This window comes from Danaus plexippus, chromosome 17 (assembly GCF_018135715.1).
Source record: "Danaus plexippus chromosome 17, MEX_DaPlex, whole genome shotgun sequence".
NCBI classification, from domain to species: domain Eukaryota; kingdom Metazoa; phylum Arthropoda; class Insecta; order Lepidoptera; family Nymphalidae; genus Danaus; species Danaus plexippus.
Window position 1 is genome coordinate 493,823 of NC_083548.1, and position 120,692 is coordinate 614,514.

The 120,692-nt window shown below is 34.5% G+C and overlaps 9 protein-coding genes and 1 long non-coding RNA gene across 29 annotated transcripts; 8 read left to right on the plus strand and 2 right to left on the minus strand.

Moving 5' to 3' along the window:
• Window positions 1-1,270: 1,270 nt before the first annotated feature.
• On the minus strand, window positions 1,271-3,799 carry LOC133319282 (uncharacterized). 2 transcript variants are annotated; one of them, XR_009752961.1, is made up of 4 exons: window positions 3,682-3,799; window positions 3,318-3,498; window positions 2,702-2,982; window positions 1,271-2,292 (listed from the first exon to the last, which is right to left on the minus strand). It is a non-coding gene; the product is annotated as an uncharacterized LOC133319282 (long non-coding RNA). The 2 variants fall into 2 exon arrangements; XR_009752960.1 differs by having other exon boundaries at window positions 3,312-3,498.
• Window positions 3,800-4,043: 244 nt separating this feature from the next.
• LOC116771216 (SET domain-containing protein SmydA-8-like) lies at window positions 4,044-16,689 on the plus strand. 3 transcript variants are annotated; one of them, XM_032663007.2, is made up of 11 exons: window positions 4,044-4,203; window positions 9,420-9,465; window positions 12,156-12,310; window positions 12,503-12,640; window positions 12,812-12,973; window positions 13,187-13,376; window positions 14,186-14,386; window positions 14,913-15,139; window positions 15,401-15,660; window positions 15,789-15,892; window positions 16,195-16,689. In XM_032663007.2, the coding sequence occupies exons 2-11, from the start codon at window positions 9,439-9,441 to the stop codon at window positions 16,333-16,335; spliced, it is 1,605 nt and encodes a 534-aa protein (XP_032518898.2). In that variant the 5' UTR covers window positions 4,044-4,203; window positions 9,420-9,438; the 3' UTR covers window positions 16,336-16,689. The 3 variants fall into 3 exon arrangements, with proteins under 3 accessions (XP_032518898.2, XP_032518899.2, XP_032518901.2); XM_032663008.2 differs by lacking the exon at window positions 4,044-4,203 and adding an exon at window positions 7,405-7,517; XM_032663010.2 differs by lacking the exons at window positions 4,044-4,203; window positions 9,420-9,465 and adding an exon at window positions 11,922-12,084.
• A 1,600-nt stretch (window positions 16,690-18,289) lies between these two features.
• Window positions 18,290-22,046, plus strand: LOC116771466 (SET domain-containing protein SmydA-8). 2 transcript variants are annotated; one of them, XM_061523337.1, is made up of 10 exons: window positions 18,290-18,439; window positions 18,604-18,860; window positions 18,927-19,082; window positions 19,338-19,592; window positions 19,674-19,796; window positions 19,952-20,139; window positions 20,210-20,425; window positions 20,627-20,808; window positions 21,018-21,130; window positions 21,825-22,046. In XM_061523337.1, the coding sequence occupies exons 2-10, from the start codon at window positions 18,615-18,617 to the stop codon at window positions 21,978-21,980; spliced, it is 1,635 nt and encodes a 544-aa protein (XP_061379321.1). In that variant the 5' UTR covers window positions 18,290-18,439; window positions 18,604-18,614; the 3' UTR covers window positions 21,981-22,046. The 2 variants fall into 2 exon arrangements, with proteins under 2 accessions (XP_061379321.1, XP_061379322.1); XM_061523338.1 differs by having other exon boundaries at window positions 18,420-18,443.
• Window positions 22,047-23,637: 1,591 nt separating this feature from the next.
• LOC116771220 (protein artichoke-like) lies at window positions 23,638-31,895 on the plus strand. Its single transcript, XM_032663016.2, has 3 exons — window positions 23,638-23,843; window positions 25,899-26,166; window positions 29,510-31,895. Exons 1-3 carry the CDS (start codon window positions 23,809-23,811, stop codon window positions 31,850-31,852), a joined length of 2,646 nt encoding a protein of 881 aa, XP_032518907.2. The 5' UTR covers window positions 23,638-23,808; the 3' UTR covers window positions 31,853-31,895.
• A 3,999-nt stretch (window positions 31,896-35,894) lies between these two features.
• Window positions 35,895-40,625, plus strand: LOC116771221 (protein spaetzle 4). 2 transcript variants are annotated; one of them, XM_032663017.2, is made up of 5 exons: window positions 35,895-36,028; window positions 38,339-38,515; window positions 38,722-39,479; window positions 39,739-39,900; window positions 40,008-40,625. In XM_032663017.2, exons 1-5 carry the CDS (start codon window positions 35,999-36,001, stop codon window positions 40,252-40,254), a joined length of 1,374 nt encoding a protein of 457 aa, XP_032518908.2. In that variant the 5' UTR covers window positions 35,895-35,998; the 3' UTR covers window positions 40,255-40,625. The 2 variants fall into 2 exon arrangements, with proteins under 2 accessions (XP_032518908.2, XP_061379245.1); XM_061523261.1 differs by having other exon boundaries at window positions 35,927-36,028; window positions 38,336-38,515.
• A 1,232-nt stretch (window positions 40,626-41,857) lies between these two features.
• Window positions 41,858-45,369, plus strand: LOC116771311 (serine/threonine-protein kinase VRK1). The gene is made up of 6 exons (XM_061523366.1): window positions 41,858-42,256; window positions 42,473-42,542; window positions 42,666-42,862; window positions 43,230-43,446; window positions 43,676-43,849; window positions 43,936-45,369. Exons 1-6 carry the CDS (start codon window positions 42,032-42,034, stop codon window positions 44,661-44,663), a joined length of 1,611 nt encoding a protein of 536 aa, XP_061379350.1. The 5' UTR covers window positions 41,858-42,031; the 3' UTR covers window positions 44,664-45,369.
• A 58-nt stretch (window positions 45,370-45,427) lies between these two features.
• LOC116771310 (insulin receptor substrate 1) lies at window positions 45,428-75,328 on the minus strand. 6 transcript variants are annotated; one of them, XM_061523361.1, is made up of 14 exons: window positions 75,312-75,328; window positions 57,857-58,241; window positions 55,132-55,315; window positions 54,337-54,462; window positions 53,956-54,101; window positions 53,213-53,317; window positions 52,093-52,353; window positions 51,486-51,596; window positions 51,214-51,322; window positions 50,784-50,978; window positions 50,436-50,691; window positions 49,846-50,356; window positions 49,607-49,763; window positions 45,428-49,254 (listed from the first exon to the last, which is right to left on the minus strand). In XM_061523361.1, the coding sequence occupies exons 2-13, from the start codon at window positions 58,218-58,220 to the stop codon at window positions 49,633-49,635; spliced, it is 2,499 nt and encodes an 832-aa protein (XP_061379345.1). In that variant the 5' UTR covers window positions 58,221-58,241; window positions 75,312-75,328; the 3' UTR covers window positions 45,428-49,254; window positions 49,607-49,632. The 6 variants fall into 6 exon arrangements, with proteins under 6 accessions (XP_061379345.1, XP_061379346.1, XP_061379344.1 ...); XM_061523362.1 differs by lacking the exon at window positions 75,312-75,328 and having other exon boundaries at window positions 52,177-52,353; window positions 57,857-58,877; XM_061523360.1 differs by lacking the exon at window positions 75,312-75,328 and having other exon boundaries at window positions 57,857-58,877.
• Window positions 59,110-71,396, plus strand: LOC116771504 (disks large homolog 5). 9 transcript variants are annotated; one of them, XM_061523063.1, is made up of 27 exons: window positions 59,110-59,207; window positions 59,662-59,697; window positions 59,773-59,822; window positions 60,161-60,453; window positions 61,154-61,269; window positions 61,657-61,773; window positions 61,913-62,030; window positions 62,313-62,458; window positions 63,031-63,154; window positions 63,269-63,381; window positions 63,595-63,701; window positions 63,899-64,125; window positions 64,492-64,632; window positions 64,738-64,886; window positions 65,414-65,598; window positions 65,685-65,764; window positions 65,845-65,963; window positions 66,279-66,345; window positions 66,580-66,670; window positions 67,234-67,316; window positions 67,615-67,699; window positions 67,775-69,708; window positions 69,834-70,108; window positions 70,183-70,403; window positions 70,707-70,840; window positions 70,963-71,182; window positions 71,257-71,396. In XM_061523063.1, the coding sequence occupies exons 3-27, from the start codon at window positions 59,780-59,782 to the stop codon at window positions 71,361-71,363; spliced, it is 5,295 nt and encodes a 1,764-aa protein (XP_061379047.1). In that variant the 5' UTR covers window positions 59,110-59,207; window positions 59,662-59,697; window positions 59,773-59,779; the 3' UTR covers window positions 71,364-71,396. The 9 variants fall into 9 exon arrangements, with proteins under 9 accessions (XP_061379047.1, XP_061379052.1, XP_061379051.1 ...); XM_061523068.1 differs by having other exon boundaries at window positions 67,615-67,678; XM_061523067.1 differs by having other exon boundaries at window positions 67,252-67,316.
• A 1,605-nt stretch (window positions 75,329-76,933) lies between the features above and the next one.
• Window positions 76,934-94,825, plus strand: LOC116771578 (uncharacterized). 2 transcript variants are annotated; one of them, XM_032663466.2, is made up of 9 exons: window positions 76,934-77,254; window positions 86,681-86,860; window positions 88,446-88,606; window positions 89,426-89,528; window positions 90,351-90,539; window positions 90,826-91,014; window positions 93,251-93,360; window positions 93,838-94,002; window positions 94,209-94,825. In XM_032663466.2, exons 1-9 carry the CDS (start codon window positions 77,083-77,085, stop codon window positions 94,413-94,415), a joined length of 1,476 nt encoding a protein of 491 aa, XP_032519357.2. In that variant the 5' UTR covers window positions 76,934-77,082; the 3' UTR covers window positions 94,416-94,825. The 2 variants fall into 2 exon arrangements, with proteins under 2 accessions (XP_032519357.2, XP_032519358.2); XM_032663467.2 differs by having other exon boundaries at window positions 93,868-94,002.
• Window positions 94,826-114,723: 19,898 nt separating this feature from the next.
• Window positions 114,724-115,693, plus strand: LOC116771461 (ommochrome-binding protein-like). The gene has a single exon (XM_032663305.2). It carries the CDS (start codon window positions 114,744-114,746, stop codon window positions 115,590-115,592), a length of 849 nt encoding a protein of 282 aa, XP_032519196.2. The 5' UTR covers window positions 114,724-114,743; the 3' UTR covers window positions 115,593-115,693.
• Window positions 115,694-120,692: the final 4,999 nt, after the last annotated feature.

Below are 120,692 nucleotides of genomic sequence, written 5' to 3' on the forward strand. Positions count from 1 at the left end.
GGGATATGAAAAATAGACAGCCACAAAATTTTCATAAAAATCGATCAAACCGTTTGGGAGGAGTGTGGTCTCTAAAATTGTGACACGAGAATTTTATATATAGGATTATTTCACATTCACGTCTTCAGTTTGCGGCTTGTCTCTAGGGCCAAGCTCCGCTGCCGTGCCAGATCAAAGCGTGGCGAGATGAACTCCAGCGTGGTATCATAACTCAGTGGAAGGAATGATTACCTCAGCGGAAGGCGGGGCTCGCTAATATCCCAGCGGTAAGACCCCTCTTTGAGGAGTGACTAGAGAGACGCAACGCCGTGCTAACCTTCCGCCTGACGCAGGTACTTTCCGGACACGGATGTTTTGGGAGGTACCTGTTTTGGAATCGGAAGGAGGAAACGCCCGGGTGTCGACATTGCGACCACCAACCAGAGTACACGGTGGAGCATACGGTAGCGGAGTGCCCAGCTTGGGCTGAGCACCGCCGTGTTCTCAAGGTAGCCATCGGCGACGGCGACCTCTCGCGTTCAGACTTAGTTCAAGCCAAGAGGCACTGGGAAGCCGTCCTCTCCTTCTGCGAAGCAGTCATGCTAGCTAAGGAGGATTCTCCTCACGCCCCACCCGCCGCAGGGGACGCTCCAGGCGCTGGGGATCGCGAGACGATCTCTCGATCGTCTGCGGATGGCGAGCAAGGGTAGCTTGTCGCCCGATCAGAACCAGACCTAAGCATACGGCGCGTAGCGTACCGCGAGCGCCTCAAAGAACCATCAGACCACCACGGATGGCGCCCTAGAGCCGTTGCCAAACCAGGTTCCGGGTGCAAGCGCAATGATGTACCGCGGCCTGGCTCAGAGCAAGAGAAGGTACGGGGAGTTTTTAGTCAGGAAGAGTCTGACACGCCCTCTTGCCCCACCCAGGACAAGAAGGGTCATATGATGATTTTCCCCTTTATAAAAAAAAATAATAAAAAAAGGATGATTTCAAATTAAACTGTACATTTCTCACAAATTGCTTTTTTTAATATGTTTTATAATGTCTTAAACTGAAGCAATTTTAAAAATATGACCTTGTCCATACTGTAAATTGGCTAGCTTCAAAAATAAAATGTCAGACATACTTACAGAACTTCAATACTACACATAAATGGTTGATGTTATTAAAGAAAAATATATTACCCCAGGATTTTACAATTATTTCTATCTGTCAGATACATTGGTCCCAAATTATGTTTACACCTACAAGTATAATCTATAAATTACACAATACCATAAGTTTCCTTAATTCTTTTTATGTATGTACTAAATACAATTTGTAAGTTTATAAGGGATTGTCCGCTGATGCTGTTCTTAAAGTCTAAAAGTATTAACTGTTTATCCCTGATGTAAAGTCACTAACAGGGCTTCTTGAAGTCTGTCTTTAAATAGCATAATTTTCCATAATATGCTTATGAAGTCTAGAAGCGAAGGTGTCTTGGTCATAACTGAAGCATTAGTAGACGTGAATGGTGCTTGTTTCATATTTCGAGTAACAAACAGTTTCATACTAAGAGGTAAGAGCTAACAGTATGTCAGTAATCATGTCGACGTTTGAGAAATTCGTTGTATCGGTATTTAAAGTGAATAATGAGTTGTTGATAGGTCACACTCATCTGTCGCTGTTACTTTTGTTCTGCGTTATAAAATTAAAAATACATGGCATGCATTGATCTCTTAGCCGTGCCAGGTCGTACGCGGCTCAACTTAACGACTTTGAGCGAAATAAAAATTCATATTTTTTTTTAAATGTAAGCAAATTTATTATTTTGATATATAAAGCTAAATATTTTACTTCGACGACACTTCTGTACCATTCTCAACATTTGTCATTTAACCTAACCTAGTGTATAAAGCTAGTCCTACTTGTATTATAGGAGCCCACGATGGTTTGTGGGGATTCCCTCAAGCCTCATAGAGGCCTATTGGATTGCAAATCTTGCATGATAAAAAGTAAAAAAATGTTTTATAGTAATGAGATCTAAGAATTTTGCGAGTATTCATTTAAATAAAACTAATATTTTTCGGTTTATACTACGCGTATTTTATTATTTAATAAAAATATGTTTTATAATGTATACCTTTTCATTGGTGACGGGATAGGCTACAGATGTTTAAAATAGTACAAAATACAGCATATTTTCTGCGGGCACGTAAAATAAATCTAAAATGATCTCTCATTCAATATTCTGAAATTATTGATATGACACAAACTTGCGGTCATTATTACAATGTGCAAAAAATTCGTCGTTTTGAAATACTTGAGTGCCTGGAACAAAGACATTATACGGTGTATATTTAACGTTCATCTTTATTACCTGGAGGTGCGGTCTCATAGCCCGACGATTCTTCGGAGGGATTAACCAAATCTGACAATAATTATCATTTTATTTATGAAATCATTAAAATAATGAATTTAATAGCTCAGGAAATAGCAGGCAAATGCAGAAAATGTAATTAGGTATTTTAAGTATAGTATTTGTATGTAGGTATAAAGAAATAAAAAACGGAGAAGAAGAATAAAATTTTTCTCGAAAATTCAAAATGAAAATTCAAATCTCGAAAACTCTAGCCACATTCTAAAATAATTAATTAAACATTTTTTTAATGTTGATAGTGACCTTAAGAGTTTTTGCAAAGTAGTAAATAATTATATAAACTATATCCGTATAACTTACCTATATCAAAATAATCAGCCGAAACGTTGGAAATACATTATTAATAACACCATAACTTTTCAAAATCCAGGTTTTGTTATTTCTTCTTCTGAAAATTGTCAGATTGTGCATGAGACGAAATTTCTCACTCTTCCATGGATTCACCGTGTGGGTGTGGGTTCATCGCGTTGGAGGGAGAGGAGCTCAACAGTGCCTGGTACTTGCTACCCTGGTGCTAGTGAAGGGGCCGCTATTTAACGCTCGTTAAACGTTCACCTCCACCTCCAAGGTCCTCTCTCTACCTAACCAAATTAAATTTTTTCGTTGTTTGAATTTTCTTCCAGACTAAAAAAAATGAGCTCGGATTGTCGAAATATTTGGTTGTCAATTTTTTTTACAAATCTGATCCCCTTTCCTTGGTCGGTGACCGTATATACGGGTCGCACATTAGGAAAAGACAAAAGTACACCCCTTCCTAAATAATAATAAAAAATGTGTTTATAACCTCAGAGTTTACCTGCCCCCAACGATGAGAAAAGTTTAATAAAATTTATTTTAATTGAACATAATTTTTAAAAATATTATTTACATTAATTGAATTAGTCATAAAACTTGTTAAATTGGACCGTACAAGTACCAATGGATATCTAGTCAGTTAGTTAGTCGCGCTAGCAGACGATCCGAAATAGCCATTTTAATGACCCTCCTTTGTTTATTCTTCCCGTCCGAAGGAGGGGTTTATTACGGGAAGACCGGGACGAGACGGGACGCTTGATAAATATAATGTCACTCAACAACCAGCAACGATGAATTTAAAACTGAAACGTCAAAAAGTCCACAGAGTATTTTACCGTTTAAAGTTTCATATATATACCTCCGTGTAATCAAATACTACATAGAATATTATGTTATGCAAACTATTATTGCCTTATAAACGTTAATTTCAATAACAAAATACAGTAATAGGCTAATAAAATGTATCCTAATCACTTCTTAATTACCTCATTAATTCAGAACGTACTTTGATAAATATATTAAGCGTTTTTCAGCCAACTCTGAAAATTATATACATATATAAAGAAGCAACTATAGTTGAACGATGTCATGTATAGAAAATAAAATATTTTAGAACTTTTGCATATTATTTAAAACCGATGCTGAGTTTGATTTAAAAGCCGAGATGTATTCTATAAACAGCGAGTTTTTAGGGAATGTATAACACATGTATTGTTGGCATCACAGCGTCCAACGTCTTAGGACATTTGAACCATTTCTTTAGTTTCTGTCGGCGTTACTCCGTCGCCTGTTTAACAGCGGTCTCGTACGGTTATTATAAAACTTCTTCCACACAACACGTTCAGTCTTCTGGATGCTGTTTCAATGTCGGCCCCTGGTTCGTCTTACGGCACAGTTGTCGGTGGTGCGCGCGATTCGGTCGTGTCAGATTAATATAAAAAAAATCATTAACGTTTCTATATTATTGTTTTAATTACTTTTAGCGGACGGCAGTAAATATAAATTTGGTGAGTTATTTTATTTTATAATTTATACATCGTGTGTCGCTTTCTTTTAAGTTAATCTAAACATAACTAATGTATCGTGCTAATTAAAAGTAAACCAAATATTGAAGACTAAAATATTTCATAACTTTTTATAAATATTTTCATGTCATTAAATCAATTAAATATCGTGTCTAAAACATAAATTTTGCATATGTTTTTAAAATAAATAAGACGACGCGTATTTCAAAAGTTTGATCTACCTAAATAATAATAGTTGCATACTACACTACATCTGACATCTCCTACTGAGATGTTTGAACGAATTTTTTATGTAAATGTTAATAAAGATGAATTAAAGTGGAAAAAATTTAAGTCTAAGAATAATAGTTGAGGGATATATTATAAAAAGTTGTCAGAGATTTGTAATTTTCTGAATTTAAATATGGATTTTGTTAATCGTATTTTGACGTTATTGCGTGAAAATTGACATTATTTCGTCGCCTTAGGAAAATTACTAGAAAATTATCAAAAAATACCTATTACCTGATTTACACTGTATTAGGTACTAAGGAATTAATATCAAGTGGTGCGAGTAAGTATAAAATGTATTTAAATATTTAAATTTGTAGCACGAGATGAAACCTCGAGATAATGTTTTGAATTGGAAAAGAAAAGTCAAAAGAGCTTAAATTATTTAATAAATTTGATTGTATTTACTTAAATAAGGCCTTATTATAGAGTTATTTAAAAGTATTTATTCAAGAGTAGTAACTGGTGGTTGGCGTTTAAAGATAGATTTCCACAGAGATATGAAAAAAGTCACAGCTGTGTATGACCATTCATAAAATTAAAATAATTGTTTCCTTAAATTCATAAAAACATAGCTAGCAGTGATCGATTTCATCGAAGCTAGACTCAGAATCTGGAACATCAAGATGTTATGGACCGAGGTCCATAACCAATTAGTGCTAGTCCAACAAGCGAGTGCACAGTTATTTGATCTTAGATTTTATAAGCTAATGTTTTAAGGGTTCACATACAACTCCTAGCGAAAATAGTTAAAAATATAGGTGACATCAGATTTTAGTATTCCTATCAGTAACACATCATGAGCTTATCCCAAAATAACCATTCTGGTTCTGACATGATATTGGATTTAAAGTGACGCAATTTTCCTCATTATACGCTGTCATCGGAACTACACTTTGATGTAGTCGACTGGTGGAGATAATAGCTCTAAAATGTTATTAAACAAAGTTTCTACATCGATATTCAAATCCAATCGATCGGTAAAGTTTTCAGTTGTAAATTATATAGTCTTGTCGTAAAGCAATAATGCTATGAGTTATACCAAAGTACAGAAGAAAAAAAATATTGAACTTTAATATTGTTGTTTACTTTTTCTATAAGTTTAGAAGGTTTATATAGACTATAGTCCAAATAAAATCTCATAAACATTTCTTTTCGGTTTTCATGATGTCACTTGGTGTCACGAAAAAATTACTTTAAAAGAAAAAACAAAAATGGTAAATTGTCCATATCGTTGGCTGAATAAAAAGATTACTTATAATATCTCACTAAAAGGAGTTCTTCTATGTTACCTCTAACACTATCGTTTTTTTTTCCGGCGCTACAGCGCACTCGTTCGTCTGTTACGCCGTGGATGCCAGCCTGATTGCATGTTGGACGTAACTTTATTTATTGCGGCTGAACGCCACCGACGCGAGATATTCGAACGCTTTATATTCGATTTATGGGTTTAACGTTTTAATTCCGACCGTTCTCATTGTTTTGATTTTGATTTAACCATAAACTTTAATAATGCAACGGCTGTTTCTCCACATTAATTTGGGAGTATTTGTAGCATAAATTTATTTTCGGTTTGTGTATAAGTATACAAATAAATTCGAGCGGGGGCTTGGTTTTATTTTATCATTTATCAAGAGCCCTTCTTGCTTGCTGTAAAAGTATTTTATTGGAGTTTGTATTTACATTGCTCGATAATTTAGTTTTATTCCAATAATTTAATGACATTACATAGATGAAACAATTAAATAACTTGATCTGCTACGTGAAATTAAAATCTATTCCTTACTTAAATTATATTCTTGCACGATTCTTAAAGTTTAGTATAATTTGTGATAACTTATACGATTATAAATTTTTTCAACTGTTATGCTTTACAGAACACTTACTTAATACGAACTATTAATAGTTATATAATGCTGGGTATGAGACGTGCATCGGACGGTACAAGGTTGTATGTAAGTCTTGCCAAGATTGCAGAACGTCGCGCGATTTACGGCGCTCTCACGACGTTAGGGCCGGGCTACATGCATGTAAACAAACACGTGGCTTTGTCGTGTCTATGATGCATTAGCTCTTGCTCGATATCGGTATTTGCTTAACACAAACCAATTGTTTTATATTGTACATAATATGACTGATTGATTGACTATGACTGTAAGTGATTGATTAACTATGACTGATGATTATAATGATATTATTATTAGAGGCGAATGAAAATGAAATTAGATATTTAGTCTAAAAATATCAAAAACAAAAACAAAAGATTACTGGCCGAACAATTGTTTCAAGAAGCTATCAGTGATCTCTTTGTAGGCGCGGCCTAAACAACAAATTATGCAAAGCAGTACGCAGGATTGTTTGTTTGTTGATGGATGGTTTCCTAAAGACTGCGTGTTGTAGTTTTAACATTACATTAATTAAACACTTTAGATTTTGATTGATTTACTAATTTATAATCTGCCATAAAAGTATGACCAATACACATTTGAAGAAACAGTCCCGTCATTTACATTGTCATGAATTTAGTAGTCTTAGCATCACGTACGTCATCGAGTCTCAGTTACTGAGATGCGTTCTTTCAAATATTAGTTATAACAACAATTCTCATGTCATCGAAATAAACCGGTTTAAGACGACGTAGTGTGGCCTCGAGAAACCATTTAAACGAGCTTTGTCGATTAGTTTATAATGAGTGTGTAACCATATATTTTACAGAAGAGTAAAAATATCTTAACATATTCTTATTATTCTAGTACGGATATCATTCAACATGACTATTATGTTGTTACGTAAATTTTGACGTAAAATCTTAAATAACCATCCACATCAGTCTTCCTAACAGCTTGCACGTAATAATATGTACCGTAATAATATTCCAAGTAATCTCCTCACGTCAAAACATCAAAACAGTTGCGATGATTCAGTTAATATTCTATATAAAATAACATTCACCTTCTAAGAGGAATCCACAAGTATAATACTTCCCTAAACACTCACACGCATCCGTCGTCTAACGTCTTACCAAGGTATTTATGTTTATTAAGCTCATAATAATTGAATCCTGTATTGTATTTATATAATAACAATATTTTTACAATATATTTATACGTCACACATATATATGATACCGACAACAGGCGTCGTGGCCGTAAGTGAAATGTTCTAATCGTAGACCAATAACCGCTCGGAGTCTACAATCGCTTCCCAATCAATGCACTCAGTTCTATTTACACTCCTCGCACTTATCAAGGGATTTTGGAGCGGTTTATAATTCCAATGTAATGCTTTGAATACACGCCAAAATGTAAATAAACTGATATTACCATATGTAAGTGAGTAGCTTCATATAGGCGAGAACGCTCTCAATAACATACGTCGCTAAACAGTGGATACGAAATGGCAAACAGTAGTGTTGATACATCATAAAAATTATTAAAACAGCCTTTGCCTCAGACTTCGTCTACATTATTTTCGGAATCAGCTCAGTAAGAAATATATATGAAATGTACTAGAACAAAAGATATGGTAATTATCCGGCAGCGACGTCTTTAGCCTGTGTCACGTGACTTCATACACAATACACTATCATGCCTTGATCCTACTATAATTACACTTCATTTCGGAGTATACTAGGGCCGATATTTTATTGTGGTGTCTAAATTATATTACTGTACTATTTCATCAAAACCCTCGAAGTAGTTTACGCGTGAAACATCACCAACCATATACATACATACTTACAAACATTCACTCTTATAATATTAGTAGGAACTAGTGGAATGGCGTTATACACATGTCGCATGCTATAAAATCATTTGTATATATCTTTCAGCTGACACGAATTTTACTGTAAAGTCAACTGACGGCGTTCTAAAAATATAGTTTTAAATTATGAGCGACGAAATCTGTATTTATATTAGCAATCATCTAAAATCTAAATCGAAAAGTAACAATCGAGCACTCGTCATTGACATCGATAATAAACCGCGAGCGATGGATATTATACGGAAGGTTTGGATAAATAATAAACAGCGAGCGATGGACGGAGGAATACGAGCTGTGTGTCAGCGGTCAGCGAGCAGGTGGATGTTGAAATATGTTTATGGCACAATTTTTCATCGCCGCGATGACGTCACGAGTCAACCGCGTCCCAAATACACGACCAACAAAACAAGAGCCTATGGGAACGTATTGAGATATAAAGATGTTACTGTTAAAGTTATTTCATTTAAAACAAAACAATTTAATTAGTTTCAATTATGTTTCAGTTGACCTGTTTCATGTCAAAAAATTATATTTTCAACTTTGACACTAAGTTATATACATTTTTATGTGTGTATGTTCCTCACTGAAAGTGTACGTAAAAAAACTAAAGAACCATTATTCAAGAGGTTTTGATGTTTTATAAATACTAAGTTAATAAATGGGGTTTTTATGAAGAACTTTAAATTCCAGTGACATATAAGAATACTACTTTTATTTAATTCATATTAGTTTTGAAGAGGTTTACTTCAGTGTCATAAAAAATAAATAAAATATTGTGCATCAGTGAACTGAGAGGAAGGAAACAAAATAAAAATGTATTATTTGCGCTCTCTATGCCCAACGTTATTATTGATAAAAAAATATAATTGTATCCCTGTTCATTGTATACATATATGAATTTCTTTCGCATTATTCCTACTCGAGATCAATAAAGGTCATTTGGGTAGACCTCGTCTTGTTTTAAGAGCATCTTAATAACATAAATAGCTATCTAATCTAATCTAAATAGCTATCTTATCTAAACTAATCTAACCGAACAATTAAAAGTCATTTTTAAAGTTTTAGATTCAATCGTAAACTGAAATTTCTGTTCTCAAAAGACGGACGCTTGTGTTGTCTTCGAGTTGTTTGAAGTCTCGGCTGAAATTAGCTTTTTGTTTCAGATCAGAAGATCGATTCATCATGAACAAGAAGACTCATAAAAAGAAGGTTTGTTGCTTTAGAGTTTGTGTGATAATATTTTTCAAGCAATTTTAAAATGTAGGTCACGTAAATATTTTCCATGGCGTATAACTGGAGACGATTAAGATGAGAATCGGAGCAAACCTTAAATAAAATAAATAAGTAATCCGCTAAGTCTTGCTAGCAGCTAGAGACGTGCCAACTACCAATTGGTGCCGGATAGAATCCTCTCATGCCGTCTTCAGCTGCTTTAAAGACCAAAGATATGGTTTTGTTAAAATTATTACATTTATTACTATATGTTATAAAATTACATTATACTGTCTCTTCGTGTGGTAATAATACGATTCTATCTTCAAATTTTTCGCAGCTGAACAAATTATAGCGCTCATTCGAGGGAAATACCAGAGCATTGTGTAATTCGAAATCTATTTATTCGTATACGAAATCTCATTTAAATCCGACAATTCAAGTCGATGAGTATCATAGCAATGATTCAGGTGATTTACGATAATGGTCTCACGGATTATTTCGTTATATATAAACACTTGCAATGTACGTGTTGTGGCCCTCGAGATTTTGAGATACCAAGTTCGTCTATTTCTAGTTGGCAATGATGCAAACTAGCAATCGAGCAATCCAGCAGTTGCTTAAGAGACTTTAGTTTGCACAAAATTATTGCGAGGACCAATAACGAGAGCGTTGAAATGTATTTATTTCTTATTGACGGACAGTCGCCTGTACGCATGTTGAACACGGGGCTCCGGGAGCCATGCCAATAAAGAACAAGCGGCCGCTGTGTAACTCCCATAATAATTGGAACGATTTCTTTTTGAAAGATACTTAAAGTATTTAACTATCTAAAAATAGTGTTCCCAGATAACAACATCATCTGGGAACATATTTTTAAGGAACTTTATTCAAATCAATGTATTCCTTTTTTTGCAATTGGTACGAATATTATTATAAGTTGATAGAACTTTTAAAATATAAAAGCAGATTTTGTTATTAGTGACACTTTAACGGTTTATCGGTAAACGTATATTAAGTTGGGATAATCATAAATTAAATTTGAATGTTGTAATAGAAAGATTTCCCTTTTATCTTAAAGAGCATTTCAGATGCAGCTCGTGACTCGTGAGTGAGTTATCCATGAAAGAGATTTAGCTGTTGTGATGAGGAATACGAATATATTTTACCTGAAATACAACTGACGGTGATCATTATAAAATTTAATTTATATAATAATTAATGTGCAAAAGACAAATTATAAACGTATAAGACTTCAAAGGAGTTGCTGTAAATATCTATAATCAAGGGCTACGTACATTTGTGTCATAAAGTAATCGTGTCTCAAATAGTCTTCAGCGACACTTCATTTGTCAAAAATTTTATTCAGTTTCCGCCGTCCGAAACTAATTCATAAATTTCCGGATAAACGCTCGTGTTATTTATGATAATAATCTATATAACATACCATTTACAATGTTAATCTCTGTAACAGTTTCAAAACTCTTTAGTAATATATTTTTTTCTTTCTTCCTTAGTATACTTTTTAGTTATACATCTCAACAATAATAGTCGAAAAACTAAATTGCAATCCAAAATTGTACGACAAAATTGACGAGAACAATTGTACGAGACAATTTTAATGACAACGCTATACAGATCTTTATATGAACGGTCGCATTATACAATAGATTGTTTAATATAAATAATAACTTAATGTATACGTAAAGCATTAAAGACTACAGTCGAAAAGAAATAAAGTTTTAATGTTTTAATCGGATAGAAGAGGTTTTATTTATAATAAATAAACTATTATTTTCTAATTCAATCTTAACTCTCCTTTACTCTCGTCGCGTCATTGTGTGGAAGTCCTTCTCTATTTCTCGGTCAAGTCGTCACTCTATTGTTTTAATACATACATCGAAAGCTCCTCCAGAGTCTTACAATGTTGATTTCTTTAATACTTTTTTTTTATTGTAACAAAGCTTAAGTTAACAATTCATTTTTAGGATGAAACTTATCTTTTCTGCTTTACTCGAATTACTTCAAATAATATCACAATGAAAGAATGAGATATTATTTTAACATTTATTATGTTTAATATTTAATTTTAACGAACAACTTCATTATTCAGAGCAGAGCAGGAACATTTTGAAACCGAGTTTGTTTTAAATGGTAATATTTACACCGTCAAGAAAGTAGCGCGTTGTGTGACATATCCTATACAACCTAATAGTTAACAGGCGATAATTAATTAACAAGAGCTCACTACTACACTATGCTGTAGATAGACCACGATATATACGTGACAAGACATTAAATATAAAAAAATAATTATATATCAAAAAATCTATACATTAAGATGTAAGTTTAAAATGTTAATAGATGTTGTCGAGAGTCATATCCATCTATATAAATCAATGAGCGAGATTATAAAATGGTTTTTCACAAGGAGCTGTTGGTAAAGTCAAGTGGAAGACAGAAATATACGAACATCGTCAGCGAACAACACGTCCACGGTCTCACACGTCACACGAACTGACACTTCTCACTCCACAGACGTGGGATCCATTCATAAAAATTGTCTCATCATATTTATATTTACACTATGATACTGCGATGGATGTTCTGTGTGAGGTGAACTTATAACAATACACTCTCATCCGGCGAGCGAGGTAGTCATGGTAACATGTTGCGTTTGGTTACAGAACAAGAGGCGGAATAAAAACGATGGGCGGAATAAAGAAAATGCCGGAGCTGAGAAAGACAAGACAGCCGTCGAAGATGGAAAGGAAACGGGCGCGGAAGATAAGGCGGCTGAAGATCTGTGCTACGAAATCAAACATTCAGATGTTATGGGAAGGTAAAATAATAATAGTTTATATAAATTTACATATTAAATTTAACTATCAATACAAAAATGAAATAAAAGAAAATTTGTATATAACATTTTTTTTCCAAATACAAATTAAGATTGATCTGCATTTGAAGTCCTGTTACATATAAATGTTTTAGTAGGGCAGTTCTAAGTAGTATTTTGGGTGTTATATTTAAGATACATAGTAGCGACGAGGGACATAGAGCCTGGTGAGGTGATCATCACAGCACCAGCTCTCGTGGTGGGACCCTGCTCTGGATGTGGCCTGATCTGTCTTGGATGCTATCGAGAGTTGGAAGAAAGTCATTTAACAAAGTAAGGCTATTTATAGGAAATGTTATTCAATATAATATTGACCCGAAATAAGAGCATGATAACTATAATTTTATTGTACTTGTTACAAATATCTCCTGTTTTTGGATTAATTTTATGAATTAATATGAATATAATACTTAATATACATTATCCTTCACGTGCTATCTCCAGATGTTCTGGTTGCAAGTGGCCTCTCTGCAGCAACTCGTGCTTCGGTCTCGGCAAGTACACTGGACATTCCAAATACGAATGTGAAACACTCAAGAAAATCCCACCGGACTATAAAAATATGGAGGAGTTGAGAGATTCGTACCACGCCATCACGCCTCTAAGGTTTGTTACACTACCATTTTATACGTTTAATTTTACGATTGGACATTTATTATTCCATAAAAAATAAAGAAAGACAAACAAAATTTCAACATTCAACATATATTATCACTACCTTTTTTCTATTTTAATATAATAATTATTTCAGTCAAATTAAAATAGTAAATTTGCTTTAACAAGGTACAAGGTTTTTACGTGTTTATAAAACGTTTTCAGATGTCTACTTTTGAAAAAGGAAGACCCGAGTAAGTGGTGTGCGTTGTCTGAGATGGAGTCACACAACGCGATCCGACGCTCTCGTGGCGACATCTACCCCATGAACGACAGGAACGTGGTGCAGAGACTCAAGAAATGGGGGCTGGAGTATGATGATGATGAAGTACACACGGTCTGCGGTATATTAGAGGTTAGTTAAAATATATTAGTTCCAATAAAATTACATTCAAATTTAAAATCATCAATGGTAGTGACAAACTTTCAATAGTTAGGTCTTTCCTAGCTCCTCCTATAAATGTGATTTGCGTATAAAGTTTTTTTTGTGATATTGTAATTATTATCAAAAATTTGGTTTGAAAAATAGGGCATATTTTGTATGTATGTAAATTATCGACGATAAACGTCTCAGGAAGCTATCTCTCAAATATTTGACAAACCTTCATGTTTTGACTTAGCAGTATTTCCTAAATATAAATATTCAATTTTTGTTTTCCAAATATTCAATTGTTGTTTTAAATAATGCGCTATAATTGATTGATTGATTTAGGTTATACACAGAATATATGAAGTGCTCCGTTATGTTTAATGAAAATGCAAACTGGAACTAAAATATACTATATATATAATTTACATTATCCCGGCTTGTTTATTTAGTTATATAAATATATATGTATGTATACGTTTAGAGATGAAAACATAGAATAAAATTATTATTTGCATGGAAAACCGCGCAAAAGTTTTTCATAACGTCAATCGTTAGTTTACGCCTTTGGTTTATTATAAATAAACATTACTGCATCTCTAACTAGCACAATTTTACAGTCACCATAGTAAAATAAACTTGTGTCATCGACGTATAACGTCACACTGAAGACGATTTTAGAATGCTTGGCTTTTATATATGTGAGAAACAAAGATAGTTTTAAAATTTCGCCCTGAGATATTATTAATATTAAACGTGTAATTTTTATTAATGGATATAATATATATTTTTAAAAGGTGAATGCCTTCGAGGTCGGCGCCAGTGGTGCGAACGCGCGTGCTCTGTATAGTGAAGCTTATCTGCTGGCTCACGACTGCACTCCGTCCACGAGTCACACGGACCACGAGAGACGGCCCGGACGACCTCTCACCATCAGAGCGGCCATCAGACATGTTCCAGGAGACGTCATCTCACTGTGCTACGCTTACACACTACAGGTGACGCTAATATAACACTACCAACTATTTCAATTCCATTTAATATTGAAAAATACTATATATCATATTAACTAAAATATGTCCTAATAAAGGTAGTCTTTCCTTGAACCGACCGATAGATAAGGCAGTTTATCATCAGAGAAAATAGAAATATAGGATTAAATTTACTTTAAAGCAATAATAAGATGAGGAAAGAAATTACGATTTAGGACTCGCCTCGATGATCACATACTAATTACACCTGATTTAGTACAACAATGCATTTTTTTAACTGTATTGTCATTCGCTATTTTGGAATGAATTTTAATGTAATTAATATATAATTTAGATTTAATACAGATTTATTTCCTAAATATATTTCCGTTGTATCCAGAAATTCTGTAACAGTTTTAAGACTTCTTTCGTCTCTCCAGTTATTACATCTGTTCCTGAATATGTCAACCAGTTCTTCTTCTTTATCTTTCTAACTTTATTTCTAAGTTTTCTTAGACTCATAACTCCATTGTTCACACCGTCTTTATCTCAGGGTACCCTGAAGCGTCGCGAGCATCTCGCCGTGTCGAAGTTCTTCATGTGTAGTTGTGTGCGGTGTGCGGACCCCACAGAGCGCGGTACCCAGGCGAGTTCTTTACGCTGCCCGCGGTGTGCCGGCTCTGTGTTGTCCACGGACCCTCTCCGCAGTGACGCGCTCTGGCGCTGCGCAGAATGTACATACGAGATGTCGGCCGCTACAGTCAAGTTACTACTGAAGAGGTAAAGTCAACCTACCACGTATGTAAACTCCACATTGTGATGTTGTTTATAATGTTTTGAGACAAGTAATTTGAAATTAACAGATATAGTCTAGGGATTTAAAAAATAAATATTATTTGATGACGTCTTTACTGATATTTCCGATTTCAACTTACCCCAATGGACTATTTTCTATATTATCTTATGTAATTCAACTCAAAAAATTCTTATCACCTTAATGTTATTGATAGTTTTGATTATCTAATTTGTATTTTCATCCAGATTGACGGATGAATTTGATCAAATAGACGCCAACGACGTCCAGGGCTTTGAGAATTATCTCACCAAGTACAGGAACGTGCTGCAACCCAACCACTACCTTAACTTGTCGGCGAAACACTCGCTGAGTCAGCTGTATGGGAAGGTAGCGGACTACATGATACATGAGATGACGGAAGAGCTGCTTCAGAGGAAGATCGAGATATGTAGAGACTTGATGAAAGTCTTCGATGTCATCGAACCGGGATACTCTAGACTCAGAGGTATTGACACAAAATAAAATATAGTGTATCATTATTTTAATATAACTATATTGGGTAAATCAAGTAAGCTTTGTTTATCAGTAACATACTAACTGTTGTTCCCTGAAAATTATAATGAACAATTGCAGGCATTACGCTGTACGAGTTACACGCTCCTCTGATGGTTTTGACAACCAGAGCATTTGAGAGGAAAGAAATAACAAAAGAGAATTTAAGAAATCGCTTGAAAGAGGTGAGATTATTAATTTTATGTTCTTGTTTTAATCATTTTAAAATAACGTCGTCAGGAGGTATTTATCTTCCAAAAATTTGTGTCGTCATATGACAGGAAGTGAATACAAGTTATGGTACCTAACGTCGTTTCTCTATACCTGATAGATAATATATTTCTTGGAGTCTTTGCGTCTAGCTTAAGTCCCTTGAGTACACAGAATGAGTTGCAGTCAAGAAGATAGTTTGTCCTAAATGGTCCCCCAACTATCCCCAGTCATTATCACGTGACCAGTCCCTGAAACTGTTCGTTATCTCCTCCAGATCGTCCGCTACCTCCGCGAGTCTGCCGTCATTCTCGGCTTCGAGCCGCGAGCTTCCCCCGAGGGTCTCATGGCCGGCGCCGCCCAACACGCGCTCTCCAAGATTAACACATGGGAACAAATCATAGGCAAGATTTCCTGAACACACATACAGACTAATTCATGTTTATGTTTAAACATCTGTTATCTTTAAGACGAAATATATTTTTATATTGTTTTTGACAATTAAAAGATTGTATATGTATATCTGTTTCAATAATAAAATTAATATGACCAATTCAAAAATGTGTCAATAAAAGTCTATATTTTGTATTTTTTTTTTAAATATTTTGTGATCTTCTGTGCTAGGACAATTTATTTTTTTGTTATAGATTAACATCCGTTTTCCCTTTATTTTAGTTCAATTAATTCTCAACTGATCATTTGTAAAATGAAATCACGTAATTTTTGTAACATTTCTCATACTCAAAAATAAATATCGCGAATGTTTTTACAAGTATTTTATTGATGTCTTTTAATATCCCCGAGATTGATTAAAAGTTTTGGTCTATGTAAAATTATATTACTATATTTAATACTTTCAAATGAAATTAAGTATTTAAATACGTCTATTTTGACGAAACCATAATTGTTTGAAGTAAAATACTAGAAGAGATAATTATTTCAAGTAAACATTTTGTAAACATTTTTATGTCATTCAAAGAATTGAACTTTGAGTTATTAACCTGAAGATTATCTTGGCTACATACTTTTTAACTTTATTTAGCTATCGCAACTCAACAAGAGTGATGAATAGATGGCAAAAAAAAACATTACACGTCCTATTCTGGAGTTTGAATTGGTTGTCTTATTGAAAACAATTAAAACATCGTCATCCAGAATTGAAATCATTGAAAATAAAATAAATACAAATCACTTTTGAACTTAACGCTCAAGAAGTGAAGATGTGCAAGTGGTATCCTAACAACATGGCACATGAGAAGAAAATAAGTAAATTACATTAGCAAAAAAATATCCATAATATACTTAAATATAAATGAATTAATTTAGAACCACAGCTTGGTTAATACTAATCTAGCCTATGCTCAAATCTGTAAAGCAGCCAGCCTCTGGGTATCCTAGACCTGTAGGATACACTTTGCCCTTTGGAATTACAGTATCCTCTTCTTACCATCGAAAAAAAAGACGAACTGTGGGTCTCCATCTTTTCGTTGTAGATCTTCATCAAATCCAGACAAAGCAATACGCTTACTCCTCCATGCACAAAGCAAAGGATTGGACCACTTTGCCTGTTTCTGTATTTGATAACATTCTTCTTTGAATGATAGCGAGCTTCGTGAACTTAGTAACTCAAACTTGTGATCACTGTAACAAGCGATATATAAAAAACATTGAATTTGTTAAAGATTTTATTTTGCGACTTGCACTTGGTAAATTTGTGGATAAAACCGTGTGGTGTGTTTTATGAAGCCAAGATATAAATTTAAAACTTTATGAAACATAAAAAGTAGATCATTTAATGATAAAAAAATAAACTGCAAGCATCTTTATTTAAATCATTGACCAAAACATATATACTACTGAGCACGAATACCGATTATACAAATGCTATAGGGTCAGCTGACACGAACCATTCGCACTATAATTTTGCCTTGACAGTTGTGACATGCCGTACTTTCCATTTCTCCCCTACTTCTCGCATGGTTATCATGCGACATGCAATAGATGGACAAGAAAATGTGACGCGAGGAATAAAATGTTTTAATGAGATCTATAACATATGCATTTAGAAAGTGTTTACTGTTTTGTCAATTTATCTAAAGTTATGGTATCGCACTCCTCCTACAGATGAGAAATAATTGAAATCGATCTAGTAGTTTCGCTTCAGCTTCGTTTCAAAAATCATAATAACCTTTTTTATACTATACAAACTACAGTACTACAGTCTATTAATTAAATTCCATTAGCCTTTGCTTGGTTTTGTGTAATTACATTTCAATTATATAAATTTATCTCGTTTCTATTTAGTTGCAGTATTTTTTCCACATATAAATAATTATTATTATAGTACACATGTAGATATTTACGGGCGGTTCATGTTTCACATGCCGTCAGTTTATTTTTATCTCATAAAGCTTGTGCCCGAGCGCAGTGCCGGTCCAATCTTTCAGACTTCATCATTATTTTATTTAAATACGTGTTGTATTATACATTTTTATTAATATTGAGTATTTATTTACCTCATGGTGAGTAAGTAGTAAAAGCATATAATTGTAATCTTATATAAATTCCCTCAAGTAGTAAATATTTAGATAAAACTATTTTTGTAGATTTATAATAAATATCCTATTATTATTAGAAGAAAAGATGAGATAATTATTTAAAAATCAATCTCCTCCATGTGTTTTAGTTGTGTAAATAATGGCAGTGGAGGAGCCTTGCGAAGTATGTTTGACGCCAACAGAGCAAAAGTGTTCAGGGTGTCAGATAGTCCATTATTGTTCGAGGGACCATCAAAAACGACATTGGAAGCTACACAAGCTTCATTGTGTTCCAGCCAAGATCAAAGAACTTCCCGGCATAGGGAGATATCTTGAGGCAACAAGAACTGTAAAGGCCGGCGATGTTATAATGAAAGAAGCTCCTCTTATTACTGGTCCAGCTCAAGTAATATAATGAGCAATGTTATTAAAATATATCTTAGGCCTAAGCCTAACTAAATAATGTTTGCAGATAACGCCACCAGTGTGTCTGGGATGCTACGTGTTATTGGAAGAGGGTAAAACGACGCGTTGTGATAAGTGCGGTTGGCCATTTTGTTCTGAAAAATGTACCCATAATTCAGTTCACGAGCCAGAATGTTTTTATACCCAACAAAGAGGTGAAAAGGTAACATTGTTAATCGAAACTACAGATGTAAATTTATTAAACTACAGGTTTTAATTGAAGTTATTGAGTTATTGTGTTAAAAAGTTAATTTTCTGCTAGTCGTAAGTGGAATTAATAAAGACAACTTACAACTTCCAAAGCAACTTTATTAAAAATATTGACAACTGGGACATTGTTCCTTCCTAAGTCTAGCTACGATTTCTTGTCTCTAGTGAAACTTTATACGGTTACTTGATAAGTTTATTTATATTATAGGTGTCGATATCAACGTATGGAATACCGCATCCTAATTACCAATGTGTCACGGTATTGCGGTGCTTGTACCAACGAGATCACAACATGAAGCTGTGGAATAAGCTGCAAGCACTGGAGACACATACAGAGGATAGGAAGGGCACTGATAAATGGGAAAACGATAGAAAGATGGTAGCACAGTTTATTTGGAACTTTTTCAAATTGGAACGACTATTCAATGAGGAAGAGATTATGAAATGCTGTGGTATTATTCAGGTATATTCGTTTGAGTCTGTTTTAGTCTATGCCTAATATTTTTCATATAACCCTGTAAAAATCATGATATTTTTTGTTCAGATTAACGGCCACGAGGTACCGCTTCTTGAACCGGAATATGTGGCTGTGTTTGACAAAATTTCTATGGTAGAGCACAATTGTAGGGCCAATTGTAACAAAAGCTTCACCTCTAATGGCGAAATCGTGAGTGTATCAAAATCAATGTTTTTATTTGACAATTATTAATTCATGTCTTTACTTTGTACGATTTTCTCCTACGAATAACTTTGGCAATAATTTTGTATCCTTGTATTTTATATAAGGGATGTTAATTTACTTATTTACGAATGTGTATGCAGATCCTTAGTGCTGGTGTTGCCATTCCTCGAGGCTCCCATATATCGGTCTGCTACACGGACCCGCTTTGGGGCACGGAAGCGCGCCGACACCATCTCTCCGATTCTAAATTTTTTGAGTGCTCTTGTGAGAGATGCTCTGATGTCACCGAGTTCGGAACCATGTTTAGTGCTGTGAAGTGTAAAAAGAAGTACGTGACTGTACAACATTTATTCTTTTATCTTTTTGGAAGTTATTTATATTTTTTGTTGATCTTTTAGAAATTGTAAAGGATATCTTTTACCAGACACATTCATTCTACCAATTTTACATAAAACTATATCACCGGATCCCGCAACGAAAGGATTGGATAATAAGTTTTGGAAATGCAAAGAGTGTAAGGATGAGGTTTCAGATGAAATTATACAGCAACTGCTTCAAGATATAGGAAGAGAATTGAGCATTATGGAGAAAGGGAATCCAGATGCATGTGAGAGGTTGGTTCCAATAAAACAATGTAATCTCCAAAGAAACATTCATCACATACCAACAGCAGTTTATTAACTGTCATGATTCTTTTAATTTTAATTTTTTAAGCTTTGTGCCATACACTCCTATTTAATATATTTTTTTGAAGGTTATATGTTATGAAAAAACAGTATTTAAATTTTTTATCTTTGTTTCTTTTCAACATCCAGGTTTATAGAGCACTGTGCAAGCTACTTACATCCTTCACACTACTACATGATAGATGCAGGACTAGCGCTGGCACAGCTGGTGGGTCAAGACACAGGTCTAGCAGTTGTCTCAGACGATCGACTGCTGCTCAAAACGCAGCTGTGTCGGAAGATCACCGAGTTGTTGAATATCTTAGCGCCAGGTCAGCTATTCATTGAAACTAAGATTGTTTACGAATATTATTTTTATCCTTTACTTTCCCTTTTTTTTTTAGTAAACAATTTTATTTAGACCCTAAGAATAAAATCAGAAATTAATATCTTCTAGTATGAACGATATATTTGAATAATATTGCATCCAATGTCAAAATACAGAGACAGGTTGGTTGTCTCACTTTAAACGGTATTCCAGCTGAGAGCAGGGTACGCGGCTCCCTCCTGTTCGAGTTACACGCGGCCGTGGCTGAAACCGGACGAAGGAAAGGTCTTGTGGAAGGACCCAACGTCATGCTGGGATACATTTTGGTTTGAACTAATCTTAAACTTATTTATGCTTATGTTATTCAATATCTTAATTTTTTTTATAATACGACGGATCATCTCCGTGTCTTAAACTAAGCATGTGTATCTTAAACATGTGTTAATAATTTAATTTGAATAGATTACGCACATAAATTTGTGCTTATTGAAAAAAAAATGTAACTTAAAAAAAATACGAAAATTAATGATTTTCTTATATCAGTGACGACAAAACTATAAAAAATAAAGTGTGCATAGACCATTTCATGGATTGCCTCTAATGGTCTTCATGAGGTCAAAGGTTGTCGGGTTGTAAATATTAGTTTTATAAAAATGAAAAATAACCTTCTGAAATTAAAGATATTAATCTTTATTGAATGTAGTTGAATAAGTATAAGAAAGGTAAAGGTATGCTGTCACATAAACATTCTTTACATGGTATCTTATATAGTTTGATAAAGAAAAACACAATTAAAATATTCAATAATATTAAGTTTTTATCTCAAAGCCTACAAGAGTCTTCAGGTTAAGTCATATCCAATAGTTATTTATTAAGATAGTCATGGTAAAATTAATAGAAATGTCAGTACCATCGTGGACGCATAGAAACTTTAAAAAGAATAGATAAATACGAGAATAGTTCAGGAGCTCAATAAAATTAATATAATTTTTACTATAAATTTTGTTCTCCTCTACTCAGGAGTCGCAGAAAATCCTGGTGGAGTCATCAGCGTTGCTGGCACACGAACCACCAGAGTTACCTGAAGGCCGCCTGGGAAGACAGGCGAAAGTAAACCTGGTACAGATGGATGAGCTTATTAGGAATTTATCCGCAGCCCTGCCCTCGCCTATATAAATAAAAAGAACCCTTTATATTATGTTAATTTTGTTGTTGTGTAAAATAAATAGCTACATATATAATGATATGTTCTTTTAATCTCTAAATGTTAGCTAAATGGTTCAACTGAACGGAAATAAGGAATTTTGAATTAAAAAAGTCATAGATAAAGGACCCAACGCAAATTAAGAACTGGGAGATCGCTTTCCTGTTCTATATACATTTATAGCACATGTAATATATTTTAATTCCGATATCGGGATGGAGGTGTTGTTTTGAAATATATACCAGTGAGGTTAAATTTTTCTGTTTAGAATATAGGCACTAAATGATGCAAAAATATAAATTCTATAACTGTATTAACTGAAAATTAAATTAATTGTAATGAGATCTAAGATTTTCGCGAGTTTTATTCATTTAAATGAAACTAGTATTATTCGGATATAAAAAAAATGTACGATATACAAAATAAAGGTTGGATACTTCAATTTTATGTTATTATTACAATAGGGAACGTAAGTGCGTATTAAATAAATAATTTAAGGAAAATCTTAATATTCAAAACATAACGTACTCTTAGTGATAAAAAAAACAGCTTTGAGTATTTGAAGAAGGAAGTGAGATCTGCTCTAAAACGAGACGTCGACCGACATACTACATGCGATAGATGGACGAAAAAATGTCACTGTAGAAAAACCTTCTTTAATAATTATGTTTTTATTTTAATATACTTATAAAACACCTATGGTTTCTCGAAAAATCTTAACAGCACCATTTTAACTTGAAATAATTAATAATATATGCAGACAGTGACGGTTGTTCCTAGAGCACGGCTAACTGTCGTCAGACTGGTCTCAGTGATTTCCGTGAAACACCACCACGTCGCTTGGCCCGGTTACCTTACCCTAGCATCTATAAGGAACAGCCCGGTTCAAACTTTAACACTCATAAAGTATATAGGATATTTGTATTAGGTACGTGTGAACATAAACAAAGTTTAAGAGAACCGAATTAATGTAGTTTTTAAGCAGATTATTATAATACTACTTTCCCTTTTTCTTCGAATTTGAGAAATTAAACTTGGGCTGTACTAAAAATCTACATTAAAAATAAAACACAAATCTTACACATTGAGTGTTTGTATTGAAATTAAATAAATATTTTAACGGTGGAAAAACGTGGAAACAAAACGGTATAGTAAATATAGTTACTTATGTCAAAGAATGTGTCAGTTAACCACTAACTAGTACTTGAAAGTTGATTGAATAGTAACTTTGCAGGAGATATATAATATGATTGCAGGATATATAACGAGTGCCTTCCACTTTAGCAAATGCCTCAAAATATTGACTACTATTACTATTGTTACGCTATTTATTGAACAGTCTATGTCATCCGTACGTCAGTCTGGCTAAGACAAAGTTGACGTCATTCTCACGAACCAAATTAAACGAAAAAAGTCTTTTTTCATTCGAAATGCATATCACAATACAATTATGCAACATTCATCATTGAATGTATATATTTTTATTGCGTTACAATATTAAAACGTAACGTATTGAAACGTCTACTCTGTTTACATTTGAAGGTTTCTCAAAGTTACAGTCAATTTACGTGCACGCTATCATAATGAAATTATCACATGTAAATAAGTTACGAAGAAATGTTAGATATGACAGAACTTGATATTGAGAGGAGATCCCGAGCGCGCCGCTCGTTAAATAATACGCGTCTCAGAATATTAGTGACGATAACCGTATAGTTAAATGAAAATGGGTTAAATATTAAGAACTGTTTACCTGATACATTAGTGTTATAAGTATATGATATAAGTGGTACGTGGTTAATGAATTGTGACTTTTTTCCCGAATTCAACATAAGGTAATTTATATATTTTGATATGCTTCAAACATCTCCGCAACGATAAGGTTATAGTTAACAGATAAAATAAAAGATAATATAAAAAGTTAATTTACAAAAATGATAACTAGAATATAGAAAACTCCGACCTTTATATCATAGAAATAACACTCGTTATCTCAATTTGATAGTCTCTGTATTGTTTATCGGCCACGTAAACCTAAAAGATGCCTTGCCTAGAAGAAGGAGAGTATTATTTATAAAAATACGTTTAAAAATAATGTTTCAGTGATGTGCTTGTTAAGAAATATTGGCGAGTTGAAAGTCTAGATTTTTCTTATGTTGAATCCTAAATCTTTTTGCTAAATTTATTTAGACGCTAATTTTTCTGAGCCATAATTTCCATCAAGGGAAAAATAATGACGGTACCTTTGTTAAACCTAATAGACCTTAAATACAGTAATATTCTTTTCTTCTATATATTTACTGAACATGTGTATTCTTCGCCTTTATAATTTTAATAATAAATAAAGTCAAACTTCATAAATAAACTTAGATTTTCAAATTATTTAATTATTTATGAGACCAGCCTGAGATGGTCTCATAGCAACGACATTGGATATTATTTATTTCTGTGAAGTATTTTGAAGCCGACATCGGACGAGTCGCGTCTAAAGTATAATAAGTTATAATATTAAAGTTGAAGGAAACCGTACAGTATATTATATTAGTGTTTGAAATTAGTATGTATTAGTGAAGTCGAGAACTCGTCAACGGAATCTCGTACGAGAGACCATTTGATTTTACAATTTATTCGGCTAAATATATAAAGTACTAGCTGTTCTCTGCTTCTTCTCTCGTATATTTAATCGCTTTTTGAGATATACTTCGACATTCTAAGGGAGGTTTATTTGATTACACAAGGACCCTTTCATCAAATCCTGACTTGGGTACAATAGTACTGCCTCAGGATAGTGGCTTTACGTTTAAAAACATAGTTTTTAAAATCGTCTTTTAATGAGGAAGTAATAGAGTAACTTAAAAACAATCAAGTTGGGAACTTCTTCATTATTAAAGTTATTTAAAGTACCTTTTGATACCTGTTAGTGTAATTCCTGTCCTATTGCTTCAGCCTTTTTCGAGATTAGTCTGGATTAAACGGACACACAACAGTTTTGAAAGTTATACGTTTAATATAGGTATAAAAGATGCTTTCATTTGAATTTAGTGGATACTGTTAATTTTATCAAATTACAAATAGGCACTTCATTTTTATATATTAGTATAGACCAGCGAATTCTTAAGGATTTTTTAAATTTTGAAAATATATCTATAAAATATAGTACAGAGTGAGAAATATTATAGGGTTATTCTTTGCGATAAAAATCAAATAAACATAGAAAATATTAAGAAATTACAAAGAAAGAAAAAATGTGAAATAATATGTCTTGCTCTGGTATCCCTTTATTTCTACTGTTCGCGTTAACAAAGAAATATTTTAGTGTGTTTGCCTGTCTTCTGGTTGTTACTCAACCTTACAAATCTAGCAAACTATTTAGAAAGTTTTTTGTTTACGTAATATATTGTACTGTTGCTGGGCTGTATTAAAACGAATACAGGCTCGTTTTTGTTCCAAGACTCCTGTAGTTTTGGGAACGAATCTAAGTAGATTTTTTGTAGGTCCATAACATAGGAACGAAGTGTTGTTAATAAAATAATCAAAGCATTTTTGTGAATAAATATATACCAGTGCTTAGACGTGTCTTGTAGAAAAGAATACTAAAACAAAGTTTTACTAAAACGGTACGAGGGAATAAAGTAATTATAGAAATCTTCTTGTGAAATTACTTGACAATCCCAGTCTATTTTTAGACGCACTTTAAGTAAATAAATGGTATATATCATATATTTTTGGGTAACTTTTGTGTGTTTTTGTAAAGAAAATATCCATATCTGTAATCAAGTTAGATTTTTAAGTATAAATTGTTGTTAAATAAATCGCTTCTGACGATTTCTTTCAGTTTTAAACTACTAGAAAGGCTACTTTATGTGATACAGTGTTTTCGCTGTTTTCAGATTTTCTGCTCCGAAGAGTCGAGAGATGTTGTTAGTTTGCCGACTCTTCATAGTTTTATATTGTTTGCAATACATTCATTGTAATATTCTTGATCTGGAGTACGAGGAGATCGCTCATAATATCCTCTTCCCTCCTACGGACAGGAGTGCTGATGCCCTCCCCGTGAATATAGGGAGAGACAAAGTATCTGGTTGTATTTGTAGAGGCACGAAGAACAGCGAACTTATCGTCTGCTTTGGGAACTACGAATGCAAGAGATTTCCTCAGGTATTATATTATTAACTTATTCGATAAAACTGAGTATTCAGCTCTGCATACACCTTGTATGTCAATTAGACAATTAAAATAACAAAACACTTATGTATTACAAAATTTCGTACACTCCTTTGTTACAACGAAGAAAGAAAATTGAATGAAACCAAATTTAAAATAAAAACTTATAACAAACTGTTGTTAACTAACTATTGGTTGTTTCACTATCAGGAGATAACAATTACAAATGTTTGTTTTACAAATTTATATGGTTTTAGTGTCAGCGAAAGAAATCAGGTTATTGTAGACATTAGTATCAAAATAAACACAGCCAGATGGAAATTTCTCGCCATTTAATCCATGTTATTTTATGATAATTGTCATAATTACTTTCGTCTGTACTGTTTACCTTAACAACTCAGATTCGAACTAACCTTACTCACTATACTTTATCTTTAATGAACAGTGACGAAATGATAATTATTGATGGATGATTTAATTTCAATTAATAAGCCAATTATGTAAAATTTCATAGTTCATACTCCATATGCGGAGAAGAAAAAGAGTTTGCCTGGGAATTCTGTGAGGATTGGGCGTTCGATGTATGAATGATTATGCTCGGTTCAAAGCGGGCAGCAGACTGTTTGTCTTTCTCTTAAAAGAGCTAGTTACAAAGGAATTTGGTGAGGAAAACCTCAGACCTCTCCTGTAACGGTCTAATCTTGTAATTCGATTTTAATTGTATTTGCTCAGGATTTCGAAATGATAACAAGATTAAACGAAACATAAAAGAAATGTTGAATGGATACAGTCGATACAGACTAAATGGAAAATTCAATAATATTTTAGAGTTTTAATCATATAAACAAGATCGTCACCAACCTTGCTATGACGATGAAATGGTGAAGTGTTCTTGGAAGTAGAAGTATTTTTCTTAAAAGATTAAATGTGTTTCTTTTAGCCTGTCTCAACGTTCCTTTTGATGAATTCTTCGGTCTTCTTTTTTGATTTTTTTTTTCATATTTTTAATAAAACCTAAAAGACAATCACCGATGTCAGGGTTTTTTTCTTTGTCCTTGACCTTAAGTAAATTATTCCATGTAGTTAGCAAATATAAATGGATAAATTAGTGATCACATCCAACCAGCGTTTGGATCAGGTTTCCCACAATCTTTGTCTCTACTTTAACCACCGCTACTGCATGTTTGAATTAATTCATCGATGTGACTAAGATTAAAGAACTCGGTATCTTTAGTATAGATTTGAATTTTGTGAAAAAAAAAGTCGAGCGAAAAACGTACATATGATTTAAATGAATCTGTCGGAAGACGAAACTGAGCACGTTACAGATTAATTATGTAAAAGAATTGATCAAACTTGCGTCTGTTACTGTGGAAATACAAAATTTAATGAGGACTGCTTAAACCGAACGTGGCAAATATGTATAAAAGTAAAAGTAAAAGGACCTGTAAGAAGTTAGAGATCGAAAAAATATATAGTTTACTAAACACGTGAAGAGATAATTAAGGGCTTATGAAAGAGAATGGAAGACAAAATATATTAATCGATGAAATTTAAGTGAGACAGGAATCAGTATTGTAGCCACTGAGCCAGAATAACCTAAAGCTATATTGTTCTAGTCCATCTATGTACTATATAGCACTAATCAGATGACTAAGTAATCTCCCATCAATTATATTGATTAGTGGACCAACTACCAAGCTCGGAACAATTGCTCCTGAAGTTTTAAATAATTTCTTATTACGTACTCTTATTTCTACTCGTCAATTACGTGTATATAATTCAGACATGTTTTTTCAGACATCGATCTAGAGGTGATTTGAAATTTTATTTAAACTTGTAGTTTTCTTGAATCATGGCAAGATGTGCGGTTTTTTAATATTTTTAATACATTTGGCGGTTTTGAAAGCCATATCTACTATCTAGCAACGCATACGTAAAATGTTGCGTATACTTTATGACGGCCATATCATAGTCCAGGATCGAGAGTCAGTTCATATATTTTGTGTTATGTATTTTCAAATGTTTCATCTTGAAAACAGCGAACCACGTCTTTAATATTTTCAAATCGATAACTTTGGGTAACAATTTCATTATTACTAAAAGATTTCCAAATAAAATATCAGATCGGTGTCGGAAAGTATTACTATAATTAAATAATACTTTTCCAGCCGAACAACTACTCTGCGAGTTTACACGAGGCATGACGATTTATAAATTCCTTGTAATCTTTTTGTACATAAGTTTCGTCATACATCGAAAGTACAACGACGCACTAGGACATTAGATATTACCTAACATTCTTATGTTGTCGTTTTCAATTTAAAATTATTAAAAAAAAATATTCTTAATATGTAAATTTCATCTTTATTTAATTCAATTCGAAATTCTCTCGCCCGTCTCTTGTGCATTTTATAACTATTATGTGTTATTATTTTTCAATACAATAGACTTTATTTATACTATCAGTCTCGTGTAAAGTCCTTAACATTGAATGAAAAACACAAGATGAACGCCCTAATAACAATTATATGTGTGACGTTGAACTTCCTTAAAAATGTCTTTTAACTTAATAAATGTTTACATATTATTAGAGATCATAGTCACTACTCTTTATTATGTTTAGTTTTATCTGCAGTTATGGTTTAAAATTACTGTTTTTATTTTATACGCTTCCTTATTTAACTTCATGTTGTCTAAATTATAATAAACGTTAAAGTGTTTCTGGATAGACTGACAGATCTCTATTACTCTTGTTGTATGGTTTTTAAACTTAACATTTATGAAGCTCGTATAATTTATAGATCACGATTTGTTTTTGAGATGATACTTCCGTCGATTTTCTACGAAAAAAGTTTTACCAGGTGTGTTCACTACAAAGTTACGTTACTCAGACGGTAGATGGCAGTGTTGACTGATTACCATATAAGATTAAGCACACTATTTGTTACTCTCCAAACAAAATTTTCATAAATACTTACAGAAATCCTAGAAAACTCGCTAAGATAAAATCGTGGATATACTATTAATATAAATATGTATAAATTTCTTTTAAATGAAACAGTATATGTCATAACTTATTAGGCGTTTCATTATCACTATGAAATATTTATGGTAAATAAGGAACGTCTCTTTAACAAACAAAACACCGGTAAAGATCATAATGCTGACAACAAACAGTTCAACGTATTTCAGAAAAATACGTAACATCAAAACAAGCTCTCAACAAATAAACAGGAACTATTTACAATGAGATCGTATTATCTTAATATGATGTTTTGATTGACTAATACTAATTTGAAATAAGCCATTTGTTTATTTGTATTTTATTTTTCAGGTAAAAGTAAGAAGCAGACATCTTATAGTTAGAACGACGGTTCTACCAGAAATACGTGTTGGAGACCTGGACTCCTTATATTATTTGACGAGCTTGAAAATAGAATCGAACCATAAACTCAAATACTTACAACCTAGAATATTTCGTAACCTGACCAAATTGAGAGATCTCTCGATATCATACAACACAGATCTTCGTGTTATACTGAACAGCGTATTCGAGGGACTGATCAGCCTTCGAGAGTTGAAGTTAGTTAATAACGGGTTCACAAATATATTTGCTATAACCTCCGCCCTCAAGCCCGCCATGTTGCCATCCTTGAAGAAATTGGATTTGTCAGAAAATTCACTGGAGAAAATTCCTGAAAAAGCGTTCAAACCGATGGTTGGTTCGACTTTGGAAACGCTTTGTATTAGTCTTTGTCGCATCGATTTCATTCATCCAGATAGTTTTATACCACTGAAAATGTTACAAGATCTCAGTATTGGAGAAAATGACTTAAATTCCTCTATCATAAATGACTTTCTAGTCAAGCTTCAGAAGCATGGCATTAATCTGAGGCACCTAGACTTATCCGGTATTGGATTCAGAAAGCATCCGCCGAAAAAACTATTAGAAACTATAGCAAACACGACGATAGAACGGCTCACACTAGCTGATAATCAATTTGAAATAATCGCAGATGATACATTCCCTAAAATGAAAAACATTAAGGTACTGGACCTTAGAAGAGTCAGTGCGATATCTATGGGACCTAAGGCTTTCGAACCATTAAAATTCCCGAGTCTAAGAATATTATTGCTCAGCGGTAATCACTTACCAGGTATACACCTCAAACATATAGCAAACCAGCAAATCTTGTTGATGGATCTATCGTCTAATAAAGGGACGGCGTCGAGTCCTTTCTATTATGAAATCGATAGAGGCGCTTTCGAACACTCTGGACATTTGAGAATTCTTAATCTAGCTTTTAATAGAATGAAGTCTATTTTTGATTACACGTTTACTGGATTGGGAAGACTCAAAATGCTTAACTTAGAGAACGGCACCATTTTCCACATCGGGAATGGAACCTTCAAGCCATTGAAGAATTTAGAGATACTTAATCTTGCGAATAATCCGTTGGCGGCGAATGAGAATTTAACGAGTGCCATGTTTGACGGATTGAACATGCTTAAAATATTAATACTTAAAAACTGTGGAATTAAATATTTTTATGAGGATGATAACATATTCGAGACGATGCCGAACCTCACCCATTTAATATTAAGGAACAACGAATTGTATTTCATCACGAGTGAACTATTCAAGCCATTAAAAAACTTGCAGGAGCTAGATCTAAGTGATAATTTAATATTATCTTGGTGGAGACCTGTATTTTATACGTCCGGAATAAGACCGCACAGCGTTTTTTTAGCAGACAATAAAATTTCTCACTTCACTCTGAATATGATGAAGGACATAAATTACTTGTTGGAAAATAAAGGAAACTTCACGGTTGAAATAGATTTGATGGACAATGTTTTCATCTGTGACTGCCCTTCGATGTATAATACTTACACGTGGTTACAAGTGAACGGTTCTGAGGAACTCAAAATATATTTCGCCCAATCTACTTTCCTCTGCAGCAGCCCTGACGTGTGGGAAGACAGGAGGGTTGCAGACTATTTGCTCAGCATAAAAACTCTTAATTGTCTGATGTTTGATAAGTTCTCCAACTTAATGCTGATGGTGTGGACCGCCCCCTCGATAATTATGCTCATCATAGTATTACTTATAGTAGCCGTTGCATGTAAATATAGACTTTACATTAGATATTGGTTATTTTTAGCTAAAATTGCGTTAGGAAGAAAATTTATTAGAAAGTCTTTAAAGAATGGTGACGTTTTAGAACGAGCCGATTACAAATATGACGCCTTCGTATCCTACTGTAACGAGGACAGAGAATTCGTCGCCGAAATGATAACTCAGCTGGAATGTACTCCGCCCTATCTAAAACTGTGCATTTACGAGCGAGACTTCGAGATCGGTTCCTTTATATCAGAATCTATATTAGGCAGTATAAATGTGAGTAGATACATCATTCTGATAATAAGTAATCATTTTGCTAAATCTCAGTGGTGTCGATGGGAGACTCAATTGGCCGAGTATCACAGATTGTTTCTGGAAGACGGCACTTCCTACGATCCGCTGGTGCTTATAAGAATAGGTGACGTGGAGAACAAATACTTAACGACGACCTTGAAATTTTTAATGAAAACTAAGATTTACATAACCTGGGGCGATCAACAACCCAACGAATTCTGGAAGAAACTCAGAAACGTTATTTGTAAATATAAATGAGACTATTACTACAGTTTCAGAAAATAAACATTTTGATAGACTTGTTTTTTGTGTTCAATATTTTTGAAGTTTCAATTTAATACAATTGGCTTTTAATAGTAGCGATCCATCCTCGGCAGTGTCTACAGAGATCGACGCGTTCGCCTCAGATCTATTCAAATATAATAAAAACCATGATAACAACACTCTCTGGGGTTTTCCCAAACATTCTTATTTGAAGAGATATATTTGAAAGCAAACAAAAGTCAATTACTATTCGGTACTATATATTATTTTGATTTATTATAACACATACAAATATTTTGATAAGTGATTTATATAAAAGTCTGAGTATGTATTTAAGGGTGGTATAGCGGATTTTATTGAATCAATCCCACAAACATCAGGCAGTACATTTAAATATATTTCCTTACAGAAAAAATCATAAATATGAACTTAATTTGTTAGTTAGCTGATGTCTATAATATATTTATATGACAGATGCAGAAGCGAGCTGTGATGTATTGATAAAGGACAGTATTCTTGGCGTCATTATGACTGCTTCCAAACTCGCCGAACTGAATTCAACCAACTCCTTTCATAATGGATAAAATGTAGTAAGCTGTTGACGGTACCTCTATACAATGAAGTTACTCAATGTTTGCAGCCGTTTTGTTATAAAATATGCAAAATCAGTGACCATATTTTTTTATGCTCGGTCTGTACTTCATATTTTTTAATCTATGAAGATGTTATAGAAGTATCTGTGACAGATTATCACAAGTTAAATAATACACGTGAAACAATATTAAATGAAATTATAAAATAGGCCATTATTATTTCAGTTGAACGCGAGCTCATTAAGGCTGTCAATACATCCATGAACACCTTTCTTGTAGATAGCTCTCATTGTGAAGCCTTACAAAAGACACGTGAGGCGTCTGTCAAAGCAGCGAGTGTTAGACTCATTCTTAGGCAAATCCAAGGCATATATACGAAGGTCCATTGAGCTCTTTTACACTGCTAGCTGTTTCCTTTTATTAGTTAAATTAACCGAGCATTAGTCATCACGAATAATACACATTCCCTATTTTAAATACGTCAAAATATTATAAATATCTCGCGGGTAGAATGGTTTTAGAATTACAAAAAAAAAAGTCCTGTCCTCTTCCTATGATGATCGACATGAAAGGTTTGATAAAGCGTTTATAAAACAAACTTACCAAAACTGAATTTGAATCAATATGCTACGCATTTACAATAATTTTAAGCAGATTATAAAAAAAATATATAGCAAATATAGCCGGGGTATATCGCTAGTGCAGGAATATGATAAAGCAAGTATCGAGCGGGAGAAATTGTCAATGATTAACTTAACAGCAAGTAATGTTTCGATGACATTTGAAAGTGATCTCAATGATATTAAACACTACAAATGGAACTGGTCGCGGTGACGTGAAAGTTGTACGGTGGAGGTTTCCCTTACCTTCGATATAAACGGCTTATCTTCAGGTTACATTGGAAGGTGCCGTTTGTATCGGGCCCGTCTATCTCGCAAACTAATAATGAAAAACCCGTCCCTCACTAATAAAAATATTCAATAGACCCAATGCCCATTAGAATATGCTCATTTCCTTCAGTTCACCTCAACCCAGTTAAAACTTATTTTTATATTATCACATTAATACAAATTTATATCCTTTTTACCAATTAAATATTAATACTAGAATACTTTCGATTTATACATGATATATATAGAAAACTTTTTCTTCGTACAAGAGTTTGATACACTTGATTAGCTTCAAATCAACAGTATTGTGCTCGATTTTTTCCAAATTAGATCAACCTGTTAACGTTAGGTGGGAACATTTATTTTATTATGATATCATACATGAGTTCATACGGACAGGTTAAAGACACGCGCCTCTTCTGATTATATCGCCGTCGGGTGATAAAAAAATTACGTCTAAGATACGAGGAACCTTAATTTTTATCTCATATTAATAAGCTCAATAAACATTGAAGGTTACATTTAAACATTCGAAAACATTTTTTAATGTAAACATTATAGTTACTATTAATAATACATACACACTTTTATTCTAGCATGAAGAGGTTGTTCATCACACTTTCGTAACCTTCAAAAATTTTTAATATAGAATACCTATATTTTTAAATATTTTGACAAAACACAATATGTATATATTTTTTATTCTGTCATATACTATATTTCTATTATATAACTGTACATGATCGAAAACAACATTTTGTTAAATATATTTGAATAATAAAACCTCTTAATTTTATTTATTTACAAGGGTGTCACGTAGCGACATACTTGTGAGATGCGTTTTCCTTCATCGAGTAGAAAGTCTGTGGGTGCGACTGATCGCGGCCCTCCACACTCCACGACCACGACACGACATCACGGCAAAAATAATCGGCAGGTAGTACAAAAAAAAATAAGGATTTAATAGTACATTTTTATATGGTCTTGTTTTTGTATGTCTCTTCAATATTGAAAATTCTCCAGAATTTTAAAAAATACTACTTCAATTATTTTCAATTGTAAGGTTTATTAATACAAGTATAATAAGTTGTTTGATTAACAAAAATGAAAACAAATTGTTCACATTGTTAATAAAATAAATTTATTGATTATTTATGTTTTCATTGTGAACATGTGATTTTTAAGGAAACGAAATACTTTAAAGTTTTTAATAACAGATTCTATTAAATGACATGTACATATGTCAAACACAATTAAAATACAGATTATAAAACATAATTGTATGAATCTTTAAGGGCGTAACTACAAAGACAGTGTGATTATATTAAACATAAACGTTGCGAGGTTGGCAGAACGTGTGAAACTGTTCAGATTATTTTCATATCAGAAAGATCCTTCGAGGAAACAGGTAGAGAGTCGCGTCTCGAATACAGATGTAGAACAATACAGCGGAGCTGATTTAGGAGGAGCAGATCGAGATATCCTTAAATCTACATCTTTATATTTACATTGCATTTATGGAGTACATGCAAAAATGTTTTAATATCTAACGATGCACTTTTTGTATACTCTATATATATGTATATAACAACAAATTTTTAATATTTACATTACCTAAATTGTTAAAAAAAAGGTTTGAAAACACAAGTAATCACTCCACATACACAGCCTCGTGAGTCCCGATCCTCACGCAACAAACCAGTTCACTTCATATTGATCTAGATAGAATAGACTATTTATAAATTAGATAGTACTTAACGCCCACGTCTTCGTAACAGAAGATTTCAACAATAATAATTCTCAAAACTTCATAACGTATGAAAAGAAAGCAGAACGTTAAGAAATCATCAAATGAACTACTTACCCAGCAAACGAACTAACAAGAAAAATATATACATGTTATAATTAATGTTTAATTAAGAAAGTATAATTAGACGTTGTTAATCTAACTGCCTTCCGTTTTTAAAGTAGCTGGTCGATTAGCAAGCGGCGCTATTGTTTTGGCGCGAGAGAAAACACCATTTTCATTCAAGATATAGTTGCGGGATAACGGTTCGAAACACGCACATATATCTATCCTTATTACACTAATACAATTACTGTGTGCTAGAAAGGAACAAAGAATATTAGTAGACGACGGCTGGCAACTGGCAAGTGATTACTCGACTGACCTACTCAATCGCTCACAAACTCAAAACAACGAAACATCGATTTAATATCATTTATTAAAAATCTGTCACGTTCAAATTATATTTTCTTATTAAAATTGTTGTATGTAATAATGAAAACATGAAATTAATATCAATAATATAATACACTCAGTCTTAAAATATTCTTTTTTAAGATGTTGTTCTTCGAAAAAAATTAGCTTTATTACGATTTTAACTTATAAGTCCATAGAAGTAGAAACACGAATTTAAGAGCTTTTTAAAAGGATATAATAGTCTCAAAAGTTGAAGTAATAAATAAATGTATGAGATGAACTGATTACAATTAGATTTTTAAAAAGCAATCGATGCATATTGCAGTCCTTGACGAATGCCGGCGTCATTGGAGGTCCGTCAGTTGTCAGTCGTCAGTTGGTGCCAGGACGTTGCGGCGAGCGGTCGTTATGATGTACTTAATAAACGCGTACACAGTGAAAGTTCGCTAGAGAAATGCGTCTCGCGATCGCCTTTCTGTTTGTGGTGAGTGCTAATTATGTTAAAAGTGCTAATAGCTAGCCGTTCTAGGTGGCTCTGTCTGTGAGAAGCCGGCGGAACTGTGCGAATTATTCCAATTGATTAGTAGATCATTATATAAAAATAACGTATCTTATTTGTACATTGAAAACGACACCAAATGGTGATTTTTGGAAAACAAATATGTTCAAATATATGTGTATAAAATATATTGAAAATTTTGTATAAATACAACATTCACAAGCAACGTTAAAATCTAATGTATTAATAATTAATAATACTCACCAGTTAGTGTGTTACTGTAAGGAGGCCAACAATAAACAATGCTTTCCCTCATTTCAAAGTAATGAGATAACTAATGTTCTTCATACAGATTAAAACAACTTACAATGAAACGGTCAATGAACTCGGAGGTAGACGGTATAACAACATTACTGAATATCAACATTCATACTAAATATACCAATAATTATTTTTTTTACTAAAAGGTTTTATTTGCTAAACTGAAACAAAGCTTCAGTCGAAGATTTACTCTGTGATAGTTACTGCTAGTGAAGTACAAGTGATGAAAGCAGGCCGGCCGTGGGAAGCGGGTCGCGGAACACACGAACACACACACATGCACCCATCGACACACACAGACACAAACAGAGAGAGAAAGAGATCTTTATAGTTTATAAAGATATAGTATTAGAGACACGTGTGGCAGAATGTAAAAAATCTTAGCATAAAAACGTCAATTGTTTCTATATTCCTACATAAGAACTAAAAAAAATATTCTTTAACACTCGTCCTATGTCAGTCAAATAACTATTATACATTGATTATAATATAAACGTTCTCACAGTCACAACTGTTTTTATAATTTCGGGTGATACGATGATGATAAAATATATCTTTAAGACGATGAATTAAAAGACTTTCTAAAGGTGCTGTAAAGAGCTATGTCATCAAAATTAATTAGCACACTATAATAAGTTTAATTAAAAGCAGTCTTTTAGGCTTTAAATATCTGAATTAAAACATTTTTTGGGCGACATTTAAATAATATTTAAATCTTATTCTTATATTATTGTAATATATTCCTGACGTCACACACCTGTCCTGTTCTCAAACAGCAGTCACTTTCACTCGCATGTCTTTCCGCCTTAACTTGACACAACTCATATATTTTTCTTAACGTATTTGTTTATGTTCAAACATTTGTCATCTATGATAAGTCGATGTCGTTATGGCTGTACCGTGTACGTCTTAGGCTGACAGTTCTATTAATTCATTAGATCTAATGTGTTTTAAGAATTTTAATTAAAACGCAAGGTTGTTAGTACTGAAAGCTGTCGTATAACAATAGTTAGATTCCTTGTAAATATGTAAAAGACGTTTAGGCAAGCTTTAAAGAAAATCGTATACATTTAGTGTCGCCGCAAGATATTATTTTCTTTGTATAAACGACGCAACATCCAAATTGTGAACATAACGGCGCTGCGAGCCCCCACGTAATTTGACCATCGTCAAATACGTCTTTAGTTCTACAAGAGTCCTTTAATGACCCCATTAGGTTCTGACAAAACAAATCAAACCAAACATTTGGTACGTTGAAACGTTTGATTTTTTATTCTGTTAAAAAGGACAGCCTGAGGAAAGTCTGCTGTAAGTTTTACAAATATTCCAAAAACTTGTTTCGAGATCTTTCTTTTAACATGACATTACGAAATCTAAATTAGTTTATTATTAATATAAATACCATTTATAACTTATCTAAGTATGAATAATCAACTCTAATCCTACCTACATAACGCGAATTACAATTTTTAAAATTTAGAAATAAAAATATATATTATTCGAATAAATCTGTTAAATTTGTCGAATTTGTTATGACCATCACTAGCTGTTGTCAGTTTTTTCTGACAGTAAGGTTCTATTTTTAAATACTATGCATATCATAAGCTTATCTGTGTCCTCACATGGTAATGGTTGTGTTATACATATATATCCGAGAGTTATTTGAAGACAGCATCCGTAGAAGGCGTCACCCCACGTGACATCCTAAAACAGATCGTAGAAAGTTGTTACTAAAAGTGAAACTGATTTTATTGATTATAACTTCAATTAGACCGCGCCCGTGGCTTTACTTTCGATGCAACGCTCAAGTGTGTTTCAAGATCGACCTCGATCGAAGCAATGAACTTCGTATTATTAACATTATATTCATCATTATTAAAACGATTTCATTAATAACATTTTAGTCGTAGTTGCAGACAGTAAGACTATCTGATGGATCATACTGTAAGAGTGAGATGAATGTTTCGTAAGTAGGTGACATGGGCGGGGGCGCAGAGCTACGACTACGCGTCCTCCTGCACGAGACCTCATCGGACGAGGAGGGCGAGGCTGCCGGAGGTGCCGTGTGATCTCACCCAGCAGAGTTACTGCACCACGCCCGGCAGCAACTATCCCTGGCATGCCATACGGCGGTTTATTAGAGAAAATCAGGTGACAACTAAAAATATACAAAAGAAAGATTAAGATAATGTTTTAAATCTATTTGGAAATGGACAGACAACTGGAATATTAAATAAAATCCCTCCTAAAAGTCTAACAAATTATAGAATAGTCCACAAAGTACAATAAAAATATCAATATTGCAAAACCTGTACTATACTAAATCAGAAAATAATTGATGTTATGTATATTTCCAGGGACTGATGAGACGGATGTACGGCGAGGAGCGTCACATAGCGGTTCTTAAAGCGGAGCTGGAGAACTTCATTGATGATGAAGATGACAACAGCAACCCTGACTTCTCAGAGGATCTTGTACAGACCAAGATTAAATATACTAAGAAAAATCCACGTGCCATGAAAGACAAACCACATTTTAGGCCAATACAGTCGAACAGTGAGAAACAGAAGAAAGTGGACAGTGGTCTAGGAGTGAGACCTCTAGAAAGTTATAACAGTTCGAGTTCCAGCAGCGGCAGGAACAGCACGACCGACATGAGCAACGACACGCTGGAGGAAGACACGGGGGTCTCATACAAGACCAAGCTGGAGAGCATCGCCAACATCGAAATAAACAATCTGGACCCCGACGTCATAACGTTAGAGGCGGTCATCAAACAGAGCATCGAAACTAACAGCATCTACCCGAAGTTCTCAGCAGCTTCGAAGGCAGAGCCTCCGGACGATAAGAATAACACCAAAGGGAACTCGACCTCAAGCGAGAGTCTGACTACAACGGAAATGAGCGACGAGCCCTACGACGACGACGGAATCACGGACAAGGACACGTGGAACGGCACGGACGGGTCCACGTTGCCTCCCACGTTACTGTTCTCGGAACACGAAAAAGTCAAAGAAACGGATAACAGAGACGGAGACAAAGAGAGCCAGGAGGCGAACCCTAAACCAACACATCAGGAGACGATGCGGCCCGCGGTCATCAAACTGAGAGGAGCGTAAGTTCATACAAATATACATACAATATATGCTGGTCCATGGGGGCTGTCGTGTTGGTTATATATAGTACCAGCTAATATAACATACCCCGCGCGGTCCTCACTGCTGAGGGCTGCCCGACCGGTCTCCGCTATGACCTCACCGCTCCCAGCGCTCGCTATATTTATAACAATGTCAAGCAATTTATTTCAACACGTGTTTACTTTTTCATGATAAAATGTTGCAATACTATGTATGAATGCTGGTCCCATCTTGCAGTAACGCTTGCGAGACCAAAGAGGAGATGGCGGCTCCGTTTTGGGCGAACAGCACTCGCGGTGAGATGCTGGCTCTCCTCAACATGTACCCCTTCGAGCAGTACATACACCTGGAGACCTGCGTCCACAAACACAAGCAGATGTACTGCAGAGAGGGTTGCAGGTGACGACATCCTTATATTCTTCTTAATCCAATTTCTCAAACAAACACCCTGTATAATATTTTTTTTGCATGAATTCAAATCGAGTCCTCCGCCTTTGCGGTTCCAGATGCGAGCAGCAGTTCCGCCTGCACCGGCTCCTGGCGTACGACCCGCGGAACGAGTGCCGCGGAATCTTCGCGGACTGGTTCAAGTTCCCCGCGTGCTGCGTGTGCCGCTGTTACGACGTGCCGCTGGAGTTCCGCGCGCGCTCCCCCCGGATCCTACCGCCGCAGTACGACGACCAGGTCAAGAGACTCATATACGAGGACGCGGCCCGCGACTGGTACAGCATGCCCTACGACGACCTCTACTGACTCGCCGCGTGTCCCAGGCGCTTACTGGACACCTCAGCTAGCCCCACCCCACCTACCTCTCGGTTCGCGGCGACGAATTCTATCAAACATTTATTTCTTATTCCGTTTTCATGTCATCTTGTTTACGTCACAATTTCTTTGATATGACAACCTCATTATAACCTTATACTATTTATTTCTTATTGTTGATTTTTTTTAATTTGTAATTTAATTTTGTTTATACATGTGTTATAAGTACACTACTTATTAATAGTGAAGATATCTCAACTAATTTATGTTTAAGGCTAGTGACAATGTAAAATAATTTTGTAATATACATATGTAAAAAATATAATAATGAAATGTTTAGGGAAATAAAGTTGAATTGTTTTTAGTGGTTTTATTAATTCTATGTTCAACTTTGCACAATGTGTTTGTTCACTGAACCGTTGACATTACGCCAAATTTTATTAAATATAAAAAAGACCCCATAGCAATCATTATAATTTTAAAATAATACTAGCAAACGTCACACACTTAATCTGCTTAGTTCACTTTCACACGACAAATATGCTGATAGTCTGACACTGCTGGACCGATTTACCAAATATATGCAACTAAAAACCAACGATAAAACAGCATCGAAATCGGTCTATCTGTTTGAGAGCCACGATGCCACAGACAGATACACGTTACACACATCGTTATCGACGTCAAACTCGTAACACCCCTCTTTGGGAGGTCAAAAACAACGATTTAAAATAATGATGTAGGTACTTGTTACAATCTCAAATCTTAAAATTATTAGCTCTTTAATGTTGTTATTATATACAAGGTAGATAGGAACGATTAATAAGGTACGGAAATAATAAAATCAGACATCCCATTAAATATAACAAGAAACATTACTCTGATTTTAACAAAAGTCCTTAACTTACTTTAATTTACTGTTAAGTATATTATAAATGTTAATAATATCTATTAGTTGATACTATTACCTGATAATTCATTTTGGTTTTTGAAGGTTCTTCTTAGGTCCCCTGGCTTACGAAGTTTGCTAACGGGAGAATGAGGTGAAAAACAGTGTCATTCGAGGGTTTCTATGGTGGGAAGGAAACAGGCTCTTGGAAAACATGGAACTTTATATAGCCTAGTGCGAAATACATCCCTATATATTCAATTAAAGGTTTTAAAAAAACCCATATGTATTTCATAACAAGATTGTAATATCTTTACTACTGGAATATTTAATTTCGTGGTGTTTAAAACTTTAGAGAATAAATATCTTGCTTTTCTCCTTAATGCTTTATGGGTATTTGATTTTTATAATAGGTAATAATATGTATAAAATTCTTAAATCTTTATTATAACTGTATGTCATACAAATTAAAAAATAATAATAATGACAAACAGGATATAAAAACCATGATTTGGGATATAGAAATTTTAGAATTTTTGTCAAAATCTTGATCACGCTTAATATTTTTAAATGGATAACAGTGATGTAATTAAAGAATATTTTGAAAGATTTGGTTGAAATCTTACGTTTAGGAATACAATGTAGAGCTTTTCTGTTCATGAAATTGAAAATTAATCTGTCAAACGTTAAAATAGTCTGATAACTTATTGTCATGGCGGTTAATGAAATGTCAACAACGCGCTTGTTTTTGTGTTTACTGTAGTTCTACAGATTGATATTGTTATTTAATTTATATGCTTTAATTATTGAATAGTGTCAATTTATTATTATATGTTGTAGTGATAATCATTATAAGTAGGTAATATAATCCAAATTAAAATGAGCGGAAGGGCGAAAAAAACCGCGGCTCCGAAGAAAAAAGCTAATGGATATAAAATGCCAGCTCCCATTCCCGTGGGAGAAGTCATCAATGATCCTATATCCAAAAAAAAGTGGAGGATTGGTCCTTCTATTGGAGTTGGGGGCTTTGGTGAAATATATTCAGCGTGTGAACATGACGGCTCTCCAAGGAAGGCTTCAAATTATCCTTATGTTGTTAAAATCGTAGGTGTTTTGTTGTTTTATAGTAACCAATACTCTATACCTAGAGCTATCAAATATACTTCAACTATGCAGTGATTTATACTTATAGAAACAAGTAAGGAAATGAAATTTCCATTCAAAATAATATACTCAAATTATATCCACATGTATTGTAAAATGAATATGCATAAATATTAAAATTTGCTTAGACATATGAAATTCCTTTTTCATTTTTAGGAACCACATGAAAATGGACCACTGTTTGTGGAGAAACACTTTTATATTAGAAATGCTAATAAAGATGACAGTGAGTAATTTTGTTTAAAGTTATATAAAAAATTTTATTGCATGATAAGAAATACAAATGTAAGTTGAATACAACAACTATTAATTCTGAAGTATCATTCTATTATTCATGTGCAACTTGCAGTTGCTAAATTCATGAAAGGCAGGAAATTATCAAGTTTTGGAATGCCATCGTACTATGGGAATGGATCCCATGAGTACCAAGGAGAGAAGTACAGGTACCTGGTGTTGGAGAGGTATGGCAAGGATGTGTGGAGCTTGTTCAAGGACTGTGGCCGGAGTTTCTCACCTTCAACAGTCTTTCAATTAGGATTGCAAATGGTTTGTGTTGTTTTATATACATAGATGTATTGTGTGTAATTGTATTCAGTGATCTATATATAAATGTAAAGGATCAATGACTACACGGAAAATATATGAGAAAAAAAAAATTGTCCTTCATTAACACCCAAACAATGGTTGCTACAGATTTTTTTCTGTTCTTCTATGTTACTGCAAACTTATCTTACTTACCGTGTGTAGAGAAACAGTACAAGTATTTTTTTCATACCAAAACAAGTGTTTTTCATTAAAATTTAACCACAGAATGAATAAAAGAATGCTGTCCAAAGTTACTATTTTGACAAAGTTGCTGTTATACCTAGTTTATGTATGATAAAACAAAGGTGATATTTTTTTCTTTTTTTAGTTAGATGTGCTAGAATACATTCACAGTAAAGGCTATGTCCATGCTGACATTAAGGGGGCTAACATATTGATGGGTCTCAAAAAGGGGACGGAGAATCAAGCATACCTTGTGGATTTTGGACTGGCTACGAGGGTCACCGATAAAGAATTTAAACCTGACCCTAAGTGTGCACACAATGGCACCATAGAATATACAAGTAGAGATGCTCATTTAGGAGGTGAGATACCTGTTTATTATCAGACATAGGTATAATTTTGAAGCTCAATAACATCACATAGGAACTAAAAGTATATTAGAATGTTTTGGTTGAGAAACCTACAAAGAATATTGTTTTGAACCTGTTCTGATATATTAATAAGTGTCCAAACATTTAAGGACTACAGTATGTTCTATTTCATTGTATTCACAGAGGATATTATTAAGTTGAATGCCTTATATTTTTGTAGTGGCCACAAAGCGCGGGGATCTTGAGATCCTGGGCTACAACATGCTGCAGTGGCTGGTTGGGGAGCTGCCTTGGGAAAAGAACCTAAAACAGCCTAAGACTGTGCAGGCTATGAAGGAGGCTTTCATGAATAATGTACGGAAAGAGATCACAAGACAGTTCAATAATGTGCCAGGTACACAAGCTTGAAATAAACATGATAACTCATAAGTTATTGAGTTATGAGGTTGATGTTGTTACATTTTTGTTTCATTTTTTCAGAAGCTCTTACCAACTTCTTCGAGTACATCAATTCATTGAAACCAAAGGATAGCATAGATTACACTAAATGCAGACAGATGTTTGAAAATTATCTTAAGAGTGAGGGAGTTGCAAAGAGTAAGAAAATGGATTTCGCAGGTAACAAGAAAAGAAAAACAAAGAAAATTGAAGACAGTAGTGAACACTTGGACGCCGACGATAATACAGAACAGGTGTTGAAGAAGAACACGGCGAGACAGAACGGAGAGGTCAGAGCGGTGAGACGAGGAAGGAAAGTTCAACAAGTCCCAGAAGAGGACGGCGAAAATAAAGAACCAGCGGACAGTGTAGTGAAACAGACGTCTAGAGCTAAGAAGCGGAATTCAATAGAACCCTCTGTGGTGGTGAAGCTCAGGAAGACGAGGATGGCGCCCAAAGCTAAGACTCAGACGAGCGTCGACAAGAACAAGCGGAGTCCGCGACAGGTCTCCTTCGACAGTCCCATCAGTGAGGTCATCGGCGAGAAGAACTTGAAACGAAAGAGTGACTCCATGAACTCCAGTGGAGACATCTTCGACGATTCCTTCATCATAGAAGAGAAGAAAGCGAGGCCAAGAAGGAAACTGATATCAGACGAGGAGGTCATCGTGAAGAGAGTGGTCAGGAAGAAAGTTACAAGTGTCACACACAAGACCAGGTCGTGGAGGGACTCTCCCGCCGTCGTGAACGGACGGTCACCGCCCAAGTAACCCACATCACAATACAGCTGCCATAGACTGGAGTGTCCCAAGCCATACACAGCTCCCACCAAACAATAACACAATAATAATATACTTAAAATATACAATAATTCAACGCCATATATTTTTACTCTCACTTGAAACATTGATGTAGTTCATTATGTTTATAAAGAATCGTTAAGTAAGTATCGATATTCATATGGGTCGATGTTTTTAATTAAGTTTCCTTGTATTGTTAGAGGGAAAAGACTACTTGAATAGCTAACGAGGTCAGGATATTAGAGAACATTAATATTAAATATGTCGTCTGTGGACAAGTGATCTCTTAAACATTTTGTATCTGCTGAGTAGTGTGGCATCGAGTGTCCGTTGTCAGCTGGTAGCGTACTGAGAGCAGTCGCTTATAACATGTACTTAGAACCAGTTGTTGTTCTTTATTGGTATTTAATATTGATGTAACGTGAAGGTCACCCTGGAACATCCCACAGTCCAGGCCACCGGGAAGGTTTGAGAACCTTATAGTTTTAGATGGTCGTGTTTCGTTGGTGTCACCGTATATCCATGTATGAAGTCGACTCTGTTCAGTGTGGATGATTGTTTTAATGTAATCATTGAATATCCCATGTATTGTATGTACTGTACGGTCGCCATTTATTTCTTTTAACTAATCGTATGTATGAATTGTGTTGATCTTTTAATAAACAGTATTTTCCAAGCCACTCGATTCATTCCACGTCATTGTAATGGAGCGAATGTAAGATTGAAACGCATGATCAAATCCAAAGCTTTTATTTTATTTACAATATAATAGTAATATGAAAGTAAACAAAATGTAACGTACCAAAAATTGTTTTATTAATCGAGTAACATAATACCGGGAGCGGGGCCGGGCGACTGTGAGGCTGACGACCGCGGCGGCGAGTGACTCAACCAAACACTAGCACCATTAGTAAAAAAATATACGTCCTTCGCCGCGTTCAACAGGTGAGAGGTATCTCGATAACTTACTATAAACATTATAAAAACCGCTATTTACGCCGTTACAGGAACATATTTATGCAAAATCTATTTAACTTGCAATGGGACTAGTATAGACAACGTACTACTCCACTTTGTCATGACGTCTGTTACACGGAGTTGCGAATTACATATTATATATAAGTTTAAATAAGGCCGCATTCACACTAGCTTTCGATGTTGAAACATACGATTCTCACCGACGTGAAACCGCCGAGGGAACTCTTTCTATAACACGCCTTAAGTCACTGACCGTCATCTGTTTAGTGACTTACGTTTTGATTGTTTTGTGCTGTCTTGTTTGCATGTTGTGTGTGTTACAACCGTCCATGAAAAACGGCGTATTATAGAAGGAGCTTCCCAAACGTCTCACTCTGAACAGTTACCGCCACATTCGCCGTCCACTCTTACATCTAACTTCTCGACTCTAGACTGATCAAGTCTTACAAGCTAAGTGGAATAAAATAATTGTATAATATTATATAATAATTTACACTAAAAATGTTAGTACATAATTGCGAGGTGGCACACTAGCTCTGTACGACGGCTTACACGACATTCTGCTGGGAGGAGCGCTCTCGATTGAAGTCACTGTCATATATAACTTATGCCATTGGATTTTTATGACATTGAGACAGGCACCTTCTGTCATACTAACACAACAAGGGCTCGAACTGACATCATATTCGTCTATATTATATATAATGTTGCAACAGGAATGGCCGTGCCTAATTGTACTACGTTAATCACATACGGTCAGTTCAGAAATGAGTTCCATAATTTATTTTAAGACACGTGTCATCGAGGAGGACAGCCCGTGTCACCTGGAACGTTACTTTAAAGCTTAACTACATTTTATTTCATTATCTACAAACAGGGAAACAATTCTACCGTCCAATGTTAATAATCATTTAAATACACAAAATAGTTTCCCCACGAGGGTAATAAATTACTTTTAATATAAAAATTTGGTGTTAACTCAGTCAGGCATTATTATACAGGTCCCATTACTTTAACATATTTCAATGTGATCTCGTGTGTGTAGAGGTCGTCTGAAGCGTCTCTGTACTACAACTATACAACCGATACTGGTCATGTTTGAACACACTGGACTAGTCGGATCGCTCGTCGGAATGTAACCCATGTGCAGCAGTCTGACGCCTGACAGCTGTCACTTGACATTTGACAGCTCACGTCAGACAAGAATAGCACTTGATACCAACGAGAGTATTACCGGCGGGATACAGCACTGTTACGTATACGGTAACTGACCGCATTACACATAAATAACATTTTTTTCTTTTATTTTTTTTTCCTTTAATATACATACATATATATAACATAAAATACCGCATACATATAACGCATATAATTGTATCAAAATAATAGCTTGCTTTGTAAGCGCGAGTAGCTCGTCCGTTCTCCAAAGTATATGACATTTATATAATTTTTTAATTAATCGAATAAACAGGAATGTAACATATATATTCCAGCATGTGTATGTAGTCGATATGTATGCGTTACTTTAGCAGACACCAATTCCAATATATACATATATTATAAGGGGGAATAGAAACGTTCTAACATAATAAATAGTTAACGTCGACTAATGTTACAACACGTGGAACATCGTAAACCATAAGTCCATGTGCATGCCGAAAAGAAACTTATCACTATTTCAATTAAGAAACATTTAACAGAAAAAACGATAATATACACCATTGTGTTAAAAATTTCCAACAAGCTGCAGGTTACAGTAGCGTGTAGCGTAAACAGACACATTAAATTAAACCATATTCCTTTTTAATGATATGAACACATAATTGACGCGCCTGAGCCTGTTCTTTATGCAGCGCTATCTGAGTCATATTATTTCATACTGTTCAAATTACATTCGAACCCGGCTCACCCGGGACACCCGACTCACCCGGGACACCCGGGTCACACCCGACACATCTAATTAGATTAGATCCTCAACAAAAAAAAATCAGCCAACAAATATCAAAAGAAAACCTGTCTCTCGCTGAACACGTCACATTCATAACAAATAAAAAATAAAAACATCGAATGATACAAAAACTAATAAGAACTTGAAACGCTTTGATCAGATAAATTTAATAATGAAATCTCACGTCAACTATATACAGAGTAACCTACAACATAACGTTACCACGGACACCGACAGGGCGGGAACGAACGAGCTCCGGCCGCCGGCGGCGACTGACTCACTAATATATTTGTGACTATGTTTTGTTAAGGCACATGAGGGCCGAGACAGCGGGCAAGGAGACGCTAGGTACACTGACAGACAGGCGGAACCGGGGGAAGTAGCATGTCGACATTAGTGAGGCGACGATTAAGAAATTATACTATCGATAAAACTTTTAGGGACGATAAAGGGCAAGCTCAGGTCGACATTTGGTACGTAGGTCGACTGATTCCAACACTCGGTACGGTTTGTTCTGTCGTAACATTCGACGTCAAGTCATTTTGTATGGCTGACGGGAACACCGACCGTGTCTAGGTGTTTACTCATACTAATATATAAAACTGTCGGTGTTGAGTCCTGTCGACCTGTCGATGTAACTTTTCTTGTAACAATTAACAGAATGGGTCCAACGAGTTCCAACAACCAACTATAACAGTGTAGATATAAGTACATTTACAAAAAACAAAAAACCGGTAAAAATTGCACAGTACTTTGAACAGGGCGAGTAACCTAGGAACACAATAGGTAGTATACTTTGTGGGGGTGGGGAAGGGGGGACTGCATCACTACTATAGGCCTCTCTCACAACCGTTGCGTTACCGACTAAGGCCGCCGGGTCTGTACTTTACATCTAACATCCTCGGCGGTCGAACATTTGATGTCTCCTATTAGCTCTATTCTCTCCGGTCGTCTCTGCGTCGCATCCTGTGCAGCCTGTATCGGAGGACTATACTCGGAGATCGGCCGGACAGCGACTCTATTTTCATAATAGGATTTTACTACAAAATGATGTGTAACCTTACAAGCTAGCCGACTCGCACCGGCGGCTGTGCGAGCCCGTCACCGACACACAGACCCCGGAGACGGCGCCGTGCAGGTTAGTATGAACGCCGGTCAGTAGCGGGTAGGAACGATCCCTCTCTATATATTTGTACATTCAAGAACAGCTCCTTCATCTCAAACACGTTTCAAACCGGAAGCAAGCGACATCGAAGATTCTGTGAACTCTATCTGTCCTCGTGTCCGCCGCTGCCGCGAGCGTCGCGCGGGTGACTGTCGACTATCCCGCGCCGTCCCATAATTTCCTATAATATTCGTAATATCTGCGGGTCGCACACGGCCCACGGATGGTCGCAGTTCCCCGACACGCCACTCGCCGCGCGGCACTCGTCACTCCACATCCTACATTAATGGCAGTTATTTAAGTAAAGCGTCGCCTCTCGAACGAGCCCGTTCTATGATTGAAAGGGAACGTGGAGAATATCGGTAGTTCGAGAGACGAGAGACACGACGTGAGACGAATAACGATAACATTAGTTTATAGCTTGTGGTGATCCGTTACTGGCGAGGACGACGACGGACGCACGCTGACACCTGGAAAGAGCAACGACCGCTGGAGTTATACAGGCCGTGAGCAGAGGAGCTGGAATAACTGAATAAAAATGGAAAGAGAAAACACGAGCAGGATTCGAACCCGCAACCTGTGGAAAATCACGTTACCGTGGATTTACCAGCTATCGTGTCCTGACTCGACTCGCTAAGTTAAGCCTTCTACATGTTTGAAACCATAATATTGAGATGGCGGCTTCGTTACATTATCTGTAGATATATAGCCGCCACTCAGAGGTACTTCATTGTATGAATACATTACTGGTTCTAGCCCAAATCAGGTTTGTGTTAACGGACGGTTAACAGTTGGAGGAGAGTAAGGTGAGAGGAGCCGTACGTGTGTCAGGTCCCGAGCGGTGGGTGCTACGTGGCGTCCGCCGCGTACTTCTCGCTCCTCATGAAGTCTATCTGTGTGTAGAGCCGCGGTGCGGGCGCGGCCGGCGTGCGGCGCGGCTCCAGGTCCAGAGACGCGTAGTGGAGCGCCCCGCCCAGCTCTGGGGAGGAACGGAAGAGAGAGATGTTAGAGAATCACTGATGGAAGGCCGACAGACATATAGTAATGCATTGAAGACTCACTGCGCAGCTCGTCCGGGCGGGGGTTCGCGGCCAGCGTCACGTACTGCGGCGAGGAGGGCTCCGGGCTGGCGGCGCGCGGCTCCACCAGCTCGCGGACCGTGCTGAGGTGGTGGTGGTCGTCGTCGTCGTCGTCCGCCTCGCCCGGGGAGGACGGCGACTCCATCGACATGTGGAACAGGGTCTGGGAGCCGAGCGGGGTGCGTGGCTCGCGGCGGCGGCGGCGCTCGTCCGGCGACCCCGGCCCGGAGCCCGAGCCGCAGCCGACCGCGGGCGGCGGCTGTCGAGGAGCTCCTATGGCGATGGGCCTGGTAGGCGCGCGGCCGTACGTCATCTCCACGTACCCGTCGGGCGTGGCGGGGGCGGCGGGCCCGGGGGTGGAGGCGGCCGGCGGCTCCCCGGGCCTCATCTCCACGTACCCGGCGTTTCGCGGCGACATGTCCACGTACTCGTCCACGTTGCGACGACTGGACTCCATGAACCCGGTCGCCGGCGGCGTGCGAGCGACTATAACCTGCGGGAGGAAAACTTGTGAATCCGTCGGTTCCTTTGAAGTGCCGGCATTGTAGTATTCGCATGAAATAAATGAACACCTTCGGCGCGGGCGAGTTGGAGGAGAAGTCGAGCTCCATGAGGTCGTCCGCGGAGGCCCGGGGGTACGAGTGTGTGTGTGTGTGGGGGACGTGCTGCGGGCGCGTGGCGGGCGGCAGGGGCTTGCGTCTAGCGCCCGCACTGTACGCGCGCAGTCTGGCGGGCTCGGCTCTGGCCGCGGGCCGGGAGCCTACGCTGTAGGCGCGCGTCGACCGCTCCTCCGCGATGTGAGCCGTGGCTGGCTCCAGTTGATACTCGCTAGCAAGGGAACCGTAGCGTTGTCTTAGGAATTTTCATGATATGCAAAGTAATTTAGATGTATCTCTTTTATTATGTGGTATATACTTTACCTGAACCTAGGGTCCGTGGAGGGCGTCCCGCTACAGACGGAGCCGGATGAGGAGACCAGTGGGAGAGGGTCGTGGATGGGTCCCATGGGCATGTACCCCTCAGGTAGCGCGGGCGACCCCGACCCCACCTCCGCCTCCTCCACGCATGTCGACGAGGTCCGCGAGTGAGCGATGGAACTGCCGCGGGTCGTCATGCTGGCGATTAAATACTTTATTACTTACATACACAGTGCCAAACCAGAACACTTTGGTTTTCTTATTTATACAATAATGTAAAGATATGTCGCTATGGCGGAGGCCAGCGCACCATCACGTTGTGTTTTGTGGATTTCGATCGGGCATTTTATTTATAGCTTCTCAAGGTTTAACTTTTAAACGCTCTGTACATAACACTGTCAAGGTATGTGTGTGCGGTATTTCCCGTGCTAACCTCATGAAGTCTTTGGACATGACATCGCAGCAGTCGGGTTCCTCCGGTATCCGCGGCGTCCGATACCACTCCGATATCGAGTCGATGTCGTCTCGTGATGATTCTAAACCTGAATAAAACGGTTCACTGTTACGTTCAGAAATAAATGAAAGGAATGAATGTTCATCATATATATATTGTAGAGTGCGACAGTCGGTCCTGAGGTCCATCAGTTGTGCTCAGTTGTAATCTCGATATAATATATAACAATGTTGTATTCGTTGTGTCCGTACTGGAGTGTAGCGGGTCCCGTTCGTCCCTGAGGGTTCCTCCTCGCTCCAGGTCGAGTCCGCTGCTGGCTCGGGTCGGCATCGTGTCGCATCGTTTACGGAGCGAGCTGGAGTCTGAGGACAAACATGCGTCGTGTGATGTATGTATCTATTGCATACCACCGATTATTAGCAGGGCAGTAGTGCGTGGAGCAGGAAACGTCTTTATATGAAGCAAAGGGACACTCGCGACGGATAAGCTTTGGTTTTGTTTTTATTTTTGCTAAATAGAACACAATTAATTTCCTATAATTTGTATACAACATACAACTGACACAAAACAAAGTGTACGCGAGAGGACAACACCATCAACGACCTAACGAGCTAAGAGGAAATGTAGAAAATAAAAAAAAAATAATTTTATTTACATATAAACATATCTACAGACCGCAGCAACACATAATAAGCGCATGCAATAAACAAAACAGCGAACATCAAAACGGAAACACAATCCCCAAGAATGATATATAACATTGAGTGTTGCCAGGACGGTGACACAGTAGTGACGTCATGGCAACACCGGTGAGTGACGAATGTGAGGCGAGTGACGGGCGTGTGGGTGTATACATACTGGTGGTGTGAGCCGGGGACAGTTTGGCCAGCCTGGTGCCCGTGCTGGCGCGGCGCAGCCAGGGCGCCCGCCGCCCGTCCGTACCGTTAGTCCTGGAGTACAGCGCCTTGTCCAGCTCCTCGCCGGTGAGGGGCGCGGAGTGCGTCCGCCCATGGTGCACCCTGGGTCGCTCCGACCCGCCCTCGGCACCCGCCTCGAACGGCGGCACCGGGCACGAGGGCAAGGACCCAGTACGGTGGTGGGTGGACTGGCCCGTGTCCGCTGGGGACACAATGGGAAGCGACGCGTCAACCACCCGCACGACTGTTACATGGAGCCAGACGACGGTACCGCCGCCTTCATCGTTCATACTCTACTTTAAATATAATCGTTTCATTTGAACTCTCTACCGGGTACCGTCGTCTTGTGTAGTAATGGGTTAGGACATGGCGACGGTGACGTCACCACCTTACAGGCATGAGTTATGATTACACCACCACCACCATCACCATGCAGACAATATACGACCTTAACGCAACGGAGGACCGTTCACGATGCTTCAAAGACAATACATGCGGACATACTCCCTGACGGAACACAGTTTCACATCAAATCAACAAGAATAAAGAAATACATTTAAAAAAAAAAAAACAACGAAGACAAACAGAACGAGCGGACACAGAAATATATTTAATTCCATATGATAAAAGGATCATACCGAGATCATTAAAGGAAGGAGATGTAGGGTTAGAATAAAACGTTTTAAAGGAATCTCATTTCACATTATTTATGTTTACATCGCCTGTCACTGTTATCAGTAATCAAGCTTTCATATGTAGTATGTTATACTGCACGGGTCTCACCCCGCTGAAGTCTGAAGCTATAACTCCAGGGCGGGTCGTCTTATCGTGTTATTTATTTACAGCACCACATGACCGATGACCATATTTACATTTATGAATGATGATTATTTCTACATGAATGAATGAACGGATGAATGATATTGACATGAAGTTATCATTCCACAGCCAGTCACGAGTCGTGCTTTCTCATTCCTCACCTGTCGGAAGCGTGTGCGTGTGTGTATCTGTGTTGCTGTGTTTTTGTGTGTGTGAGTGTACGTGTGTGTGTGTCACATTACCGTGTGTGAGTGGTGTGAGAGGAGCCACGGCCGCTGCCGAGTCGTCTATAGTGTTGGCCGCACACACACACTGCCGTATACACGACCCGACACACAGGCCCTTGTCTGAAACGTGACACACGCTCACTGTGACCGCGGCCTTAACCTCCTCGCCTCGTGTGCTACAAGCTTTATATGGACGAAAGTGGATTCGCGTCTATTAATATACTGGCCAGTAGTAGTCCGTACTGCTAGCCTGTTAGTCGGTCTACTGAAGCTGTTTGTAACTATTCTACCGATAGCTCGTTAGTCACACACTACTGACCCCTCCGACCCCTTGCGAACAATACCGGCCGAGATTTAGCTTGCACTTCAATGAATGTGAGTGGCGTGTGATCGATTCGCCATAAGGATTGCACCGGCGTATATTGTCGATAGCGGGGTCGGAAAGGTTCCTGTGCCTACTGAGCGATCTACAGGGCTGAACTACTCATACGACTCTACTGAAATGTTTGAATTATTAACATGTCGATAAGCGTCAATACTACGTACTACATACTGAACTACTGGCACTGGCTACATGAGAATGTGTGATGTGGAGAGAAACATCGGTGAGGATTATTTGATTATTTCTTTAATTTAATTTGTTTTATTTTATAATATTTTTATTAAAATGTATTAATAAAACGATATAAGAGCCGCGCCTGTCGCGTCCTACTATCCGCGTATCATCTCATCCCAGTCTGTGTCGTCACCCTCCCTACCGTTATAGAAGCCCGCCCGCCCTCGGCCGTCGGAGTAGGTCTGCCTCCGGGCGGGCAGCGGGTGCGAGCCCTCCATCAGGTTCTTGTTGGATATCACGATGTGATCCTTTTCGTTCTCCGTCTCCTTGGCACAGTTCCTCATGGCGCTGGAAGGGGACACATCATTTAATGGTTAGCGTATCGTTTATACACAAACATCATCGGAACATGTTTCTCAAAGCTACACATCGTCGTATCTTTCACCAAGTTGCATAGCCGCAGTCACTAGATGGCGCTGTCACTTGGTCACCATATCTATGTATTCAGCACACACAAGTCGAGTCCCGGGTCCAGGCTGTGACGCTGTGGACTGTGGGTGTGTAATGTGAACGTCAGACTAACTGATATATCGTGGAGTGCATGCTCTGTGCTATGTTGGAGTCGTCGGAGTGCATCCACAGCTCGCCGGCGCCGGTGGCCGTCTGCCGGCCCACCTCCATGTAGAAGAAACACTCGGAATCGCCGCACCTGGAGGAACAGATCCCATGATATGATATAACGACGATATTTGAAAAAATATGCTAATGGTAAGAAAACACGCGGTCTGACAATGACTAACATTTAGAGTTCTACCATCGTGTGGTCTGTATTAATAAAGTTACTAAAGTTACTTTACGATATTCAAATGTAATCAGCGGTGTTGTGGATGTTAGTTAGCGAAACCATATTTTTCAAATGGAGGCCGCGAGTCATAACAATTCGCGGAACATAAATGAATATTCTAAAAGTTATCATGTTCCCAGCGTTTCATTCAGTTCATGTACAAACTACTCTGAAATAATTAAAATTTATTAATATTAACTAAACTGCATTATATTTGCTTTAAATAAAAAGTTTTTCGTATAATTTTATTTTAATCAATCATTCTACGAATGTTCCAATAATATTAAAGGCAGAAAAACGTCCCGAGCTTCGGCTACCCTCAGAACTTCACTACACCCAGAAGTTAATTGAATGAAGAAAGTATCATCGTTAATGCATGCAGCTCGGCATCAACTCTGCCTTTGGTTTCTTTTTATATATGATAGCTAATTAAGAATATACCTAATAAAATATAAAAATTATGAGATAGTTTAAATGAGGAAATTGTTCATGTCGTCTGTATTATGGGCCCGTTATTGTCAAGCGAGTTCTCACCGTCTGATGTTCTTCAAGGAGTACTCGACCCTCTCCGGGATCCCCAGGTCACTGATCACGTTGTTCAGACTCTTAATCTTGACCAAGGCCAGGGTCTTGTCCGTTAAACACAGATTGTACAGTCCCTGGATGTTTTTTGACGCACCCAGACCTTTCTTCTGGACGTTCACTTGCCATACATGTTCTGCAAATATTTAAGTATCAAGATAAAGCGTAACAACAGATTTTACGAGTTAAATCTGAATGTTATTTAGATTTATAATAATATGTTGTTGTAATCCTTACTAAAGAATGATTTTCATTTCCGGCAATTAATTGATAAAAATAATACCAACATATATACAGACAATAACACAAATAAAAAACACTTTACATGAATTTGCACTTTCTGTTTGCTTACTCCAAGTTTGAATCGTTACGTTACAAACGGAGCGTTGACAGTCTTTCATTCATAAATCTTCACACATAACAGCATTAACGCAGCGTTTCCCGTTTAACATTCAACACAATGATAAACGGGAAAAGCTTCGTAAACAGTGTGACGACGCAAACTTGTGTCGAGAATAGCGAGACTCGCAAACTGTACGATAATATTAAAGCGACGTTAGTCCGCATAAAGTCTGTAGTAGTAATAAAATTAAATAACACCGTAGATAAAATTCGTCGCGATATATTAAATTTCAATTGACATCGCATGTTTATTACATGACAGGAAAGTTAAATATTATTATGTTACCGTCGAGGGGACTTCCCCGTTTTCGTGGAAGCAGTAAATAAAGTGTAATGTGTGGGGGAGGGCACGCGATGGCTGTATAACATAGAATTGGGATGAGAAGTTATTTATTGCATGATCCGTGAACGAACGGGATAATCTCCAAGGTCGCGTCGACATACGGCGAAAGGTACTACAATAAATATGAACATGTGCAATTCATGTATGTTTATGATTTTTATACAATAAGATTGCGTCCCATCATCATCAGCCTATCGGTGCCCACTGCTGAGCAAAGGCGACTTCTAACATGGAGAAGGTTAGAGCATTAATCGTCACGCCTGCCCAAGGCGGATTGGCGATTTCAAACTCATAATTTGAAATTATAAGTCCAGGTTTTCTTCACGATGTTTTCCTTCACTATCTGTCAGCTGGCCGTGTCTAAATGCTCTTAGAAAGTACATACAGTTTATACATAAAGTACGTACTTGCCAGGTTGAAAATCCGCACCCTCTGCACGAAGGCGGGACTTTAACCTCTAGACCGCTACGACTTCAAATTTGTCTCACTTAATTTAATATGAGGGCACGACATTTGTATCGAAATTCCATATTCTTTAGGTGTGATATTTTTAATTGGTACTCTTAATTGTAAAAGTTAGGGATTATTAAAGAATACTCTAAACACAATTGCTCTACATTGCTTTGCAATTATGGTAATTTCTAGTTATTATTATTTATTTAAAAGCCATGACTGATGACAGTATAGGAAGGCACAATGCTTATGACCATTCAATGAATGAATGTTAGTAAATTAATTCAAATGCATATTAAACATCATGCCATATTGTTATAGCCTGCTATTTATTTTCTTCTGGTGATTATAGAAGTTTGTTTACACATTATTTAAGTTACATGAGGTCAATGACACGATAGCCTTGAGACTACTATGAGTATGTTTCCATCATCTGTGTTGATTCATCACTAATAAAATGTGTGCTCTGGCATTGATAACACATTTTGGGTGTTATATATTGTTCAATATAAACATATACATACATATATATGTATGTATTTTATTTTATAACACTTTATCACCTGACTATCGCCTCCGTCAACTGTCACTGACTAAGGAGGTGCAGGTTTCATATTTCATAGCATAATAATAATAAATATTTATTTATTTCCTAAAGAGGTATAAAAATAATATTAAAACTATAACAGCCGAGTTCAATAAGCATGGTGATAGAGGAAATCATATCGGTTTTTCCATTCAGTAATAAGGTTAGTGATATTTATCTCATTATTATTTCCCTATTGCCCAATAATACTTTTTTGAACAAATATAATCTCAATTGTATTGTGAAGTTTAAGTTACAGTTTTGTATTGAGGAAAATAGATGGAAAAAATATTGTGCAATCAATATTAGCGGACATATTTTTATAGTTAATATAGTATTATTAAGTTATCTGATTATTATTGAACTGTTACCGGTTTCATTACAGTCTGTTGACTTTGTCCAACATAATCATAATATTGGTCCCAAGATCTCAGAGATAACAAACCTGCATACTATACCACACACTTATTTAGTAATAGATTACCGATAACATACGATAAACAACATTTTAAAGAATTTTTTTTTAAATTTATGTATTATTAATAGAGATAAAATATTATTTTTTGTTTACTATGATATTAGTGAATTACATATATATAATGAAATAATGATTGACCGAGGACCAAGATACCAAGTAGATGTTATGATAAATTTCAGATTTTAATAATATAAACAAAACATGAGAATTATTAATTATTTTGTTGTTCTAGCATAGGGCAATACATAAATAACTTATGCATGGCCAACGGAAATGTACAAATTTAATAAACAATGATAATGATAAATAGTGATTTAAGATGTGATGGAGGGTATTTAGATATCAAGAAAGCCGCACTGAGCTTGGGCTGTTTGTAGATATTATCAATCATATGTAATTACAATTAATAACTTACGTATGGGATGCAAGAGCTCATCGCTGGCATCATCTGTTCTGAACTGTTTAAGAATAGCAGTGAGCCAGGCGTGCAGATCCTGCTCATTCTCAGCCACTATACACAATTGTTCTTCTTTAGTAAACAAAGCTATCACATGTTTCTGTTTCAAGTCCAATCTCCGCGTTATATTGTAGCAGCTCTTCAGCAGCAGGACGCGGCGAGGAGCAGCTCCAGACCGAAATTTCTTCTCCGATTCGTAGTATTCGAGCCTCGCCGAACACTCCGAGGTTTCCGCGCGAAGCACGAAATACTTCTTCTTCATCGTCTTTAACTTCCGAAGGTGGCCTTGACGCACGACGGCGCCCTCCACCATTGCAGCCATGTCAGCGTCTCCGCATCAGCACTGGCACAAACACAACGGATAACCTTGAAGTTGTTTACGTACTGTGATGAAAGTCACTCGTCACTCGTCACACCGTCGACGCGACTAAAAATACGTACTATCTCTTTTCAATAGTGCGTAAATAGTAAGGCGCTCGACAAATCGAACGGCGTAACTAATCCGCATTGGGAATAGTCCTGCAGGCGCCATATGACCGCCTATATTAAACTGATACGATTTTTGGACGTGATAACGGCAATAACCCCACAGCAATGCGGTTCTAATATCAAAATACAACAACAAACGCTTTTCAATCCATAATTTGGTACGCTCGCTATTACACTCGGTCATTCACAGATACACGAGTTTAGAAAGAGATAAAATCATTCATAGTAAACGTAATCCGCATTCCGCACGCCCTTCCGTAGGAACGCAGGGCATGGAAGTCACGCCGTGGTCATGCCTTCATGCAACATCAAAACAATCATTTTTACGCGCTATACATAACAGTTTCAAAAACATATTTTTTTTTAAATGAAAGGGTCAGATTACACAAAATCATTTGTAAGTTATGCACTTGATTTATAAAACTCATGTATTTGCGCGTCGTTTTTTATTGGTTCCTCGCTATTGCGTGTCATTTTATTCGAACGACGATTATGAGAAAATAGTGCCGTATTGTTCGGATACGTTCCTGTTGTTGTAAAAGAATATTTAAATATAAACATTGTATCAATATACAATTTCTTCAGAACAATATAAATATAAGTATATTTAAAGAATCTATATTTTAATTAAAATATCTATTTGAAAAATATTATTATATTCTTATCTGACTATCCGATTTTAAAATGAATTTAGGATTGACAACACTTAAAAAATATGTCCGTCTCCTTTTGTGTCCGTCATTCATTCATTCATTTACTTGCTAAAAAAGGTAGAGAACAGAAACGGGAAATGTTGGCAAATTACTGCTGATAAATACGTGTAATAGTTTTGTTGTCTTATTTTTGCTTATTGTTAGCTAAAACTGTGCGGTTTACATCCATATATAATAGTCAAGTTCTGAACGATCTGTTTACATTGTGAAATAAGCAATTACTTCTATGCCGTGAAAATTGTAGTCCTGGCGAAAGGATAGTTTTTGTAGCGATTTTGGTGTTTTCAATGTTCGATGATGGTACTTGTAGCCCATATCAATGTACAGTTATCTGATATTCTTGAGTGTCGAATTGATTCTATATAAATCGTAGCAACTGGCCGTTTAGTGTCCATAGTATGTAAACAGTAAAGTTGCAACAGTCTATCAACACTTGCGGTTTAGTTTTGCAACCAACCACCGCTAGACCGTGAAAACCGTGCCAAACTTGCACCCTCGGAGTTTGAGAAAACATTATGCTTGTATCAAAAATACTCTTATAAGATATATTTTTCATTTTAGGTGAGATACAATGGACTATAGATCATAACTGTGAAGGTAATGTAAATTGAAATATATTATGTAGTTTTATTGTATGATTCTTATAATAAAATAAAGTTGGTGGTGTTTTAGAAATATTATGGCATCTGGCACATCATCTCTAGAGAGTAATGGGAGCAATGGTAAGCCATTTACTTTAACATTTAATGTAATAGACAATTATATATATATAATATAGTTATTGATTTAAAAACTTGCCCATTGCACAAAAATACTTGTCAGTGACTATGATTCCTTTTTAAATGTTGTTTCTACATTCAACTAAAGACACTTGTAACTCAACCTATCACATTTTATGTTATTAGTCTCTGCTCTAATTATTAGTACTATATGTCTTGATATGGAAGTGCTTATCATAAAAACTGTTGTCCTGGTTTTATGTTAGTCATTTCAATTTTAATAAGGAGTTCTACTATTTCCTTCACTCTTTTCTAAATCATAAAGTCCAATATTTTTCCAGAGTCCATATCCCACAGCTACGTAAGCAATGAAAGACATAACACAACTCAGCTGCCGACAATACCTATACCTATCGAATATGAAGTTCTATCATCGTCCCAGTGCTACGACAAGCCCAACTACACTAGCCATACTCACACCATGAGTGCTCCGTATGAGCTGGGGCAGTATGACGTCATCAATAAACAAGCTAATGAGAATTTGAAGCAGCAGTGCGAGAAGGCTCTGCATGATCTGAACCAGTTACGACGACAGCACACCGAGACATCCCGGCGCTGTGAGCATGTTATGAAAGTGAGACCTACTATTGTTATTAATGACTGTAGGTTCAGTTTGTCAATGTGTAATACTCATGTGGAATCTTCTTCTTCCTGGCAATTTATCCCAGCATTAGCCAGGATCTGCCTTCCTGCTCAAACTCCTCCACTTTGCACGGTCTTTAGCATAAGGAATATATTATAGAAAATATTGATTAATTATTGGAAACAGTGTAAGGGAACCATTTAAATTGCTCTTTGTTATCCAGAAGATTAAAAAATTTGTATAAGAAATGTAAAAAATTAAAGATTAAAATATCGACGAATAAAAACTAACAAAATATCCAATGACCCGAACAGGTAACTTTAAATATAAAGGTACATATTTCTTATTCATTCTGTGGCAAAGAGAACAAAGCATTTGAATTTGTTCATAGCAGAGCTGCGGAAAGTAATATTGCAATAGCACCATTCGTCTGAATGAAAAATGCGGTTTTAAAAAACTCACTAAAGGACGGCGCGACCTACTGAACTATATTTTTCAATACGCTTTGAAATGTATTAAACTTTTTTTGAAACTCTAACGAAAATGACGCTGGAATTTCTCCAGTTCAAATTCTCATTTCATTGATGTATTAATTGGTTCGTGAGTTTCGGTGGAATATAATGAGTTGTTATTTTGGTCACCGCTGACTTCCGGTCAGTCCTCAGTGTTTACAAAGGTTTTACTTTTCAAGGAGTTGGAATACTTCCGCGGCCAGCATCGAGCGGCGATGAACCAGCTCGAGGTGTCCGCTCAGGAGGCGAGCAGCCTGCGCGGCAAGTACGGGGACTTACTCAATGATAACCAACGGTACCTATACCACTTATCATTTATCATTCATCATCTATGGGTTTTTCCAAGAATTTCCAGGCTAACCAGTTTGGATTGATCTGCATCCGTAGGAACTGCCCCTCTTTCGGGAATTCAGTCGAGAAGTATCTCGTTCACTGGTTGTCAGTTTATTAAAGCAATGTGATCTGGTTACTTCCATTAAAATCAATCTAAACAGCTTTCAAAATTTTATGTTAATATATATTTTTGTTCTTATAATATTTTTTCTGTTCTTATAATATCACAACTATAAGCATAGTCCGATCATAGCATATTACATGAATGGTCTTTTTACTACCTACCACTAACCATCAACTGTTTCTGCCATACCTTTCGCCATTTTTCACCATTTCCCCTTGTATCTAGACTGGAGCGCGAGGTGCAGGTGCTACAGGGCGGAGGCGCCGAGGGCGGGGAGGCTCTCGTACACGCGCTCAGAGACTTCGACGCGCTCAAAGAGGAATTTGAATGTTTTCAGAAGAGGTATTTTACTATCGCCATAATCAAATCATCATTAACTTGCAAGGACCTTTAGCAATTTTCCATACGTCCTATGCGATCGAGTTCTTAAGTTCCATGTAGACCGGTCATGTATACGGTTGTTAACGATTGAACAATGCAGATATGATGACCTCATCGAAAACCACAACACAACCTTGGAGAAGCTTCAGATTGTTCAGGAAGAGAATAGTAGGCTGAAGACACAATGCCATGACCTCACACAGGAGAGGAATTCAGTTGTGAGTTATGTTACATTAGATTTATATACGCATAATGTGCCCGAGCAAATTGTACAGGGATGAACATGATTTCAAGAAAATCACAGAGATAATTCATTTTGTTTTTATATATTAAATGTATTTTTAACGAAAACAACTACTATATAAATAAAAACCTAAACTTTTATCTGTTGGAATCTCTGTAGATGTTATAATTATAACCAGTCTCAGTGCGTGTATCATGAGACCGGATATATTGGGTTCAGTACAAGGATGTGTAGCAGTTAAAGTGGTGTGACGTAGATCCGGGAGCGAAACGCCCTGAAGCAGCAGGTCGCCAGCGTGGTGCGGCAGTGGGAGGGCGGCGTGCGGGAGAGAGCGGACATCAAGCGGCTCACGGACGAGAGGAACGCCGCCATGGCCGAGTACACGCTCATCATGAGCGAGAGGTGCGACCGGCCGACACAGATGATATAATTTGATAATTTTATTAGTATCTACGGACATTATGACCAAACTCCCCATGGTGTAGCTTAGCAGTCACGATGCCATGTTGCCATACGTTATCCCCACCAGTTAATATAAGATACATTATTGTAAAGGTTAATTATATCGATTTAAGGATAGATTCATCCCAACATTCCGTGTAGTTTTTGAAGGATTGCGTCATGAAAGATGTACTTTGTGTGAAGTAATGTGACACATATATAGATGTCGCCGTCCGCGGGTTACCGTGCGTGCTGTTTTAACACGAGAGACAAACTAGATAAAATATGACTATGTCACAGAAAAATATATTTGGTAGGAAATTCATTAGTAAGAATAATACTCAAATTAAATCGATGTTTTTATTATACAAATGTATATTTATCTAGCGATGTCTGCTAATGAAAAATATTATTTGATGTTATTTAATGATTTTGCTGTATAGATTTCATAAAAATTTTATTTCCACTCAAAAGAAAAATAAATTTAAACAAGTTTTGAATTAAAATTTATTATCCCTGTATTATTTATTCAGGGACACGGTTCATAAGGAAATGGAAAAGCTTTCTGATGATCTACAAGCCGCTTTAAAGCGGGTAGCGGCGCTGGAGTCAGCGCTTCAAGCGTCCCGCGACGAACAGCGAGCTACCGCACTGCAGGTGATTTAAAAATATTTATTTACTTGGAATTCTGTAAAGTGTAAATTATACTATAGACGACTCTTGATATGAAATAACGTTCTTTGGAGAATTTTATCGTCGTATTTTAACCAGGCCGAGAGTCTCCGTCGTGAGATCGAGTCAGCTCTAGCCGACCGCGACCGCGCCATTAAAGAGTGCACCGACCTTAAGACACCACAGAACACCAACACTCTGGGGAAGTCGCGGTGAGATGAGCGATAACATTGCCATTACAAAAGATACCTTACTTGCTTTAGAACTCATGACAAGTCACGCAAAAACAAGCCTTGTTTTTTGTATGAATAACTTGTCCTGTCTTTTGACGAGGATTTTAATACAAACAAGTTTTGATAGCCCACGGTAGAATTCGAATTTGAAGGGTTTTGGAAATATTAGTACATGTTTTTGATATTTTGCAGGCAAGAGAACTCTGTATATCATCACCTGGGACTCTCGACTGGTGTTGGCACCGACGGCTTCTTGAACGGACAGCATTCCAATGATCCGTCTATGGATAAGTTGCAAGGTAGAGTATAAAAACCTTCATCATAAAATATTTTAAAAGTATCTCAAAGTTGGTCAGGCAAGGATTTGTCATTCTACACGTAAAATAATATTTACCGTATATATATCACTATTATTTCACAAAAAAAAAAACAATAAATGATTCGTCCGACTGAGACAGAGATTTAGTGAATGAAACACGTGATGTTGTCATGTCAGGTCTCGTGCTGGGTGAAGGCGACAAGGCCCAGTCCGACAACCTGGAGCAGGCCAACCAGGAGCTGCAGCGACTCAGGGCTCGCTCACACCGCCTGCAGGCCGAGCTGGCGGACGCGCTGAGGGAGGCCGACGTGGCTCGCCGGAGGAGGGACTGGGCCTTCTCCGAGAGGGACAAGCTGCTGCAGGAGAGGGAGAGCGTTAAGGCTCTGTGCAATAGACTGAGAAAGGTCGGTTCCTATATTGTAATGTACGTAGTGATACGTCACGTACATGTTATAGGCAACAACCATTGTTTATCCCATATAATATGGGTTTAATGGAAACTCTTCTTTGATTTTGTGAATCATAAACAAAGCCTGAACTTGTTTGTCCCATTTGTATTCTTTAACACATCAGCATATTTTTACACGAACAATATAATATGGTTTGTTCCAAATACTCCATAAACCATTAGCGTACTTCTAGTAAACTATCTAACTAGTAGAAGAAGAATACCAGAGGGGATTTATCAGTAATAAGTTTACTAAATGTCTCTCCTCGAATACAAAATTAGAGGTATACTCTGTTTCATAATAATAATTTTGTGAATGAAGGAGCGAGATCAGATGGTGGGCGAGCTGGCGGAGGCGAGGCGACACGGAAACAACAAGAAGGAGACCAAGGACAAGCCGCGAGCCAGGTCACACGACGACAAGTGTCGCCTGGCCTGGTACAGGGACTACGGGGACTTGCAGGTTACAGATAGCTGCCACCCATATCTCCCACGGTCCCATATAAATAGACCGGTCGATCCGGCACTATCATATGAATAGTCTTTATATATGTGGTTGTATTAACAGAAGTTGGAGTGGGAGGAGTTGGAGGTGGAGCTGGAAGGCAGCCCCGAGGCCTTGGGGTTAGAGTTCTGTGGAGGGAGAGAGGCTGGGACCGACCAGCACGTTTACGTCACGTCCGTGCGGACAGGCTCGCTGGCCGACGGGAAGATACTGTAAGGATATACAGATATATAGATGATAGAGACTGAACAGACTATACATACATACAGACTATGGAAACCACACAGACTATTAGATATACAAACTATGGGGACCACACAGACTGTACAGATATGCAAACTATGGGGACCACACAGACTATACAGATATACAAACTATGGGGACCACAAAGACTATACAGACATACAGAGTATACAGATATATAGAGTATACATACGAGGCAGGTGCGATTTTTGTAGAATGATAAGGATTGAAATATTTTTTTAGTAGGATTGAGTGATTAAATTAAAGCACTAAGACCTGGACATTACTTTTTGTCGTGAATTGCTCGTCACTCGTCCCCTTTTCATTTGTTATAGTCATCTTACATGTTCTACCATCTGTTTTCTTAGGGAAATATTTTTTTCTATTGATTACTTCCACGTTCTACTGTTCATACACAGTGAAGTGTAGTATAAACAGATAACTATGTGTCAATTAAATTTTATTTTTTATTACTATCGACTGTTTTCGTCCCCAGTCCTCTAGATCGTATCACGGAGGCTTGCGGGGGGTCGGGCTGGTCCCGGGGCGGAGTGCTGGCGGGCTGCCTGAGGGCGGCGCTGTCCCGGGGCGGAGCCCTGCTTAGGCTCCAACGAGCGCGTGCAAGGAGAATCGACATACGACTGGCGCCACGGGACCACGCGGCGCTCACACTCTCACACGGTCTGGTTATATATAAGGAACATCATATATTCTGTAATGTTTTGAAATTGATAAGGTCATGGTTGTAATGGTTTTTTCATCGGCAGGTATTTTCATCAGCAAAATAAGTCGCGGCAGCGCCGTCTCGAAGGAGGGAAGTCTCCAGGTCGGAGACAGGGTCGTGAGCGTATGTTCCTCTTCATTACATGGGTTATTGTATTTCGTACATCGTAATACTTTATACACACTCGTATATTTCCCATATAGATCAATAATCGTTCTCTGGAGGGCGTGAAGAGTGTGTCGGAAGCGCTATCTCTGTTAGACGACAGCGCGTACGATGGCGCCACGCTCACCGTGCTGAGAGCACTGCCGACCTTACAACGGTACTAAACACACACGCACACGCGCATGCGCATGCGCACACTCACACTTTGAGACATGTATGCTTACTAGCACATGCTCAAGTACAGATAAAAACAAACACGCAGTGCTTCATAACCATATACATGCATGCATATGAGTATGATACGTTACAAAAATGTCATAATTTAAAGAGCAAAATGAGTAATTACAGTCGTTAGTAGATCGACATCACGTATTCAAAAAATGATGCAAACATCCGACAAAAACACACGCGAGAGACATTCCGGCGACGGAAACAACAACACGCGCTCACTGAGACATTGTTATGTGACCAGGGCTCCCGACTGTGACGGGGACTGCAAGGACGAGACCTGCGCCTTCCTGCCGCCGCCCGACACTAAGGTACGGGGCTGCGACGTGTGACGCTAAAATAGAATTTATCTAATCCATGTATAAAGATTGCGATTTTTTTTAATATATACAAAATAATACCCCATGGACACCCTTGTGACGTCATCGCGCCTCCACTTCTGGTATTCAGTAATATAATAGCGCATTTTATCAATAACACAGTTATCCTTCCTACCAGGTACTGAAAATAATGACATATAAGTAATATTCGTACGTGTGTCACAGATCCACACAGAGCACGGCGTGCCGGATTTTGATAGACGATACGTGTACCACGTGACCGCCGGCAGCCAGGGGAAGATCTCCCAGGACAGGGGTAGGCGGCTCATATGTATATACAAACTAACATTTTAGCAACTACAGGTCGGGGGATTAGAAACGCTGTCTATTACAAGGGTTGCGTTACATCGAACTCGTCTGTTATTTATATAGTGTAAGGCACACGTAGTAATTTTATTATTATAAAAGACAGTAAACAACTCGTACACCTCTCGAGCGATATCAGTATCAGCAATCGAGCGCCGATAAGATTGTACTACAGACTTATAAAGCCGGGGACACACGAGGTTCGACACCTTGAACACATTATAAATTGTTATTATTAATTTTGATTAAGAAAGATTTAAACTTTGGTTTCGTTTAATACGTACATCGGTAACAAAAATTTATATACAAAAATGAATGCTTGTGTGTTTTTTAACAACAAAATTACTTGAATAAGAAGTTGTCACGGTGTAGGAAGTGTTTTTATAGTGAGTGATTATCATAACCATGTTCAGACGCTAACATTAAATATAAGGTGACGTACTCACTCAATGACAAAAACTGTTATTGAAAATAGCGTTGGGTGTGTCTGCAGCTTAATGTATTGTGTTCTAGTAGTGCATCGTGTTGCAGGCGCGTGGGACATGCTGAGGGGGAAGATAGAGGCGGTCACCAGCAAGGGGAAAGACAAACAGAAGGTACGGAGGACCATTATATATCGACACCCCATGGGTATATACATGGGTATCTAAGGACCCATTTAGATCAGTGTTTAAACTGAATAACTTGGTACCAAGAAATATTTTTAATCGTAACATTGAATGTACACTGATTTGTTCGTTTTTATTCCAGTTTCTTTACTTTTTGATACCCTGGTTTGTTTGAATTTCAATAGTTACAGTGAATAGATTATGTCTCCCACCGTCAAAGTTGACGGTGGGAGACATATGACATGTTATCGCTGGTATAATTGTAACGATCATGTCCGTGTGTCAGGTGCCCGAGTCGGACGCCATCGCCGAACTGGACTCCGTCATAGACAGCTATCACGGGAAGACAAGTGAGTGTAACATAGACTCAGGTATCATATTTTAGTCGAGGAACAAATTTTTATATAGAAATGACCTTTATACGTTACAATCTGATATGTTTTCAGTAAAAGAGACGAGCAGCGTGTTGAAAAGATCACGACGAAAAAATAAAGAAGCACAGAATGATGCTAAGAATGGCGGCACGTGGCCTAAGGCGCGGGCGAACTTTGTGCTAGAAGACAGCGCCACGGGGACCATAGTGCAGCCAAGGTCCAGGAAAGAGAGACCGCCGCTGTCCATCCTGCTCAGTCCTCCGACTAAACTGCCGCCCGAACCTCAGAGGTCCAACACGAACCGAAACTCGAACCCCATACCTCTGGGACACGTTCCATTGACTCAAGTGACCACGCCCGCACGACATTCGGTCTATAAATCTATAGAATCGAGTCCCGCTGTGGAACATTTTCCGAAATCGGCTCCCTTAGCCATACATAACCCCTTCGCTCCGCCAAACATGAGCTTCGAGAAGAATCGCACTCTGGAAAAGGACAAAATATCTATCAGTGACTACGAACAGGACGTCACTCCGAACAGATTAAGTCTAGTATTGAACCCGTCAGAAGACTCTCTCTTCTACCAACCGGGCAGGAACCGCACTAAAAGTCCTCACTCCTTGGACTTCATGGTGAACAAGGGTCCTAATTCCCTGGACTTCGTGTCTAGAAAATCACCGAGTTCCCTGGACCATACAATAAAAAATCATACGGGCAAAGATATACTCGACTCTTACTATTCATCGAAGAAGTCATCGTCACCGAAGGCGGTGAATAAATATCCATCGGACAGCGACAGCTTCGGGCCCGACAGCTTGAACAGCAACGGGAATTTCCCGATGACCGGCACGCTGCCCTCACAGTCGCGGCTACAGTCACAATACTACAGAGGTCCTTTCACAAATTCGAATCCACACTCTTCGAGTCGCTACACGCATCTGTCGAGTCCAACCAATATTCCCCAAAGTCAATCCGGGGAGAGCATCGGCACGAGCTACGACATGCACTCGTTCACATCCCACACGCACAACATGTCTGACCTACATCCAGTTCCGAGGGTCAACAGGGACTATCATCACACATACGAGGGCGGGACTTTTCCTAGGAAAAAGGAGAACCAGCGATTCAGAATACCGTCTAACCCGAGTGTGACGTCGAAGAATTCTGCGGGGAAACTCAGCACGGGCTCCATAGAACGGAGCTCCGAACGAAATTCTCCGATGCCGACTTTTCATGTTGAAGTGTTAAGTCCGGGACGAGGTGCAAAACAAATGGCTCATAAAAGTACTAGAAATTCGATGCCGGAATATTGCGGGCTGGGCTGGAACAAGCCGTTGCCGGGAGAGCTGAGGAGGGTGCACATCGATAAGAGTCAGCAGCCTCTAGGCATTCAGATATACTGTCCGCCGAGCAGCGGGGGCGTGTTCGTGTCCACCGTCAACGAGAACTCCTTAGCCAGCCAGGTGGGGTTGCAGGTTGGAGATCAGTTATTGGAAGTGTGCGGCATCAACATGCGCTCAGCGACGTATACTTTAGCAGCGAGCGTATTACGTCAGATAGGAAATTCCATAACGATGTTGGTGCAGTTCAGTCCAGAGAAATACAAGGATGAAATGGAGGTCCCGGGAAGTTCTTCATCCGGGGAGAGTTCTCACGACGAAGAAGTTTCCTTATCCGGGTCTCCAACACCCAGGAACTCACCCGGACCTCAGCAATCATTACGTATGGACGTGCCATCAACAGACGCGGCTACACTGCGACAGTCGCAGGGTAATAAAGATCTTCCCAGGTTTCTCTTAATAGAAATGCGCAACTGTTCAGATTTGGGCATCAGTCTTGTGGGTGGCAACGCCGTGGGCATATTCGTGCACAGCGTTCAGATGGATTCTCCGGCGTATATCGCGGGATTGCGGACAGGGGACCAAATCTTGGAATACAATAACGTGGACTTAAGACGAGCCACCGCTGAACAAGCCGCTCTGGAACTGGCGAAGCCAGCGGACAAGGTTCGTTATAAATTACGCATCTTATACAACTTAAACTTGAATCGCTTGCTCGTTATCAATACACGCCCAAGTGTTATGAGTGAGCTCGTTACGTATTGTACTATAAACAGTTGTCTATATTCCAGGTGAGCGTGTTAGTCCGACACGACCTCCAACAATATCACGAAATAAAAGACAAGCCTGGCGATGCGTTCTACATACGAGCGGGTTTCGACCGCTGTGCTAAGATCAACTCCATAGGCATGGACACCATAGATGAATACTCGCTGTGGTTCAGAAAAGACGAGGTGCTCTTCGTAGATAACACACTGTTCAATGGAGCTCCGGGTCTGTGGCGCGCCTGGCAGTTGGACTGCAAAGGAGTCAAGCGACATTGGGGTACTATACCCAGCAAGTTCAAGTGAGCACAGACCCTTTCTGTTGAAATACCACTGGTTAAGAAAAATATACTTAACGGGAACTGTTTACTTTTAGAGTGGAAGACATTTTGCGTAGATCTGTCGGCACTTTAGACAACGAAGCCCAACGACGAGCTTCCAGTACAGCACGGAGGTCGTTCTTCCGCCGCAAGAAACATAGGGACAGTAAAGAGCTCGCGTCTTTCTCAAACACGGAGCTGGGATGCTGGAGCGACTCCGGGACCCTGGCCGATGACGCTCCTCCACTGTCCTATCAGAGAGTGGAGCGGCTCCATTGTAAATACTTTTATTTATTTATTTATTTATTTATGTACCAAGAGTTACAAAATTAGTTACAAAAGAAAAGTAATGTACAAAGGATAACTTATCTCTTAAAAGAGATCTCTACCTGAAACCCTAACTTTTATATATGTATCGAGATACAATTAATTTAATCGTTCCGAGTCTCGAGAGGGTTATAACATCAATATGATATATCCCCTATAAAGTAATCATTCTACATATATGTTAATGATATATTCTGTACATAAGCGAGCAAGCTTTATATATATAATATCGTTTCCGTGTCGTGTCTGACAGATGGGTCTCGGCGGCCGGTGGCGGTGCTGGGTCCTCTGCGGGAGTGCGTGGCCGGTAAGCTGGTCACGGACTGGCCGCACGTGTTCGCACGCGCGAGGCCGGACCCACGAGCTCTGAGGGACTTGGCTGATAAGGTATCCATATTTAAAAATTAGCTTATTTAGATTTCTTCTGCTGTCTCAATGTTATAATCGCGTATCTCTACGTACTTTGTAAGTTATAATAGTAATAATATTGATGTTTCTATTTTCTGCAGGGTATTCACTGCATAATAGACGTCAGCGTGCCGACGATAGAGAAGCTTCACAAGCATCAGATATACCCTATTGTTCTGTTCATCAAGTTCAAGTCCTTCAAACAGATCAAAGAAGTCAAAGACACGAGGTATCCCGCCGATAAAGTGTCGGCCAAAGCCGCCAAGGAGATGTACGAGCATGGATTGAAAGTCGAAAACGAATATAGGAATTATATATCGGGTGAGTTAGCGCTGGACGTGGATTAATGTGATAGTCGAGTGTACTATTACTAATACGATACTTGTCCGTCACAGCCGAGATCCCAGCTGGCGTGAACATCGCCTACATGTGCACGCAGATTAAGGAGGCGGTGGAGGAGGAGCAGAACAAGACGCTGTGGGTCCCCTCCGCGCAGGCCTGACCCCTGCCCCCCACGCCGCCGGCACCCGACCCGCTCCCCGCCCCCGGCCGCACTCCCGCCCCCGCCCCCAGGCACAAGTCAGTGACCTTCTGTGCCCACTGTAAATACGACCGGCAGCCGGCGCCGCTCCCTGACACGGACGTCAGATACTACTCCGACCCCGGACTTCCCGAGCCGCCCAAACAGAAGACCAAGAAGAAACCCAAAGAGACCAAGTACCACGATAGGTTGGACGCTGACCTCAGATACTACTCGGAGCCGGACGCCAAGTACTTCGAGATAGACTACGTGTTCCTCAAGGAGCTCAGGAAGATTGCTCGCAACAACTGTCCCAAGTGTAAGAGGAAGAGGTCGAGGAAATATGAAGGTAAGACCAAGGAAAGGCGACAACGGGGCGTCCGGCTCAGGGAGAACTACGTGCTTTGTAATGGAAGGTACCACAGCGAGATGGAGCACTGCCAGCTGTGCTGCAAGATCTGCAACCGCTCCACGGACACCCTGGACTCGTTGGACGATTACTCGTTGGCGTCCAAGAGCTACAGCCTCCCTTCTAGCCGCGCTACCACGAGTTCCCGATCCAAGTCCACGCCCAGCCGCCGCGACAGAAAGAACTCGATCCAGTCGAACAAATCGGTGTCTTTTCTCGAATCCAGCAACGAGGAACTGAAGGACGAGCCCAACTACACCGCCACGAGTTTCACGAACGATCTCAAGAAGTTCCTCCTCAAGCCGTCGTCGCCGAGGCTCAGCCTGCGGGAGAAGTTCATCATCAGCTTCAAGCAGGAGCTGGAGGCCACCAAGAGGTCGCCCAAGCTGCGAGCCATCAAGGGCCTCTGGAAGTCGTACTGATCGGCAGCTTCATCTCTGTACGTGCGTCAGTCCGTGCCGTGGCGCGGCGTCGTGGCGTCTCCGGTCCATCAACATTTCCTTACTTTGGTGCTGATTTTACAATCTTCAATATACATGTCGGTCAACGTAAGTGTTCAGAATTGGTCTAAAACGTTCGGTAGGTGCTAACGTTAAAGGAAGCTTTACGGCTCTCCTCGCGGGGAGCCGGCCGTAGGTACTGTATTGACAGTCTCTTATATTTAAGACACTACATGTTTCATGTTCCTTTCCTTTAAACTATACTACAGTTTCTACAATACTAGTTTTATCAAAACTATTTATTTTATATAAAGTATTACTAAATATCTTCTCTATGGTGGTTTATTTAACCGGAACTAATGTCTATTTTCCAATCAATCTTTAATATTTTTAATACGGTTTAATCTTTTTGAAGGATCGTCTTTGTATTCTTACATCGAGAACTACGAATAGTCTTCGGATACTTCTTTAGAATAGTTTACAAGTCTAATATACAATTAGGTAGTGGTATTTAGTTGTTTTGACAGTAGTACAGTAGGGAACAATAGGATTTTAAAGACTTCGTTGGGTTTATAGATATTTATAATATTGTAGTTTCCATGGACCCTTAATATTGCGTATTCGCAGTCGTAGTTGGTTCTGAGATAGAAAAGTTATAAGTAGTCAAAATCGTACTACGGAACTAAGTATTTTGAAGGAGAAGTTACACAAAAAATAAAGTATTATTATCGTCATAGCATAATAACAGCGGTAGCGAGGGTAATGTAACAGTTTTCTGTCTAGATTATAACAACTGCAGCACGGAGTAGGCGGGCGGGGGGGAGGGGGGGGGTCTGATGTGCCAAAATACATGCCGCTTACATTTCAATACTCGGGGCTTGTATGAGAAAAGGTCGTTATTATGTAATAATGGAAGCATCGTCAACAATATGCACTAAACTTAGCTCACCTCCTATCATTTGTACGTTTAGTTGGCACAATGCACTGTTTCGCTATCTGTAGACGCGGTAATCGTCGCTATTACACACACTATATAGTCTAAATTCGTATAGCAGGCTTTAAGGCGATTATCATTTTAGGGGTTAGTCGGAATGTTTAGGGTTGGTGACATACGTAGGACCAACTTTTAACGATCGCGAATTAAATTATCTCCGGGTTGTGTTTAAACAAGTTTCTAGTGTTAGAGGCCGCCTTCCTGACTCGTTTGAGGGTAATTTACAAATTTACAAATAAATTTTTTATTCATTGACCTATTTTTCTACCATTCGGTACCGGCTGGGGTTCGGTTGGATTTGTTTCGGGCAATAAACTATTAACGTGGAGATTAAATATATTTATACTATATATATTTGTTGCGTCTGAGTTGTCTGTTGTTATTGTGTATTTGTTTTGTATATTATAAGGCCCGGTCGTCACTGACGTATAAAGGTTGCTGTAGATGTATGTTTTTTTTTTGTTTCGATTAATTTTTAATTATTAAAAGTGCTGAGATTCATCCGAGATCTCAATGATATTAACACGTGATGAGGCTTTATCATTATATATATTTTTCAGCACAGTCTAGTGGTTAAGTTTTTTGTACAGAGTTTATGTAATGTTAGCTTATTGCTTCGCCGTCGACGAAGGAGAGGGCTTATTTCGTTTGAACAGTTCGCGATATGATCAGAATGGTAAAATTTCTTTTTATTGCATATGTGTTATAATGAGAGTGAAGGAAATAGGACAGGCTGTTAAGGAGGACGTTATCGGTTGATTTATTTGTATAATTTATTTATTATTATTATTGTAAATACGCGCCGGTGCTAATCATTGAGGAAATAAACATTGAATGCGTTCGTAGTACATTCTGTTTCGGTATTATAATTTTTTTTTTGTTTATATTTTTAAGATTTTTTATTATTCTGATCGTTTAATAAAAGTTACCATGTGAAAATATTAATGTTCGGTTTTGCACAAAATACGTTTCGATAACTAAATGTTTTAAGCATTCATTTAGTTTTTAAGTAATTTTATTTGATCTGATATTTATTTATAGGAATCAGTTGCTATTTTTTTTTGCGCTTTTGTACATTATAAATTAATCCTATGTATAGAAAAATGTTATAATGGTATTTTAATATGGACAATAAACAGTATTTATACGTCTATACAAGGTAGTTTTGATGTCCTATTTTGGAGATATATTTGTCTGTTAATGTTTAATTATTATAATTTTTTTTTCTCTGTATTTGTAACGGTATTAATTTAAACGAGAGTTGTTTTAACTTGTAAGTATATCGGATATTGTAACTTCACTTTAACTTCTTTAATTAAATAAAGTTTCAACGATCAGTTTACATTCAAAACTAAGCAATAAATAAATATACGGATTAAACATTGTTGTTTCATTTATAATTGTTACTAAACCGACATGTGTACAGCGCTTTAGATATCGACTTCATAATATATCCAGCGCTTTATACAGAGTATACATGTAATACTAGCAGTCGCTTGCGTCAGCGTTTACATTCCATATTTGAATATCCTGACCTTATTCGAGGACTAGAAAACGTTCCAACCTGCTCTTAAGACACGCCTAGCTAATATACTGTGATACAGATAATACAAATATTCTTCTTGATCTAAGTAATGTTTGAAAGAAAAAAAACACTTTAATTATAGTTTTTTGTATTGTAAATGTTTTGATGGTGCTTATAATGTGACAGAAATTCCATTGAACATTTTGACGTTCATTAACGATTTATATGTACTGCAATAAGTCACGGACAGTCATTTAAAAGCGATTCTCTTTATCATAATAGATTTTTCTTTTAAAGTCCGGTTAAGAATTTATGCCATGAGATACATTTAACACACTCTAAACATACCCTCACTTTCACCACTCGTATCCCACCTATATTTTCCTGTAAGGTGCAATCTCTAAAGCTAATAGACTATTTTCTTTATCTTAGTAATTATTGATTGTGATTAGTTGTAGGTAACACAATTCAAATTAAACAAATGTTGATGATAGCTGTGAAATAATAATATTAAACAAAATACTTTGATTTTAATCTGCGTATTAATGTGAGCTGTACGTACCTAACTCGTAGAATCATGCGGATGCTGGACGCAACTAAAAATTTTAGTATAATATTTATTTAAATCACTGATCAAAACGCTATAATTTTATATCCAAAATACTTAGTGATATCTAAGTCTTTCGCGAGTTTTCATTTAAATGAAACTAATAACTTTAATTGACTAACTGCCGGCATCCAGAGCGATATGCAAGAAAATTAAGAAATCGTTGGCGGTAGATAATTAACAAGACAAACTGACAGACATTCACATATCGTCTGCCCGTGATCAAGGTTGCTGCAAAGTAACCGAAACGTCTGGAGTATATAGTATTTTAAAATAATAATATACGCGTAGTAATCCGAAAAATATTAGTTTTACTCAAAATACTTGCTGGAGTAATAAGAATATGAATGCTCCACGGTCAGCTGAAGCGAGTTATTCGCGTCATCATATTGACCTTGCCACTCTGATGAGTCTATCTCATTTAGCCCTACTCCGCGGCCGACATGCGATAGACAATGCAGATTTTTTCTAAGGTCCATTCTTTACCTACCTGTTATGTATTATTTAGCATATACAAAGTAAGTAATCGCAATCATGTTAAAGATAAATATGTACCACTTCAGATTTTCCCTTGAAACTGAACTAAATACAATATTTGTTTTATTTATATATTAAATTTCCATATTTAATTATTTAATATAATTAAAGCTATAAGAGCTGGATGTAACATGTTACAGGTGGGTGTAATAAGCGTAACAGACAAAACATTCTTATGACAGTTATAAATCAGTGAAAACAGTCACGAAACAAATAAAAGTGCGTTAAAGCATAAACATCTGACTTTCTCTAATAACTTCGCATCGCGTGCGCTGCAGGATACTTGGATACATAATTAAACTTGTAAATATATCTCATACAAACACACTCACACATCATTTCCACAGATCGGTGACTGTTCATTGTAGTTTACGTTTTCTGTGAGGGTTAGAGATATAATAAATGTCCCAATCTTACGGATTTATAAAGGCATGTCACTGTCGTTTCACTAGTTCCTATTTGCCTCAATAACAAAAAGTTTTGAACTCGTAGGAATTGTATTCGTTTATAACATTTATATAATGACGATCAAATATGTAGGGCATATTGTACGATCTACCTACTTGAAATGATTTTTAAGACTTGGAGTGTGTCACGAGTGGGATTCTTCCCGACTCAGAGCTGCAGTTTATCGTTTATCATAATACCTTAAAAAATCTTTTTATTAGTAGTTGTATAATACAGGAAATTATGTTAGCTTAAATCGTGTTAGAATTGTATATAGCTTTCACCAATAAATTAAATTGTAACGGGTTTGCTTCTAACGACACATATTTTGTATTGTACTCCTAAGATCTATACATTAAAAATTAAACCAAATCTAACAAATTATTAATTATCATGATAAGATTTCCCACCAGCCATATGAAATAAAGAATCTTTGAGTAAAAGGTTTCAAAGGCAAAATTATATAGAGAGAATTGGTTTAAGGTAGTAGTAGTGGTCAAAAGCAGGTCGTCGTACGTCAGTGGTTTATCATTTTACTCCTTTATTTATGGACCTGTACCTACCGTCTCAGATTTATATCACTCGTGCAAACCTGCTTTGACGGTGCAGTCGCGTGCGCTTGCAAAATGGCTGGCCAAACGCGCCAAAATACGAGCTCAAATACTTGCTTTAATATATATAGTGTATTACTGTTTAGTTAAAAGATTACGTGCCAAAGTCTATTAATAATGAAACGATTAAAATGCTTACGAATCGTATCGGATGTTTGGTGTTTGTATGTTTAATGTTAAGTTGTGATGCTTTGAAGAATAATAAGTTTAAGAGGAAAGTGGATATTAGGACGAACAATTTAGTAAATAAAACAAGTGACAGTAAAAATTTGACTGAAAACGGCAGAGGTTTTTTATATCCTGGTAAGTTATTTATAGTTTTATAAGGAAATAATGGGAGGAGAAGATTTTCTTAAACACACAGTAGGTAAACGCTGTCGTTAACATACGAAATATTAAGAATTTCATATTTATTCAATTTTGTATTAGATCCGTTAAAAAAATTGGAACACGACACTAAAATCTCAAGTCATAATTTTGAAATTAATTAACATAACTGATAATAAGTTGAATATAATTTAAACTTGTTCTATGGTTTTGGAAGCGAGTATACGGTAAATCATGGATTTTGTTATTAAGTATGTTGGAAAATATAAACAATATACGTTGGTATTCGATTAACGTGATGCGGGTTTGAATTCAATTATAAATTAAATGTAATGCACGTGTTGGTCTCTAAAGTGGTTACAAAATAAACACTTAAACCTCTTTTTGTCCACTATCACGTAAACGCCGCTATGTTCTACAAACAAGTTTAACTGTTATTGCATAAATTATTTAAAAATATAAGGAAAATGTTTGGAAAGTTTTATGTAAAAAAAAATTCAATTGTTAGAAAGACTTTCCGATCGGGATTATTAGGTCTCTGGGGTTATGTTTTATTCAGCTCCGTCTGCGGTCGCTGGCTTCTTTTAAACGTTACTAAGTGTACAACCATGTAAATATGTATGTATATTATGCCTGCTCTTACTAGTGGAATGTTTCAAAGCCAGTTATTATGTTTAAAAAAATTCAATCAAGTCCAAAGTGAGGGTCTAACTGTCTTTGAATCTTTCTAATAGTTTTTTCGTAAGGTAAAAAAGGTTAGATTTATTATATACCTTCCATAAATATGTATATCTCGGAGCTGTAGGTCCGTGTGTGTCCGAGTTGTCCGTGTGTAACTAGTATTTCATTAATTGCTACCGGCTCAGCAGCTTTTAAGTAGGTTCTGCGACAAGTTCGCGATGAGTCGTCTGATATAATATTATAGCGCGTCTTTTTTTGCGGAACATAATAACATACAAACAGATTTTTTTATGTCACAAAGAGAAAAATGTCCCGTTATTAGATTTAATATAAATTTAAATATATATATTTACCTTTTCTTTTTATTATATATCATTAATTTTTATATTTATTTATACTATTTTATATCTGTATTAATTAATAAAACTATTATTCTTATAAAGTCCTTGTATGGCTCGTCCATACTAAGAGGTTTTATAGTGAATTTTTCGTGATACGAATTTAATTGTCTCATATTTTTGTCAATGCAATATATTTTCCACACGCTATAATGTTAGTTGTTCGGTATTTTTCCTCCTGTGAAGCATGTCGTTTCTTTTCTTAAATTACTTTTATATCAAAAGAAATAATAAAATCAAGCCTTATAAAAATCTATAGCAAATATTTGAAATTCTTAATATGTATCGGACACTGTTATTTGCTTTACGACAGAATTTATAATAAGAGGAAATTTAATTCACGTCTATATATAACTTCGCTTTTTCAATTACACTTTCCTATTCAAAAAAGCTTAATTCAATTATTATTTTGACAGTCTGTTCGTTTGTTTGTAACATCAAATTTTATATATGACACACAGAGCATGTTTCATACAGGAAGAGCGAGAATATATTTAAAAAAAATGTGAAAATCAGCGAAAGTTTAGGAATTATTGATCGAACTACTTTAAAAGAAAACATAAAGAAAATCTAGAATAAAGTCATTGAATTTAGTAGGACTGTAAAGGAAACTGTTTCCGTCTTTCAATATAGTGTTGGGAATAAGGATTGTGTCTTTCCATGTCTTACCAACACTACTGCAATACATTAGAAGATACATTTTGTGTTTTTTTGAGACAAAAAAAAATCTTAACTTGTGCTTATACGAATTTATACTAATAAATAAAATGTAAGTGTTCGTTTTTATTTAAAATTAACAACATTTCACCAAAAATATATAAAGGTATTGACGATAGCTTCATCAAAATTTCCATATGTCTATCTGTCTGTTTGTTCCGGTTTATATCTAGAACGGCTGGATCAATTTTGACAGGAATTTCTCTTGCAGGTATTTGATATGTTTCAATTCAGCGTCCTCAATAAGTTGATTGTAACCAAATAGTAGGATGACGCGTAGCTCAAATGTGGACAAGGCCGCGGCAACATTTACTAGAAAATAGAATAAAATATTCAACTTTTCCTCAACAAGAAAGCAGGATAATACATTTAGAATTTGCAATTTATTTTACGATAATTTAACGTTTACATTTATACTGAAGACGTTCGGTTGTAACGGACTGTTTCTGGATGCAGCCTTAAAACAACGTCTCATCAAATCTGCATGGGGTCAATGGGTCAATGGATTTTATAAAACGGTCATTCCATTGATACTTTACAATTTGATAAACTCATACAATACATAAAATGTGATTTGAGAGAAGGGACATGTTTATCGTCCTTTTAAAATAAATTTTATATTTTGCGAGACACGGAAAGACATAAATATGGGCATTTTTGGTATAAAGCATAAAATATTGGAAACAAAACAAACAAGAAAAGTACGGATATAAATAAAATTTACATTAAAGTATGACAGAGGTGATAAATTATAGGTTGTTTCAAATATAAATGTTTCTGACTTAACGTGTTTATAAAAAAAAAATATTTATTAAATTATACTAATGTGAGCAGGTTATTTTGTACCAGTAGTTTAAATGTAATGAATAGTTTAAAATATTGTAGTCACACTTTAATGACGTAGCTAATAACTTGCGAAACAGACTTGAAAGCTCATTATTATCTAGATTGGCAATAGAGAGGTTAAATGTTGGCTTATATTAACTAGGAATTTGTATCTAATGGGTAACTTTGTTGCGAGGTCATCGGAAACCTACTCATCTATTATAACAGTCAGTGATGACATCATCATAACAAAATGTTAATAAAAAAACGATCTCATACGGAGATATCAAAAGTAAAAATAATACGAATTAACAAGGAAAAAGAACTGAAAATTAATAAAGGAAAGGATTAAATAATTATTTTATAATTTTGAAGTGTCAAGTAAATATAAAAAACAATGAACCTCAAAATATAGATTAATAAGAACATACAATATATTATTTATATAAAATTGTCAAAAACCTTTTATATAGTAAACAGATTAATAGCGAAACTCAGGAAGATAGTGACTATGCCCCCGATGAAGCGACTAACAGCCATGCTCCCCGGCTCTATTTGGTTGTCGAGCGATTATCAAAAAACGATTTCCGATAGATTTTTCAAAAGTTCTCTACTCATTCTCTAAAATGCCATCACCAGAGCCAGTTTTTTTCTAATGAAACCTTCATTCGGATACCTTTTTTCCAAGACAAAGAGAATTATCAAAATTATTTCATAAAGGACCTATTTATCCACGAACACTAAAATATTTGCAGTCAAATCGGGGCACCTTTTTCTTTTTTGCATTTGTTTAATAAGACAAGCGAACCGAAACTAAGAAAAAATGAAGAGATTGTTAATTGTAGAAGAAAAATGAAAGATACAATGTGTAAAATCCCGTGCATCATTATACTGGGCTTGGAGGGTTGTTCAAACTTACAATTTAATTAAAAAGTTCCAAGTAATGTTTGTTTCAGAATTTAAATGAAACTACTATTTTTCGGATTTACTACGCGGATTTTATTATTTAAAAAACTACATAATCCCGACGTTTCGGTTACTTTGCAGCAACCGTGATCACGTACCGTAGTAAATCCGAAAAATAGTAGTTTCATTTAAATGAATACTCGCGAAAATCTTAGATCTCATTATGTTTCAGAATTTGCAACGAGAGTACTTTCGTTGCGTCTCAGAATAATGACGTAAAATTATGATTTCAATGATAAATTATCACGCTACGATGACAATGATAACGAAAGCAGCTAGCAGACTGGAAACTTTGTTTTGTCTTTGGTACAGGTTAAGGGGATTTGAATGCTTCAAGAATATGTCGAATATTATGAATTAAATAGGATTAGATAGTAGGTCTGTCTTTATTTATTTTTTCAGAATTGGGACGGCAAAAATCTTTAAATCAAACTGAATAGCCACATTTGTCACAAAAAAAAAGTCATTTAAAATCTTAGACTGTGTTTTTACAGCTAAAATATATTGTTCTGCCTTCCATTTACTATTGGAAAGTTTCTGCAAACTTCATAATATTCCAGGCAATTAACTGAATTTTTAATGATACTTACTTTTCAATAAATAATTGTATTATGACTATTTCTTTCTGTAAATTATTAATATTTTTTATCTCATAATTGAGCAATAGAAAGCATAGTTATGTATTTACAAATTAACTATTGGTGTTATTGTCGTTCGAGATATTGTGTATATATATGTATATTTATATATATATATATATATATATATATATATATATATATATATATATATATTTATGTGTTTGTGTAATCGAAACTCGTGTTTCATTAAATTGTGCCTAAAATGAATGTATTTTTTACATTCGAGGAGCTACATCACCGAATACACATAAGATACTGGAGTGTAAACTCAAACGTTATCAAAAAGCGTCACGAACATGGAACATATGTACCCACTACTACAATGTAATAGATCTGTTACTCTACCACTAAGTGTATTAACAGCAGGGAATTGTTCATCAATCTTGTTCACGGTATGAGCTAAATTTTTATATAACATCAAGTTTGATACGGGAAAATGATTGATGCAATAGAATGTTAGGACTACGAAGTTAAAAATACTTTTTTCTAGTGATGCGGAGAATTTTATGGGTGACGTTTTTATTTAGTATTCAGAGGTTACTCTGGGGTAATATGAGAATATCAATAGTTCTTATATCGTTTTATTCCAATCACTCTCTTTATCTATTGCATTATAATATGTTGCATTTGGTTCTACTCTAATAATAGAATGAGTGAAGCAATGTTTGGGGCATCAAATTAAAGTCGTTTGGTATTAGAAAGCTGTTTCCAACCACATTAATACCCCGTAAACGTACTTTACTTAGAATTTGCGGTTTTAGTCAGGAGTTTGATTGTCATAAATGTTTTAATGAAGATTGTTATCTTACAAAAGTGTGGTTGAATGTAACCTAATCTTTCCTATTCTTATTGTCTCGCTTATCTTAATTTAGAAAACATTAAACGGTTCTCGACAAACTAATACCAATTCCTATTTTTATGTTATTCCTAGTCCTACTTCAGGATATTTTAAAAACTATGTGCGTACATTTATGGAGTCTGCTACATTCCTTGAGACGAGTTCACTAGACGAGTTTGCCTCGTGGTACACTTAATCTGTACATTTCTTTACTGGGAAGGTTTCTGTAATTCGTTTTTGAACTTTTTCTATGGCCTCTATTTCATCTCGTTTAAAGTTTCTATGTGGCTTACTTTTTATTGCGTTTAAAAACTAATGTTGACCGCTGAATCAGAAGTTTTGATTTAAGTCAATCATAATAACAAATTCTTCTTCCTCATTAAATTTGAAAATTATATTTGGACAGAATTCAAAGACAGTGTAATATTTAATGAAGATTTTATTTATTTTAACTAAATTAATTTCAAGATTAATTTATAACTAAATTAATTAAATAATTGTAGAAAAATTAAAATCGGCCTTAGTTTATCAACCACGAGATGAATCCGTTTGTCACATTATTCATATAAATATTATGATCTATAAGTTAAGATTAAATAAAAATAGTTAAATATTTAGATAACAGTATAATTACTTCATTGTTAAACTTTTAAACGCACGTTATCCTCAACTTACCCGTTAGGTATTAGCAAGGTTTAAAGCGGAATTAATGAGTGCTCCCGTTTAGAGAATGTATTATTATATATAAAATTATAACAAGAGGTTTAATACTCTATAAGTAAGATTTATAACTAAGCTTATATGTAGTATTTCATGATTTTTATAACACTAGGTAAATATTAATAAAGCATTTTGAAATAGAAAGGAGAGTAAATTTGTAGTAAATTGACTGTAGAATACAAGTTTGCCAGTGTTTTACTTTGAACTTCATGATTGTAGAATTAAACTATAATATAGTTTGTAAACAATTGTTAATGCTATACTTTCACTAACATCCTTGTCGACTGTGAAGAAAGAAACAGGAGATAAAAATCATTAAATGCAAGCTAACTAACTCTGAAAGTGTATATCGTTAGCAGAATTTCAATAGAATCAGTTATCTTTGAAACTGAGTGTTCTTGGAAGTGACATTGTTTGTATTTCTATAGCCGGAGGCACTTGTAAGAATTGTTACACCGTGACTTGTGAGGGGTCAGCCTGTGTTATCGAAGCCATATAAAGGAGATTTGTGTAATATTAGAACTGTCACTTACAATTAATCTGTAAACATATCTTGTGTTGTAAGATTAATAAAGTTATTTTCATTTCGTTTGCATTATTGTCTTGACTTCTTATCATTTTGGGAGGTTTTTAAATATTTACATTTTTCATTATTTTATCTAGTATAATTACAGGTGAGCTCACCCATTTAAAAAAGGGCCACTAGAGTTAGAAGAACGATATATAATACATTAATGGAAGTAAAACTGTCGTCATACTGCTGAATGTATTTTAGTTATGAAAAAGTCGCTTAATTACCGTATTATTCAGAACCAACAAAGGCCAACTGAAACCAAGGCTTACACAGATAAACTCACGTCAACCTTATGAGATTTTCTCTCACAGGTTTATTACGGTTCACTTGTCATGTTCAGTTTGAGATTTAATTACAGCGACCATTCATATATCACTACTATTATTTTCTACTTATTTATAACTGAAATTTAACTAAACTTACTAATTTTATTTCCTAGAGTTAGCATCATGAAAGCTAGAGACAAGTGTTTTGTCACAGTTCTTACAGTTTTTTGGTTTCCGTGTGTTCTTTATCGAGGGTACCCATCTGCTTTGAATAAACAGCTTATTTCCATAATACTTCTCGCATTATACTAATGTTATTTACAAATCGTATGACATCAGACAGTAAGGAGGAAAAAGTTGTGCCATTTAGTATTAAGGACGAAAGCCGCGGGAAATGTCAGGTTGTTTTAAATTTATTACGTTGAAAGTCCCATCAGTTTCACTAAAACGTGGGCGAACGTGACACCGACATGAACATTAAATTATATCGTATATATGTTCACCTTACACCCTATGAATTTTATTTTCATTTTACCTTTTTTGAGGAAGTATTAAAATGTTTAGTGAGTCTTAGTAATGGTTACGAATTACACGTATACCGAGAAATCAGTTACTCTTAAGTTAAGGCTCCTCTTTACTGTAATTGCCTACTTAAGTAATTTTTATTTAGTTGTCTTATCAATTTACACTTCACTGAAAAATTTTGTTACATATTAATTTGTCAAAAAATTAAAACATCATGAGAAATGACCAACTGTTGTTATTGTCTTTTTAAGTTAAAGTAGAGAAAGTGCAGTAATAGTCGCCTGGCCTCAAACTTGTTGAAAATAAACTAAAATAAAACCAACACAATACAGCTGTCACTCCGCGAGTGATTCATTACATTATCCAGTTAATATTTCTCATACTATTAATCCAGTTAACATTTCTCACTTACTTTTATAGTAAAACATACTTTGGCCGTACTATGTTACAGAGGGAAAATGGCCGTTTTCCTAAAATAATCTTTATCAAGAACTGGTTGGTGAAATGAAAACTTTTATTTACAATTAAGCGTAATGGTTCGTTGATTAGATTGGATTTGTATTTATAAGTATTGGTTAAAAGCAATGAATTTTTAGTGACAAACTATTTTTACAGAACTTGCTATGTATAACAGATTGTTACTAAAAAATTATTTATTTTGACTGTCATTATCGGACACTATAAACTTGATAATGCATGCCTCGCAAAAAGGTTGTAGGTCAATTTTTCAAACATTAAGTGTCCTGGTGTCTCCCCCACAATCAAGGTCAGCAACGTCTCTGGAACACGCCTTACTTTACAGATGTGCATGGCCGAGGGTGGCTATTTTCCACCGGGTAGGCCGTCTGCTCGTTTGCTTCCTACTTTTGGACTTGTAGTTGAATGGTTACAAAGAAGTAAGATTTTTATAGATATACTATGTTCACTTAGTATTGAAAGAGTTGTATTTAGCAACGTTATATAGGTTTCTGTAAGAAGGAGAAAGCATAAAATAAACTTGTTCAACTAAATTTAAAACAAACATTCATGTAATTGTTGAAGTATTGACAAACTACTGAGTTTGAACTCCACATTGTAAATTTGACGCTGATTTTTTGCTCAGACAACACCAGAAGTGGATGAGTTGCAAATATCCGCCGCCAGATTTAATAATCTGCAGACTTTTTGTTGTAATTTGAAAGTGTATAACGGACGTAGATTTTTTGCGAACGAGATTCATTATCAGTTAGTTAAATAAACTTTTTCAAGTATCGTGTGCCAAAGAAACCTATTTGAATTACGATTCAGCATTTATCCAAGAATAATGAAATATAAAAATGGTATAAATGGAAATTTAAAGTGAGTTTGGGAACGGTTCCTTTATATATAGGCGTGTGTGAAATAATCCTCGTTCTTTATTTGTATTGGTCCTCACTGACTGTAGATCCTTACTACAGACATTTCATCATATTTTAGTCATCGGATTTGTGGCGAGTCCGAGAATTAAGTTGTTCTTAGATTTCATGTCTGTTTAATTCGAACTTTAAGAATCATCTTGATGATAACATTAACTTGTCACATCATGAATTTTTGTGACATTAACAATACACTAACCACTCCATCACTCTTTCTGTTTTTTTGTTTGCTCGTTAATACAAATAATTATAGTGGAAATAATAAAGTATCAAATTAAAATAAATAAATTTCAAGTTGGTTTTCTTATCGGATGTGATAATAATCTTAGTATAAAGATATTAACAGTTATTCAAAGAATTCCTTATTAATTATTTGTATATACACAAAAAAAAACTATAAGTACTGTATAAGATAAGTGAAATGTCTCGGATGTTGTTCGATAAAGATTTAAAATACAAAGCAGACGTTTCTCGAATAAATGTAGTTGTGTAAAATGTGTTTTCACTTCAGATCTCTGTAACATTTACTTGGCAACAAACGGTGGATGTCTATCTTTGAATAGTGACATTTTTATAGCTTACCGTGAAAATAAAGTGGGATTTATTCTGATTCTTATCGATTTCAGCTCTGACAAAACAAAGAACAATGGACCATCGTTCAGAAATCTCTGACGGGATCATTTAAAAACACTAAAACAACAGAACATGAAAGTTAAGAGTGTCATTACATTGTGTTTTCTCTTGATTAATGACAAACGACATGAACTTCTTAGTTTTGACTGTATTCAATACTATCCTTTTTAAAGTTTTTTCCCCAGAATAGTTTTAGTAACATTCGCTAATTTTCCTTGTTTCAGCTGGACTGTTTTCGTTAGGCAAAGTGCTGAACTTTTTCCCAGTGGGAGACGAGCGTGAATGCAAGCCTTCTACATTCACCATCGCCGGTGCAGGCATCTGTCTCAACCCTTACGACTGTCGACAGAGAGATGGCAAGGCCTCAGGGGATTGCGCTCATGGACTCGGAGTCTGCTGTGTTTGTTAGTATCTCGTTGCTATTTTATTACAAGGTCTTCTTATTTAAGATGATTTTTCTTGCGGTATATTCTGTAATCATAAGATTTCATTCAAATGGCTTATTAAGTAGAAAACAAATGACAATTAGTACACAAAACAAGAACAGTCAATAATTATTCTTTGAACTTAATGTTCACTGTATTATTCATATAATGCCTATCTACCAGTATAAAAGTGAAAATTATTTATATAATGTTTAATAAAGATAGCATTATATTTTTTAATTATTGTGTATCGAGCTATAGTTATGTTACTGTGTATGTAGTCAGCAATATGTACACGAAAATGTAGCGATGTTTTTCCTAAAACTAATTCCGATTAAGTTGAAATTGTCAAACAAACCCGGAGCACTTACCGTTTTATGACAGTTTTCGTTTCTTTTCTGTTATTAAGGTCTCAGGTCATGTTCAACGTAAAATGTTGCAAATTTTTTTTCTTATCTTTAAAAAATATAAAATTTTTAGTTTACTTTAATATTACCAAGAAATTTACATGCTTGGCTCGGTTAAGTTATTGATTGATGTCTCTTTATGTAAACGATTTGTACAAAAAACGTTGTATATATTGTATAGATATTCCGTATGTATGAGATGTCTCGTCACTAGCGTGTCACACGCGACGTTCTTTACTGTTCTCTAATGAGACACGTAATTGGTTGCTGTAAGTTAAGATTACAAGACATTATGAAATTCACAATCATACAATATCTTTGTTAAGAGTTTTTTAAATCGATATTAATTACAACGATTAAGATGAGAGCAGGTACATTATATTTGATGTTTGTCAATGAGTATTAGACGTTAAAAATAGTAGAGCGTTGGATATGCGCTTGCACATGTAGACGCAGCCTTAGACGTAACGGCACACGCTATCAAGTGTACACGCACGCGCCAAAGTAAAAAGCGAATTTTAATTAATAATGTATGAACGTCGTCTGGAACGCTATCAAATAAAAGAGATTGAATTATTAGAAGTAAACCTTTCAAATGTTGATTTATGTTGGACTTTTCCGTGAATACGTTTTTCTTTCAATTAATTTGCTTTCATTTAGTCTAAAAACATAAGAACAATATCTGTTAAAAATATGAGTTTATTTAAAAATATATATATAATTCGGAAATAAAATATAATTTTGAATTGTTTAATTCAAATGATTTTAGTCTCTTCTCCGTAGATAATAGGATTAAAATATTGAAATTTGTATGCATATAGTTTTTGTTAAAAATTAAGCCGCGAGAAATGTTTAAGCGAGTTTTTATGAAATTGTTGCATTCAGTTCATTTTTAATAACCTCTATTCAACCTGTTCAATAAATTTTGTGTTCGATTTATTAATCCCACATTTCATTAGCATAATATAAATTTATGTTAGTACATATAAGACCGTTGGGATTTCTATTATGACATAACCATCTAGTATATTTGTTTACTTTTTCACGACATCATTAACATTTCAAGTTAACTCCTGCCCAGATATGATTACCATCCCTTGCTATCATTTCCTCCGACATATAATTCTTTGTTAATGTCTATATTCGTCCTCCGTCAGTCGAGGTGTCATGTGGCGCCACGGTACAGAACAATCTGACCTACTTCATGTCACCACGCTTCCCAGAACTGTGGTCTGGTGATGAAAACTGCACCATACACATTGAGAGGACGCACGCCGGCATCATGCAACTCAGAATCGACTTTCTTCATTTCACAATAGTAAGTGCTTATGGAAATGGTAATACAGTCGCTATTTACATATTGTTTTATGGATTCCTGAAATGAGGGAAAACAGGAAAACGATAGCTTTGTTTACTTTGTATTTATGAACGATTGATTTATTACAGTGTTTGTGCGACATTTTTATTAGTCTTCGGACAAAAACAAATTTAACTATAATGGGATGATTATGGGTAGGTTGTTAAATAAATAATGAATCAATCAAATCTCAACTCAATCAAATGTTCATAAAATTACTTTGATTTCATTTTATGAATGTTTTTATCATTCGGTAGATTTTATGATGGGCTGATTGAGATCAAGGGCATTGAAGATTTTTTGCTTTAATGTTTCTTCAATAAACTGTTTTTTGTGTTACCAACAATAGAATTAAAAAAATCTGTATGACTTATATGAAACTCCATATAAGTATAAAAGCACTACGTATTCTACAATTTTTTTTAGTATGCATAATTTTTATTCAATCTTTCGAAGTCCTTTAGAACACACTTGTTTCAAATTCTCCTTCTCTCAAATATATTTGTTAACTTTTACCCTTTTTTCTAAATATAAACTGACTGGAGGCAATTCTGTGTATTTTCAATAAACATGTCTCTTAGGCTTGTTTATTAGAAAATATTATTTTTGTTTCAAATAAATGTATTCCAAGAAGGTTCTAATACAGAAAAATACAGAATCGAAAATTTACAATTAATTAAGGTCAAAGAATAAAAATATGTATGTCGTTTCAGTAATATATTATAAGGCATTGACTGAAAGGAAGTGTTGTATTAATGTGAGATAAATCTTTAATACTAGGGTCAACCCAACAGAACTACGGGGGCGTGTGACGAAGACGTCATGGTACTGGGGGAGGGAGATTCCAACTTTACATTATGCGGGCAGAACCACGGGCAACACGGTGGGGACATTGTATATTCATGGCTGTTTTACATAGGAAGTGAATTCTATAAAGAATAACTTGCTGACAATCGGAATATTATAAATATGTGAAATGGGATCCATTGAAATGAATTATTTGTACCTAATCTTGTCCATATAAGTAAATTCACAAAAACGTATTGAGTCTTCTAAAAATCTTATTTAATTTTTTGCACTTTTTTATATGTCTTTCCTTTGAACAAAAAGACATTTAAACAGTTCTTTAAATTGTGATGTGATCCTTTTTCCTTTTGTAAGTGATATATTATTAACTTTTTTCATTTTGAAAGTGATATATTATTATTAACGAAATTAAATTGTATATAGATTTAATAATCTCTGTAACAGTCCTTAATAAAATAACATTAACGATAATTGAAGTGACCTGAGATTCGGATTAAAAAAGGCAGTAAAATAAGCGCCTTTATTCGCTTATAGGTTGTTTTACTTTTAAAATTCAATTACTTCATAAAAGCAACGAGATACTTTGCTCTCAAATTCTCAGTATTGTTCATTACAATTTAAGAACGAAAAAAATGTTCAAATCAAACAAATTAAATTTGGCTCCCTCTTCGATTGTCGTTTGTTTTGTTTTAGAACTTTTAAATACATTTCACTGACTTCAAAGTAACCTAATGAAACATAATAAGACGATTCTCAGTCATTTGTCTTTTAATCTGTTTTCTTGTTTACTTTTACTTTGAAACCGGTGACAACTCTGCCAGTGGATTTTTACGTCTGAGTAGAAAACATGTTTTCATTATTATTTGACAAGTTGTATATTCCTTTCGTTACCCTCCAGTATACTACAATCTTCCGAGTACGGTGGAGTCTCGTGAAGCCGGGGAACTCCCCAACATTAAGTCCACTCCTCTTGTTATTCGTATGCGTGGGTCTGATATGCCCAGGATATGGCTGATGAGATTGGCTCAGATGCCACTTGCTCATTCCAGTCCTCACAACTGTTTGCAGTATCACATAGACAATAATGGTGAGTATTTTTGGTCTAAGATATATTCCTAGGTTATGTATTTTTCTCTAACTTCAAACCACCCCCTTACATTTTATGTGATTTTAATAGCTCTTTTAAATATATATAATTCAATATCTCTTTAAAATATTCGGTGATATAATCTTAATGTACCAATTGAGTTATCGATAATAGAAAAAAAATATTTACTGATATCTTTCAAATTGTAAACATACAAGCTAAAACCTGTTATTTTAAAATAGCAATGTTCAGAAACCCTGTAAATTCATCTCTTGTTTTTAACAAGGCACTATAAAGACATTTAACTTCGCGTCCAACGGGCGTCACCTGGCGTCTCAGGAGTATCGCGCGTGTGTCAGGCGGAACCTTGGCTTTTGTTCTGTTCGTTACACACCGTGTGACTCTCGCTCCTTCAGGATAGGACCGGACCCGAACCCTGGGGCCGCATCAAACTTGGGCTCGGACCCAGCCGCTGGTAAGTTGTACGTTCTATAAATCCTGTCGTGGACACAAACACATACTTATATTAATATATTTAGCACAGAATATAGTGCTACACAGACAGTCAGACGGAATAACTGTTTGAGTTACTATAAAAATCACAATCAAGATATATTTAGTGAATTAATGAATAATTATTATAATTAAGTGTGTAGTGTAGAAGACGAACACTCCTCAATCAAACACCATTTTTCTGTGTCAATATTCGAAACGATATCGATCGTTCTAAATTGAGTTCCTATTTTGCTGAGTATGTACTTAAAATCGATTATAATTTTAACTCACATTATTATACCAACTAACGAATTGTACCCAAATTGAGATCGTGGTTTTTTTTTGTGTACTTCTTACAGATCAGCTCACACCAATTTTAGCTATTTCCGATAGTCCAAATGGTTCCTAGTTAATTCAAATTGTTCCTCAATGCGTAACTAACAAAATTGTATGTATTCAGTGATAGATCACATATCTCTTCCATCATTTTTAATTACACATTGTCACCTTATGTTTCCGCTCCTTCGTGTTGTTTGTTTCGGAGGTCAATATCTTCAAAACAAAAATGTTACCAAATCAAAAAGGTATCGAGTTTAATATCGAAGAAGCTTTCCTATACCGATTACAATTATCCACAGCACTCGCTTTGTCACAATATTTTCATATCATTTAACAACCCGGATATAAAAAAAAAATATGGACATAAGGCTTCTAAAATCATGTGATGGTTCACTTTGAATATCATTGTGATATTAAATAATAACTCAAACTGAGTTGAAGTTAGAAATAAATTGAATAGAATTTATCTATATTTTATTCTGGTAAAAATAAAATATAATTCCATTGAATCTGTACAAAAGGTATTCGTTACGGACGCCTGATTTAATTATCGGCTTCCGCGATAACCGCGGCGCAACGAAGATTGTGATCATATAATAACGAGTAGAAGTTTATAAGACCTCTTCGATTCTCTTTGTAGAAAAAAAATACTTTTATTATAACGTTACATCATACGTGGCAGTGAAACATTATGAAAAAGCAGATGATAAAATGTATGCACAAGGTCTTTGAGTAAATTATAATAAACATATAGATGTCCTGTAAAACAGTACAATTATTTTTTGGGGTCCTCCAATTATCCCGTAAATGATTAAATATACATTCGGTATATATAAAATGAAGCTCCAAAAACTTTTCGTCTGTCTTATGGATTTCTCATTATAGCCAATTAAACAAGGCCTTTGATTTTGTAATAAATATATTTATATGTGTGTGTGTGTGTGTGTGTGTGTGTGTGTGTGTGTGTGTGTGTGTGGATCAAAATATGTACCAAGTTTTTAAAATGCGATCATTATTTGAGTGACTTCATCTTATGTAATCCCTATTGTAATACGGAGGTTGGAATAAAAATAAATAGTTAGATATCCTGTTTATACGAATTATAATTTAATTTTGTTTTTATAAGGATAAAAAATTAACAAAATTTTGTAGTTGGGTGCCCTAACTTTAAAACACCAAAAATTTTTCTGCTATTTCTAAATTTATGAAAAGATTTTCATGTAATTAATTCTTGATGCTTTGTTTATTATATATTCAAGTTCAGTCTTGATAAACAATAGCTTACTTCTCTATGTATTAATTATAGTCAAACCATTCTTTGAGACATAAAAAATATTCACCGATAACTGCAAATGTATAGATGCGTTAGGATTCATATTTTAGTGTGGAGGAAAAAAAACTAAATCTGTAGTATCTGTATGTAGTAACCTTAAGTCTGTCATTTCAAAAATACAATTAATCAGAAGGCAAAAATAAAAACTTTTTTAATCTATCTAAAGTGACTCACAATTAAAAAATTTAAAATTCTTGTAACTCATCCGATATTCTCATCTTGAATGAAACGAAGGCTTCATCTTGAATGAAACGAAGGCAAAGTTCTTCGCCAGAAATTATATAATGCAGTAAATGTCAAGCGTCTTAAGGTCTGGGTTGAATAAGTTTTCATTAAATTGAATAAGTAATAATTAAGTTTACAAATATAACTTTATTCCAGCTGAGATATGAAAATAAGAACTCCTTATTTTATATTCAATTTTTTTTGCCTTTTTCAACATCAATTATTTTTCGTGTCAGATATGTTAAATGTATATGATAGTTACTTTCTGTGTTATTTGATATAGCATATTATGATTTTTTTGTTCTCCATATATTTGCAGGTTCAACTGAACCCACGATGCCAGTTAATGACTCTGAAGAAGAGGAGGGCTCTGGAGCCGAACCTCAAATTATTGACTCATCCAGTACAAGGCCGGGTATCGTGAGCCGGGTAAGTTACATAACAGTTAAACATTTATAAGAATAAATTATGTTATCAATTTATATGAGATAATTTATCAAATTTAACTTAAAATGTATAATTAAACATAATTTTTTTACAAATAATTATAGATAGATTGATATTTATTCAGACATGTTATATGTCGTTTGTCTTTTTTATGACTAAAATGATTTCCCCTTTACGCTCTTGTCTGCATGTGTTATTTGCCATTAGATAATAAAATGTTGATTTCTAATAATGAACTGATTAATGTTAGGTAGTATAAATATTAATTTCCTTTAATTATTAATCCAATAACACGTCAATTAACTGGGGTACGATCAATTAACCATTACAATCCAAGACATTATAACTAATATTACAATTATGTTTATTTATGTTCTACACACTAATTTCAACTGGTAGTACATATTTCCCATGTCATCCCAAGTAGACCCCGTAACCACTAACAGCTAACATGAACAGATCTGGGGTTATATCTGGGGCTCCTCGCAGCGTTCATGGCGCTGGTCTCCGTACCTCCAGCACCAGGACGTGCTTCACTACTACGGGTATGGACCAGCAGGTTTCGGACGAAGACGCTGCACAGACAGGATCACTATACCCTGTGAGAATGAATACTTCCTGCCGGTGAGATAGAGTTTAACAAACATATAGAAATACATAAAAAAGATAATTATAATTATAGCTTTTTGTCAATTATTTTATTTTAAATATAGTGTTTTTTCTCGAGTTTAACCATAATGTCGTCTACTAAAATACATTACCGATAGACTAAACATCGCCAATATATTATATTAATAAAGTAAGTATTTAAAATGATGTTGTTGATGTAGTCACCGTCGTGGTCGATGGGTGTGTGTGACCCTCATCGCTGTGGGTCCTCACTGTGCGCGGGGAGTTCCGGCTCAGACTGTTTGGTGGAGTCCTCGGTGACGCCGTTCGCGGTTTCTGTCCATTTCGGTCCGCCCACCCCCAAACAGAACCCAGACCTCAATTTAGGAGCCTGCTTGAGATACCAGCAGTTGCCTTGTGAAACCTAGACGTATTGGACTGGCAACTTGATAAGATTCTGACACATTAATCTTAAAGATTATTAAAGGAATTAAATTAAAACATGATAGTTTAAGTCCTTGTATAATACATTTGTTTCTATACACAGTTTCTTCATATAAAAATGCACATTTAAAAAAAATATACAATTTAGAACAAACTATTGAACATCGATGACGTCACTGTGACGAAAAAATAATTATATTTATCTTAGTTTATAAGATACAAAAAAAATTGTGTTTCTTGTATATTAAATATGAAATTGTTATTTGTAATATAATATTATAGAAGTTAATTGAAATCAATGTAAATAAAAATGTATTATAAATATTTATTTTTAGTTAGGAATTGTAAAAACATAAAAAGTTTAAGTATAAGGAATTTTTTGTAATAAATAAAAAGAGGCCGATATTGTTTTATTGAACCTGGTATTGATAAATCAAAAATACTTTATGATCTTTTACTATCCTGTAGTAAAATTCAAACAACTTTTCATTTTCTATTTAGAAAACTCGGGGGTTTTCTCTTTGTTTTGTACAAGTATTTATTGGAACCCTGAAAACCGCTTTAAACGTACACAGGCATGTATTAATTTGAATGTAGTTTAATCCTAAATTGATTTCAATTGTTTTCAATGGTTCAGATCTATAAGAATTTGTTTACACAGATTCATGACTTTGAATATACTTTCATTGAGATACTTTTATCTGGAGGTCACTGTCAGAAGCGCATTTAAACAAACAGTATACAGATATATAAATAGTTCTTCCAACGATACCCGAAATTTAAATAATTAAAACTTCCATAGTATAATATCATAAAGAGGATACTTACCTAAATATATTTTCATATTATTCCTTTGCTTTTTAACTGAACTAATCTCAGTAATAGCAGTGAGGTTTAATGAGGGTTTTACACGCAGAACGAAGAGTATAAAGAAAATCTTATCTCATTCGAGGAGGATGTACAAGAAGTCATAACACAGACTATGAATAATATTTTGCGTTTAAATTTATGTTTTAATACTACGTTCTGACAAATGTGCAGGGTAAGAGGCAACACCTGCTGAGGCATAATACAATAATTTTGGTCATATACAACTTGAAACAATAAACACATGAAAGACAGGTGTTTTTATGGCTAGCCTAAGTTTAAAAAAAAAATGTTTTCTTGGGAATCAAATTATTTTATTATTTTGTAAGTTATATTTATATTTATATAAATATATATTTTTATATTTCTTAATTTTGTTACTTATGTATTTCTATGTAATAAGGTTGCAATAGTTGATTGCAGGTGGTTGTAACTCTATTTAAAAAAGCACCAAAAAAGAAATAACAAATGCTCTTTTATAATTTTATTCAAAATAGGATTCTTTTATGTAATTAATAAACTTATTTGATGGCACCTAAATTACTCACGAATTTAAATTCAAGTGTTTTCATTCAACTAATATCTATTTTATATTAATGTTCATTTTTTTTTCTTAATAGCAACATTTCAGCCATCTTTAAGTCAAAGATTAAAAATTCTTTTTTTTTTGTAAATGTGAAAATATAAATAAATAAAAAAGGAGATAAATTTAATCTCGAAATATATTTTACAACTTAAATAAATTGTGTACCACAGAAGTATAAAAAAACATTACTCTAAACGCCTATCAATCATTTCACTTCAAAGAACCACGATCTCCACTTTCATGAAGGTATATATTTAGAAATATTTGAAGCAAAAATTCTACTTAACACGCGTATAGGACGGGAATAGCGAACGAACTTCATTTCACCAAAAAGTTTTTAAGAGGTCCCCGTAAACCTACACCTGGGTCGCAAGTCCCAGGCACTGTTGAAGTTCCTCTCCCTGCAACGCGATGGTCCCGCACCCGCAAGGTGAATCTATGGAATGCTGAGAAGTTTCGTCTCTGTCTTCGAAGCTACTAAAATCTGGTAAAAATTTTCTAATACCATTGATAATTTATTACCAGCGGTAATCGAAAAGATAACTACAATCTTATCTAACACTTACTCTGTGATATAAAGATGTTATTTAATAGCTTACGTTCTAGCGAAGATGTTATCTTAGTATAGTTTGCTGCCGTTCTCAGACAGAACACGCGACGAGACCATTACAGTATCAGAGTAAAATATCATAATGTCAGCGATAAAGTTACGATTTTTTAAATTTATTTTTCGATTAATATGTTTACTAATGACCTTAAAGTTTTAATTATTGTTTTAACTGGCCTCAAAAAACGAAAGGATTTTCAATGCGCCAGCATTTTTTTTGGTATAATTGTAATGCAATTATTCTTAAAAAACGGCTATTATTTATTAATTACCCAAATAATAAATACAAAAATTATAATGTATTGGTTTTCGGCTCTGTTTTGTTGCGAACTTTCAAAATACCTGTTATTTTTACTGAAAATTTAAGAATAAAATGTAATTTATAAAAATCAAACAATCAATTTTACAACCACACCTAAATATCCAAACACCAAATAAGAATAAGTAAAAAATCTCGACATTATCACAGGGCAATTAAAAAAAATTATCTTCTTAATATTTTGAAACAGTATGTTTCTGTGTAACTACTTCCGAATTTATTATTTTTGTCATCATGACGTTACTACGTTAATATTTTTAATAATATTGCAAGGCTATACACTGGCTTCAATCTTCTTCAGTTCCAGCTTACTTTGTTTTCGAAAACATGAAAATATGTTATAGACCGAACATGTTATCATGACTAAGGACCTGAGTGCCTGTGTCATAAAATACAATAAATAAAAGGGTGAATAGGATGATATTGAGGTAAAGTGTTCACCACCTATGATATCCTCCTATCAACCGGTGGAATGATATTCACGCCCTATCCAGTCGAATTAAAGAAAAAAGGTCTAAAAGACCAATAATCACTGAATAATTATAATATATCTATTCTTCATTTGTTTGTCTGTCTTTCTTTGAGTCTTCTACAGACGCATTTCTTAAAGTCAGATCACGCGCTAGCTTAAGGTGAGATGCCTACTCTGTTTTCTTACTATGATCTGCTAATCCTCTACTGTAAACTATTTCTTCCTACGTTTGAAGGTAAATTAATTAATAATATATTATATATTAGGTAAATTAATTAATAGGTAATTAATTATTTGAACTAAATGAAATCGATTAACTAAGGGATTTTACTCTTTAACTCCAAAGATATCATTGTTCTCAGCAGTTTATGGCTTGGGACGTTGACTTAAAGTACATATTTTTAACTCTGAAATCACAAAATTTTATTAATAATACGTTCCACCGAAATTAATTTTTTGTGAGAATATTTTTTCTCCGAGGCTTACGGAAGGTAGAGAAAAATTGACAGAGGTGAAAGGCGATAAAATCAAAATCTTTCTGATGATGATCACCTTGCTGCCTTCAAGAAGCTGCGACATCGATGAGATAGTTTTGTAAAAAAGTAAGTCATCGCTATGATTTTTTTAATCACTTGGTGTAATAGTCTCTTAATACTATTTTCTCGACTAGTAGGCACAGTCTTACTAATTTATAAAATTCCATTATTTTATTATAAATTAAATTTGGTTAGGTAGAGAGAAGAGCTTGGACAGTTGAGGTGAGCGTTTAACCCGCGTTAGATCGGGGTCCCTTAAATCTACACCTGGGTCACAAGTCCCAGGCACTGTTGAAGCTCCTCTCTCTGCAACGCGATGGACCCGGCACCCGCATGGTGAATTCATGGAATGCTGAGAGGTTTCTTTTCACTATCGCCAAATCTACATAATTTTACTACTATTATAAATAATTTCGTTCTTATGAAATTGGGCGCAAACTCCTCCTTAAACCTCTAATATCAGTTCTACATCCAATTCCGACAAATTCAATATTTCTGTTCCCCTCCACATACAAGTAAATATCGTATTTAAACTCTCTCCTCAGTTTCTTACATGGTTTCCGCATTACACATGTTACTGCCATATCTCTGCTTAGTTACCGAAGGCTTCGGTTGTGCTTTAAACAAAGACTTGACAGTGCTCATATTATACATTTAGTTATCCTTGTCTCATAAGAATTTTGATATTACTGATATAAAAATTAAGGTAAAATAGAAAACTTCGTACACATTACTTATAATAATCCTATTTAGGACGATGTTCCTTGGAGTGATTCTTGACCGTCGATGAAGGCATCTATTTATACGGTTTCTTAAGCGTATACATAATTTTCTATCTTTACGCACTAAAATTTCTTACCACAGCCATGTTTGCTGCTATCATTCGACTCCAGTGGCGTTTCGTTTTAGGGTCTGATTCATCTTCGGTTTTCGCAACTTTGACCACGTATTTGATTTTCGACGACAACTCAGGTGGCTTTCTCGCAACTCAAGTGAAATATGCATACACAAACCACGCCGTGTAACGTCCTTTTAAGTTATTTTTTATCTATTTCTTCAAATCCATCCTTTCCCGCCTAGTTTCCATCCTGCCCTGAGCATCCTTGTATAGAAGTTAAATCCCTTACGACTCCATTTTCTCCAAAAAACCTTCCCTGTCCGTTCTGTGTATTATCTAGGTATACTATATATTTTTATTGATTAGAATGTAGTGTATTAGTATTAATTATTCATATATGTTTACTTATTTATATCCTTTTAGTTTTTCTTTCTCAGTTTAACGGATAGGTGAAAGGGATCTTTCAGAGAAATAATTCTATCCGATATGAACTCCATTACTTTATATTTATTGTGTATAAATAAATAAAATATGAGTATTAAAATTAAAAATGAACTGACAACGAATTTAACAAACGATTATCTCAATGGATCTTATTTGAGGAAACAAAATTAAAAGAATAAGTTTCACGGTTTAATTCCTCGCTGATGGTATTAACTCGACCTCTTTTATTTAAACAGCAAATTAGATTTTTCTCGTTATATTGTGTAAACGAGTTCCTTAGTTAATTTGTTCAAGTTTATTTTATAAATAAATCTAGTTTCTTACATTACAGTTTTAATATTTGCTCCATTTTAAGAAACTGAACAAAAAGAAGTGGAATAAAACATGTATAAATAGAATTCTCGGAATATAATATTTATAAGAAGGAATTTAATGTTTAAAAGTTGTACAATAATTTATTGACATAGCAGACTAATAAATTCATCGACTTCCAAAATACGTTACCAGTCACGTTGTAAATAAACGCTTTCAAGAGAAGTCATTAAGATTGTTTACTTGTATTGTTGCTCTTTCAAAACATATATGAATTGAAGACGTTGTATCTAAACCAAGTGTATATATATATATATCGCATTATATTATGTATATCGGAAGTATATTTCTGAATGCAATTGTGTACTTTTTGAAATCAAAAGTAGCTTTCTTTACGTTTTGTATTGATGGTGTGTCTATTTATTTTACCCTAAGTAAAAATAACGATACCAAATATAATCAAGAAAAGCCATGTCACTTTGGTTGTTTTATTTCACTGCTTGCAAATGAACATAGCTGAGGTAACATATGATAGTTATAAGGTGAGCTTTTATTTAGAGTTTTACTTTAGCACTTTTTACCTTTTCTTTTAGTTTAAACTACACCACCAATTTAAAATAAATGAACATGGGATATAAAATATGTCTCAAAATTTCAACTAACACAGGTGTAAACTGAGCCCTTAAAAGAAGATTAAAACGAATTGAAGTATACATACATACTCGTATATATTGTGTACTTTTCAGTAATATGATGCGACAGAAGAGCTCATTGAAAGTTTTAAATTTATTCCAATTGCCTTTAAGAAGTCTTGAAGTAACCAACATTTCGAAGTTGGAGGCATTCAAGAATCTTTCGGAACGTAAGATTTCTTGAAATATGTCGCTGAAATTGACTTGGAAGTTGCTTAATATAAATGTATATATTTGATGCTCATCAAGTTTTCTTTTAAAGCTACAGAGTTCTATTCTCACATCACATGTTTATTTGAAGTCTTTATGAGACAAAAGTATTTTTATGTATTGGTATACGTACATTGGCTGTACGTAAGTTCAATGGGTATTATATGTAAATTTCTTAATGGATTTTTGTATGAGTGTCCTGAATCGACGTGTTACGTATTATTGAATGTCGGATGTGAATACATATGATGGTTCTAAAACAACTTTACATTGGCCATTTACAATACTGTTTCAGTTAGGTTCTAGAAATGAACGAAATAAATATTATAAGGAAATTAAAAGCTATAGTTTGATATTTATAAAGGTAAGAAATAACACTAACTATTACTTGAGAGATTTCGCGATAGATTAAGTATTTGGAGAGCCAGAGAACGCAGATGTGTTATCAGTAATCTTATCGGACCCGAGTTCTCAAAGAAAAGCAACAGTATATATAGTTGAATATTTTTAAAAATATAAAAATTATTAATTTAAAAAAAAAGGTACTTAGTAACCATATCATTACTATAAATACATTCCAATTTAGTTTCAACACTCACTTAAATAATAACTGGCAGGTAAAAAAAAAAATTGCTTACACGTTTAGTGTATTTTATTTAAAATACTATGAAAAACATATTTCAATGTGGGTAGATTGTGATGTTGTGGAAGAATGTACTAATTGTGTATTAATAAACGTGATAAACATGAATGATATATTAAAGCGTTGTGTGCAGGTTGGTTGTGTGCAAGTCTTAGAATCTAGAAATCGTAACAGCAGTATACAGTTTATTTGTTTTTTTTTTTTTTATTTACAAATTGACTTCATTAAATGTAGCACAAACCTTCCACCAGCTACGTCAGATTATAAAATTAAATGAAACTATCACAAAGAGATTGTCTCTATAATCCTATCAGTTCCAATTGAATCGCGCTCGGAAAAATTAATACTATTTATGTAGAATTGTTTTATATAAATTTTTATAAAAATGCTGTTAATATTTAAAAGCTAAATGAACATTTACATTTATAGATTTGTTGTTTTTCCTTTTAATTTTATTGCTAAAGAATTAGTCTGTAGCCATGCCATTTATTCTTTGAGAAAATTAATTCAGACTAATTATAATATTGTTTTGTCAAAAAATATATCATTGTTAATTTTATGAATTAATTAAGCTTTCATTAATTTATTTAATTAGAAAGAATTGAAAGCGATCTAATAAGGATTTTCTGTTGTACTTTTTTAGTTCGATTTCAATTCCTATGTTAATTTTCTAAGTTTCAGTGACCTATACCCTGACTGACTCTTATTTCCATTTTGGTTAACTCAAAGGTAAAAAAGTCCTTTTTCGTTTTTCACAAGCTCACTTCACAGTAAGTTAAAAGTAAGGATTTCTATATTATAAGCAAGAACTAAACAGTCCAAAAAGCACTGAATAAGGTTTAGCACTAAAGTTTACTATGATACGTTGTTGCCAAAAAAGCATTCAGTACTTATATATTATAAATAATTCTTAAAATTCTCAAAATAACAGCAGAATAGCATTGCATAGCAGAAAGTAATATTTTATAATAGGTTATTTTATAATAGGATAGGTTGTTAAAATTATCTATAAAATGTTGTTACTACCTGACGTTTTGATTACAAACTTCAAATTGTTTTGACACAATAAAATAATAATTTTAAATCAATTTAATTAATTTTAAATCTTATTTATATCTAGTTAAGGTACAAGAAGAATAAAATTATTTTCGTAGGAAGACAGAATACGTTGAAACTTTTAAATTTGTTCCATTCTAATTTCCCTCTTAGCAATTTCCAAGGAACCGAGCTTCTAAAGTTTCTGTGATACTTGGGGAGCTCTCGAACCGTGAATGTCTTAAAATATGTAACTTAATTTTATTCAGTATCGGGTTATTAACTTAATTAAATAGTTTAAGTTGTTATTAAACTTCTCGAATTTCAGATGACTTCACGTATTTTGGCTAGACATCAGTATTTCCACAGCTTATTGTTGGAATGCAGACAATGGAGAAACATTACAAAAGTATTTTTCTAATGTTACACGTTGTTTTGCCATATATTTTTACGAATCTTTCATTTCAGGAATAATAAAAAGATCAATAGAACGTCTTTCAAGTATATAGGTGTGTGAGAATATTTTTAATTTATCAATATGACAACAAAAAAATAAATACTTATATTCAAATCGAGGAATCAAAATCATTACGAACAGAGTTACGCTAGTACAATTACGCTAGTAATAAAAAAATATATGTTTTCGTATTTATTCAGTGATTTTTCATCTTCTCTTTTCGTAATCACTGTCAGGTAAAATTGTGTCATATATAATCAATTAGGAATTCCCAAAGATATGGTTTTATTTAAATATGAATCTAAAACATGGTTTTTGATATTTTACTATAATATTGCGTTTGCAACCGTTTGTTGGTATCCAGCCTGTATGTAGATTGCCTTTTGATTGCCAGTGTCTGATTGTATTATATTATTATGGAACCTATGTCAAGCAAAATTAAAACAGAATACAGAGAATAAAATATGTTATACGTAAAGTTACTAAGTAAGTGAGGTTAAGTGATCCCATGTTACTCTTGATTAAGAAGATACTAAAGACGTCAAATTGTTTTACCTTTATTAAATGAAAACAATTAACCTACATCGTCTACATCCCGGCGTATTGCATCGCGGATAAAGATATTACTTATAATTAAAATACATTTCCATTATTTTATTTTCAACAAATTTATAGAAAAATCTTATTTAATACGACACAAATTAAAATACGAAATAATTACCTCATAAAATAAAATATAAATAATCTATTCTATGTCTCATAGCATACATACTTTAAACTAATAAAGAACTATTAGTATTCGTTTTTATTAACGTATTATAAATAAGCATAAGCATGTATAATGTTATAGTATTGTCGTAGTATTATTCGACAAAAATCGTAATGACTCTATTATATACCACAATATATTATTTCCTTTGAATGCATTTCGTAATCCCTTCAGCCGTCCTCTCTGATCCTCGCTTACAAACCGCTACGAGACTATCCGTTGCCGCACCAGTAATTGAATCGCAGACAGCGAGCTTTCACGATTATCTGATTTATAATATAATAATACATTGTATTATGTAAGTCATGGAAAACTAAAAAGTCTTTTTTAAAGTCCACGTCGAGGAAAGTAAAGACGGGTATGTTTTGAATTTATATATGAATTCATGTGTAAATAAAGACTTTTAATAACTTGTACATCGTTAAATTCGTTATGGGCAGGATACATTAAATTTATTATAAACCCGAGGTATAGTATATATATATATATATATATATATATATATATATTCTGACTAAAGAGATTTATAGCTAATAAAGAACTAGAAACATAAAATTAATATTTGATAAGGGATCGAAGGTAGGTGACACATTAAGTTTTGCTGGATAACACAATCTGCGATTTGTCGTTTATTCAAGAATTGCAACCAGTTTTATTAAGTATATGTCTGAAACAATACTACAATATATTATATTCGTAGTGTATTGTAAGTGATTCACATTGACATTTATTATACCGCAATTCGCAATGGAAAATCACGTAGCTCTTGCATCGGTCAATCGGCTTTGCGGTCAGAAAGCGGATTACTGGGAAGCATCTCGTAAGCTGAGAATTACATTACCTTCTTACCTGTCTACTATTCAACAGTTTTGCTTGTTTTAATGTATTTTATATGTAGCTAAACTTTTAAGAATTTATTTCACACATATTGTTTTATTTTCTTATTCTTCGCAGATTATTTTATTGCGTATGTTATGATAATTTTAATAAATATTTTATTTGCATGACACGGCGTTTCTATCATTAAACTTATAACATATTTGCTTATATGGTTAAAATTACAGAATTTTCTCTTCTATGAGTTCTGAGTGATAAAAACAGATTTCAGTCTTGGGAAGACATACTTAGTCTTCGGTTCCGCAATTATACAATAAGACCACAATCATGAGAGCTGTTAAATTTGTGACTTAGTCGAGTACGTTATTTATAATGTTTTAAATGCTATGCGAGTTGTAATATTACTTATGCCTAAATATGTAAAATATCTATGTATATTTACAAAGATACGATCTGTAACAGAGGTTTAAGGCTTCATACAGTCATAATTACTTGTAGTAATCGATGATAGTTTATTGTAAAAACGTATAAGTATTTCTTCATGTAAGTATCATAACAATGTTCCTAACTAATCTGTACATAATTTATTACAAACCATCAAGCCCAATACTATTATATCATGTTTCAATATCAAACGTTCGGTTTTGTTACTCGGAACATTTATTCGTCTTAAGTAAAAGGACTAATTCTGTTCTCGATTTGAGACATCCGCTTAGAAATGGTTTTGTGGCGTATTATTATATATAAACTTAATTTAGATATATCGTTTTACTGTTTATTTTCTTTCAAAAACTTGAAATACAATATATATATATATATATTAAGTTATTTATTTATATAAAAAGAATATACACAGTCGGTAGACATGTATTACATATGAGCGTATATAAATATAAATTCATCCTTTGTTCATAAAACACGGTACATCTTGTAATTCCCTTATTGTTATACAAGGATGAAGGACACAATGAATTATACCTTAAATACTAGAAAACTAACAGTATACTCAGACACGAATAACGTTATAACGCAAAATAAATACATTAGTACATTAACTTTATTTTTGTAGAATTTTAAATATCATGTCAATTTTATGTTTTGTTATAAAATAAAACTCAAATGCTAAAGAGTTTAAAGAATTTTTTTTTAGTTTCATAAGTTTTGTGCCCTCTTGTTACAAAGTATAAAAGTTTAAAATATTGTTATTGAATAATATTTTTCAGGCAACCATTTCAGTCCATAGATTGTGATTCTTTATTACCGGTAAAATTTACGAAATTATACTTTTCTATATTTATATTATCCTTTGTGATCCAAATTGTATTGTTGTAACCAAAAATAAAACGGCCTATATCTTTTATATGAGGAAGAGGCTTTTCATAAAAAATATATTTAGAGTAATTATGCGTTCGTTTACTGCGTATGGGATATAAATGACAGAGATTTAACGAACATTGTATTGAGGACAATGCTAACAAATACTATTTTAATAAAGAAATAAAATATTAGTAAGATATCTGCATGAGTAATATATCGATGATTTTGTTATTTACTTTTACTAACACAATATTTCAATGGTTACTTTATAAAAAGATGAATTACTACGTCACGCTCCACACATAAAAAAATAGCGCCTCTATGTATTGTGTCTTATCCATTGAATTGTTAAATATGAAACATTTATAAAGGCTCGACTTAAAAAAAGAAATGAAAAGCGTCCTAAGATTGATTATATTTTGTCAATATTTAATAAGTTTTTATTATATATCTCATTCTCAATACAAGAATTAACAATGAAAGTTGTTTGAAAGACACAGTTTGTAAAGGAAACTCTTAGAACATTTTATATTACTTCTTAAAAGATTTAAGAGCGTCGTTTAAAAGATATAATAAGGAATGGCTTAAAATTATTCATGAAACAAGTTTAGTGAGATAACACTCCACATTAATCATATTGTACTTGTATGAAACTAGTCCTTTGAACTCAGATGTCGTCTACTCTTATAAAATTATGTATTTCTGGCATTAATACTCTCCTCTTGTTTCCATCATTTTTCTTTAAAGAGAACAATGATATCTCTAGATGTTAGTATGTACTACACCGTAGAAGCATTTAAATCGATTGATAAAACGATTGACTTATGGGCTGAATCTTGAAAAATAATTTGTTTTTTGTAAGAATGAATAATAATTGGAGTTCTAAAATTTTTTACCTTAGGTTTGTGTTAAAAATTATCCATTTCCTAATATATGTAACATTTCATGCTGCGTTTGTATTCAAAAACTGAAAATTACGCGCTGATGATTCGACTTCTATTCTAGTATGTAATTATATGCACGGATTGTAGTTAATATTTTTGTGTCAGGATATTTTTTTTTGGTGCTCACAAAATGCTTAGAATATATCTATAGACAAGACTTATATTTAGAACCAATGATACTTATATCAAAAATCATTTTTTTGGCAATTTTTTTTTCCTGAAAGCAGTATGAATGAACAAAAAATCTATCCAACATCATTTTGTTGAACGCCAGTGACTGAGAGGGTGAATCGGGATTGCATTTTAAAACGCAAGTAATCTCGTGAGATCTTAAACTAAATGACAGTTCATGCATTGTGAATATGTTCGAGGTGGTTGCTCGAACATACGTTACATTGTATGAAATCCGTTTTATATTTTGTGTAGAAACGCCTTACACTATTTCTTGAATTTATTTGAACTAATATTTGAATTACTATAGGTTAAGCTCAATGTACCGTATGTTAATACTTGTAGGTGTAATATAATGGAAATAAAAAAAGTACGATTTCCTAACAAATGTATTTCAATAGGTATTCCTATAGGTTAACGACGTGGTTGATAATGATAATAATATAACTAGCAGTGTTAAGTTTTCGAGGCAAGAGTATTGGACAGTGTTGTTTCTTCAAAATTACCTAAAGAGGTTATTTTATTCAGAAATTTAAGTGAATTGGAAAATAAAACTCTATTTTGCAGTTATTTAGGTCTGGATATTTTTTTAGTTATATTCTTATAAAAGATAAATAAATGTCATTTATTAAACATCCTATTAAAATGTATTTAATGGACAAGAACATATAAAATTCATCCCTACTGTTAATTGGTTTTTGACTTATTATTTCTTTTGCCAATTTGCAATTATAGGAACATATGGTTGTCATGAAGTCGGGCTTCAACTAAATAATCAATAGAACAATTTCATTGACAGGATCCATTGAAGCTAAATGAAAAGCTCACAAACGAGGCCTGTTCGTTTATTGAAGGTTAAGCATTTTTTATTTTCCAATTTATTATATTAATAAAATGAGGTTATAAGCTAATCGATACATACATATTTAGCGATGTGTCTGTATTTTATATATTGCGAGAGGCCTAAGCTTTGCTATTAATTGACAAACTTGTTCAAACATATCCTAATAATTTATAGACGGACTTACTTGATGAAAAATATACTCTATTTTAGCGGAAATGTTTTGTAATAATACGTATAATGAATTTCACGTAATTCACAGAAATTATGTACTGATGAAGATAATATATTATTATGCATTACATAAGTAAGTTAATATACTAAAAAAGGATATATATATATAATTACATCTAAAAATAAAAAAAAATCATTGAAATATAAACAACATTAATATTTCGTTGCGCATTGCAGGCTGGGAGCTGTATAAGGTTGAAAAGCTGCCCGCTTTTAAAAGTTCAGAATAAATTAACTTTTTACATCCAAAACTAAAGCCACATATAATTCAAGTAGAATTAAAATATTTTTAAGTTAATATATATATCGCCTCAGATATACCAACACTTTAAACTTGCCATTATCGATCAATGCAATATAAAGCCTCGCATAGCTGTACGTTCATCACGCGATTCACGTGCTCAGGACGGCATGTAATTGAATATTAACACAAAGTAAACCATGACCTCATTTATGAGATACCTGTGTTATTAACAGAATTGCAATATTAAGCAGCGCGTGTGGCTATTAATTAAAGAACAAATTATCATATACTATTTATTCGTCGACAAAGTTTAGCCGAACAGAGGTATATAATAAAACTTATATTTTTCGGATTTACTTCGCAAATTTTGTTATTTTAAAAGACGAAATAATTTCGACGTTTCGGTTACTTATCTGCAACCGTGATCACGAGCAGACGAGATGTGAATGTCTGTCAGTTGGTCCTGTTGTTTATCATCTACCGCTAATGATTTCTCAATTTTCAGGCATATCGCTCTGGATGCTGGCAGAATGCGCTTATTTAATGCGCTTAGGTCCTTCGGTGTGATTACGGACATGGGATTTTATATTTTTAAAAGGGGATCCCCAGGTGTTTGATAGATTCCCGCCATCTTCTCTATTGAAATGGGGATATTTTTTAATTTCAATAGCCTCGCGGATTAACTTCGGTATGTATCTTCACGAACGAGGATTTGTAGTTTGTCAAACCGAATGTAGTGGCCTGGTTTGTCCATTGTGCTTCACACACTGCTGACTATGACGCGCGCCTATTTTTGATGTTGGAGATATGTTATTTCACCTTTGTACTGATGCTCCTCTTTTTCTGTCCAATTTATGACAAGCCACAGTCACAATAAAGTTTATACACACCCGCTTGTTGTATGTAATGGTACTCTTGATAGGTTTCATGAAATTGGCTCACTTTCTTGTGTGGTTTGTAGTATTGATCGAAACCTTCTTCAAGATGTTGCCTATTCTGTCAGTAACATCCTTCCCATCTGGTAATATCGCAGGTTGTCGTTCAACTGTGGGTGGCTTCAAGTGGTTCTTGCAATTCTGAGGTTGTTGTTGGTTGTTGCACGGGTAGGTTGTTGATGGTGAGAGCATGTTTTACATGCTGCAGCTCGTCCTCTATTTAGTCAGCATCACAAGAGTAGCAAAGATTTTTAAAATAATAAAATTCGAGTTGTAAAATCCGAAAAATATTAGTTTTGTTTTAATGAATACTCGCGAAAATCTTAGATCTCATTATATAGTATAGTATTAAGTTTTAAGATTACATTTTATGTCTTTCAAAACTGGAGATGACAGATGATTACGAGGCTTTTTGAATATTGAACATCGTGGTATATGTGGCATTATAAATAAAAGTGTTTCCTTGGGAATAAAGAACACAAGAGCTACGACATTCATTTGGATTATAACAGTGAATTGAGAATAAATTAGGATTTAAGGTAAATTTAATACAACTTTTTAAAGAAGGTCTTAAAGAAATTAACCTACAGATTTTCAAGCAATGAAGCTCCAAAATTTAAATGAATATAAGAGAAAATACGAATATACTTTGATCTTATAAAATCGAGTTTCTGCTTTTATTATAGCATCGCATGATATATAAACATTTATTTGTATCAAAACTACAAAAAGTGTCTTATGTATACCTCTACTGACAAAAAAAAAAATAGGGCAAGTCAGATTTTAGCGTCACACGCTGGATTATGCATGAATCTAGTTGAGCTTATGCATATCGAATTTGAAATTTCTCGCTCTCAGTTACGAGTTGCACCCTTGCTGTACCTATATGAAAAGTAAACTTTAAGGCTTTTATTCCGCCTCACTGTTGGCTCGTATCCCAAAACCCTAAGCACTCAGGAAAAATTATGATTTATACTAAAATTTCTTTTGAACAAAATTTTTTTGGTGAAGATCTTCAAATTATTTGAATGCAACGAACAAAAAATTTTATAGAAAAAATAAGTTTGTTGACAAGGTAAAGACAGATGTCTGTATATATTTTAAGTTTCACAGAGAGCTTTATGGAAAATGTGATAGTTATTTAACTTCGTATGTTCCATTTATTACAATGCGGCACGGTTGTTAATTAATTTTGTAAAGTACATGTTTGTAGTTATTTTTAAACTGGATCGACGGATCCAAATTAATTGCAAAGGAACATGTAAGAAGCACGTTTTAGATATATTAATTACAAGGAAAACTTGCCAACTTGTCAAAGATAGTAAGAATAATTAGTTTTGAAACGAAAAGTATTACTTAAAACTTCTAGCTCTCATAACACATTGCAAATAAAACATAACTTTAACAAGATACTATTAAAGAATCTGAAGACCTTATCATAAGAACAATAAGAAAATATTTAAGAGAAATCGTTAGCTAACAACTTAAAATATATTAACATCTTAGAGACAAACACTTATATATTATGTACTTTATCAGTAAGTTCTTTTAGTGTTGACACAATCTCTAGATGTAATCTGAATATATATGTTAATTATTTATAGCTATGAAAGTATGAGATTAACTTGGGGATAAATTTCAAAACGTCATTTTTCAATATGCTTTATTAAAATTGCTTTCTTATTCAGCTTTTAAAAGTGAACAAGAATTTTTTTTGTCAGTTACCAAAGGCCCAATCAGATATCAATTATCTTTGGTTAAAGTGTTCTGTGATTAATTCAGAATATGTTTCAGAACGTAGTTACGTAATTCAAATATTACTTTAAGAATTTCTTCCGTGGTTATTGGATCGATCTTGACATAACCTTTTGAATCTCAAGCTATAAATATGAGAATATCGTAAGTGTTGAATAACGTTGCAGTTTTATAACCAATTTATGGCAAGTTCTACAACGGTTTTATTGAGATGCTTTAATTTAATATGTTAAGCGAATATTACGTTAATCTTTATTTGCGATATAGAAATGTACTGAAATTATAATCTGATTGACAAATTTATATCAATAATGCCTATGTTGTTACTTCTCGTTTAATGTAATTCTTCAGCAGTTAAGAATTATTTTTAAATAATTCAGTGACATTAAGAAGTAAACAACATAAACGTATTGTAAGATACTTTTGCATTTATAAAATCACCTGAACGTGATTTCAATACAAAGCAATGACTCAAAGTTTTGAAGTTATTTTTTTTTCAGTTTTTTTCATTGCCTGGTTTACAATCGTTTTAATAATTTATTTTTGACATCTGTTTTTTAACTAAAAAAAATATAATTTATTAACAATTCTAATAACAATAAAAATATATTTTTACAACTTCTGTTTCCTTTATTTAATAATAGCTATTTATATAAATAATAATAGGACATAAGTAAGCATGTAAGTATTGGTTTTTTCCATTTTTTTATATAAACGCTGGGTTGTGTTGTGTTTATAACAATTCTATGTTTTCTGTATTCTTAGTATTTCAAAACATAGTTTGATATTTTTATTTTATTTATTATTACATCATTCAAGATAATTCATTATTTGGTTTCTTATTAAATTATGTATTGGGGATTTTTTAGTTTTGTTTTAAATATATAAAAAATAAAGAAGACCTGTTAGGGCTGGGCTTGAAATGGTCTTGTTTAATTTAATTTGATTAAACGTAGCTGGTTAAAAAAGGTTTCTGTTGAATTAAAAAAGATTTTTCACAAGGAGATATTATGAAGCTTTGTGCGAAATTCTTACTATAACTATATATTCTAATTTTAAATTACTAGCCAAGTCTATTAATTATGACAATAACATCATAATTAAAATTTCTTTTGAAAGGATTAAAATTATTCGAGAGTATGTTCGAATCGTAAATTATTTTATAAGATTAAATTATAAATATATAAATCGTTAATTATTTCACATCGTTCGTTAGTGTAAATTATTAAACATAGCAATTTCAAAAACCTACCTACATCTGTTGTTAAATATGATACAGGACGCTTCATCATTTGAAACAGAAAATTTTATCCAGAAACCCAGCTCTCTGTACATCATAAGACAATTGTAGAATTTATCAAGGGCTTCCACTCGACCCCTATTAAATTAAAGATGCCATTTATTTAGAATTAGGATAAAGCGTAAGTAACTTAATAGACACTAAAACTTTATTACTTACAATAGTATCATAGCCTTATATTCGTTTATTCGAAGCGATAAATTTAAATACCTTACAACTTTTGATATATCTTTGTAAGGGTTATCCGTCTCATTTTTATCATAAAATATTATTAAATCAATATATTCAATAATAGTTTTGTGGCAAAGAAAAAAAGAACCATAATATCTAATTCTTTTGTCCATGAAACATCAAAAAATTATACATATTTTACCTCCGAAAACTGGGCCTACTTTTTGGAGACTGTCATGTTTTCTTTGCAAAACTTAGAAGCCACAGTATTAAAACAAGATAACCTTAAATTTGAGAATGGCACAGCACATATGAAAGCCTAACTGAAGCTTATTGGTTCTACTATTCAGTCTAACTTTAACAGGAAGCTCCCAGGTTACAGATTCTCGAGTTCAAACATAGATGTGCCAATCAAACGATTTTTATTTACAAGCTGATTTTAAAGTAAAGCTACTCATTTGAGTGTTTTTTCTTTCACCAGGGATGACGGTTAAATTTCAGCCTAAAGCATTTCATTTTATAAGTTTAGCAGTTTGCCAGTCCATTTAGTTCGGGTTTCGCAATAGTCTTGGACCTGCCTAGAACTAACATCAATTCACTCTTTGAACGTCTTCGAAGGTAGCCCTAGTAGGTTATTTTCAAATTTGGTTAGGTAGAGAGAGGAGCTTGGATGGTGGAGGTAAGCGTTTAACGCGCGTTAGATAGGGACCACTTATACCTACACCTGGGTCGCAAGTCTCAGGCACTGTTAAGGCTCCCCTCCCTGTAATGCGATGATCCCGGCACCCGTCCAGTGAATGCATTGAATGCTAAAAAGATTCGTCTCAGAGTTTTCCAAGAGTTTTTATTAAACATTGAAACATATTCAAATTATATTCGCAAATTTATAACTTAATTTCTGAAAAAAATTAAAACCAAACAAAGCGTTTCTGTTTTTCTTGTCCTTGGGGAATTTAGTAAGTACTAAATAGAGTCGATGGTACTTTAACAATAAAGACAAGTCTTTTCAACAGAATCCCACAGTCGTTTCTTTTTTCCATTCGCCAACTTAAAACCACAGACCAAAACAACTTTATTGCGGTACTCTTGTTCGGGTCATTGTCTGGTTAAATATCTAACGATTGAAAAAACAATCAGAAAATAGTTCTTGAAGACGTTTTTCTTCGGAAACAATTACGTTTAGCTACACTGAACTAAATATGACACCATAGTTATATATTTAATATGGACAATGATATACAAGAAGAGAGAAAAATATATGATTAGGAAAAAAATGATATATATTTTTATGGTTAATTGTTAAAGATCAAATAACATTTTATACATTTTCAGTACAATATAAGTGAATTGCTTTGTAATATTATTTGTGTGAGCTTGAAAAGGACTGACAGTCTAATTATTCAGAATAAGGTTTTCATATTGATTCGATTACATGATTGAATGAAATGTGTTATCTTAAATTATTTCCCTATACAGATTAACCACTACGATTCAATCTGTATAATTACAATGGTTTTTATGCGGTTATAATACAATATGCATTACAATATTTACTGTGTTCCGCTCACCGCACGCCGCATCCACACAAAATACGAGTAATTATTAAAGTAACCGGGAACGATAAATATTCAATTCACTATAATCATATTAGATTTTTTGGTGCATACAGATGTAATCCATTGAATAGGGAAGCATTTTTAAAAAGGATTATTTTAATATTGTTTCACATATAACATTGATTAAAATCTTTTAATAGTTTTAATTGCATCTTAAATGTATCAATTCCCCTGTCATATAAATCCGGTTGGATTTTGCTTATGCGTGCTTAAATTAAGAAGCTTCCTTCAATTCAAATGGATATTTCACTGACAGCTTTAAATAAAGGAAAATTTAATAATAAAGTGTCGAGCTGAAAAGATTTAAGTAAGCAGAATATGAATTTTTGGGACATTGGTTTATTCTATTCCTGGCAAGCTGGTTTGTCACTTCACATTATTATAATAAAAAAATATCATACTTGTTAAATGTGTTTTGCCTTAATAAGTCAAATTCATATGTAATTATAAGTCCGTGACTTTCACACATTTTTATATAAATCAGTGAAATTCACGAAACTAACCTTAATATACATTTTTTTAAATCTCATTTGAGCCTTTCAGTTAGAGGTGAACATATAATAACTTCACATATGTACTGAATGTAGACTATTAAAATAGATTTACTGTTGGACATCATTAAAATAAGGTAAAACGAAATAATGGCCCATTTGAATGGTGTAAATAAACTTTTATTTCCTGAATATACAGAAATTGAATTCACGGTTTAGAATGATTTTACAAATTGATATAAAGTACTTTAACAAAAAGATTTTTTATTTTTATTGTAGATGTGATGTAAGATAATTTAAAAATGACTTAAATTTATAAAAGACGTGTTCAAGCCTTCTTTAATTGCATTTTTCTATCCTCATTATATACTTAATGTATTGTTATTTTCTATATAGTTTTCTATATAGACTCAGTAAGAACCATTGGTAAAATATTGAAAATAAAAGTAATAAGAAATATTTTAATTCATCTTCGAATAATGTATTGTTTGTTTATGGTATTTGTTGTTTGTACACAAAAGTGAATGTTTGAGCTTCTGAGACAAACAACGTTTTGCAAACATTTCAATGCGTTCGTGTGTACAGAGAGAGCAAACAGTGTAACACTCATTTGTTAGCTGGAAATCTTATTACTTTTAGTCCAAAAACATGATTGTTTTTAGAGTTTATATGCTTATTGGTGTATACCCGTTAGTAGCTTCAATTAGATATATGATAGATGTTAACAAATTCTGTGACTTAACCTCGGAAGAGTCAACCAAGCGGTGCTACATCAAAGAAACTTTGGCAACGCTTGCTCATAGTCCGAACCAATTAGCTGTCAGTAAAGCTTCTAACACGCTTTACTTCAGCTTTGATGCTGGTCAGGGGGAATATCTGCCCGCAATCCTAAACATTGACACGAAAAAACTGACCGTAATAAAAGGAGTCAAAGATGCTTTTGCGATGGCAGTCGATTCAAAGGAGGAAATCTACTTTGGCGGTAGTCATGGCATTTACAAATATAACCGGCCTTTGAGAAGCCTTAAGAGACTAAATGTAACCAATTTAGACGTCTGGTGGTTACAAATTAAATCACGTTTGTATTTTATAAAATTCCCCAGTCTCAAAGCATATTATTACGAGAACAAAATAGTCCAACCGGTTCTTGAATTGCAGAACACGACTGTTAATCAGTTCGTTTTTGATGCTGATAATAATACCTTCTTCATAAATGGCTCCGGATTGTTCGGTATTAAGAGAGGACAGGGAGATGCTATATTGTTGAAGGATATACCAAGATTTTTCGGGATGGCCGTTGATAATTTCGGTTACGTACATTTGTGCAGTGAAACTGGAATCTTCGTGATAAGTAAAATGGTTCAGAAAGTCAAACGGCTTGTGAGAGTGAACGGTGTCTTAGGTTTGGCTTTCGACAAAAATAATAATATAATTTATTCTGACTCGCATGATATTTTTCGTCTCAAACCTGTGTCGAGTGAAGAGTATTATAACATAGCTAATAATAGTTTACAATAAACATTTATGTCCTTTTCTAATTTGTGAACTGAAAGTGGCACAAATATGCTATATAAAGTCCAAAACAATGCCATACTCATCATTACATCCAAAATTAAAAGAATCGTCAAAATAAAACAGTTTTTAGCCTTAACCTAGCGTGAAATTTTAATTGGACAACGAATACACAGTGGGTTGTTGTTATTCCGACATGCAATATGATGCATTTTAAAATGGCCCAGCGGAGGTTTATTATAAATTAAATCAGCACACGTTATAGTGTTACCGACATTCATGAATATACATCACATGATATGCAATAATCCCTAATATTAATTACTATTCACGTAATATTTGATTTTAATTAAGCTAAATTTATATTTAAGTATAATGGTCAGTTATTTCCAGTTATTTGTTGTTACAGTATAACATTTTTGTCAGTTTGCAGGCATACACATTATTATTTATTTTATTTAAGTAATATTGGACATGAGTGCTCTAAGATTGTTAATTTTTTTTTATTATTTCATATGAAATATTTTTGTGGGACAGAAACACAGAAATAAAAGAGTTCTGCAGCTGACAGAACAACCAATTTATAAATACATCAATTACTTAAACCTGTTCCAAAAATACAATTTAAAAATTACTTCACTTCTTTTTACATACAATACGTACTTATATCAATCATTATATCTCACAATGTGAAGACAATAATGGACATTCCAGTGCTTGTAAAAAGTAAATATTGCTTAGAGGATATGTTCTGAATGAATGACAACTATCTCTCCGTATAAAACTATGATGAAAAGAAAGAATTTACAAAAGTATCCAGAGTTCATAAATTAAATGTATCCGCCTTATAATAATATTTTCAAGTGTATATTTAAAGTTTGTACCTCATATTAAAACTTGTCAAATCTTTCAGAAACATGTCTTGGAATTCGTAATTTAATACTGGGAAAATACTTTCGAAAACATATGAATTTAAAAGTCAATTTTATCAATAATATACCGAAATTCTCAACATTTTCAAACATTTTTTTTTTGTGTTTTATTAACAAGGTTTTTTATAAAGTATGTTTTTATATTATTAAGAGAATTCTTCTCTGTTTTCTTTTTATTTTTTTTTTATATCATGTTCTTTGATAGGTATTCTTAATACTAGTTACGTTTCTGACAATATAAAAGTAAAAAGAATGATTCTGTTACTTATGACCTTTATGACCTTTTAAAGCTTTCCTCGTATTTCTTTTACACATTAAAACTATTGTTCGTCACTAAATATTGTATAAATCTTTTGCTGTTTCGTTTTTTTTACAATTTCTAGATATCAATGTACAATACTATAGTTTTAATCTTGGATAGCAATCTTATCATTGTTTAACAGGTATTGTAAGACATAAGTTATGTTGTTCCATTATATGAAAAGTAGCCATTTTAATTCAACAATATTACATATTTTATTCACGTATCTTGCAAATTTTTAATTTTTAATCTCACTGTATAATTCCGTTGTAGAACGGTATATATAAATTTATTTCTGTTATAGTGAATAGTAAACTAGAAAATTTCGTTTTAATTTTCCTTTGCATCGATTCTAATTTTTTCTCCTGTGACTTACTTTATTTGTTCTGATATTTATTTATAAAAACATCCTCTAGTTAACTAAAGATGCAGTTCTTAATGTTTTGTCTTTTTTATTTACGAATATTTTTTTGAACAACTTTATAATTATTTTTAAAGCCATATAATAAAAATGTGTCAATTATTTAAATGAAACTAGTATTTATCGGATAAACTACGCGTGATCATCTCGTCTACGAGATCATCTCGTCTGCCCGTGATCATGGTTGCTGTAAAGTAACCGAAACTTCGGGAGTATGTAGTTTTTTTACAAAAATAAATCACGCGTAGTGTATCCGAAAAATACTAGTTTCATTTAAATGAATAAAAGTCGCGAAAATCTTAGATCTCATAATGTGTTAATTAGTTAAATACTTATAAAAGGTCGTTTGTAATGGAAATCTGTACAGAACACCGATCTTAATACTTGTCGACGATTAAACCGACCCAGTAATTTGATTTTTCAAATAATTTTATATAATATAAAGCATAACAAGGATTTGAATTACATGCAATAATAATATTTAATGAGTATCTTACACGGATGTTGTTGAAAGTGATGATAGGTCGCCTTTTTATATATATATATTTTTATAAATTAATTAAACTTTATTGGAGGCAATTAGGTTATAAACATTGAATTTAAAATATTTTAAGAATTGAATACGTTTTTTTTTTATAATCCCTTAATAATGATAAGGAACCAAATGAGAACCACTAGGCATATTAAATCGGATGGAAAATTGTTTTTCTTATTTAGTATCTAGTTAAAATATATGAAATGGTGTAAAAAATATTGTAAACTTTATATTTATGAATTCTGATGATAATTTTTATTTACATTTTTTATACATATAACAATAATATTATTATGTAAGATTCTATCATCATATATTAAAAATAATTTATTTTATTGCCTTAACATACAATCCAGCATGCGAAGGTTTTTAAAGTATTAAAGTTATACATATTAAGACGTGTATATTTAATTATTGATTGACAAAACAGAAATAACCAACAATATATTCTTGCTTACTTCCTAATTAATAAATTAATTCCCACAAAATAAATAACTTCAATTAGGAAAACAGTAAGTATGAATATATATTTTTTTGTAAATGTTATTTGTGTATCAAAATATTTTATATAAAAATAATGTGCGTTCACAATTATTGGCAAAGTAGAATTAAAAAAAAAAGATTTCATCTCTCTACATCAAAGACGCAAACACAGTTTGTTTAATCAAACAAATTAGCAGTGGCACATATTAGCACAACTTAAACACAAATAAACGAGATGGAATAATACTAATTATTTGTTGAGGAATTTAAAACCGTAACTAATTAATTTTATTTCTTATCACATAAAGAGCTATTTAGACAACCCTTTAACAATGCCCTGGTTAATTCCCTATCAGCCTCGTGTATAACCTTAACCGTTATTTAATGAATGAAGGGTAAATATCCATAAACATTATTAACTGAAATTACCTGAATTAATTGGTTGAATAACATTTTTAAAAGTACCTAACTTTACCTCTGGGACTCGCTTTAATCGGGACAGGTATGTCTATAGCAAATTTTATTTGTGCTTTTTTTGAAGTGAAGAATAATAATTATAAAAAAGATAAAGTAATTTTCAAACAAAGACTAATTAATGGAAACGGTGCCAAGATAAATTAAACCAATAATCAAAATAATAAGTTAAATAAATAACAAGCTTCGGCTTCAAATACAGGAGGGTTCCTTATTTTATCTCGTTTTTAAACAATAATTCTCAAGGGTGATCAATTTCTATTAGGTGATATTTGTTTTTATTACATAAAATTTTAGAAAATATTTGAAAACATGAGATTTTATGAAATCTTTCCACGTAAAAATACGTATTACAATGTGAGTACGTTTTAACCACTTTAACCAAAAGTATGCTATTTAGAGATTTATTGTCCGAATTAATATTTTTGCTAAAATGAGAACCTGCTATAGAATACTGTCTATACTCGCAACATGTTCATATCCCTTGCAACGTTTGTATGTTAAGTTTTAACTGTAATTTAATTTCACAACAGTCTCTTAAGACTGTAATAAAAATTTTCATACGATTTTCGATAAGAACAAAAAATATTTTTAATATAACTTTTGTTTTCTTATGCCTTAACCACTCTATTACTTCATAAATAACTTTAGTTCTTATATAAAACCCTTTACTACCAACTCTTAGAAGACCGACGTCAATGGCAGACATGAAACTTTGACACAATATTTGAATAAAGAAAATTTGTTACTAAGATACATACAAAGTTTCATACATAGTTTATATAAGTAATGTATTGTATGAAATCATTTAATAACTTAATGATTGTTTGTTAATATTAACAACATATTGTGAACATTTTCATGAAAGCGAAATATATTTAAATACAAAATGCATTGGTAGCTGAGAATAAAATTAATAATAATCGTAACTGATCAACAGTGTAAAAATATTAAGAAATGGTTTAAGAAATAAGCATTCCTTGTCCAATGGTTAAGCTAAGAACAATGTCTAGTAAAATAATTCTTTTTATAAATGGTTGTATATATCTAATAATGAGCAAAAAAATTCAAAGCGTTAGATAGAATTAGACACATTTTCATTTACCTCATTACTAAGCAGTACATATATATACTAGTACACATGTATATAGTACTGGACATAAAGAATTTAAAAACAAAACAAATGTATAACGAAAAAAAGCAAAAGAATTGCTACTATCACAAATATTAATGTTTTTTTCAATTCAATGCTCATATAGATTGGTTTCTGAACAATTATAGATTAGAAAAAGTTATTATATCAAAGACAAGACAAACCATAAACTAGTTAAAATATGGGTAGACTAAAACCTATTGGTTCAGGAAAATGATTTACTTTTCTGTTCTTATACATTGTTTTTAAATGTTTGTACCTAATATCTCGTATCATATATAACATGTAACACCTGTTGGTCGACACCGACTTATAAGTAGCAGCAATCATTTAATAATAATAGGCTTTTTTAGTAAGTTATTATCACGAACACGTGGTAACACTTATATAAAGACATTTGTTCCCAAATATCAATTCTATCACAAAAAAAGTTCAAATCTATGGTCGAGACCTCGCTCTCTTATTATCTCGCTGTCAACAACTAAAGGTTTGGAGGAAGAGTGATTGCTCTTCCACTTGTTAAGCTTAGCACAATGTCCAGTATAAATTATTAATATATGTATATTTATAGGAAAATGTATAAATAAATTGGAAATCTATGAAAGCAGATCTGGGACGTTATGTGTCCTAGACTATTGACTGATGTCATTTATATGGACTTGTGCTACTGTACAGTTGTAGATTACATTAATAATTATATATATATTAGTTTTAAATAAGAAATTTGGAAATAAATAGATTTACAAATACAAAAGATACAAAAATAATATAAATAAATTACGTAAATTAATAAACGCCAAAAGATAT

What these genes read in the sequence shown, in the direction of transcription:
- LOC116771466 (XM_061523337.1), top strand. Translation starts at nt 18,615, where the DNA reads ATGGCAGTGGAGGAGCCTTGCGAAGTATGTTTGACGCCAACAGAGCAA. An exon ending in TTATTACTGGTCCAGCTCAA is followed by an intron (nt 18,861 to 18,926) that starts GTAATATAATGA and finishes TAATGTTTGCAG; the next exon opens with ATAACGCCACCAGTGTGTCT. An exon ending in CCCAACAAAGAGGTGAAAAG is followed by an intron (nt 19,083 to 19,337) that starts GTAACATTGTTA and finishes TTTATATTATAG; the next exon opens with GTGTCGATATCAACGTATGG.
- LOC116771221 (XM_032663017.2), top strand. Translation starts at nt 35,999, where the DNA reads ATGCGTCTCGCGATCGCCTTTCTGTTTGTG. An exon ending in CGATCGCCTTTCTGTTTGTG is followed by an intron (nt 36,029 to 38,338) that starts GTGAGTGCTAAT and finishes TTTCGTAAGTAG; the next exon opens with GTGACATGGGCGGGGGCGCA. An exon ending in GTCATCAAACTGAGAGGAGC is followed by an intron (nt 39,480 to 39,738) that starts GTAAGTTCATAC and finishes CCCATCTTGCAG; the next exon opens with TAACGCTTGCGAGACCAAAG.
- LOC116771220 (XM_032663016.2), top strand. Translation starts at nt 23,809, where the DNA reads ATGAATTGTGACTTTTTTCCCGAATTCAACATAAG. An exon ending in TTTCCCGAATTCAACATAAG is followed by an intron (nt 23,844 to 25,898) that starts GTAATTTATATA and finishes CGCTGTTTTCAG; the next exon opens with ATTTTCTGCTCCGAAGAGTC. An exon ending in AATGCAAGAGATTTCCTCAG is followed by an intron (nt 26,167 to 29,509) that starts GTATTATATTAT and finishes TTTATTTTTCAG; the next exon opens with GTAAAAGTAAGAAGCAGACA.
- LOC116771311 (XM_061523366.1), top strand. Translation starts at nt 42,032, where the DNA reads ATGAGCGGAAGGGCGAAAAAAACCGCGGCTCCGAAGAAAAAAGCTAAT. An exon ending in ATCCTTATGTTGTTAAAATC is followed by an intron (nt 42,257 to 42,472) that starts GTAGGTGTTTTG and finishes TTTCATTTTTAG; the next exon opens with GAACCACATGAAAATGGACC. An exon ending in AAATGCTAATAAAGATGACA is followed by an intron (nt 42,543 to 42,665) that starts GTGAGTAATTTT and finishes TGCAACTTGCAG; the next exon opens with TTGCTAAATTCATGAAAGGC.
- LOC116771461 (XM_032663305.2), top strand. Translation starts at nt 114,744, where the DNA reads ATGCTTATTGGTGTATACCCGTTAGTAGCTTCAATTAGATATATGATA.
- LOC116771504 (XM_061523063.1), top strand. Translation starts at nt 59,780, where the DNA reads ATGGCATCTGGCACATCATCTCTAGAGAGTAATGGGAGCAATG. An exon ending in GCTGTGAGCATGTTATGAAA is followed by an intron (nt 60,454 to 61,153) that starts GTGAGACCTACT and finishes TTACTTTTCAAG; the next exon opens with GAGTTGGAATACTTCCGCGG. An exon ending in GAGAGTGGAGCGGCTCCATT is followed by an intron (nt 70,404 to 70,706) that starts GTAAATACTTTT and finishes CGTGTCTGACAG; the next exon opens with ATGGGTCTCGGCGGCCGGTG.
- LOC116771310 (XM_061523361.1), bottom strand. Translation starts at nt 58,220, where the DNA reads ATGGCTGCAATGGTGGAGGGCGCCGTCGTGCGTCAAGGCCACCTTCGG. An exon ending in ATGCACTCCACGATATATCA is followed by an intron (nt 54,102 to 54,336) that starts GTTAGTCTGACG and finishes GTCCCCTTCCAG; the next exon opens with CGCCATGAGGAACTGTGCCA. An exon ending in ACGGGACCCGCTACACTCCA is followed by an intron (nt 51,323 to 51,485) that starts GTACGGACACAA and finishes CGTTTTATTCAG; the next exon opens with GTTTAGAATCATCACGAGAC.
- LOC116771216 (XM_032663007.2), top strand. Translation starts at nt 9,439, where the DNA reads ATGAACAAGAAGACTCATAAAAAGAAG. An exon ending in CACGCCATCACGCCTCTAAG is followed by an intron (nt 12,974 to 13,186) that starts GTTTGTTACACT and finishes AAACGTTTTCAG; the next exon opens with ATGTCTACTTTTGAAAAAGG. An exon ending in CGGTCTGCGGTATATTAGAG is followed by an intron (nt 13,377 to 14,185) that starts GTTAGTTAAAAT and finishes TATTTTTAAAAG; the next exon opens with GTGAATGCCTTCGAGGTCGG.
- LOC116771578 (XM_032663466.2), top strand. Translation starts at nt 77,083, where the DNA reads ATGCTTACGAATCGTATCGGATGTTTGGTGTTTGTATGTTTAATGTTA. An exon ending in ACTTTCTTCATTTCACAATA is followed by an intron (nt 88,607 to 89,425) that starts GTAAGTGCTTAT and finishes CTTTAATACTAG; the next exon opens with GGTCAACCCAACAGAACTAC. An exon ending in GTATCACATAGACAATAATG is followed by an intron (nt 90,540 to 90,825) that starts GTGAGTATTTTT and finishes GTTTTTAACAAG; the next exon opens with GCACTATAAAGACATTTAAC.